Source organism: Vipera berus (assembly GCF_964194415.1).
Source record: "Vipera berus genome assembly, chromosome: 2".
NCBI lineage: Eukaryota > Metazoa > Chordata > Lepidosauria > Squamata > Viperidae > Vipera > Vipera berus.
In genome coordinates this window covers 140,559,321-140,703,499 of record NC_138203.1, presented here as the reverse complement: position 1 = coordinate 140,703,499, position 144,179 = coordinate 140,559,321, and the positions used below count along the sequence as shown (strand labels likewise).

The window sequence follows — 144,179 nt, the reverse complement described above, 5'->3', positions numbered from 1 at the left end:
CTTCTCAGCTGTGTGAGCCCGAGAGTGCGGAGGATGATGACCCACAGCTGGCCCTGTTCAAGGACGCCCGACGCAGGAGGCAGACGAGCAGGGACAAACAAAGAAAGACTATGGGACTCCTCGGGAGGAGGCACAGGGAGACCACGCCCTGAGCTCTCTATAAAAGAAGTGTTTGGGGAGGGGCTGGTTGCTGAAAGCAACTTTTCCGCTTGAGAAGACAAGCTCTTGTGTTTTTGTTAACTGCGTAATTAAATCTTGGCAGAAGCCTTTTAGCCTTGGACGCTTTCCAGACTCTTCTTTTAATTAGGGGTTGTGAGAAGAGGGCTGGTTCAGAACAGTTTGCTTTCAGCCACCCACCCCTTAATACTACGATGGAGCAGCTTCTTGCCGAGAATGCCCAGCTCAACCAGCAACTCACCTTGCTGGCCACTCAGGTGGCACAACTGCAGGCTCAGGTACATGCTGCCCCCCCACCCAGGAGGAAATGTCAGATAGCTATGCCGGATAAATTTGCTGGTAAACCAGAACTGTTTCCTGCCTTCCTGGGACAATGCCAGCTTTATATCAGCGTGAGAGCAGCTGATTTCCCCACTGACCGAGATAAGGTGGGATTCGTGTTGAGCCTTCTGTCGGGAGATGCAGCTCGTTGGGGCACGCCTCTGTTGGCACAGCCTAGCCCTTTGTTGGATAACTTTGGGGGGTTTTGTGACCATATGCGCCTCATGTACGAGGACCCGATTAAGGCGCAGACCGCCACCCGACGTCTGAAAGCTTTGAGGCAGGGTCTGCGCCCCCTACAGGCCTATATCAGCGATTTCCGGCTGCTTAGCCAGGATTCCGCCTGGAATGAGGCTGCGCTCGTGGATGCCTTTCAGGATGGCTTGTCAGAGGAGATGTTGGATGAGCTGGCCCGCGTGGACATTCCCTCAGACCTGAATGGGCTGATCCATCTTTGTCTGCGGATCGATGCCCGGCTGCAGCAGCGTAAGAGTCGCCGTGCCACCCCACAGACCCCTGCCGCCCCTGTTGTGCGTGAGCCCCCAGTCCAGAGGGAGGAGCCAATGGAGCTGGGTGCCGCCAGGTCCCGTCTATCGGTGACGGAAATGGACAGACGACGATCGGAGGGGTTGTGTTTTTACTGTGGGGACCCTGGACATTTGGCTGCTTCTTGCCCGAAGAAGCGTCAGCGGGCGTCAGTGACCAAGCCTGCCCCGAGAAAGTCCCCTGCTTTGCTATCGGGAAACGGCCCGAGCCCGATCTAGACGGTGTGAAAGATCGGGCGACCCACAACGATCACGCCGAGCGACGCCGTTCCGACGGTGCCTGTGAACCTCCACGGCATTTGATTTTGGAGGCACGACTGATCCTTCCTGGCAAGCCAGAGGGGATTCCGGTCCATGCCTTAATTGACTCTGGGGCTACCACTAACTTTATGGATTCGGCCTTTGTGGCCAAATGGGCTGTTCCCCAGTGTCCGGTGGATCCGCCCATGCTTGTGGAGACCATCGATGGTCGAGTGCTCCTGTCCGGGCCTATCACGGCCGCCACGCAACCCGTGTGTATGGCCATCAGTACCCATGTGGAGGCCATTCAGTTTTACGTCACTTCGGATCTGCACTTCCCCGTGGTCTTGGGACTGGCGTGGCTCCGGGCGCATGATCCACAGATCTATTGGTCTCAGAACTTGGTCACCTTCCCAAGTTTGCAGTGCGTGGACCACACCCGCCATATCTGTGCCGGCCAGGTGGAGGGTTCCTCAGGGGTTTCCTTGCCTCCCGTACTGTCCGACTTTGCTGACGTGTTCAGCGAGTCAGAGGCGGACCAATTACCCCCGCACAGGCCCTACGACTGCTCCATTGACCTAGTCCCTGATGCGCCTCTCCCAGTGGGGCGTTTGTACTCCATGTCGGAGCCCGAGTTGGCTGCATTGCGGGACTTCCTGACAAAGAACTTGGCTCGTGGTTTCATCCGGCCCTCGTCCTCGCCAGTGTCTGCGCCCGTGCTCTTCGTCAAAAAGAAGTCAGGCGAGTTACGGCTTTGCTGTGACTACCGGAAACTCAATGCCATCACGGTGCGTAACCGCTACCCGCTGCCCCTCATCCCCGAGCTCTTGGACCGACTCCGGGAGGCTAAGATCTTCACGAAACTGGACCTGCGTGGAGCTTACAACCTCGTCAGGGTTCGGCCGGGTGATGAGTGGAAGACGGCGTTTGGTACTCGCTATGGACATTTCGAGTACACGGTGATGCCGTTTGGCCTGACCAACGCCCCCGCTGTGTTTCAGCATTTTATGAACGACATCTTTCGGGATCTGTTGGACCAGTTTGTTGTGATTTACCTGGACGACATCCTGATTTACTCCCCGTCGCGTGAAGCGCATCATCAGCATCTCCGTCAGGTCCTGCAGCGCCTCCGGAAACATCGGCTGTTTGCCAAGTTGGAGAAGTGCCAGTTCTACCAGGTGACCATTGATTTCTTGGGCCACCGCATTTCTCCTGAGGGCATCGCCATGGATCCAAGTAAAGTTGAGTCGTTGCAGAGTTGGCAACCCCCGCGTCGCGTGAAGGATGTTCAGCGACTTCTTGGATTTGCCAACTACTATCGGACATTCATCCCTGGCTTTGCTGCCTTGACAGCCCCCCTCACCCGGCTCCTGCAGAAGAAGACTCGGTTCCAGTGGAACGCCCCCGAACAACAGGCGTTCCAAGCTTTGAAGGACGCCTTCATGAAGGAGCCCATCTTGAAGCATCCTGACCCGCAACGGCCGTTTGTCGTGGAGGCGGACGCCTCCGACATTGCCATTGGGGCCGTGTTACTCCAGGCAGCGACGCCCAACGGTACCCATTTCCCTTGCGCGTATCACTCTCGGAAATTGAATCCCTCGGAGTGCAACTATACCATCTGGGAGAAGGAGTTGCTGGCCATCAAGGCGGCGTTCGAGGCTTGGAGGCATCATCTGGAGGGGGCGCGGCATCAAATCGAGGTCCGGACGGACCACAAGAATCTGGAAAGCCTGCAGACCGCTCGGAATTTGAACCAACGCCAGATCCGGTGGTCCCTCTTCTTTGCGAGGTTTGACTTCCGGGTGCGGTACATACCAAGCGGGCACAACCAGAGAGCGGATGCTCTGTCCAGGAAGCCCGAGTACACCCGAGTGGAAGACAAGCTTCCGCCCAGGACCGTGATCCCCGTCGAGTCTTTTGCTGCGGTGCGGGAGCCGGTGGACATACGGGCTCGGATCCGGGAGGCGCAGCAGCAGGAGGCGTGGGTGGCTCAGCGGAAGGAAGAGGTGGGGCCAGATTCGCCTTGGTCGGTCACGGATGGACTCCTGTATTATCGTGACCGGCTCTATGTTCCAGGAGGGCCACTCAGGGGACTCGTCCTCAGCCAATGTCATGATAACCCGGCTGCGGGGCATTTTGGCCTGTTCAAGACTCTGAACCTGGTCTCCCGTACTTTCTGGTGGCCCCGAGTCTGACACGATGTCCAGTCTTATGTCACCTCCTGCGTCCCATGCAGGCAGGCCAAGTCAGCGACAGGGGCCCCGCCTGGTTTACTGCAGCCTTTGCCAACGCCCAAGAGACCCTGGGGGGCTGTGTCCATGGACTTTCTGACGGATCTACCCCCATCCTCCGGCTTCACGACAGTGTTTGTGGTGGTGGACATGTTGACCAAGATGGCGCACTTCATCCCCTGTCGCGGCTTACCGTCAGCTCGCGCCACTAGTCGCATGTTCATCCAACAGGTGTTCCGGCTGCACGGCCTTCCCGATAGGGTCGTCTCCGATAGGGGGGCCCAGTTTACAGCCCGCTTCTGGCAGGAGTTGATGCGGGCGTTGGACATTAAGGTTTGCCTCTCGTCCGCGCATCATCCTCAGACCGACGGGGGTACCGAGAAGGTCATCGGCATTTTAGAGCAGTATCTGCGCTGCTACGTTAACCTGCAGCAGGACAATTGGGTGGACTACTTGGCCATAGCCGAGTTTGCCTTTAACAACTCGCAGCACACCTCCACGCAGATGACACCGTTCTTGGCCAACGTGGGTTATCACCCCCGGTTTTTCCCCCTTTCTCCCGTGGACTCACCGGAGCCGGCAGCGAACGAATTCATGGCGGAGTTACAGGCGATCCATCGGTTGGTGCGACGGCAGCTGGAGAAGGCCAAGGCCGACTACAAGAGGTTCGCCGATCGGTCGAGAAGGGATACGCCTCCACTATCGGTGGGGGATCGGGTCTGGCTGTCCACCAGGAACCTGCCATCCACTCGGCCGGCGAGGAAGCTGGACCACCGTTACCTTGGACCGTTCCCAGTCGAGGCCGTCATCAACCCGGTCGCCTATCGTTTAACTCTGCCACGTTCCCTGCGCGTGCACCCGGTCTTCCATCGGTCCTTGCTGGTCCCCGAACGACCGGCCTGTCCACTTCGCCAGGCGGAACCTCCACCATCAGGAACTCGTGATGGAGGCAGCACCCCCGAGTACGAGGTCGCCAGCATCAGGGATTCCCGCTGGCTGAAAGGTCGCTTCCAGTACCTGATCGAGTGGAAAGGGTACGGGCCGGAGGACTTCACATGGGAAGACGCGACCGCCGTTCATGCCCCTGCGTTGGTGACTGCTTTTCACGAACAGTTCCCATCCCGACCGCATCCGGATCGGCAGACCCGGGGGAAGGGCCCTGCGGTGCGGGATAGTGTTGTGACTCAGGGCCAGCCTGTGGGTCCGACAGCCGGCTCCGATGTATCGGAGGACTCAGATGTGGGGGAGGAGGGAAACGAACCGGCTGATGATGATTTGGAGGCTTTGCAGAGTCCTCAGCCGGGGACCTCTTCTCAGCTGTGTGAGCCCGAGAGTGCGGAGGATGATGACCCACAGCTGGCCCTGTTCAAGGACGCCCGACGCAGGAGGCAGACGAGCAGGGACAAACAAAGAAAGACTATGGGACTCCTCGGGAGGAGGCACAGGGAGACCACGCCCTGAGCTCTCTATAAAAGAAGTGTTTGGGGAGGGGCTGGTTGCTGAAAGCAACTTTTCCGCTTGAGAAGACAAGCTCTTGTGTTTTTGTTAACTGCGTAATTAAATCTTGGCAGAAGCCTTTTAGCCTTGGACGCTTTCCAGACTCTTCTTTTAATTAGGGGTTGTGAGAAGAGGGCTGGTTCAGAACACTCATTTTGCTGACCTCGGAAGGATGGAAGGTCAACCTTGAGCCGGTGAGAATTGAAATTCTAGCAGTTGGCAGGATTATCCTACAAACCTGCATTCTAACCACTGCGCCACCACGGCCCGTCTTATTAAGATACTTACGTACAAAAAGGAGCTGCAAAACCCACTATAGTTAAAGTGTGATACAGGATGCAGAATTCAGCTTTCTGAAAAAATCTGTCTCCATTGGTATACAAAAGCCACAAACAAGGAAAGCATCTATTCTATGTGTTCACAAGGCTATGTATAAGGAAAAAATGCAATCAATAAAATCCTGCACTATATGTCAGATTTTTTTTTTTAAAAAATGAGCTGCTTCGTATCCTAACAAGAAAAACAAACAAATAAATAAATAAATCTCCCATGTTTTGCACCTCTTCATGCAAAATGAAGTTTGGCAAATAGGAGAAACTGCGATTTGGCGAGGGATATGGGGAAGTGTACTTGTTCCAAGCAAGAGGTTTCCTTTGCTTTGCATCCATATAACTTTTCTAAGCATTTTGATATACTTAAAATATACTTACAACATCTAGCATGACCCAATCACTGACAGGAAAATGGAAAATGTAATCCAATAGTTCCTCAGCAGTCACAGGTTGAGAAAGTCTGTGATTAGCATGTGGAGGCCAATGGTTGGATGACTAGCTTATGCTACAACTAAAATGTTGCCATTGGTAGAAAATCAGTTTGGGGACTATGGGGACAACTTGCAGCCATCGTAATCATCACTAAGGGCCTCCAAGTCACACTCACCAACTTGGTCCCTGGCATGGAGAAGAGGGGGCATCGATTCTCGCAGAAATGAGTGGCTTTTCATCAGGAGCCGGAGCTATGACAGAGGGGGAAATGAGCAATGAAACAGTGTGAAGTTACATCATGTGTATATTCTTGCAGAGGACTTTAGTATTCTGCTATGCCATCTACCTGTCCTTCGGTACCATCCTTGTGGATATTCAAAGAATGGAATTGCACCCATCAGCTCAGCTGGATGGGGTGATCCAAGAGGTCTCTGATGTTCCCATGGTGCTCCAGACTCTGTCTGTTTAGACTTTTCAGACAGAAATGGCACTTGGCCATCTGTCAGCTATACTGCCTGCTGATTTTTCAGCTCATTGTCTTGCTGGCATGAAATCTGCTAGTCTTCCAATTTCCAACAAGAACATACAAGGGCAATTCGTAAATAAACCTCTATTTGGTTATCAGTGATAGACACGTGCAGATACAGAACTTTTATTATACACTTTAGAAAACTACAACATTACATTACTTTTTTACATAATCGTCATTCAAATTGAAGCCCTTACCACAACATCTTACAAGGTTTGTAATTCCTTCTGCAAAAAAAATCTCCCACCTGGGAATGAAGCCACCCTGTAGCAGCATCATTTGGTGTGTTTTCTGTTCCTCATAAGAGTTTTGCTATCCAACGAGCACAGAATTTGTGGTATCCCAAATTTTCTGTCACTACCTCATACAAAACACTCTGAGAAATTTGAGGAAAGTGTAAAGAAAGTTCAGATATCATGAACCAATGGACTTCATGGACCTTTCTGTCAATTTTCTGCACAAGTTCATTGCTGACTACAGATGGGTGGCCACTTCTTGCCTCATCGTGCACGTCAGTGTCACTGCGTTTTTTCTGTCAGCTCAGCACATCTCACTCTGTTTTTCTGCCAGCTGTATTGTACTCTTATCATTGTAACCAAGGTGATTGTCACATGTCCAGCTATGTTTTTGGTTTCATGTCTGGATCTACTATGATGTGCGCATGTCCAGACAAAAGTTTACTTTTTTATTTCTTTTTCTCTTTGTGCTGTCTGTGAGAGAGAGCATGTAGTCAGCTCTGAGTCTTTCTTTCGTTTTCCTGATTAAAGTTTTGTACAATAGAATATATGCTTCGGGGTTTCTTTATTTTTACCTGATGTTCATCATGCATCAAATGAACCACGGTTCATCGCCCTCTGATAGGGAGGTTTTGATTTATCTCCCTGACAGTCAGTTTGTCCATCCTTAAACAAGGGATACCACTGATGTACGACAACTTCACTCATCACATTTGGTCCATAAACATTACACAATTCGTGATGAATCGCAGCTGCTGAAAGTTTTTTCACACACAGGAATTGTATTACTGCACGCACTTCCCCTTTGGGGGGATTTTCTGTGGCAGGGTTCATTTTCAATTGATCTAGTGGACAAGTCAACTACAACGGTATCTTCTCCTTCCATTCCTCACTGCCAACTGAACTACTGTGCACGGCTCCATGGGACGGGTGTTGCTATCCCCACCTATTTCTCACATGTGCTCAAGCGCAGGTTTATTTCTGAATTGCCCTCATATGTTTGAGGCCGTGGCAATTGCTACTGCAGGCATTTATACATAATGTATGCATGACCGTGGCTGCTAAGGAGCATACCTTCTGCCACAAGATCAAAAAAATGTACTGTATGTCTTGTTCAGGGCAACGTATAGTAAAGAATATGTGTATAACCTGGCCATCCTTAAAGCCCCTATTTGGGGTTTATGGGACCTGTCCAGACCACCCAGAGCCCACCAGATAGGAGAAAACTAGCTTAAACCTGGAGTCAGGTTGCCATGTCTTCTCTGTGCAATGGCACATATATGGACTGTGTTAGGTGGTATAAATTTATGCTGCCGGGGGCTTTGTAGTACCTGCTGCTATCTGTATCTTCCACACTGAGTTGTTCTATGGCAATCAGAGTTCCCTCACAAATCCAACCTCATCTTAACTACCCTCATTGTTTCCCCTCTACCAACTTTCTTTGTGCGGGCCCAGAGCCATACCTGCTCAAAGATGACAATATAACGGGAGGCAATTCCCAAATCACAGGAGAGAAGGATATAGAGGGGGAAAAAGCCCAGCATTGCAGTGTGGCAGAGCAGCACCAGCACCACCATGGTGACTGTCAAGAGGTTGGGGAACCTGGTCATCTTCAAGCAGCCTGACCATATTTTCAGGGCCTGGTAGGGCACAAATAAGGTGTAGAGGAACATGCAGAGCCAGGCAAAGAGTGCTGTGGGCAGTTGTCGAAAGCCAATGATAAAGAGATCGAAATCCAAAACAAGACTGTGGAAGACAAAGAAGAAAAGGAGCTCTAAGGATGTTGCCCAAAAGATGAGGATGTTTTAAATTAAAAAAGCACCCCAGGTGACCCAATCCCTTCTGCCACTACTGCAACCCATTGAGCTTTCTCTGGGGCATCCCCCATATTCAGTGGTACGATTGCTGAAAAGTGAAGGGGATGGTCATGCTATTTTGAGGAGGTGAACCCATGAAAGTTTCAATGAACTCTTCAAAATAGACAGATCAGAGTTAGAATGAAGGAGGTAAAAGAATTACGATCAGTCTCTCTCATTTTGTTTCATAAACTTCTTTGGTTTCATAATCTCTCATTTTGTTTCATAAACTTCTTTGGTTTCATAATCTTGGTTTCATAATCTTCACCCTAAAATATTGGATGCACAAAAAAGGTTCCCAGCACAATTTCAATGGGTCAGGAATAGAGGATGGCGAGGTATTTGAGATGCCTGTCATACTAGGAACACGCTTGTCAGAATAATGTCTAATTCTTTTTTGGTACTGGCCCCCTGAACTTTCTACTCAGCCGGCCTTCAGTTCATGTGGAGCTTAGGTTATTGTATAAGACATTTATTTATTCCATGTAAATCTCCCTTTTTGAAAATTCAAGGTGAAGCACTTGGACTTTCCTCTTAATTTTATCCCCAGTGAAAGCTGAGAGATGGATCAACTGACTGAAAGAGGCCCCATTAGCTCCCTGAATGTGAATCTGAACTTGGCTCTCTGTCTTCTATTGGACTCCTTCCTTGATCTGCTTCATGCTGCAGCTTCAGCAGAACTGCAGAAGACTTCAAGGCATTGCCTGTCATGGACATCGCCTTCTCCTTCTCTTCCTTTGATGATTTATTTCATTTGTAAGGCTTTCCAATTAAAAAATGGCTCTTGGCAGCATACAACATTAAAAACAGATAAACGCTACAATGAGCAGAAGATGATAGCAGAATAGGTAAATATGTTAAGATAATTACCGTGTCCCTTAGCACAAAACAAATAGCACCCTATCCCCATTTTCACCCTAGCCTTAGCATACGTCAGAGGATAGCCCTTCCACCACCGCCCACCCTCTCTTCTGGATCATACCGTCCTTCGTCGATGGAATCCCCAATGATTTGTTTGAGGACAAAGATGCAGAGCATGGCCACAAAGATGTGATGGATTGTGCGGAAATGTTCCACTTCCAGTAATGTGCTGTAAAAGAGAGACAAGTTGCCAGCAAGTAAGCAATAGATGGTGGGAGAAATGGGCAGCTGAAGATCATTGGACTGGTCCTGAGATGCCAAAAGATTTTCATCTGGCCTTCTGTGCAAAAACTTGCAGTTTCACTTGTACAAAAGCAATAACAATCATGTGGCTGGGGGAAAATGTTCTCTCTCTTGTGATATACAGGTAGTCCTCAACTTATGACCATAATTGAGTCCTAGGACCAAGCAGGAAATTCACTCCTGCTGAGACTACAAATAGCCTTATTTTAATATGCTAGTAATAACTCTTTGTACTATCATGCTAGCCCACTAATCCACCCAATCCTTTAAAACTGGCTTTAAAACTTTATTCCGTTTCCAATCTGCAGTATCTATTCTTTGTATACTCTCCCTGCACCCACCAGTCTCAGCATTGTGTGGCTATGGAGCATGCTCAGTCCTTAATGGGCTGTTTCCAGCTCTTGTCCTTCATCAACAGTGGAATATCAGTTATTTGCCCAAGGCACCTTTGGAACCTGGGGCCTTAAAGATCTGGCTACTTTGCCCATTGTCCCTCTGACTCAGTCTCATTCATACCATGGCCAGGTATACTTACTCATACAATGACTGTCGAGGGACAAAGACTTTCTTCTTCAGTAGCTGACCTTTCTCTCTGCAAAATAAGATTTAAAAGCAGGTAATATTTAATATATTTCTCAAAACCCTTCTTATCTTTGAGCAAGGGGGTAAAAGTGTCCCTGCAATTATTACTCATCTCCATTTCAAGGCCATTGACCCAGTGCTGTCCAAAGGCATTTGTGTAGTCATGTGGCCAGAATGACAGCACGCAGGGCTGTTGCCTTCCCACTGAAGTGGTATCTATTTATTTACTCACATTTACATGCTTTCGAACTGCTAGGTTGGCAGGAGCTGGGGCAAGTAACAGGAGCTCACCCGGTCATGTGTTGGGTCTTGAACTTGAGCTGCTGGTTTTTCAGCCAACAAACCCAGCATATTAACTACATTGCCAAGCATGGAGGTGGGAATTGTAATGTATTGGCCTCAACTGCTGAAATCAGTTGCACAATACGTACTTAAGTGAAGGATTGCTTAACGGTGTCTGTTAAGCAACCCAGACTGTCTGTATCCAAGCTGTTAATTATGTTTGGGGTGGGAAACTGTTACTTTAAACCTATTGGTTGCCACCTAGAGGCGAACTGTATATATAGCTGTTCAGCAGCCACTAGGGCTGCTTCTGTTCTGAGTTAATAAACATGCTTGATGTTTCAATGCTCTGCCTCATCAATGCCTGACCGAACTAAGAACATCACAGTGGCAACGAAAGGTGGGATGTGCTGCTTAAAGAGCCTGCAGTCACTAGGGGGTGAGGCCTGCAGCAAAACCTGATAGGAACTACGTTCCCTGCCTTGGTCTGCCAGCAAGCCATGCTAGAGACCACCACACCCTAAGGATCCATCCTAGAGCCTGCACAGAAGCCAGCAGCACGAGACAATGTGAGCAAGAAGCAATTCACTATGGCAAAAGTCAGAAAACTGGAGGAATTCGACATAGCGCACCCCAAGAGATGGAGTTCCTACATCTCCTGTGTCGAGAATCACTTTCGTGCTAACCAGGTCAGCGAAGAAGGCTTAAAGGCTGCGACACTCCTGCGCATTTGCAGCCCAGCCACCTTTGACATAGCCGAGAACCTGGTTGCCCCTGCTCCACTTGAGTCGATCACCTATGCGGATCTGAAGAAAAAGTTCTGGGACCACTTCAAGCCCAGGTTATCCATCATAGCATGGAGGCACACATTCAAGCGGCAGGAGCAACAGCCCGGCAAGTCTGCAACCAAGTTCATAGCTGCCCTCCGACAGGCGTCTCGGCTTTGCAACTTTGTAGACTTGGAGGAAAGGCTGAGGGACCATTTAGTCTGCAGACTAAGAAATCGAGAGCTCCAGCAGAAGCTGTTCACAAAGGAGACCCTCTCACTACAAGATGCCTTGAAGGAGATGATGGCTGACAAAGCTGCCGGAGGGGCCATTAAAGCATTGCGGCCCTCCAAGAGCATGCCAAGCACTGAAGCCATCCACCATGAGGGTGCTGAATGTACGAAAGACTCCAACTTGGACTTCGAAGTTGATCAGCTGTGGAAGCAACCGGAGAAGGGACAGAGGCCAGCTGAGAAGGCAGTTCCTTTCCCTAGATGCATGGGCTGTGGAGGCTGCCATTGTTGCTCAGTATGTTGGTTCCAAGCAGCAACTTGCCAGGCTTGTGGCAAACCAGGCCACATTGCTGCCATCTGCCGAGGTCGCCAGAGAGACGGTCCACCAGAAGATGCATTCAGAAGAGGTACTGGGCCCCCGGTGCAAGGTTAAGGTTAAGGTTTATTAAATTTATATGCCGCCCTTCTCCCTGAGGACTCAGGGCGGCTCACAACAATAAAAAGTTAAAACTACAACAATTAAAAGAGGATTAAACAATATAAGAAATAAGAACAATTTAAACCAATAAAAAACCAACACCGAGTAGAGTTCTGCTCCAGCCGGAGGAGCGTGTTCCACACTGGTGCCCATCGCCCCCTTAAGCAGAAGCCTAGACTCAAGGTAAAACTTCAGGCAGTTCCATGCAACATGGAACTGGACACAGGCTCATCCCTGTCTATCATTTCCCAAGGGACATTCAGGCACATTTGCAATATCAGCAACAGACTGGCCAAACTTGGGATGTCTAATCTACTGCTCACAGACTTCCAAAACTCCCATGTAACGGTCAAAGGTGAAGCCACACTTCTGGTGCAATTCAAGGGTGTTTTTTATTAAAGAGTTTTACAAAAACAAAGTTTTACAATATATCCCCAAATCCCCCCCACCCCAAACCCGCCCACTCCCCCCCACTTCCCAGAGCTAAATACAGGATTATAGTTACAATAATCATATTCTAAATAAAAATTATGCATAATATACAATTAACCAAATTCATAATGTGCTTTAACTCCCCTTTAACATAACTACAAACAAAGTACCAATAACAATATCCCACTAAAATCTACTCATAAGCTAAATGGAACTTTTTAGTCCCATATTTGTTCTGAATATAATTTATCCATCTCCTCCAAACTGAAATATATCTTTCCTGTGAATGATCTTTCAAATAAGCAGAAATCTTAGACATTTCTGCAAGATTCGAAACTTTAAACACCCATTCTTCTATAGTAGGCAAACTATCCTTCTTCCAATATTGTCCCACCAGTAACCGTGCTGCTGTTATCATATTCAACATCAAATTAGTTTCTTTAACATCACAATCTACAAAATACCCAATAAAAACAATTGCGGAGAAAACTTTATCTTTCTCTTAAAAATCTTTTGAATGTTCCACCAAATTTTGATCCAAAAAGCTTTTATATTTCTACAAGTCCACCACATGTGAAAATAGGTAGCTTCTAAACTACCACATCTCCAACATTTAGACTGTAAATTAGGATACATGTTGGACAACTTCTTGGGATCCAGATGCCATCTATAAAACATTTTATAAAAATTTTCTCTTAAGTTTTGAGCCTGAGTAAATTTAACATTTCTGACCCAAATTATCTCCCAGGTGTCCAACGAAATTGGTTCCTGAATATTTTGTGCCCACTTTATCATACAGTCTTTAACCAGTTCCGTTTCTGAATCCAATTCAATTAAAGCATTATATATCCTCTTTATATGTGCACAATTTAAATCTCTAATTTGTTTTACTAAATTTTGATCTGTAATTGTGATGCCAACCTTTTGATCTGACTTCCACCTAGCTTTCAATTGGGTATATTGAAACCAAGAGTAACTTATGTTTTCTTGTCTTAACTCCTCTAATGATTTAAGTTGCCAATCATGCCCTTGCAATCTAAGTAATTCCTTATAAGAAACCATATCCATACTCACTCCCATAGATACACCCTCTATCGCATGTCCAGGAATTCCCCAAATCGGTATTTTATAATTTAACTTATAATAATACTTTTTCCAGACACGCAATAAAGCACTTCTAAGAATATGGGATTTAAAAGCCCTGTCCACCTTCTTATCGTAAAGCAAATATGCATGCCATCCATATACCAAATCCCATCCCTCAAGATGAAGTATTCTCTTATTAGTTAAATTAAGCCAATCACTAACCCACGTCAAGGCAACCGCATCATAATACAATTTCAAATTTGGCGCCTTGAGTCCCCCTCTTTCCCTAGCATCTTGTAAAATCTTAAATTTAACTCTTGGTTTTTTCCCTGCCCAAATAAATTTATTAATACCCTTCTGCCATTGATCAAGGTTGGCATCCTTTTTCAATATAGGTATCATTTGAAACAAAAAGAGAAACTTTGGTAGAACATTCATTTTAACAACTGCAATTCTTCCCAGTAATGATAATTGTAATTTTTTCCAATTATTTAAGTCCCTTTGTACCTTCAACCATAGTGTTTCATAATTATTCTTATACAATTTTACATTTGAGGCTGCAATATATACTCCTAAATATTTAACCTTTTTCACTATTTCAAAACCTGTTAATTTAGATAACATCCCTTTCACTCATAGATAAGTTCTTAGATAATATCTTAGTCTTATTACTATTCACCTTGAACCCAGAAACCTTACCATACTGAGTTATAATTTCCATCAAATCTATAACCGACTGTAACAGTTGGGATACTGTCACAACCAAGTCATCAGCAAAAGCTCTCAATCTATAATCATTCTGTTTTATTTTAATTCCCTTTATCATAGAGGACTCTCGAATTTTAATTAATAAAATCTCTAATGTTAAAACAAACAATAATGATGATAGGGGGCATCCCTGTCTTGTACCTTTTTCAATTTTAAAGGTCTCTGTTAATCCCCCATTAACTATAATTTGTGCAGTTTGTTGTTGATATATAACTTTAATAGCATGTAGAAAACCTTCTCCAAAATTCATCTCCTCAACAACTCTCAATAAAAATTGCCAATTCAATTGGTCAAAGGCTTTCTCTGCATCCAAAAATATCAATGCTGCAGAGACTTGGTTGTTCTTATCCAAGTATTCAAGCAAGTTTACAATTTGCCTTACGTTATATTTCATATACCTCCCAGATATAAATCCCGATTGATCACTATGAATCATTTGTTTCAAAACTTGCATTAATCTATTAGCCAATACTTTAGCAAAAATCTTGTAATCTGTATTTAAAAGCGATATAGGTCTATAATTTTTAGGTTGAGTAAGGTCTTGATCCTCCTTTGGAATCAACGATACAAAAGCTGTCCTCCATGATGGAGGAACTACACCTCCAGTCTGAATTTCATTAAACAAAATCTTTAAGGGTTCAATCATTTCAGGCAACAACTTTTTATAGTAAATTGCTGTTAATCCATCTGTTCCCGGAGCCTTGCCCAATTTCAACTGTTTAATAGCTAAAGAAATTTCTTCTGATGTAATTGGGGAATTCATCTCATTCAAGGGTTTTGAGGGTCCACTAGACGTCATAGTAGTGGAAGGCCAATGCACGAGCCTCATCGGCCTCGACTGGTTTGATGCCTTGGGTATCCAAGTAACCGGCATTCACAGGACACAAGTGGCAGACCTCTCTTCAGTCTGCCAAGAGTTCGCTGATGTCTTCAGCTCAAAACCCGGGGAGTACAAGGGTCCTCCTATCACCCTCAACCTTGATCCTATGGTAAACCCAATACGGATCAAGCCTCGTAGAGTGTGTTTTGCCCTCAAATCCAAAATTGATGCAGAGCTGGACAAGCTGGTGAGACAAGGGGTATTGCAGCCCATAGACAGTGGGGTGTGGGAGACCCCCATAGTTACACCACTTAAGGCCAACGGGGAAGTCCGCATATCCACAGATTATAAGTGCACTATCAACAGGGCACTTCAACAGCATGGATATCCAGTGCCAGTAGTCAGCCATAGTTTAGCATCACTGCATGTTTGCCAAATTAGATTTGGCACAAGCCTACCATCAACTATCCATGGATGAGGCCACAGCAGTAGCCCAGGCTATTGTCACCCATAGGGGGGCCTTCAAGGTTAAGCGACTACAATTCAGGGTGAGTATAGCCCCAGGGAATTTCCAGGGAGTGATGGAGCGCACGCTCAAGGGCATTACAGGGATGTGCCCCTATTTCAATGATGTCCTCATAGCTGGGGAGTCAGTGGAGATTGTGGCTAAATGGCTCAAAGCCATCCTTCACCGGTTCCACGATATGGGACTAAAACTAAAAAAGGAGAAGTGTAAGATTGGGGTAGATTCAACCGAGTTCCTTTGTTTCCACATTGATGCAGCGGACTCCATGCTAAAAGCAAGTCCGAAGTCCAAGGGAGAGCTTCAGGCATTTCTGGGCCTTTTGAATTTTTACCATGCCTTCCTCCCACACAAGGCTGTAGTGGCAGAGCTGTTACACTGGCTCTTGGATAAAAAGGCACAGTGGCATGGACCAGTGTCCATGAGAGACGTTTCACGGCAGTCAAATCACTGCTGTCTTCGAACTCAGTCCTCACTCATTTTAATGAGAAGCTGCCTGTCTGCATCATGTGTGATGCATCCCTGTATGAGGTTGGGGCTGTGTTGAGCCATTTAATGGCTGATGGGAGGCAGACTCCCATCACTTACTACTCTAGGATCCTGTCGTCTGCAGAGTGCAACTATGTGCAAATTGACAAGGAGGCTCTGGCCTTTGGGCTGGAATAAAAAAGTTCCATAACTACTTGTATGGCCATCAGTTCATGGTCTTCACGCACCACAAGCGACTTCTAGGGTTGTTCACCATGAACAAACAGACAACTCAGATTCTGTCTCCTCGAATGCTGAGGTGGTCTATTTTCCTTTCAGCCTACAGCTACAGGCTGATTCACAAACTGGGTAAGGAAATGGGCCATGGAAATGGCCTTAGCAGGTTGCCCCTGCCACACGTAGAGCCAGATCCCACTCCAGCTGCATGCATCCTGGCTATCCAGGATTTGCCAGAATCTCCCCTTTACGCTGGGGATGTGGCTGCTGAGACAGCCACTGACAAAACGCTTAGTCCTTTCTCAGGTCTAATTTAATAGGGCATGCCACTTCGGCTCCTTTTCATCTGGTCTCGATTGGCCAAGTGGAATGCATGGTCCAAACAACCAAGGAATCTCTGAAGCAAATCATCACAGGGGACTGGCAGCACAGACTGGCAGACTTTTTACTATGCCAATACACAACTCTCTGCACCACCATGGGCAGAAACCCAGCTGAACTCAGATGAGGCCAATGCTTGATCACCAAGCTGGATCGGCTACACCCTGACCGAGTTGCCTCAGACACTGCACAGCCTAAGCCACCATGAAATTTGCAAGTTGGTGACTGGGTTTGGGCCCAGAATTTTGGGCAAGGGACTTTGTGGGTGGTAGCCATGGTTGCTAAGGAGTCAGGGCCACTCTCATACAAGGTGGTCCTGGAAGATGGGTGAGTCATTCGCTGGGACATTGACCAACTTATCAGGGAGACTTTATGTCCGCGGGAGACCACCATTGTCCAGACTGGCGGGAGTGAGACCCTCCTCCTGAGATGTGGCCCTCGGGTTCAGATGGGCTTGTTGCTCACATACCTGGTACCCAGCTGTGTGGCAACAGCCCTGCCCGAGCTGCTCGACACCCTCTCAGGGTTGGCGGTGGAGTTCCCCAGGCTTATGGTACTGGGTGACTTCAACCTGCCTTCACTGGGAGGGTCGTCTGAGCTGGCTCGGGAGTTCATGGCTTCCATGACAGCCATGGGCCTGATCCAAGTAATTCAGGGCCCGACTCATGCGGGGGGTCACACTCTCGACTTGGTGTTCCTGTCTGGACAGTGGTTGGATGATCTAGGAGGGGGTTCACCGGTCATTGTTCCCCTGTCATGGTCCGACCACTATCTCCTGCGGCTGGTCTTCCGTTATGCTACCCCCCACAGCTGGGCGGCGGAACCGACCAGGTGGTTCCGCCCCAGGCGCCAAATGGACCCGGAACGGTTCCAGATGGCGCTTGGGTCTATACCCATCGCCCTCACCCACAGCCCAGTTGATGCCTTGGTTGATGCCTGGGATAAGGCAGCCGCTGAGGCACTCGACTGTGTTGTACCCTCGTGACCCCTGACCCGGCGCAGATCCCGTTGGGCGCCATGGTTTTCTGTGGAGCTCCAGGAAATGAAGTGTCAGAGATGGGGTCTAGAGAGCTGTTGGAGATCCACCCGATCTGAATCTGACCGATTGCAGTTAAGAACCTTTATAAGGTCTTATCTTGCGGCGATGAGGACGGCGAAGGCTAACTACTTCGCTGCCCTTATCGCGTCCGCAGATAATCGCCCGACCGCCCTGTTTATGGTGACTCGCTCCCATCTTAACCAGGAGGTGAGGGAGGATCCCTTGCAGGGGCGGGCCGAGGAGTTTAGTCATCATCTGACGGACAAAATTGCTCAGATCCAGGCCGGTTTGGACTCTGACTGGGCGGAGTCTGACGTGGAGGAATTGGACGGTCTTGAGCATGTTATCTGGACTGAGTTTGGTCCTGTTTCCCCTGATGATGTGGACAGGATGAGGAGGAGGCTGAGCTCCTCCACCTGTTTCTTGGACCCGTGCCCCTCCTGGCTGGTTTATGCAGCTCGGGAGGAGACACGAGGCTGGTTCCAGGCAGTAATAACTGCTTCCTTGAAGGAGGGTGTCTTCCCTGCCTCCCTGAAAGAGGCAGTGGTGAGACCCCTCCTCAAGAAGCCTGCCCTGGACCCAGTTGTTTTAAATAACTATCGTCCGGTCTCCAACCTCCGCTTTCTGGTGAAGGTTGTTGAGAGTGTGGTGGCCCATCAGCTTCCTCTGTTCCTGGATGAAACTGATTATCTGGACCCGTACCAATCGGGTTTCAGGCCTGGGCACAGCACGGAGACGGCATTGGTCACGCTGGTGAATGATCTCTGGCGGGCCCGGGACAGGGGTTGTTCCTCTGTCCTAGTCCTATTAGATCTCTCAGCGGCTTTCGATACCATCGACCATGGTATCCTACTGCGGCGTCTCAGGGGGTTGGGAGTGGGAGGCACTGTTTTGTGGTGGTTCTCCTCCTATCTCCTGGGCCGCTCACAGTCGGTGTTGACGGGAGGGCAGAGGTCCGCCCCGAGGCCTCTTGTTTGTGGAGTTCCTCAGGGGTCGGTTCTCTCGCCCCTCCTGTTCAACATCTATATGAAGCCGCTGGGCGAGATCATTTGTGGTTTTGGGGTGGGGTATCATCAGTACACTGATGATACCCAACTTTTTTTCTTCACCCCAAACCAACCCAGTGATGCCCTCGCCGTGATGTCCCGTTGCCTGGAAGCGGTCCGGGTCTGGATGGGGAGAAACAGGCTTCGTCTCAATCCTGCCAAGACTGAGTGGCTGTGCATACCGGCATCTCGGGTCAACCAGACTATTCCATCTCTAACGATGGGGGGGTGAGGTGTTACCCCCCTGTTGATAGGGCTCGCAACTTGGGCGTCCTCCTGGATTCGCAGCTCACTTTTGAAGACCATATAGGAGCCGTGACCAGGGGGGCTTTTGCCCAGGTTCGCCTGGTGCGCCAGTTGCGACCCTACTTGGACCGAGATGCCCTACGCACAGTCACTCATGCGCTCGTGACCTCCCATTTAGACTACTGCAACACTCTCTACATGGGGCTGCCCTTGAGGACCACCCGGAGGCTTCAGCTGGTGCAGAATGCAGCCGCGTGAGTCGTGATGGGGGTCTCCCGATACTCCCATGTAACACCTCTACTCCGTGAGCTGCATTGGCTTCCGGTTGCCCTTTGGGTGAGATTCAAGGTGCTGGTGATGACCTATAAAGCCCTAAATGGCGAGGGTCCAGGATATTTGAGGGAACACCTGCTGCCAGCATCAAGCTCCCTTCGTCCAGTGCGCTCCCACAGGGAGGGTCTTCTCAGGGTGCCGCCGGTTAAAGATTGCCGGCAGGTAACACCCAGGAGTAGGGCCTTCTCAGTGGGTGCGCCTGCCCTGTGGAACCAGCTGCCTGTGGAGCTTAGGACTGCCTCCAACCTCCGTTCATTCCGCCGGGACCTGAAGACCTGGCTCTTCGAGTTCTCTGGCCCAGGCTGAGAATTTTTTTTTAATTTTAATTTTAATTGGGTTTTTACTGTTTTCAGGGTTTTATTTAATCTTTTTAAATTTGTTTTAACATTTGTATTGACTCTTTTTTAAATGCCCTGTAAACCGCCCTGAGTCCTTCAGGAAAGGGCGGTATATAAATCTAAATAAATAAAATAAAAAAAAATAAAAAAAATTGCGTCAGAGGCTAGCGAACCAGTCACTGACTCAGGACTCTCAAGAGGGCCACCCACAGGGACAACGCGACAGTGGCCCAACAGAGGAGCTTGCATGCTCTGACAGGACTCTCAGCTGAAGAGAAGGGGAAATGGCTGTAGGTGAGTTCTCCCTGGACACACAGACGGTATCCGCTGAGCAGAACCAGTAAACAGCTCTGAGTGCCAGCCAAACAAACTTTGCTTCACAATTGGACTTTGGTTTGGGCCTACCAGGACAGGCCAGCCAAAGCTACTTGAGACAACCCGAATCCACCGGGCCTGAGTCCTGGTCTACCCAACCTGACAGATAAGCGGCTAGACCGGGAGACTTCAGCAACCCCTAGACATTCGGAATGGTCGCGAAGGCCACCTAAGTATTTGCAGAACTATGTCAAGAATTTGAGAGTTTGAGCTATCTAGGGGGAAGGGGTGTAATGTATTGGCCTCAACTGCTGAAATCAGTTGCACAATATGTGACAATTGCTGTATTAAAGTGAAGGATTGCTTAACGGTTTCTGTTAAGCAACCTAGACTGTCTGTCTCCAAGCTGTTAATTATGTTTGGGGTGGGAAACTGTTACTTTAAACCTATTGGTTGCCGCCTAGAGGTGAACTGTATATATAGCTGTTCAGCAGCCACTAGGGCTGCTTCTGTTGTGAGTTAATAAATATGCTTGTTGTTTCAACGCTCTGCCTTGTCAATGCTTGACTGAACTAAGAACATAACAGGAATAGCAAAATAAGAGCAACAACATCACAGAATTCGTGCATTGTATTGCCTTCTTCAGAACCAGCCATCACTTGTGTATTTGAAGCCTTGCCATTTCTTTTCCTGTACTATAACCACTACATAATTTTAGGAACTGGTACCTGAATTTTCTTTCCCCTTCCCACTTTATTTGTTTTTAAATTGTTTATGGAACTTAGATTTATTAGCAGTCAAAAGCAGGGCCAGAAGTACTAAATGGATGATTGAAATCCTAGTGGTAACTTTTTATGTATTTGTATAATGTAGCCTTCAATTTGTATAATTGAAGCCTTTGAATTTATTTATTTATTTAATTGATTTTATATACAGCCCTATTCCCGAAGGACTCAGGGCGGTTTACAGGGCGAGTTAAAACAATACAAATAAGTACACTTTAAAATAGAATTAAATAAGACTAGCCCACAATTAAACAAATTAAAATTAAAATAATTAAAATAATTAAAATAATTAAAATTAAAATTAAAATTAAAATTAAAATTAAAATTAAAATTAAAATTAAAATTAAAATTAAAATTAAAATTAAAATTAAAATTAAAATTAAAATTAAAATTAAAATTAAAATTAAATCCCCCTCAGTCCAGGCCAGCAAGATCAAACAACCAAGTTTTAAGGTCCCGGCGAAACGAGCGAAGGTCTGGGGCAGTCCGAAGTTCTACCAGCAGTTCATTCCATAGGGCAGGTGCACCCACAGAGAATGCCCTCCCCCTTGGAACCATCCATTGGCATTCCCTAACCGGCGGAACCCTAAGGAGGCCCTCCCTGTGGGAGCGCACAGGACGCTGGGAGGCTGATGCTGGCAGCAGGTGCTCCCTGAGATAATCCGGACCCATGCTATTTAGGGCTTTATAGGTCATCACCAGCACCTTGAATCTCACCCAGAGGAGAATTGGAAGCCAATGCAGCTCGCGGAGAAGAGGTGTTACATGAGAGTATCAGGAAACTCCCATTACTACTCGCGCAGCTGCATTTTGCACCAGCTGAAGCCTCCGAGTGGTCCTCAAGGGCAGCCCCATGTAGAGAGTGTTGTAGTAGTCTAACCGGGAGGTAACGAGCGCATGAGTGACTGTGCGTAGGGAATCTCGGTCCAAATAGGGTCGCAACTGGTGCACCAGGCGAATCTGGGCAAAAGCCCCCTTGATCACAGCTCCTATATGATCTTCCAAACTGAGCTGTGAATCCAGGAGAACGCCCAAGTTACGAGCCCTATCAACAGGGGGGTAACACCTCATCCTCCATCGTTAATGATGGACAAAAATGATTCACCTGAGATGCCGGTATGTACAGCCACTCAGTTTTGGCAGGATTGAGACGAAGCCTGTTTCTCCCCATCCAGACCCGGACCGCTTCCAGGCAACGGGACATCACGGCGAGGGCATCGCTGGGTTGGTTTGGGGTGGAGAAAAAAAGTTGGGTAGCATCAGCGTACTGATGATACCCCACCCCAAAACCACAAATGATCTCACCCAGTGGCTTCATATAGATGTTGAACAGGAGGGGAGAGAGAACCGACCCCTGAGGAACTCCACAAACGAGAGGCCTTGGGGCGGATCTCTGCCCTCCCGTCAACACTGACTGCGAACGGCCCAGGAGGTAGGAGGAGAACCACTGTAAAACAGTGCCCCCCACTCCCAGTCCCCTGAGTCGTCGCAGCAAGATACCATGGTCGATGGTACCAAAAGCCGCTGAGAGGTCTAATAGGACTAGGACAGAGGAACATTCCCTGTCCCGGGCCCACCAGAGATCATTTACCAGCGCAACCAATGTCATCTGCGTGCTGTACCCAGGCCTGAAGCCCGATTGGCACGGGTCAAGATAATTGGTTTCGTCCAGGAACAGAGGGAGCTGATGTGCTACCACACTCTCAACAACCTTCGCCAAAAAGCGAAGGTTGGAGACCAGACGATAGTTGTTCAAAATCGCTGGATCCAGGGCAGGCTTCTTGAGAAGGGGTCTCACCACTGCCTCCTTCAGGGAGGCAGGGAAAATACCCTCCCTCAAAGAAGCAGATATTACTGCCTGGAACCAGCCTCGTGTCTTCTCCCGAGCTGAATAAACCAGCCAGGAGGGGCACAGGTCCAATAAACAGGTGGTAGAGCTCAGCCTCCTCATAATCCTGTCCACCTCATCAGGGGTCACAGGATTGAACTCAGTCCAGATAACACTCTCAAGACCGTTCATTTCCTCCACGTCAGACTCTGCCCAGCCAGAGTCCAAACCGGCCCGAATCTGAGCGATTTTGTCCACCAGATGATGACTAAACTCCTCGGCCCGCCCCTGTAAGGGCTCCTCCCTCACCTCCTGGTTAAGGAGGGAGCGAGTCACCTTAAAAAGGGTGGCCGGGCAATTTTCTGCAGACGCAATGAGGGCAGCGAAGTAATTAGACTTCGCCGTCCTCATCACCGCGAGATAAGATCTTATGAAGGATCTTAGTCACAATCAGTCAGATTCAGACTGGCCGGATCTCCTATAGCTCTCTAGACCCCATCTCTGACACTTCATCTCCCGGAGCTCCACAGTAAACCATGGGGCCCAATGGAATCTGTGCCGGGACAGGGGTCGCAAGGTTACAACACAGTCGAGTGCCTCAGTAGCAGCCCTTTCCCAGGCATCCACCAAGGCGTCGGCCGGGCTGTGAGTGAGGGAGATAGGTATAGACCCAAGCGCCGTCTGGACCCGTTCCGGGTCCATTTGATGCCTGGGGCAGAACCACCTGGTCAGTTCCGCAGCCCAGCAGCAGGGGGTAGCATACTGGAAGACGAGCCGTAGGAGATAATGATCGGACCGTGACAGGGGAACAATAGTTGGCAAACCCCCTCCCTGAACATCAAACCACTGCGTAGATAGGAAAACCAGGTCAAGAGTGTGACCCCCTCCATGAGTTGGGCCCTGAATTATCTGGGTCAGGTCCATGGCTGTCATGGAGGCCATGAACTCCCGAGCCAACTCTGATGACCTGCCCAGGGAAGGAAGGTTGAAATCACCCAGAACAATAAGTCTGGGGAACTCAACTACCAACCCTGAAAGGGTGTCGAGAAGCTTGGGCAGGGCCGTTGCAACACAGCTGGGCACCAGGTATGTCAGCAACAAGCCCAACTGAACCCCAGGGCCACACCTCAGGAGGAGAGACTCACACCCGCTAATCTGTACAACAGTGGTCTCTCGGGGACTTCCGGTGGTGATGCGACGCTGAAGACAGCCATCTCTGGGCTGTCCGCTCCGCAGCTTTGTTGAATCACTGAAAAACAGCGCCGATCAGCTGTTTTGGTGATTCGGAAGCCCCCTCCCCGGGAGAAGAGGAGGGGGTGAGGCCCCAGGTAGGGGTTGAGCTCTCCGGGGCCGCCTGAGCTTTATGTTTGGGCGGCTGAAGGATTGAGCCCCCCCGAAGCCTGGGTTTGCTCCGGGCTGTGCAGCGTCTCTGCTCTGTGATTTTTGGAGCAGAGCCAAACGTTAGCAACCACCCCTGCCAGAAGGAAAGACTCTTGAGTATCAAGACTCAGGCAGAGCGGTACAGGAGGTCAAGGTGAAGTGGACTTTTATCTTTACTCTCTAGCTCAACGGATTTTATGGATTAAAAGTGAAAGTGCGCAACAAGTGAAAGTGGGGGAAGATGGCGACGAAAGCCTCTAAAGTTCTTCGGAGTGCGGGGGCTTCCCCGGTGCAACAGACTTCGTTGCAAGCTTTGCTCCCTCCCACACCTGCTCCGGCACTGACTCTTAAAGATTTACAGGATGCCTTTGAAAAGCAAACACAATTAATGTCAGATATGATGGAAAAGCTGGAGGAGAAAATGGAAGAGAAGCTGGAAGAGAAGTTTAGAGCAATGAGGGCAGACATCTTGTCTACAATTGAAAATGTGGTTGTATGTGTGCAAAGCTTGGATGAAAAAGTGGAGGATCTTAGTGAAAAGAACTCTATATTAGAAGTAAAAGTATTAGAGAATGAAAATATAAGGGATAAAATGGATAGAGACTTGAGTCTGGTCCAGTACCATCAGATGGAGTTTGCTATCAGAATCAGGGGCTTAAAAGAGAATCCTAAAGAAGATTTAAAGCAGCTGATCTCCGAGGCTTTGGAAGTGATACTGGGCCAATCAGCAGCTGAAATTGAGGGAAGTATAGATAAAATCTTTCGTGTGAACTCCTGGATTGCAAGGCAGAGGAAGTTACCTAGAGATGTGGTTGTTTACTTTACAAAGAGAGCAATTAGGGATGAAGTTATTCAAGTTGCTTATGATACTAAGTTTGTGGTTGCTGAGCAAGAAGTTTTTGTTTTAAAAGAGATTCCTCCAAAGATTTTAAGGAGAAGGAAAGATTTTGCCTTCCTAGCACAGGAACTTAAGAAATGTGACATCAAGTTTAGATGGGAGATTCCAGTGGGCATGGTGGTGATGCATGAAGGTAAAAGATACTGTCTGGTTACACTGACTCAGGCACGTGATTTTTACAGCAAAGTTTTAAAAGCAACCCCTCTATCACTTCTGGAAGCTGTAAAGGGATATGGCGAGGGAAAGCCTCAAGATGCTGATGGAACACAGACAGAGGAGAATGGTGCTGGAGGGGATCAAATTACAGTTTCATCGGCAGCTGCTGGAGAGCAGAGGATGACGCGTGCCGCTTTAAGACGAGTGAGACAAGAGCAAGAACAAGATCAGCAGAAAGTTATGGAACCTCCAAAGCGTACTTACAGTGAAGCTGTGGGAGGGGCGCGGCCTAAGGAAGTTACAGGGGTCCTGGCAGACGTGCTCCAGAAGCTTTGGGATGCCAAGAATGGTGACTAAGTTCCTAACCTGGAATGTTAATGGATTAAATTCACCACAGAAGAGAAAGAAAGTTTTTCAATATTTAAAACAATTTAAGACTGATGTTATTTGCTTGCAAGAAACGCATATTAGGGTTATGGACCAAAAGTACTTGTTGAATTCAAGGTTGGGTATGCAATTTATTGCTTCTGCAATGAATAAGAAAAATGGAGTGGTTATTTATGTTAAGAATACTCTGACAGCGGAACTAATTGAAGTAGATAAGCAAGGAAGATATGTTATGATAGATTTGCTGTTAGAAGGCAAAAAAACGCTTTTAGTTGGACTGTATGCTCCAAATCAACAACAAGCTGACTTTTATAGTTCACTACATACAAAGATTACCCAGTTGGATTATAAATCTTTTATTTTTATGGGAGATTGGAATGGTGTCTTGGATGTACAGCTGGACAAATCGGGTTTTTTTAAACATGCCCCGAGTCATGCTAGACTGCCTAAATCTTTTTTTGAAATGAAGGATGATCTGGAATTACGAGACATTTGGCGTGAAACGCATTTACATGAAAAGGATTATACTTTTTTTTCTGATAGACACCAATCTTTTTCTAGGATTGATTTTATATTACTGACTAATGATTTTTTTTCTAGGATTAAGAAGATAAAGATCTGTGCAAGAACTATATCTGACCATAGTCCAGTCTGGTTAGAGATCAATAAGGACAATAGAGATAGGCGCTCCTGGCGCGTAAATGAGAATTTGTTTAGAAATCAGAGAAATGTGGAAGAATGTAAAAAGCAGATGAAAGACTTTTTTGAAATTAATATGAACAAGGATACTTCTATGGACATGGTTTGGGATGCTAGCAAAGCTTATATGAGAGGGGTGTTAATATATATGAATAATAAATACAGACGTAATATGGAAATTAGGAGGAAAGAACTGGAGAATGAAATTAGGGAAAAAGAAAAGGCCCTAATTTTGAATCCATCGGATGTGAAGATTAAAGAGGTTATTAACTTGTTAAGAGGACAATTTGATAAGTTGATGGCTGATCAGGTGGCAATTAACTTACGGTTTGCTAGGCATAACACTTTTTGCAATGCCAATAAACCAGGTAGGTGGCTAGCCTACAGGTTAAGGAAAAAACAAAGGGCCTCTAACATAGATAAAATTGAATACAAAGGAAAGGTTGTGTTTCAACAGGATCTTATTAAGGAAGCCTTTGTGGATTTTTATTCTAAACTATATGTTAAGGAGAAGATTAATGAAACAGATATTGATGTATATTTGAAGAATGCTAGCATCCCGGTTCTTACACAGGAACAAAAGGAGGAGATTAATCAATTGATAACAGAAGAAGAAATTTTTATAGCAATTAAGGAATTGAAGTTGGATAAAGCGCCAGGTACGGATGGTCTGACGGCGGTCTACTACAAACATCTACAATTGGAGCTGATAAAGCCATTAAGGGAATTGTTTCAGACAATTCAGAAGGGGGGAAAGGTGCCTCCGTCTTGGAGAACTGCTTTTATTTCTTTGATTCCGAAGGAAGATCAAGATGCTACTCAAGTAAACAACTACAGACCAATATAACTTTTAAATACAGACTACAAGATATTTGCTAAGGTATTAGCTAATAGATTGATGAGGGTTTTGCAACAGATGATTCATGGGGATCAAACCGGGTTTATTAGTGGTAGACAAATGAAAAATAATGTGAGGCATATAGTTGATGTGGTGGAGTTTTTGGAAAGGAACAACCAGATCCCTGCGGCGCTAATTTTCTTAGATGCTGAAAAAGCTTTTGATCAATTGAATTGGCAATTTTTGATGAAAGTTTTAGATAAAATGAATTTTGGGGATAAATTTTTACAACCAATTAGGGCATTATATCAAAAACAAACTGCCCGAATAATAGTTAACAATAGTCTGACTGAAGTATGCAATATTGAGAAGGGCACAAGACAAGGGTGTCCGTTATCACCTTTATTATTTGTTTTAACATTGGAGATATTATTGATAAAAATACGGAATTCAGAAAAAATTAAGGGTATTCAAATTAGAGATCAGGATTATAGATTGAGGGCGTTTGCAGACGATCTGGTTGTTACGGTGACTCAGCCAGAAAGCTCTGTTGTGGACCTGATGGAGATAATAATGCAATATGGGAAGGTTTCTGGATTTAAGGTTAATGTACAAAAAACCAAAATTTTGGCCAAAAATATGACAATACCGCAAAAGGCCCTTTTAGAAGGATTAACTGGATTTGAGATTGTTAAAAGGGTTAAATATTTGGGGGTGTATCTGTCACCCTCAAATGCAAAGTTATATAAAAATAATTATGAAAAGTTATGGGGAAAAATTCAAAAAGAATTGGAGAGTTGGGAAAAATTGCAATTGTCTTTACTGGGAAGAATTGCAGCAGTGAAAATGAATGTCCTGCCTAAATTTTTATTTTTATTCCAAATGATACCGATTCTTAAAAAAGATTCTAATTTGGAAGAATGGCAATGGGGTATCAATAAATTTGTGTGGGCAGGGAAAAGGCCACGAATTAAACTTAAGATTATGCAGGATACTCGTGAAAGAGGTGGTCTTAAAATGCCTAATCTTAAATTATATTATGAAGCTGCTGCGTTGTCAGGAATAAGTGATTGGATTAATTTGACACAAGGGAGATTATTAAATCTTGAGGGCCACGACTTGTTATTTGGCTGGCATGCATATTTGTTGTATGATAAGAAGGTAGATAATGTATTTAAAGTGCATATTTTAAGACAGGCATTGTTGAGAGTTTGGAAGAAGTATAGACATAAGTTAGACTGCAAGATGCCGTTGTGGGCAATCCCGAAACATGCAATAGAAAACATAAATGTAGGCTTCAAACATGATGTGACTACGTATAAGGAGATCTTAAGTTTGGAAAGGAACGTCTGGTGTTTGAAGCCGTACAATCTCTTGCGAGATGAGAAGATTGTTCAAACTTGGTTCCAATATACTCAATTACGTGCCAGGTGGAAAGAAGACCAGAAAATTGGTTTCTCAATGACTGATGAAAATTTGATAAAGCAAATTAGAAATCAGGGTCCAGCACATATTAAACGGATTTATCTCGCATTGATAGATATTGACTCAGAAACAGAACTTGTTAAAGACTGTATGATAAAATGGGCCCAGAATATCCAAGAAGTTATTACAATGGATATTTGGGAAAAGATCTGGGTGAGGAACGTAAAATTCACGCAAGCCCAAAACCTAAGAGAGAACTTTTATAAAATGTTTTATAGATGGCATTTAGATCCTAAAAAGCTTGCAAGTATGTATCCGAATTATCAACCTAAATGTTGGAGATGTGGTGGTGAAGATGCAACGTATTTTCATATATGGTGGACCTGCAAAAAGGTTAAGGCTTTTTGGATAAAAATTTGGTGGAATATGCAGAAGATCTTTAAGCAAAGGATAAAGTTTTGTCTGCAATTGTTTTTGCTGGGCATAATTACAGATGCTACTGTTGTGGACATTAAGTTGATGTTGAATTTAATTACAGCAGCAAGACTATTAATAGGTCAATATTGGAAAAAGGAGGAACTGCCGACTATAGAAGAATGGACTCTAAAGGTTTCTGACCTGGCAGAAATGGCAAAGATTTCGGCTTACTTGAAAGATCATTCGCAAGAACGTTATATTATGGAGTGGAAAAAGTGGATTGATTATATTCAGAACAAATATGGGACTAAAAAGTTTCACTTAGCATTTGAATAAGTTTCCTTTTCTTTTTTCTTTTTTCTTTTCTTTTTATATGTAACATTAGTATTGCTTGTAGCCATTTTATATGAGCTAGAGGGCGATAGAGTAAATAGTTTATTGTTTTTAGCATATGGATGTTTATGATTGTTCTTTGTTTTTATACCTTGTACTTAGCTCTGGGAAGTCGGGGGGGGGAATGGGGGGGAGGGATAGGGAGGGTTAGGTAGGGGTGGGGGGAGGGGGGATTGTTAAAGATAAAATGTACTGTAAAACTTTTCAATTAAAAAAAAAAACAGTGGTCTCTCGGGGACATAAGGTCTCCCGTATAACCACCACCATGCCCCCACCCCTACCCTGAGCCCGCGGACGATGCAGCACACAGAAACCTGGGGGGCAGAGCTCGGTCAGAGGAACACCTCTCTCTGGGCCCAACCAGGTTTCCGTAATGCATGCAAGATCCGCGCGTTCCTCCTCGATCAAATCTTGGACGAGGGGAGCTTTATTCACAATGGATCTGGCATTAAAATACACCATCCTGAGCTCAGGGGCCTGATCTCCCTCATCCCCAGATAGACGGGTGTCAACTGGAGGGTCAGAGCATGTCACCGCTTGAAAACAGCGGGGGCGTGATCCCAGATGTTGATATGGCCCTCCGTGTAACCACCTGCTGCCGTTCCCAATTGTCACGGGGATTTGAAACCCCACCCCACTGCCGGGAGAACCAGAAGACCCCAACCCCATCCCTGTCTCACCAGAAACCATCTCCGGCCTGGACTGATCGCCGGTTGATAAAAACCCCTTATCCCTCCCAACCCTGCCCTTCTCCCCCCTCCCCAACCCCCTAAAACAACCGGCTAAAAAACATATTAGGGGCTTCTTAATCCATTTCAACCAATGGCCCCTATCCATGCCCAACCACCTCTCAGGGTCCCAACAGTTGGGCCCGTCCTCAAGGGAGATAGAACAAAGGGCGACAGGTCGTATCCAGGAGGCAGGAGCCCTCCTGAGAGTGTATAAGTCCGCATTAGAGTAATATAAATGAACCATATGCTAAAATGTCCGCATGGGCTATCATAAGCAGCTTGATGGTCAAAGATTGAAATGATGTTAATTAATCTCATTGATGTTATTAGGTCAAAAGAGTGATTCAAGTCCATTAAGCTAAGCCGAGCCGGCTCTACTCTCACCCGAGCCGGCAACAGACACAAGGACCATGACTGTCCTCTCACAACAGACAAAAGCCAATCTGGGCTAAGCTGGTCATAAACAGCCGGGATAAATCCACCCTAACTGATCTCTCACATCAGTGGGGTGGATTGAGGGTCAGTTCAACTGCCCACTCAGTGCAGACAAATCCTGGGACCACTCTTGACTGTTAAGAAGAGTCACTGGGACAGGGGCATAAAAACTGTGTCCAAGATATTCAAAGGACATAAATCTGGGGAAGGGGAAGCCACCAGGTCTCAAATGCGGTGTCTGGTCTAAGGAGCAAAATTGTGGATGCCTATCTCCAAGCCACCATACTCTTCCGGCCACAGTTAGCATTCCAAGAACAAGGAAGGGAAAAATGGCATCCATTAGATATTCCAGACGCCAAGTTGATCCTTGACCATCACTGTTCTCCAGGTCGCAGCCGGCACACAGTGGGAAGGGAGGAGGGGGTCTCTCAAACACTAATATCGCTCCAATGGGGGGAGAAAGCACCGCGCTGAAAAAATGGTGCCGATCAGCTTTTCCGAGGAGGCAGAATTGTTTTCCAACTGCCATATCCCCCCGCTGTCTTTGCAGCTCCAAGGGAGGGGGGGAGGTCTCTGAACCGAATAAACGGCGCCCACCAGATGCTCCAAAGGCAGTGAGTAGATATATAGCCGCCAACATCCTCAAACCCCTCAAACTCTCCTTCTCTCTCTAAAGGGAGGGGGGAAGCCTCCTCGCTGTGAGAGGCGGCGTCTGCGGTATCTGCTAGCTGGGCCGCGGCAGCAAAAACAACAAATGGGCCCTCAGCCGCCCGAAGCTCCCTCCGACATCACAAACCACTCCGAGGAGGTAAAGACCTCCACACTGCAGAATGATGTCTGGTAGTTATGCTCCAACCCAGGACGTTGTAAGCCCCATACCAGGCTTCCTAAGCTGCTTAAACAGAAAGCCCATCGCGGAGCTTGTAAGCTTAGCTCCTGACTGCCGCCATCTTAGGCAAAAAAAAATGGTGCTGGAGAAGACTCCTGCGAGTCCCTTGGACTGCAAGGCGATCAAACCGGTCAGTCCTAGAGGAGATCAACCCTGACTTCTCTTTAGAAGGCCAAATTCTGAAGTTGAAACTCAAATACTTTGGCCATCTAATAGGAAGGAAGGACTCACTGGAGAAGAGCCTAATGGTGGGAAAGATTGAGGGCAAGAGAAGAAGGGGACGACAGAGAATGAGGTGGCTGGATGGAATCACTGAAGCAGTAGCCCTGAGCCTAAAGGGACTTCAGAAGATGGTAGAGGACAGGAAGGCCTGGAGGAACACTGTCCATGGGGTTGCGATGGGTCGGATATGACTTCACAACTAACAACAACAACAACAACAGCTTGCTTGTTCTTAGGAGCAGAATATATTTCCTTTTGTCAACATTTTTTTTAGGAAGGCTGCTACTTCCCCCCCCCCAAAGTGTTTGACAGTTTTTGTCCACTTTTTCTTTGACAATCTTCTGGAAAAAAAATTTAAGACTTGTTTTTTTAGCCAAAACCTTGGAGTGAGGATTGGCTTCTCAATGGTAGTTTTGTTTTTATTGGCGATTATTGTTATGTCTTTAGCTGAAAACTATCTGCTGCCTGCAAAGATAAAGAAACATTTAGAGAGGTTTCTAGTCCAGCTAAATAAAAGCATTGCCATGTATTCTGCGTGGCATTTTCTCTAATTAAATCAAGATTTGTTCATTTATTCCTCTAGATCAGTGGTAGGTAACCTTGGCTCAGGAATTCTGGGAGTTGAAGTCCACGAGTCATAAAAGAGCCAAGGTTGCCTACCCCTGCTCTAGATGCTCTGGAACTACAACTCCCAGCATCCCTCTTAGTGGCCATACCAGCTGGAACCTATAGGCCAGGTGTCAAACTTGCAACGTCATGACTTTTTTCCCATTGCTGGCAATGTGGTGGGTGCAGTTTCAGCAGAACACATCTGGCCCACGGGCCAGCAGGTTGACTCCCCTGTTATAGGCCAATAAAATTTCTGGATGATTCTGTTTTTCCCATCCATGTTCTAAAATCAATTGCAAGGAGCCTCTTTCACCTGCTTTGCTTCTTTGCTGGGGCCACTGTCAAATGCCAGGGCATGGAATGAGCTGCTTCTTCCAAGGTCTTATCCAAGAGATCACTCAGCTGATCATGTACCTTTTCCAGGACATTCCCCTTCATTACCTATGAACAAAACAGGGGATTTAATGATGCCTGGGTCTGTCATGATAGATTCCTAGAATGTATTTAGATGATAGGCACGTTGGTTGGCTTGGTATATCTGTATATCTCCCGGGGTGTATGTGTGTTCTTGTCCTTGTGGCTAAATTGGTATTATCTGGAATGTGTTGTATGACATTGGTTTATATGGTCTCCTATTCCAGAGTGTCCAGCCTTTCCATGATGCATTTAGACAACATTTTTTCTCTCTTTATCATATTCCAGCCCATGAGTGAAACAGCACTGCTGCATTGGTGTTAGATAATGTCCAGACTAAGGAGAAGGGAGGGTTTGGGAGTGGCATAGTAGAATTAGAACTTTCCCCAAAGCTGGGCTAAAGTGGTCTCCTCTCACCCGAATAGCCATCAAGGCAATGGATGAGCAAGCCAAAGCGATTTTATACATCTTGAGGCATTAGCTTTAGGGAAAGCCCCATTTCTACTGTGCCATTGCTAAACCCTCCCTATACACCCTGACCTATTCTTGGAGAAGGCTGCGAACCTTGAAAAACTAAGACCCAAGAGAACAACCAGCATCTGTCTCTCAACTGAGTTACTGCCCAGACGATCCGGTTCTAAACTTAACCAGTTGTTCCCCTTCTTTGATCCATTACAGAAGCTTCCTTGCCGAGAAGGTCAAGTAACTCTCCAGGACCTGTTCCTCTATGACAAGGATAGAAATCATGTGGCCCTGGAGACACAGAGTCAACCGTTTTAATCATCCTTGACTATTCATCATTTAGGATGGAATATTTGTTTCTCCAGTGCTAGTATTGGCTTTTGTTATTGCCTATTATAATATCTATTATTACCTCCAGGTGTCTCTTCCATTGCCTGTGGGCAAGAACATTCTCCAGGTGTTCATCTGCTCCTAGAGAATTAGAAACAGCTTCACTTTAAAAACATGATTTGACGTTGGGTGAATGGAGGATGTTAGTTCATTGTTTGGATTAGAAATCTTCTCATTGTAAAGAGGGGTGTTTTTTTGTTTATAAATTACTATCTCCGAATTTCAAGCACTTGTTTCCCCACTCTTCGCATCCTCTTTCCTTTGGGGTGGATAAAGCAGGTCCAAAACTATCCGTACCAGGCTTCTGAAACATTTTACATGTCATGTTTTATTCAGTTTTGTAGCCTTTTCTTAAAGCAGATTTCCAGACTATAGTAACATCTTGTAACCAGCAGATCTGGAAGGCTGTTTATCCTAGAATTCTATTTTGCTTAATTACCAAGTAAAACAGCCTATAACATTATCATAACATTCTAGTAGATATGAAGGAAGGAATATTGCCAGTACCTCTGATAAATTTATTAGAGTTTAGTACGGGTAGTCTTCAGTTTACAACCATTCATTTGGTGACCGTTTGAAGTTACTGGAGGACTGAAAAAAATGTGACCTGTGACTGTTTTTCACACTTACGACCATTGTAGCATCGTCATGGTCACAGTTTAGCAACTGACATGTATTTATGATGGTGTACCGGGGTTATGAGATCCTCTTTTGCGACCCTCTTACAAGCAAAGTCAACGGGGAAGCCAGATTCGCTAAACAACAGTGTTACTAACAGCTGCAGTGATTCACTTAGCACTGGCAAAAAAAGTGATAAAATGGGGCAAAACTCACTTAACAAGTGTTTTGCTTAGCAATGGAAATTTTGGGATCAATTGTGGTCGTACTTTGAGGACTACCTGTATGCAAACTAACATAAAAAAGCACTTGGAGCAAAAAGCTAACTTAAATCAAAGATGAATGATTTGCTGACTGGGAAATATCTTACCTGATTTCTCTCAAATGCAATGTTAAGCAAATAAATAAATAAATAAATAAATAAATAAATAAATAAATAAATAAATAAATAAATAAATAAATAATTCGTGAATGAGAGGGTGAAGATCTTGTGGGACTTCTGAATACAGACAGATCGCCATTTGGAACACAACACGCCAGATATCGCACTCATAGAGAACTGAAGCATACAGTTGATTGATATCGCTGTACCAGGAGATGCCAGAGTTGAAGAAAAAGAACTGAAAAAAATTATGAAATACCATGGCCTGGCCATCGAAACTGTGCAATTATGGATGAAACGTGTAACAGTGATACCCATCGTCATCGGGGTCCTGGGAACTATGTCCAAAAACTTTGCAAAATACATCAAGAAATTGCAGCTTCCTGCAATAACTCCAGCAAAGCTACAAAAAACTGCGCTACTCGGAACATGTTACATTTTAAGGAGACACCTGGCTGATACCTGGGATGCTGGCAGCAACCCGTGTCAACCATTAGTGCCAGTCAATTTGAGTGTTCAGTTGACTGAGTTTCATGTATTATAATAATAATAATGATGATGATGATGATGATGTTGGAAGGGACCTTGGAGGTCATCTAGTCCAACCCCCTACTCAGGCAGGAAACCCTATACCAATTCTGACAAATGGCTGTCCAGTCTCTTCTTAAAAACTTCCAGTATTGGAGCATTCACTGCTTCTGGAGGCAGATTGTTCCACTGGTTAATTGTTCTAACTATCAGGAAGTTTCTCCTTAGTTCTAGGTTGCTTCTCTCCTTCATTGGTTTCCATCTGTTGCTTCTTGTCTTGCCTTCAGGTGCTTTGGAGAATAGCTTAACTCCTTCTTTGTAGCAGCCCCTGAGATAAATAAACAGGTTCTAAAAGCAATTAAAAAGGAGCTGATGAAATTTTTCGAATGTTTTCTTTGTAACTGCTTAACTTATTAAGATGTTTCTTGTTTCTCTTCAACTAAATGCTTGAATTGTTTTGTCTTTGAATGCTGAACGTCAGCATTTACGGACAAAAATTAAATTAAAGGTTCTTGGTGCATAACTCTTGATCTTTTTGTCATAATTTTCCGTGTTGTTTCTTATTGATGTGTGTGAATCAACCATTATCTGATATTTGCCTCCTCGCTATCAGGCCCCAAACGAAGAATGACATGCAGTGATTCTTCCCTGCTGAGTTCTTTATTGTTTCAGACCTATAGACAGGGAATGTTGCCAGACTGAAGACTATACTGCCTGCATCTACAATACACTGTTAGGGAGGGGCTGTCTTCAGCCTCTTTCTCTCGCACATAATGTCTGGACAGAACTGACTCCTTACTCCTTTGTGAATGCACCCCCTCTTCTGCGAATCCGGCTCCTTACTACATTCCATCCCATCTGCAAATGATTAAAGATTGCATGTGCCATCCTTTCTGTAGAGCACATTCATACAACTTCCCCCTATTTTCCTCTTTCTTTAATGTACATTTGATCATCTCCTATTCCCAAATCCCTTCCATCCCTACAATTACTTTGTGAATATTTGTATTAAGGAGAATACATACAACATACACAATTCCTTTTACCACAAGTTCTGCGGTCTTTTGGCAGCTGTTCAGAATGGTAGGAGCTTCTTGGAATTGAACGCCAAAGCATTTGGGGGACACCACTTATCTCTCTAGTAAAGTAATATAAGGCCTTTTGCTGCAGCTCCCAAAATGCTAATCTCTGCCTAGTACTGCCTAATTCCAAGACCAATTGAAAATCCCTGGATAATTTATCTGTAGCAAAGATTTCCCTTCCACTTGTGCAACAAAATGTAGCATCCGTTCCCCTGAAATGCCTCCTTACCATTGAGTAATTGTGTTTCCTCTTCTCTCCTGGTCTGCTCCTGAGAGCTTCTTTGCCTCATGCCTCCGGTGCTCATTTCCTTTGGGTCCATGATGGTTCTGAATGTAGAGTTTCTTAGGTCAGTCTCACACTCCAGCCCAGCAGTCGGACAACTAATTCACCAGGGAAGGAAATAAAGACTCTGGAGTTAGAACTTTGCAGTTCCTTAATCCACCAATAAAGCCACACTTATCAAGTAGAAACAGCAATGATAGAGGGCAGCCCTCCCTACCCTGATTGGCAAATTATACATTCTCAGCTGAACTTTGCTCAGAGAAGAGTTGGAATGGAGCCAGGTTTCCAAAATCTTCATACCATTTTATTTTCTGAATCAAATGTGCAAATGTTTATTTCTTAGAGCCAAAACAATTCCATCTGAGAGTCTGTGCAAAGGAGCTATTTATTTCCCAGGTCCTATGATTTGAGAATATATCAAGGATGGATTTTCTTGGCTGAACTCAAACACAAATTCAGCTGCATTTTTTCCACCTGTTTATTCCCATAACAAGGCTAGACAGTTCTCTAGTAATAATATCGGGGACGGATGTAGATCTCAAAGAGTTGAATTATCAGGCAAAGTCAGGTAGCGGCCTCAGTCAGCAGATTTATTTATTTATTTATTTATTTGATTTATATACCGCCCTTCTCCCGAAGGACTCAGGGCGGTGTACAGGGCAATAAAATAAGAATACAGGATACAAGATTTAAAGTTAAATGATTGTGCCCAATGTAGTAAGTTAGTTAAAAATAATGTTAAAACCCCAAACCCATCAGACCAGGCCGGCTTGTTCGAATAGATAAGTTTTTAGATCACGCCGGAAGGAGCGAAGGTGGGGGGCCATTCGTAGTTCAGCTGGTAAGCGGTTCCAAAGAATTGGTGCGCCCACCGAGAATGCTCTCCCCCTGGGGGTCACCAGCCGACATTCTCTGACCGGTGGTATCCTGAGGAGGCCCTCTCTGTGGGAGCGTACAGGATGGAGGGAAGTTGACGCCGGCAGTAGGTGCTCCCGTAGGTAATCCGAACCCATTCCATGTAGGGCTTTGTATGTCATCACCAGCACCTTGAATTTCACCCGGAAGGCAACTGGAAGCCAATGCAGCTCACGGAGTAGAGGTGTAACATGGGAGTATCGGGAGACCCTCAAAAGAACTCACGCGGCTGCATTCTGTACCAGCTGAAGCTTCTGAGTGGTCCTCAAGGGCAGCCCCATGTAGAGAGCATTGCAGTAGTCTAAATGAGAGGTCACAAGTGCATGGGTGACTGTACGCAAGGCATCCAGGTCCAGATAGGGTCGCAACTGGCGCACCAGATGAACCTGGGCGAAGGCCCCTCTAGTTACAGCTCCTATATGATCTTCTAAGGAGAGCTGTGAATCTAAGAGGACACCCAAATTGCGAGCCTTATCTACGGGGGGTAGTAACTCACCCCCAATAGTAAGAGATGGAATAATCTGAATTTCCTGAGATGCCGGTATGTACAGCCATTCAGTCTTGTCCGGGTTGAGTTGAAGCCTGTTCCTCCCCATCCAGACCCGGACCGCTTCCAGGCAATGGGACATCACGTCGAGGGCATCACTGGGGTGGTTTGGGGTCGAGATGAAAAGCTGGGTATCATCAGCATATTGATGATATCCCACTCCAAAACCACGGATGATCTCACCTAGTGGCTTCATATAGATGTTAAACAGGAGAGGTGAGAGGACCGACCCCTGAGGAACTCCATAAACGAGAGGTCTCGGGGTCGATCTCTGCCCACCCGCCAATACCGACTGTGAACATTCCAGAAGGTAGGAGGAGAACCACTGAAAAACAGTGCCTCCCACTCCCAACCTCCTGAGACGCCGCAGTAAGATACCATGGTCGATGGTATCAAAAGCCGCTGAGAGGTCTAATAGGACTAGGACAGAGGAACAACCCCTGTCCTGAGCTCGCCAGAGATCATTCATCAGAGCGACCAATGCCGTCTCTGTGCTGTGTCCGGGCCTGAAACCCGATTGGTATGGGTCTAGATAATCAGCATCTTCCAGGAACAGAGGAAGTTGATGCGCCACTACGCTCTCAACAACCTTCGCAAGAAAGCGAAGGTTGGAGACCGGGCGAAAGTTGTTTAAAACAGCTGGGTCCAGGACAGGCTTTTTGAGGAGGGGTCTCACCACCGCTTCTTTCAAGGCGGCGGGAAAACTGCCCTCTTTCAATGAAGCAGTTATTACTGCATGGATCCAGCCTCGTGTCCCATCCCGAGCTGCATAAACCAGCCAGGAGGGGCACGGGTCCAATAAGGACGTAGTGGAGCTCAGTTTCCTCATGATCTTGTCTACCTCGTCCAGAGTCACAGGATCGAACTCTTCCCAGATAACATCAACAAGACTGTCCATGTTCTCATCGTCAGATTCTGCCCAGTCGGAATCCAAACCAGTCTGGATCTGAGCGATTTTGTCCAGCAGATGTTGGCTAAATTCCTCGGCACGACCCTGTAAGGGATCCTCCCTCACCTCTTGATTAAGGAGGGAGCGGGTCACCCTAAACAGGGCGGTCGGGCGATTATCTGCGGATGCGATAAGGGTAGCAAAGTAATTAGACCTTGCCTTCCTCAACGCCGCGAGATAAGACCTTGTAAAGGACCTTAGTCGCGATCGGTCGGATTCGGATCGGCTGGATCTCCAACAGCTCTCTAGGCCCCGTCTCCGACGTTTCATCTCCCGGAGCTCTGTAGAAAACCATGGAGCCCACTGGGATCTGCACCGAGTCAGGGGCCGCATGGGTACAACTCGGTCGAGTGCTTCTGTGGCTGCCTTTTCCCAGGCTTCCACCATGGCATCGGCCGAGCTATGAGCAAAGGAGGCAGGTGGGGACCCAAGCGCTGTTTGGAACCGCTCAGGGTCCATTAGGCATCTGGGGCGGTACCATTTTGTTGGTTCAGTAACCCCACGACGGGGAGTGGCAAAACGGAAGGTCAGCCACAGGAGATGATGATCAGTCCATGACAGGGGCGTAATAATTGGGGAACCCCCACCCAGATCATCTAACCACTGTCCAGATAGGAAAATCAAATCAAGTGTGTGACCCCCCACACGAGTCGTGCCCTGGATTACCTGCGTCAGGTCCATGGCCATCATGGAAGCCATGAACTCCCGAGCAAACTCAGATGATCCCCCCAGGGATGGTAGGTTGAAGTCACCCAAGATCATAAATTTGGGGTACTCAACCACCAGTCCCGAGAGGATGACAAGAAGCTCAGGCAGGGCTGCCGCTACGCGACTAGGTGAAAGGTACACCAGCAGCAAGCCCAACTGAGCCTTAGGGCCACATCTTAGGAGGAGAGACTCACACCCAGCTATTTGGACAACAGTGGCCTCCCGCGGATATAGGTTCTCCCTCACCGCTACCGCCACTCCCCCGCCTCTTCCCTGAGCCCGAGGCCTGTGTAGCACCTGGAAACCTGGTGGGCAAAGATCCACCAAAGGGACACCACCCTCTGGTCCTAACCAGGTCTCCGTAATGCAAGCCAGATCCGCATATTCTCCCTCAACCAAATCCCGGATGAGAGGAGCTTTATTAACTACAGATCTGGCGTTAAGATATACAAGCCTGAGCTCAGGTGGTTGCTTATCTTCACTCCCGGAACCACGGGCCGAAACCAGAGGGTCGGAGCACATCACCGCTTGAAGATAGCGGGGACGCACTCCCGGATGTTGATGCGGCCCTCTGTTCGTACACCTACTGCCATTCCCTAACATCGTGGGAATAGGTAATCCCACACTCCGCTTCGGGGGCCCGGGGGTAGCTAGTCCAAGCTCCATCTCAGTGTGATCAATCTCAAGCCTGGCCTGAATAGCGGTTGGTGGACACCCCCCAGTATCCAGCCGAACCTGTAATCCCTCCCCTCTCCCTAACCCCACAAAAATTTAGCTAAAAAATAAACCAGGGATCTCTTATTGGATTTATATCGGAGGTCCCTGTCCCTGCCCAACCATCTCTCAGGGTCCCAGTAATTGGGTCTGTCATCAAGAGGAGAAGTAGAGAAAGAGGCGGGTCGCACCCAGGAAGAGGGGGTACCCCTGAGAGCAAATAAGTCTGTGCTAGCGTAACAAAGGCGAGCCATAATTGTTCATAAGGTCCAGCAATAGGCGATTCCATGATTGATCAGGAGGATTTAAAGTCAGAAAGTGGGCAGATATCCAGACCGTCAAACCAGCTCCACTGCCACTCAAGCTGGTTAAGTCTCCGGAGGTCAGCCACTGTCCTCTCACGGTCCTCTCATGGCTGTGCTAAAATGCAATAGAAGATGCTGGCTATTCACTGGCACTGAGGAAAGAGGGTTTCTTTAAAATAAACAAATACTTGCTATATGGGGCTCTACAAAAAGAAAACCAACAACTTAGTTGACAAAGAGGGGGAAATTATCTTATCTTAAAATTATCTTTAAAAGATGGAAGGTGTTATGTTTCGGGTTAGGACGAGCAGGAAAGATGCCAGGCAGATGAGTACAGAAGAATAGTTGCTTTATTCATAACTTGAACTGTACTGAGGGTTAGGAGTATCCATGCAGTCTTTATATAGTTTCCCATAGTCTGAACAACCAATCAGATTGAACCCATCATTCCCGCCAAGTTGACTGCAGCCTGGACTGGAAAGTCCCATCTGTGTTGCTAGAGAACCATTAGCTTTCCAGCGTACACGTGATAAGGTCTTCCCAAAAGCTCAATACATAACACCCCTTCCCCTTTTAAGGAACAGACATTATAATCCTTGACATTTAAGGATTATGATTCACTCCCAACCTCCAATGCTTGATTGAATGTTTGACCCCATTCAAGGTAGAATAATCATAACGCGACCTTCTTGAAAAGTTTTACAGTACATTTTTGAATACAAAACACCTCCCCTCCCCCTCCCCCCTCCCCTCTCCCCAAACCTCCCCAACTCTCCCTTCCCCTCCCCCTTCCCCGACTTCCCAGAGCTAAATACAGGGTATAAAAATACAAACAAACATAATCTAAAATATGCAAACAACAATAAGATATTAAATTCTATTGCACTTTAATTCTTAATAAAATAACTGAGCTTGTCGATCAGATGGTCGGCAGTTTGGCGGGTCGAATCCCGAGTGCCGCGTAACAGAGTGAGCGCCTGTTACTCGTCCCAGCTTCTGCCAACCTAGCAGTTCGAAAGCACGTAAAAAATGCAAGTAGAAAAATAGGGACCACTACGGTGGGAAGGTAACAGCGTTCCGTGCGCCTTTGGCGTCTAGTCATGCCGGCCACATGACCACGGAGACGTCCTCGGACAAGCGCTGGCTCTTCGGCTTTGAAACGGAGATGAGCACCGGCCCCTAGAGTCGGAAACGACTAGCACGCATGTGCGGGGGAACCTTTACCTTTTTAATTATACATCATATAAATCCGCTACTTATTCAAATGCTAAGTGAAACTTTTTAGTCCCATATTTATTCTGAATATAATCTATCCATCTCTTCCACTCCATGGTATATCTCTGTTGCGATTGATCTTTCAAATACGCTGAAATCTTTGCCATCTCCGCCAAGTTGGAAACTTTTAAAGTCCATTCTTCTATAGTTGGCAGTTCTTCCTTCTTCCAATATTGCGCTACTAAAAGTCTCGCTGCCGTAATTAAATTCAACATCAATTTAATATCTACAACGGTGGTATCTGTAATAATACCCAATAAAAACAATTGCGGAGAAAACTTTATCCTTTTCTTGAATATCTTTTGCGTATTCCACCAAATTTTAATCCAAAAAGCTTTAACCTTTTTACAAGTCCACCATATATGAAAATACGTTGCATCCTCACAACCACACCTCCAACATTTGGGCTGGCAGTTCGGATACATACTTGCTAATCTTTTAGGATCTAAATGCCACCTATAAAACATTTTGTAAAAGTTCTCTCTTAAATTTTGGGCCTGTGTAAATTTTACATTTCTCACCCAAATCTTTTCCCAAGTATCCATTGTAATAACTTCTTGAAAATTCTGAGCCCACTTTATCATACAATCTTTAACAAGTTCCGTCTCTGAATCAATTTCTATCAATGCATTATATATCCTTTTTATATGTGCTTGACCTTGATCTCTGATTTGCTTTACCAAATTTTCATCAGTCATCAAAAAACCACTTTTCTGGTCCTCTTTCCACCTAGCCTGTAATTGCCCATACTGAAACCAAGTTTGTACTATCTTTTCTTCTTTTAAAATGTTATATGACTTTAATTGCCATACATTCCTTTCCAAACTTAAAATTTCCTTATATGTAGTCACATCATGTTTAAATCCCACATTTATATTTTCTATTGCGTGTTTAGGTATTGCCCAAATAGGTATCTTATAATTTAACTTATGTCTGTACTTTTTCCAAACTCGCAACAGAGCAAACCTTAAAATATGTATTTTTAAACACATTATCCACCTTCTTATCATACAATAAATATGCATGCCATCCAAATAACAAATCATAACCCTCAAGATTTAAAAATCTCGCTTGTGTTAAATTAAACCAGTCACTTATCGCTGACAAAGCAGCAGCTTCATAATATAATTTGAAATTAGACATTTTAAGACTACCTCTTTCACGTGTATTATCTTAAATTTAACTCGTGGCTTTTTTCCTGCCCAAACAAATTTATTAACTCCTTTTTGCCATTCCCCCAAATTTAAATCCTTTTTAATTATAGGTATCATTTGAAATAAAAATAAAATTTTTGGCAAAACATTCATTTTCACCGCTGCAATTCTTCCCAACAAAGATAATTGTAATTTTTTCCAACTATCTAATTATTTTTGTACTTTTCCCCATAACTTTTCATAATTATTTTTATATAACTTCACATTTGAGGGTGACAAATATATCCCCAAATATTTAACCCTTTTAACTATTTCAAATCCCGTTAGCTCTTCTAAAACAGCCTTTTGTGATACTGTCATGTTTTTAGACAACATTTTAGTTTTTTGTATATTGATCTTAAATCCAGAAACTTTCCCATATTGCGTTATTATCTCCATCAATTCTACAACTGAATAATCAGGCTGAGTCACTGTAACAACCAGATCATCTGCAAACGCCCTCAATCTATGATCCTGATCTCTAATTTGAATTCCCTTAATTTTATCCGAATCACGTATTTTAATCAGTAATATTTCCAATGTTAAAACAAATAATAGAGGTGACAACGGGCACCCCTGCCTTGTACCTTTTTCAATATTACATAATTCAGTCAAACTATTATTAACTATTATGCGGGCTGTTTGCTTTTGATATATTGCCCTGATTGGTTGTAAAAATTTATCCCCAAATTCCATTTTCTCTAATACTTTCATCAAAAATTGCCAATCCAGTTGATCAAAGGCTTTTTCAGCATCCAAAAAGATCAGCGCTGCAGGGATCTGATTGTTTCTTTCCAAAAATTCCAACAAATCTACAATATGTCTCACATTGTTCTTCATTTGTCTACCACTTATAAACCCAGTTTGATCACCATGAATTACTTGTTGTATTACCCTCATTAATCTGTTAGCTAAAACTTTGGCAAATATCTTGTAGTCCGTATTCAAAAGTGATATTGGCCTATAATTTTTTGCTTGGGTGACATCCTGATCTTCCTTCGGGATCAAAGAAATAAAAGCAGTCTTCCAAGACGGAGGTACCCCTCCTCCCATTTGAATTGTCTGGAACAATTCCCTTAAAGGCTTCACCATCTCTAACTGTAAATTTTTATAATACACAGCAGTCAATCCATCCGTACCCGGAGCTTTACCCACTTTCAGTTGTTTAATTGCTAAAAAAATTTCTTCATCAGTTATCAATTGATTCATCCCTTCCTTTTGTTCTTGTGTAAGAACAGGAATATTAGCTCTTGTCAAATAATTATCTATATCTACATCTCTAATCTTATCTCTAGCATACAGCTTAGAATAAAAATCAACAAAAGTCTTTTTGATAAGACTCTGCTGGTACACTACTTTACCCTTATGTTCTATTCTATCTATATTAGAAGCCCTTTGCTTCTTCCTTAACAAATAAGCTAACCATCTACCTGGTTTATTAGCATTACAAAAAGTATTATGCCTAGCATACCGCAAATTAGTTGCCACTTGATCTGCCATTAACTTATCAAACTGACCCCTTAATAAAGTAATTACCTCTTTAATCTTCCCATCAGATGGATTCAAAATTAAAGCCTTTTCTTTTTCCTTAATTTCATCCTCTAATTCTTTCCTCCTAAATTCCAATTTACGTCTATATTTATTGTTCAAATATATTAATACACCTATCATATAAGCTTTACTATCATCCAAAACCATCTCAATAGAAGTACCTTTATACATATTAATTTTAAAAAATTCCTTCATCTGTTTTTTACACTCTTCCACATTTTCCTGATATCTAAACAAATTTTCATTTAAGCGCCAGGACCGTCTATCCCTATTATCTTTTTCTATCTCTAACCATACTGGACTATGATCAGATATAGTTCTTGGACAAATCTTGATCTTCTTAATCCTAGAAAAAAATCATTAGTAATTAATACAAAGTCAATCCTGGAGAAAGATTGATGCCTGCCGGAGAAAAAAGTATACCGTATATACTTGAGTATAAGCCGAATTTTTAAGCCCACTTTTTGGGCTGAAAAATTCCACTTCGGCTTATACTCCAGTCAACAAAAAAACTTACCGAGGACTTGTGCGCGGCCGAGGCTTTGGTGCTTCCGGGATCGCGCGCACCTCTCCCAAGCCACCGCCGTCCGGAGACCTGCCGAAGTTTGGGGAGGTTTGGGGAGGTGCGCGCGCACCTCCCCAAACCTCCCCAAACTTCGGCAGGTCTCCGGACGGCGGCGGCTTGGGAGAGGTGCGCGCGATCCTGGAAGCACCGAAGCCTCGGCCACGCGCAAGTCCTCGGTAAGCTCCGGGCGGTCACTTGCTTTGCGTCTCCTGAGGGAAGGGGGGGCGACTGGAGCGGGCGTGTTTCCTCACCTGCTGGGCGCCGCGATTTGCCCGGGGAACGCGCAGGTCCCGAATGGCAGCGTGGAGCGAGGAAGCGGACAGCCAGGGCTTCCCCGAGAGCTGCGGCCACACAGGGTATTCCTGTGTATTCAGGCTTGCAAAATGGCGGATCGAGCCTCTGCTGGCAGCAGAGGCTTGCAGAGCGTGGATCCAGCCTCCGCCGGCGGCGGAGGCTTGCAGAACGGCGGATCGGCTTATACTCGAGTCAATAACTTTTTCCAGTTTTGGGGGGTGAAATTGGGGGTCTCGGCTTATACTCGAGTCGGCTTATACTCAAGTATATACGGTAGTCCTTTTCTTGCAAATTCCTTTCTCTCCAAATGTCTCGCAATTCCAAGTCATCCTTCATCTCAAAAAAAGATTTAGGCAGTTTAGCATGACTTGGCGTGCTTTTAAAAAGACCTCCCTTGTCCATTTGTACATCCAAAACGCCGTTCCAGTCTCCCATCAAAATACAAGATTTATAATCCCACTGAATAATCTTGCTGTGTAATAAACTGTAAAAATCTCCTTGTTGTTGATTAGGAGCATATAGTCCAACCAAAAGCGTTTTCTTGCCTTCTATTAACAGTTCAATTATAACATATCTTCCTTGTTTGTCTGCTTCAATTAAAGCCGCCGTCAAAGTGTTCTTAACGTAAATAACCACTCCATTTTTCTTATGAGTTGCAGAAGCAATAAACTGTTTACCCAACCTTGAGTTTAACAAATACTTTTGATCCATGGCTCTAATATGTGTTTCTTGTAAACAAATAACATCATTCTTAAATTGCTTTAAGTATTGAAATACTTTCTTTCTCTTCTGTGGTGAATTTAAACCATTAACATTCCAGGTTAGAAACTTTGTCGCCATCTTTCGCGACCTGAAGCTTTTGGAGCACTTCTTCCAAAATCACCTGCACTCTCTTAGGTCACGCTCCTCCCACTGCTTCACTGTAAGTAAGTTTTGGAGGTGCCATCATAACTTTCTGCTGCTCTTGTTCTTGCTCTTGTCTCATTCGTCTAGCAACAACACGTGTCATTCTCTGGTCTCTAAACTCCTCCGATGATACTGAAATTTGATCCACTCCTGTAGCTTTCTGAAATTCTCCATCTTTCATCTCCGTAGCTCCTTCAGCACCTTGTGCATTCTTACTTTACGTGACCTTCTTGGATGTGCAGTGTATAGGTTGCATGCAATGAGACTAAAGACAGCTTTGCTGTTCTGCCAGTAGTATTACACCACCTAAAGTACAAGTGGACTACAACGAAATTAAAGAATGATTTTCTGAGAGATGTTCTCTCTGTTAATCCCTTTTCAGTATGCAGTGCAACCTATTACATATTGATTAACAAAATCCAAAAAACAATGGGCATGCTCATAAGCTGGTAAACCATTTACAATACTTTGTCTTATTTGACAGCATAGTCAGCAAGGTATGCAGGTGGCCTGTGAGGCCATGAGGAACGTCTTTGAGTTCCACCCATTTTGTGGTCTACCAACTTATCTGGCACGCCAGGTGTGTTCATGCTCTCCTGTGCTGGAGAATCTGAGGATGGAGGATTGCTCTGGCTGGCCTCACCCAGTAGGCCCCCCCACCAGAGTCAAAGCTTGAAGCAGAGTGGGCGCAGTGGTCACTGTAGTTTGGCTGATCCGACTGATCAGGGTTCCCTGTTGCACCTCTGTGCTGTCTTGGTCCTCTTTGGACTCAAAACCTGCTGTGTGCTGAAAATGCTCATAGGGAGGATAAGAGCTAGCCTGTGTGCCAGCTTGATAACTACGAGAGGGACTAGTACCCCCATACTCACTTAGTGACTGTTCTGGAAATCTCTTCCTTAGTTGGTCCACATGCCGTCTTACCAGAAGCCCTCCCTCCACCCCTACTGTGTAAGATAGGGGCCCTGTTTTGTCAACCACCTTCCCCGGAACCCACAAGTGCCCCAGCCCATAATTTCTGACCCAGACCAATTCACCAGGTTGTAGCCCCCTAGGGGGTTTGGGTTGAGCAGCATCTGATGCCACTCTGTCTGGATGGAGTCTGTCCAGCTTAGTGATGAGGTGTCTGCCCCAGCGAAGCTCTGCAGGACTTTTTCCTGTGGCTGTACAAGGTGTGGAGTGTTGACAAAGTAGAAAGTCTGGTAGTCTGTGTTGCCAGTCACCTGTGATGATGCGCTTGAGTGCGTCTTTGGTTGTTCTCACCATTCGTTCTGCTTGTCCATTCGACGACGGGTGAAATGGTGCAGATGTGGCATGTCTGATCATGTTTGCTCTGAGGAAAGCCTGAAACTCAGCAGCGGTAAATTGAGCCCCATTATCTGAAACCACAACATCAGGTAGCCCATGTGTAGCAAAAAGTTTCCTCAGCACCTGGATGGTCCTAGCAGTAGTCATATTGGGGACTGGAACTACTTCCAGCCATTTTGAGTGGCTATCCACTACAACTAAAAATAGCTGTCCTTGAAAAGGCCCAGTGTAATCAATATGAATCCTGGACCAGGGCGTGTGAGTTGCCTCCCATCTATGGACAGGTGCCTGAGGCAATTCAGGTCTTGACCTTTGGCAGATATAGCAACCGTGTACCTGTTCCTCAACAGCCTTATCTAAACCAGGCCACCACAGGTAGCTTCTAGCTAATGCTTTCATGCGCACTATACCAGGGTGTCCCTCATGCAAGGACTATAGTACTCTATCCCTTAAGACTGAGGGAATAATGACTCTATTACCCCATAACAAACATCCTTTGTGTGCAGATAACTCATGCCTTCTGATAAAATAACTCTGGAATTCAGGGCCTAGACTTCTGTCTTGCCATCCCGTGAATACCCACGACAATACTCTGCTTAGAATTCTATCTGTAGCAGTTTCAGCAGCTATGTCCCCAGCATGGAGGGGGAATTCAGGTAACTCCTGTATGGACAGTATTTGTGCAGCAGGGGCTGGATCAGGATCCACAAGAGTTAAGGGTAGCCTACTGAGGCCATCTGCATGGCCCATTTCTTTTCCAGGTTTGTGAATCATCTTGAAATGGACATTACCGTAAATTATTTTCAGGAATTGCTCTCAAATCATCATATTATTTTACTGTGTCTTATTTCTGGGGGATGGTTGTTATCTTTTTGCTCATACAAACTTTCTTGGATCAGCCCTAAGGCTATGTAGTTCTCCTTAATAACAATACAATCCAACTTATTTCATCAAGGATCAATATACTGTAGCTCATTCCCAGCAAAGTGCATTGATGATGATGTCAGCTATTTGGTAATGAAACATCTGCAAAAAACAACCAAGCTCAGAGAGCATCAACGACTACACAGTCCAAAGCTTAGCTACAAACATTTTCTTCTATTGTTGGATTATATGATTACACGTTGTATAATTATGAAATCTCAAATCAAACGAGGGCTGTCTGAAAAATAATACAGAGAGGTGTCTTTGCTCAACTCTAGTTGTGGAGCTCCTCTTCATAATGCAAAGAACAGTAGTCTTTGGGAGATTTCATTGATCGTAAGTTTAATCACTCTTGATTTTGCTATTCTGGCAGATGAAACGAGCATGGAAAAACAAGCATATTGGACTGGATCTAATGAGAGTGCAGTCAAACTGACACTCAGTGACAGAGAGTCTCAGTCAATCTCAGTCACTCAGAATCAGAGTCTTAAGTCTACCTGGCAAGATTATTGTGAGGATAAAAGAAAAGAGGGAAATGCTTATGTGTTGCTTTAAATCTGTTGGAGAAAACAAGGAGCATAAAGACACAAAAAAGAGCTTCTGTCTCTGTAGATAAGTAGAGATTTCAAATATATGTCAGAATGTTCATGCATCACCTATAATACAATGACCTTTATTTCAGGAAGCTGCCCTTTAGATTTATTTTTCAAAAGTGACTTTTGTCCTTTATTTTGGTCATTTAACTTTTACCATATAAATAGTACCACAATCATGGGCGGTCACCAAATTTAATAGATAGATACTGTAGATAGATAGATAGATAGATAGATAGATAGATAGATAGATAGATAGATAGATAGATAGATAGACTGACTTCCAGTTTGCTGCTGCAGCCACCACGGATGCTGGAAGGCAAGCTCCATCTTCCATGCTCAATTTCACACCACTGGGGGACCCTGGAAAGGGTCGAAAGACACCCTGTAGGGGCGACAAGCAAGGAGGGGACCCCTGCTTGATCATGGAAGGGCAGTAGCCCTTCCACCCGATTTGGGGCAGCACTCCAAACCAGCGGATGAAAGACTGGCCATAGAAATATGGCCCGTCAGTAGGCTGCAGACAGCCAAAGTCAAACTTACCACCAGGCAACTATAAAGCAGCGCGGATGAGACTGGGTGAGATCTGAACCTCTCTTCAATCCTAACTATTTTTTCTATCTGTATAAGCTGCCCAAAGTATTCCCCCTCCCCATGGAGAGAGGGAAGGGAAATTCTATCCCACCCTCTAAAAAAGCGGCGACTGACTATCCAGGGGAGTTTAAAATGCTGAAAGAATGACTTGATTTTAACTGGATTTTTATCTTTCTAAAATTTGAGGACTAAAAGATTTCTTATTCTTATTGAAGATTTGGGTTTTTACTTACAAAACAGAAGTAAAGTTGGAAAAAGGATTATAAAAAATTTGGACTTAAAAAAAGTCTTAAACGGTATGGGCAAAATCTTGTGGCTAAACCTGATATTACAACTTGTTATTGTCTAAAACAGGGTTTTTCAACCTTTTCACCAATTGTACCACTTTTAGGATATGGTAATATTCGAGTACCACCTAGCAAGGTGTCAAAAACTTGATGACCAAAAAAAAAAACTCGTTCAAAGTTGCAATTGCACTGAAATGACTTATGACCATTTTTCACACTTATGACCATTGCAGCATGCCCAGGATCATCTGATTTATATTTGGATGCTTGGCAACTGATTCATATTTATGATGATCACAGTGTCCCAGGGTCATGTGATCCCCTTTTGCAACATTTTGACAAGCAAAGTCAATGGCAGGGCTGCTGGTGGCCAAGTGCTAAGGCAGGACTTCACTCCCTCCCTCCCTCCCTCCCTCTTTCTCATGCCCTCCTCCTTCCTCCTTCTGAAGGAAGAATTTGAAAAAAAATCCCCATATTTTCTGTCTTCCGTATATTCATCAAAGAAGGAAAAGCCTCCAGAGACAGAAAAGACAAACTGCTGAGTGAACTAGCTTTAAAAGGTGCATTCCCCTTTAAGAATTAGCTATTGGCTAGAAAGGAAAGTTAAGGAGTGCAGCTGGCACTTAAGGAAGAAAAAAAAATGTAGTAAGTATTGGCTGCCAGCTAAGGCAGCCTCCCCAAATGGCTCCATTCATAAGTAAAGGAATGCTACAGGCAAAATCCATTCAGGAGGGGAAAAAAATCAAAATCCCTTGCAGCAAAACTTACAGCTAACAATACCAGAGCAATAGAAGCTAACATGAGACATAAGCCATAAGCCAAATAGAAATTGCCAAACACTCCTTACAAACACAAAGCCCACATTGCACAAATCCCAGTCACAAAAGCACATAAGAATCCTTCCACTCTCCATCTCCCTCCCTCCCTCCTCCATGCCTCACCTCCAGCCATTGCTGCCTTTTTTCATTCCTCTTGGAGGGTGACCCCCTCCCCCACTGCATTTCTTACCTGTTTGTTGATGCCAGCACAGGTGGCTGCCACAGCAGTTGTAGATCAGCTCATCCCACCCTCCTCATCCTCCTCTTCTTTTTCTTCTTCTCTTCCTTCTCCTTCTCCTTCTCCTTCAGTGCAGCTAGAGCTGACTCTGCCTCCTCCCAAGGCTGCTGCTTTTTTCTCTCTCCTGCCCAAGCTGCTTCCTTTTACAGCCTCTCCTGTCTCTGCTCTCCTTCTCCTTTCTCATGGGGAAAGGGTGAGCCAGAAGTGACCCTAGGGCCTTTGCCTCGCCCCAGCCACTCTGCAGCTCCAGAGGACTCTCACAGTAAGTCCTTGCCTGCACTGGCTCTTTCCCTCCCCCACTACACTTGGCTAGGCAGGGCTGCGTACCACCTGCCACTCGTTAATGTACCAAAGTGGTAGGCGTACCACCGGTTGAAAAGCCCTGGTCTAAAAGAGACTTGGCTTGAAGCCCAGACTATAGATAAGACTTTTGCCACCTTGGCAGATATCAGCTGTGAGAAGCCTAGCTATGTTCTATACTCAGTGACAACACTATTTTCATTCTCTGATTGTAAAGCTTTTAATTTAACACACCACTAAGAGAACATGAATGAAGATCAGGAACAGATTCTCTTTATGTTGAAAGCAATTTATGAAATTATTCTTACAGCTTCTGATGAAATAAGAAACTACAGAAAAGAACAAGATGTCAGCCTAGATATACAAACCCAAACTTTGATTCCAACTAAAGAATCAACTACACAGAATATAATAGAAGAGGAACAATGAAATACTATGATAGAAGATTCAACTGATCAACACAGTTAACAGAAAACCCAGAAAAGGGACTGACAACACTGAAAATGGAAAATACTTTCTATATAAACCAGAAGAAACCTGAGGATCAAGAAGAAGAACAGACCAAAGGGAAGATAAGCACTTCAGGACAACTATGTTGTGATGGAAAAATAGAAAAACGATTTGTTAGCCCTTCCAAAAAAAATGGCAACTGGATGGTCTCTTTTATCTCAAACAATATATATAATAACGGGGAGATGTATTTGATGACTTAAAAGCATGGATATGGAAGGCAAGTTGGCAAAGAAAGAAAGCTAGAATAAGGCTGAAGAAAATTGGGGTTTTGACTTATTAGTGATGATTAAAATAGAATATACTCAGATAAGATGTGTACTTTGAATACTAGATTGTGTTATGAACTGAGATAAAGAAAACTGGTCATTTAAAACTTGGAAGTATAAATATTAAAAGTTAAATTTGAATATTGATTTGTTTATCAAGGTTGAATGTAAAAGTAATTAAGATATATATAAGCTAACAATCTATTGACAAATGTAATAAACATGTTTTTACTTAGCTGATATAATAACTGTACTAGCTTAAATATGAGATAGTAGAAGTATTTGATGTTGAAACAAGAGAAATTTTGGTTACATTTGGAAATTAATAGAAAATAAGAATGTTATACTGTATTATTAATTAGATGATTTAAGATGGTGAGAAATAGAATATATCCAAATACATAAGACATATGTATCCTGAATATTAGACTTTGTGATGAATTGTGATAAAGGGAACTTTGGTTACTTAAAACTTGGAAATTATAAATATTAAATGTTAAATTTAAATATTAATGGGAAACTAAAAATTGGGAAAAATTAATTAGGACATTGATTGTCTCTAAAGACTGAATGTTAACCATAAGCTAAAAATTATTGATAAATGTAAGAATGTTATTTTTATTTAATTGATATAATAAGAATTGTATTAGTTCAAACATGAGACAGTAAATACTAAGGGGAAAAGAGAGGAAATACTTAATGTGGTAGTTTGAGACTTTTACTAAAGATACTTGTATGTCATTGAATTATCGATTAACTCAGCCGCCACATTGCTTTTTAAATACATAAATGTAAAATTAGAAAATCAATAAAACATTAGATAGATAGATAGATAGATAGATAGATAGATAGATAGACAGACAGACAGACAGACAGACAGACAGACAGACAGATAGATAGATAGATGATAGATACCAAATAATAATAACAATAACAATAATGTTGGAAGGGACCTTGGAGGTCATCTAGTCCAGGGCTTTTCAACCGGTGGTATGCGTACCACTGGTGGTACGTGAGCACCTGGCTGGTGGTACGCGGTGTCACCTTCCTCCTCCCCCTCCCCCCTGCTCCGCTCTTTCCCAGCTCACTTGCTGCCAGAAAACAGCCTGCAGGAACCCTACCGAGGGCTTGTGAAGAGCGCAGGCACAGAGCGAGGCCCTGCCCTCCCCAGGGACTCATTGTGCAGCAACCAGATTGAACTCTTTTCATGCGGGATCTGTGTCATCCTTCCCCCCCCCTCTTCTTACTTCAGAAGCAAGCGTGAACCTGAAGGGGACAGAGCCATCCACTCCCTTGGCAGGTAGGTGTTTGAGACCACTTGCGTCGGGTCCCTGAGTGCCAACCTCACAACCACCACCTCCTTCTTTTCCCCCTTCTCTCTCTCTCTCTGTTGCGGTCTTCCATCTTCTTTTCCTCCCCCCCCCATGAGCTTGCGATATCACTCACGTTGCCTCCTGGCGCTCAAGACTTTCCCCCCTCTCCTCTTCCCGAGGTGCCTGGCTTTACGGAGGGGAAAGCAAAGCAGCCAGATGGTGCGCGCCCTCCCCAGGACTCATCCCACAGCAGCAGGTAGGAATCGAGGCCCGCATTTGTTTTGCTGATGAGTGCCAGGTGAAACCATCAGAACGCAGGTGTGGAGGGAAAAACATGCCCGCCTGACTTCCTCTCCCCCACTGTTGGAGACTCCGTATGGCCAGCCCTGACCTCTGCAAGTGGAAAGCGAGCGAGATTGCCATGACTGCAAATTGGCGTGTGCTCAGAAATGCTAATGTCACGCTCCTGCGCATCCCACTTGCTTGCAGAAAGCAAGCTGAAAGCAAGCAAGGGAGATTGCCAGGAGCGCAAGATAGGCATTTCTGACCACAAGCCGATTCGCGCTCCTGGCAATCTCACTCGCTTTCCACTTGCGGAGGTTGGAGCCAGCAGTATGGAGTTGCCAGTTGATCGGCGGTCCCGGATGTGGCCTCCTGGGCGCATGGCATCGCACCGACCCACTGGGAGCTCTGGCAACTCCATACGGCTGGCCCCGACCTCTGCTGATGGGCTCCAGTCCACAGAGAGCTCCCGGCGGGAGGAAGAAAGGGACAAAGAGGGAAGGAAGGAAAGAAAGGGAGAGAGGAAGTAAGGAAGGGACAAAGATGGAGGGGGGAGGAAGAAAAGAAGAAATGAGAAAACCCCTGATGCCGGACAAGCCAGGGAAAGAATGTGTGTGTGTGTGGGGGGGAATCCCCAGCTGCAAGATTTCCTGTGCAAGATTTCCTGCTTGCAAAAGGAAGGTACAAAGAGGGAGGGAGGGAGGGAAGGAAGGAAGGAAGGAAGGAAGGAAGGAAGGAAGGAAGGAAGGAAGGGACAATGGGAGAGAGGGAGGGAAGAAGGGCACCCACCCCAGTCCCACCCCCCTCCACCAGAGACCCATGGATTCCCCCCCACACACACAGGCACCCTGCAACCTGAGGGAGGGAGGGACAATGGAAGGGAGGGAGGGAAGGAGGAAGGGACAAAGAAGGAGGGAAGAAAGGAAGGAAAGAAGGAAGGAAGGGACAATGGGAGACAGGGAGTGAAGGAGGGCACTCACCCCAGTCCCACCCCCTCCACCAGAGACCCATAGATTTCCCCCACACAGGCACCCTGCAACCTGAGTGATGAGCTCCCCCCCCTGCCGCCGTTGACTTCGCTTGTCAAAAAGTTGCAAAAGGTGATCACATGACCCTGGGACACTTTGACCATCAAAAGTATGAATCAATTGCCAAGCATCCGAATGTAAATGACATGACCCTGGGGATGCTGCAACAGTCATAGGTGTGAAAAATGGTCATAAGTCACTTTTTTTAGTGCCGTTGGAACTTTGAACAGTCACTAAGCGACTTGTTGTATGTCAAGGACTACCTGTACTTTATCATTTTTTTCCTTTTTTTTTTTGGTCATGTTTTTGACACCTTGCTGGTACTCGGATATTGCCTTATCCTAAAAGTACTACAATGGGTGAAAAAGTTGAAAAGCCCTGATCTAGTTCAACCCCCTGCTCAGGCAGGAAACCCTATACCATTTCAGGCAAATGGCTCCAGTCCCCTAATCATTTTTGTTGCTCTTCTCTGTACTCTTTCTAGAGTCTCAACATCTTTTTTACATCATGGTGACCAAAATTGGATGCAGTATTCCAAGTGTGGCCTTACTAAGGCTTTATAAAGTGGTATTAACACTTCATGTGATCTTGATATACAGTCTTAATATTCATGTGAAAAATATGGAAATCGGGTTGACTTTTTAAGCTAAATAAACATACAGTAAGTATACTGTTGGATTTTAGATAATTTTATTAGTACATGCATTTTTGTAGCTTTTCTCAGTTGTGCTCTTGAATTTTCCTTTGTAAAGCAAAGTTATAAACAATCTGCATTTTAATCCTTATGAACTGCTTTCAGGATTGTCTCTTTTTCAGGTTTGTCCTTTACCTTTTCCCAAGAAAATACGGCCTCCATATCTATAATGGATATGAAACATTCCAGATACGCCAAATATGTTTTTTAATTTTAACCTCATCATTTACCCACTAGAAGGCAACAAAGATACAAAATATACAGACTGGGCACCCCAGATTTAAAAGCAAAGGATGTTATAATATTGACCAGTTTTTTCTTTAACTGTATTGGCAGAGGATGATTGAACTTGCAGTAGGCTGAGGACAATAATCTGGACTTAATCTTCTTTCTGTTCAATTAGGTTAAGAATAATTTCCCTACCAGTTGGCAAGAAGTTGATAATCACTAGGTTTATGGACACAAAACCCAGACTACCAAAGAGAGTAAAATGAGAAAAGTTTTAAAAGTAAAATGGGGCTCAGTGATTTATTACTTAAGTGAGAGGCAGTAAACTAGCATGGGGCAAAGCAATTGCCCTATGTTGCAAAAGAATTGCACAAGTGAGTAAATTTGAGAACTGATACTCAGATTAACTAAGTGAACCTGGGGCAAAAGGGAGAATTCTGAGTTCGGACAATTTATTCACACCAGCAGAACTGAACGGGGCTCATAGTTCTTCCCATATAAAAATCTACTAATAAACACTGTGTTTCCTGCATTTGTTTCCTGCACTGGCAAAATTGACTGAAATGGGCCCTGACGGAAGGAGAGTCACCATAAAATAGTGTCTTCCACTCATAACTCCTGGAATGAATCCAAAAGGATACCATGATCAATGGTGTTGAAAGTCACCAAGAGATCCAAGAGGACCATCTGCCAGAGGATCCTCCTCAATCAAGTCTCAGTACTATAACCTGGCCTGAAATCTGACTGAAAAGATCTAGGTAAGCTGTTTTCTCCCTGGACTTTTGAAGCTATAGGCCTACATCAACTCAACGTTCTCCCCTCCAAACTAAAGGCTTAAGATCAGAGAGGAATTGTCCAGCTCTATGGAATCAAGCCATGGTTCCTTAAGGACAGTGGATCACTTCTTCTTTCAAAGCAGGCAGAATCATCTCCTCTCCCAAAGAAGCATTCACACCTCAGGATCCAACCACATGTCATTTCCTAGGACCCCACGTGCATGTCATTTCCTTGGCAATAACATAGAAGTAGATTGTCATGGATTTGTTCCTGAATGTTTTTTCAGCTTCCCAGTTTACTCTACAGATTTGCAATTCTCTGGATGTCTTCACATACGGTACTAAGCTGGTCTGGTTCAGCTTAGCTTCCCAATTCTGACAAGGCTGTCCAGGGCAGTCACCATCACCTCTCTCTTACTCCAAATCAGGAATGAGAGCAACTTTGATCAGGGTTTTGGGTTGTTGTTTTTGAAATAGAGGCTTGTGTTCATTATGTTAAAAATTAACTTAATTTTGGGGCTTCTGGTTCACGCGCGTGGCACTTCCAGATGTTCAGGGACAGTCTGTCTCCTGCCATCCATTTCTTTCTTGTTTGGAGGACCCTAAAAAGGGTAAAAAATCACTGTGGAGGGGCATTATCGAGAGGAGGACTTCCCTGCGATCGCGGAAGGGCAGCATCCCTCTGCTGGAATCCTGGATCATCTCCTTTGGCCTAAAGAAGAAGAGACCGGCCATAAAGAGTGGCCGATCACTAAGCCGCTCCCTGCTGAAAGCCAAAAGTACTACCTAGCACTAAGAAGCAATTTGGAGGACCTGGGTGAGCTTTTACCTTTCCTGTTCCCTTAATCATCTTCCTGTGGGACTTTTCTGAAAATCTCCTTCCCCATTTTTTGAGAAAACTGAATATCTACTTTTGGAACAAATCTTAAAGCCTCAAAGTCACAAAAGAAATCCAATTAATGCAGCAAAGAATTTAAGCAATTTCAGTTGTATTTACTAAAAAGCTTCTATTTGTTGCTGGGGACTCACTATCCTATTTTCTCTTTAAACTGTGAATTAAAGAAAAAAATTGGACTAATCCTACAAAAGTTCTATATTAATTTGGAAAAAGAAAAAGAAAAAAAACCGTCTTACATTGCATGTTATATGTTATTGATGACATCTTGTGGCAAAACCTGGTACAGCAAGTAAATTTCCTTTTTCTGTTGTGAGAGCTGACTGAACAATAGAGCTGTTCTTGAAGATAAGTGTGGGAACACTGAATACAACTCTTCAGGAGGTGGAAAATTTTTGACTATTATTAAAACAGCCTCCATGGAAGATTTAACTGTAAATAACAACGAAATGGATGAATACATCCCGCCACTTGATTATAAACTAATACTGGATACGATCTTGGCAATGACAGAGCAAATTAAAGCCAAGCTGCAAGAAAAATCTGACAATTTAAAGCCACCAAATCAAACTCTGACTGTAAATGAGGAAAAGATAACCCAAAACCAAATAGAAGAAGTGGAAACTAACACTAAAATAGGAGATTTCAAAGAACAACCTACAGAAAACCTTAAAGTCCAAACTTTAATAGCAACTACAAAACCTACAAGCCAAAAAGCACCTGAAGAAAGCAACACCAAGAGTGAAGACACTAAAGGCCTTCCAATACACTATATTGAGAATTCAACTAATCAAATGTCAAACATAATACCAGCTACTACTTTCTACCTAACCCAGACAGAATTGGAAGAACAAAAAGATTTGACTGATTTAATGACAATTATATTATATCAACCACCAAAAACCGAACTACCAAAGTAAAAATACAATGGTTACAAAGGGGACATTTTTCTTGCAAAACTGACATTTGGATACGTTCTCTGGAATCAAATAAGGGGTCTAGGAAGAAAGGAAGATACATTTGAGAATTTAAAGATACCAAGAGCGAAGTATGATTGGCACAAAAGGAAGGCAAGAGTTAGATTTAAAAGACTGAACTACATTTAATTTTTAGATTTGTAAAGGGAATATAACTCCAAACTATATTATAGAATTTAGAATGACATATCAAAAGATGGTATTTTAATAATTGATGTATGGTTAAGATGCCTTATAGAATATTCAGTGGCTAGTTTTGAACTATAGTATAGAACAGGGGTCTTCAAACTCGGCCCTTTTATGACTCATGGACTTCAACTCCCAGAATTCCTCAGCCAGGCATGCTGGCTGAGGAATTCTGGGAGTTGAAGTCCATGAGTCATAAAAGGGCCGGGTTTGAAGACCCCTGGTATAGAATCTAGAACTTTATATATAAAATATAGCATTTTAATAATTGTTGAACGGCTAAGGCAAAATATATTTCTAATAACTGGTGATTTGCTAAGGTGAAAATTAGACTTTAATTGTAAAACATAAAAATGTTTTGTAATGAACAATATAAGTTTTGTAGACAAAAGAATTATTCTTTATTGAAATAGGGAATTGTGGGTTACCCAAAATTAAGCTTTTTTCTATATACTATAGGCTATTCCAAAATATCCTATTGCAATTAGATAAAATTTAAAAACAGGATATTGATATGTATTAGTGAAAATATGTTTTGAATTTTGTTGATTGACTAGGTTATAACTAGAAATATACTAACTTGCTTATTTTGACTATGTAATCACTAAGGGAATTAGAGAGGGCATCTCTGTTGATGTAACCTGGCCTATTTACAAATGGCTATTTCTTATTTTAATTACCCAACCACCATATTGTTTCACAAATACATATACATGTAAATATTAAAAATCAATAAAACTTGTTTTAAAAAAAAACTTAATTTTGTTTGTGTTGGTGGTCCGCGCTACAGATATAGGAAGTTTCAATAACTTGGAAAGAGGGGACTTCGTCCCTGGAACCACACGCAGGAAAGGAGGAATCTCAGGATATAGGCATGTTGTTCCAGTTATTCTCATTTCTAGTTATTCTATTGTCATTTCCAGTTAGCATGAGCAAAGATCAGTGATGATGGCAGCAATGGGGTGATTCATGATTGGAAGCTACCATGTTTCCTCTTTAGGTTTTTCAATTTTGGCTTTTCAATCTGTGTTAGTAGAAGGGAGATTTCCTTTAGTGGAATTGTTTAGTGATATAGGTAATGCACATTTGGCAGCCACAGTTGGGACTAGCCACTGGATTATTAAATGAAGCGGTCACTAAACGAAACTGCAACTGTGCCTATGATCTTGCTTCATCTTTCATTTGCTTTACAGACCTGCAAAAGTTATACATATGAGGACTGATCACAAAGTTACTTTTACATCACTATTGTCACTGAGAACGGTCGCTGCATGACAGTCGCTAAAGAGGACTGCCTATATCTCTTTCTCTACCTAGTAATAACATCACATCCAAGTGATCTTGTTTCAGATATTACAGTAAGATCTATTTTCCACATTTCTCTCTTTCTCTCTGAAAATAGGTGTAAGGAGAAGCAACTACCTGAAGTTCAAGCACAGAAAATGACCCAAGTGGTATATATACACTTCTCCTTTTAGTGTATCAGTATTGCTTTATAATACAAATAATATCCAATGTATGACCACAATTGGGACCAAAATTTCTGTTGCTAAGCAAAGATGGTTGTTAAGTGAATCATGCCCAATAGTATGACCTTTTTTGCTGTGTTTTTAAAGCAAATCACTCCCTATGCCATTGTTAGGTGGATCAGGCAGTCATTAAGCAAATGCGGCTTTCCCCATTGATGTTTTGCATGGTGGAAGCCAGGTGGGAAAGTTGCAAATGGTAATCAGATGACCTCAGGAGTTGTAAATACATACGGGTTGCCAAGCACCCACTTTTTGATCACGTAACTGTGGGGATGGTACAACAGTTGTAAGTATGAGGTTCGTAAATCACTTTTTTCTCTGCTGTTGTAACTTGAAATGGTTGCTAAACAAACAGTTGTAAATTGAGGCCTGCCTACCTGTTTGCTTTATATAGGATTTATATTCATGTTTTGGAGATAGTGGGCAGTTGGTTTTCATAACTCCTGTTGTTGGCCAAATTCCTGGCGCCATATCTTAGACAACATAAACCTTAAGTAGGACTCTTGATATGTAGAGCTTACATCATTTTGAACCTTCTATCAGACCTAAGGGGAATGAGTTACATTAAGAAGCTCCCATCTCTTCACTTCAAATGCGATTTCCCCCATTTCTCTCATTTGAACAGAAGCGATCCCTCGAATGCATTCTTGGACTTACTTCAATATTTTCTCTATTTTTATATAACCGAAAGTGTGTGTGTTTTGGGTTTGTTTTTTTTTGCATCATCTGGGCGGTAGCTGTTTATGGAATGTAGACTAACTGTTACAGTAGCAGGAAGAGGTGGATAGAGAATGACATTCCTGAAAGATCATTTTGAAAATAGGCTAATTGTGGCCTTTGACCTTCAGAATTATCAGGAGACGGAATACAGATAGATGAACTGCCTGTTTTATTTTCAGCTAAAATGGTGAACAATCAAAAGATGACACACTCTCGGCTTCATAACACTTTGTCTGGGCTAGCAGGGGATAGACAAAAACTAATCTGAACCATTAGGGAATGTTTGCAGAGACTATTTTATGCAGAATTGACTTGGGAGGCCGGTGTGTGGTGTAGTTGGTTCACATGGTGTAGTAAGATGGAGGGTTTGTTGTCACTGTGTGTTGGGGGGTGGGAGCACAAAGGGAGGCTCAGCTAATCTCAATGTATACATAATTGTACTTTGACAATAAAAAAGATTCAAGATTCAATTTTCTATCAAGGTCATTTTCCTTCAGAAATAAGTTGCCATATCTTGTGTAGCTACTCTGGGAGGGGCTAAAGCCAGCTGTGGGCAGGTTCACTTCCTCCCTCCTTAATTCTGCCATCTCTCTCCCTCTCTCTCTCTCCTGCTTTCCCTTCCTCTTCCCTCCACACCCACCACTTCTGCCTTGAAATGAGAGCTGAAATTGCCCAGATCTGCTCTGGAGCAATTATCCCTAACTCAGTGCCCCTCCAAAAGTCCTGGAAGACATTGGGTAGACGATGGCAGCTATAGTTTAACCAACTCAGAGAAGCCAGAATGATTAATGCAATAGCAATATCAACAGCACTTAGACTTATATACCACTTCACACTGCTTTACTGCCCTCTCTATGCGGTTTACAGAGCCAGCATATTACCCCCAACAATATTTTACCCACCATGGAAGGATGGAAGGCTGAGTCAACCTTGAATTGGTCAGGATCAAACTCTTGGTAGTGGACAGAGTTAGCCTGCAATACTGCATTCTAACCACTGTGCTACCACGGCTCCTAATATAGGTAGTCCACGTCATTAGTGATCGTTCAAAGTTACAATGGCACTGAAAACAAGTGACTTATGACTGTTTTCACACTTTAGGAGTGTTGCAACATCCTCTTGGTCAGGTGATCAAAATTCAGCAACTGGTTCATATTGATGATGGTTGCAGGGCCTCTGGGTCATGTGATCACCTTTTGCGACCTTCTGACAAGCAAAGTCAATGGAGAAGCCAGATTCGTGTAACAACCATGTTATTGGCTGCAGTGATTCACTTAACGACTATGGCAAGAAAGGTCATAAAGTGGGGGCAAAACTCACTTAACAACAGTCTCACTTAGCAACAGAAAGTTTTGGTTCAATTGGTCGTGAAGGACTACCTACACTACAGATCAAGGATTCCACAAGAGGAATTTAATTACTCAGACTGAGAGGGGCTGGGGAAAAGATTCTCTTGCAATGCTATCTCTTAAGTATTCCTTTTCAGATTCTTCCATAAAAGCAAATGACTTTACTAATTTGAGGAAGCCATTATGGTAGTCCTAAAACTGCTCTCTGCCCTGGATTCTAGATAATCTATCACTGGCAAGGATCTTGGGCACGTGACATACCTATATTATCTTGTGTCTGTATGTGTAGAGAACACATAGAATGTATGCTTATATACCAACAATCTGGGTCCTCATTTTACCTACCTCAGAAGGATGAAAGTGTCTCCGCAAAGCCTCTTTAAGATCTTTGTACTATATAAACTTTAGGTACATACATCAACCTGTCATATTGATGACCACTTTATGAGGAAGTAATGATTAATCCTATTGACTTTGCAGCTCTTTGCTCCTACAGGAGGAGAAGGGCAAGGAGGGTTGGCAAGGCAGAGAGGAAGTAGGTGTGGCAGAGAGAGCCCTGCTGGAGAAAGGACTGTTCAGAGATCACAAACTATGGACAGCTCCTGCTGAACTGGGGTTGTGGGTCATTTCTCTTGCCTTCTATCCGCGCCAGGGCCGTGAAGAATCTCTCAGATACAGGAATCGCCTTCCTCATCAGGGTGAGTCTGCACCTGCCTTGGGATTCCTTTTACAGAGCAGTGCTCCCGTGTTCCTGAGGGATATTTTCTTCCAAGCTAGTCCCTTTGCAGATAGATTAGCTTTTCTTTTCACCCCTCTTCTCACCCACCCCCTGTCACACAGGAAATCTACATTCCTGAAATGTTGTTGTTGCTTTTTCTGGTCAGACATCCTCTCTGTGTTATGACAAAAAGCCAACCCTCTCCCTAAAGGAGATGGCTTTTGTCTGAAGGAAATCCGTGTGTAAAGTGTGACTAGTTTCTGATTTTGTGAGGAAGAGTTAAAAGCTTATTTTTTCTCTTCCTCCCTCTTCCCCCCACCCAGCAGCAAGGCCCTTAATACTTCCTGGGGTGATGCCAAAAAGCATAAATGGAGAGGCAGATGTGTGTGTGTGTGTGTATTATTTTTGTATAGTCAAGGATATGCTAATTAAACAAAGCACAAAGAGAAAGCAATCTACCTCTGGAGCTTGATAGTGCCTAATTTCTTTCCAGGGAGGTGTGGAGAATCAGGGGTACAGTGGTGGCCACTACAATTTTGCTTTCAATGCTAAATGCATAGGCAGAGGTTCTGATTAGTTGGCCAAGCAGAAAAAGAAAAACTTTTCTCTTTCTTACTGATGTAACTTTAGGACAATGATTTCTTAGCTGAACAAGTTAGGGTTAGATGAATAGATTGAATAATACGTATGCAGAGGCCCATCGAGAGTTATTTAGAAGGATGTAGCCTCTGGATGAAAGAAAAGAAAAGATGATTTGGAGATCAAGGCGTGTATACGTGCGATTTTAAAGAATCCAGTGTGCTTAGCCATAGGTTGGAGGCAAAAGAAACATGTGGATGTGGGCGATGCAGGCAGAGGGAAAGGTTGAAGTCTGCCAGCAGCAGCATCAACAACCTCCCTCTCAAGTGCTCACAACTCATCAAAAGACATCATTTTCCTGAGAGAAGATGAAATGCTGAATAAAAATATGCCCGTGTTCTTTCAATGGATGGTTGGAAGCAATTTTCTGAGATGTATCATTGAAATCTTGGGGTGGATTAGCCAAGTTGCAAAACTCTGGTTATGAAAATGCTGAACCAGAAGCTTGGAGGTAGTTCCTGCTAGGAAATAACGTACAAATTGTGAGAGTGAATAATGCTAGTAGAGGTATGCTTGTCTACCCAGATAGCATTTTTATTCACATTCAACAAATGATTTATTTGGGGTTAAGGGGTTTTAACTAGTTAGAATCGTTGTTCCACGATGACTGTTTTCATTCATAAATATTCAAAGCATACTATTTTGGAAATATTATTTCCCAGAACGTGCTTTCAATAGTTGCGGTGAATACTAGATTCTGGAAATAAAGCAGTGCCTTCTCTATGATCTTCTGTAGGCAAGAAATTCCAACCTGGGAAATTATTTCCTTCCCCCTTTCCTCTCCTCTCCTCTCCTCTCCTCTCCTCTCCTCTCCTCTCCTCTCCTCTCCTCTCCTCTCCTCTCCAATATTCTGAGGCTGCAGTATATTCATATTTATGTGTATACTATTACTTCAGTCGCTTTAATTTTTTTTCTTAAAGGAATTGAAAGTAAGAAATTCAAGGGTTAGTGCTAGTTTAGATTTGCGATAAGCATGTTATGCCAATATGCATGGTGAGCATAAGCAAAGGGAAACCAGCATACGAGCACAAGTATTACTTCCTTACATTGGAGAGAAAAAGAGACTGTTGTTTCTGCCTCTTTCAGATAAATGACCAGGAAAATGATCTTGCCATTTCTCTCCACTCCAGACCATTCATCTTTCTCCTGACCAGAAGTAGAACAATAAAGTGTCTTCCTAAAGTCTGGCAGTTGTTTACAGCTTGTAGGCATTTGTACTACCTAATTCAGCAAAGCCGACAATAATTAACTATCTTAATGGCTTCAGTCTGTAATGTTTAGCCTAAAGAGCCTTTTAATCATAAGGATATAAGATCATGATTGAGCTTTGCTTGTATTGGAGAACTTTGGCTTGTTCATTCCCATTATCATCAATCAGATTTAAGAACACTAATTATTTGCGCGCTGCATATATCCTTTCTCCAAAAGTAAGCGTGAAGCCCTTCTTTGTTTCTGTGGGAATGGCATCCCGCTTTGGATGGGACGCTGTGGCTCTCAAGAAATGGAGCCAAGGTTATGCATGTTGTCCTCGACTTACGACCACAATTGAGCCCAAAATTCCTGTTGCTAAATGAAACATTTCTTAAGTCAGTTTTACCCCATTTTACAACCTTTCTTGCCACGGTTGATAAGTGAATCACTGCAGTTGATAAGTTAGTAACCTAGTTGTTAAGTGAATCTGGCTTCTCCATTGACTTTGTTTGTCAGAAGGTCACAAAAGGGGATCATGTGACCTGAAGGCACTGCAACGGTCATCAATATGAATCACTTGCTAAGCATCTGAATTTTGATCATGTGACCCCGGGGATGCTGTGTGAAAAAGTGTGAAAAATGGTCATGTCACATTTTCTCGGTGCCATTGTAACTTGGAACGGTCACTGAACGAACTGTTGTAAGTCGAGGTCTACCTAGACTCCTTTTCCATTTCCCTTTCCTGTCCAGTGAGCTGTTGTCCATCCTTCCTCTAATTCTGGCTTAAAAATAGAGCTACTTGTTCTGGACTGCAAAAAACTGGACAAGAAGCTATTAATGTTTTCTGTATAACTAGCCGCCCAGAGTTACTCTGCGGTAAGATGGGCAGCCAATAACTTTTAATAGATTAGGTAAATAAATCTTTGATGCCAACCAATGGCCACTTGGACTTTTGCAGCCAAGATTTGGAAGATCTACCTATTAGAAATTGTTTTCTGTGGAATCTAATGGATGCAAGACATCTACCCTCCCACCAGGAGCGGGAAGCATGCTGTGCATGTTGGAGGCTGGAGGGTCCATGGCTTGCGTCCACAACAAGAGAAAAATAGACCTGAAATAGTTTCTGCTCTGTAAGCTGCTGCGTGCTATAGAGGTAGTCCTCAACTTATGACCACAACTGAGCTCAAAATTTCTGTTGTTAAGCAAGACAGTTGTTCAGTGAGCCATTTTATGATTTTTTTTGTCATGGTTGATAAGTGAAGCACTACAGTTTGTTCAACTGGTAACATGGCCTCTAAGTGAATCTGACTCTCTGATTGACTTTGCTTGTCAGAAGGCCACAAAAGGTGACCTCAGGACACTGCAACCGTCATAAATACGAGCCAGTTGCCAAGTGTCCAAATTTTGATCACATTACCATGGGAATATTGTTTTTTTCGGTGCCATTGTAACTTTGAACAGTCACTAAATGAATGCTTTTTAATTTGGAATGGAATAGAATAGAGCTGGAAGGGACCTTGGAGGTCTTCTAGTCCAGCCCCCTGCTCAAGCAGGAGACCCTATACCACAGGTCTGCAACCCGCGGCTCCGGAGCCACATGCGGCTCTTTCAGCCGTCTCCTGCGGCTCCCAGTCCTCTGCCATGTGCAGTCCCCCCCCCAAAAAAAAGTGGGACTAAAAAAGTTCAACCAATCAATTCAAATATGCAGGGCACATGCATATCTCGCCTTGGCTCCACTCTTTAGTCAAACCCTGTTCTGCGCATGCGCACATGTATGCGCATGTGCACACATTTTTTTGCGGCTCCCAGTTTTTCCTTTTGTGAGGGAACCGGTTCCGAGTGGCTCTTTCACTGTTTCAGGTTGCTGACCCCTGCCCTATACCATTTCAGACAAGTGACTGTCCAACCTCTTCTTAAAAACCTCCAGTGATGGAACACCCATGATTTCTGCAGGCAAGCTGTTCCTCTGGTTAATTGTCCTCACTGTTAGGGAGTTTCTCCTTAATTCCAGGTTGCTTCTCTCTTTGGTCAGTTTCCAACCATTGTTTCTTGTCCTGCCCTCTGGTAGTTGAGGACTACCTATAATGGAAGCTGCATAGTTACAAGTGACTTTCTTGCAAACTAGACATTGACTTCCCCCTCCCCCATTCCTGGCTGTTTCTATAGCTAAACCAGGGGAGTAAAGTATTACTTATTGCTGTTGGAAACTTTATTTAAGCAAACCTGATAAGGTTATTGAAATATTATGGCTATGTGCAAAGTCCAGGGTAACCTGACAAATCAAAGGTGAAGGCTGCCACTTTTATGATGTGCTATAAACTAGGTGGTGCTTCAGAAAAATAGCTGATGGTATGTTGATCTTGGGACCTTAACAATGCAAGATATTGATTACAAAACCTATTATTATACACAGATGCAGGATTAAGTTCAGTACAGATCCAAGAGAGAGAGAGAGAGACTGAGTAACCAAGAAAGTGCTGCTTTTGGACAAGAAACTTGCTTTTTAGAGCTCTAATATACTACAAAACTCAAGTGAAATTAACTATCTGGAAATAGTTTCCACAATTTTACACATAGTTTTCTGCCAGATCAGACATTGGTGTTTCTTTCAACTTAAGTTTTTAAAACATTAGATTTTGTCTGATTAGCTATAAAGTTAAGGAGGGAGTGCGTCCAAATATTTAGAAATTCTTGTTAGCTCTTATTATTTTGCCAGTTTTTGTCAACTTCTGTTCTGATTCTAATGTTAATTGTTAAAACTTTGGCCACCTAATGAGAAGGAAGGACTCACTGGAGAAGAGCCTAATGCTGGGAAAGATCGAGGGCAATAGAAGAAGGGGACGACAGAGAATGAGGTGGCTGGATGGAGTCACTGAAGCAGTAGGCGTGAGCTTAAATGGACTCCAGAAGATGGTAGAAGACAGAAAGGCCTGGAGGAACGTTGTCCATAGGGTCGCGATGGGTCGGACACGACTTCGCAGCTAACAACAACAACAACAACATTATCACTCGCCAGAATAAATGCATTTCTTTTCTTTCTTCTTTTAATATTTTGTTTATTCTTAAATGTTTTTTTTAAATTTTGTAAATTTTTTGGGTTTTTTATTTTGCAGATTTTTAATGTATTTGTTTCCCCACCACCACCACCACCATTTTCCTAATTTTTTCAGCTTTTTCTATTTAGGTTACATGTTTTTGAAATGTAAAAAGGAAGTAAGTAGGGCAACCATTATGTACAGATGATCAGGCATTTATCGCAAATGGGCACTGGTGGGAGTACTTCCCGCTTTCCAGCAAATGGAGATCTGTAGGCTCTTATGCAATTTTATTACGCTGAGGCTTTTTCAGCTCAAAGACTAGCAGGCCGTCAGGCTGGAGGAGACCCCTGCCTCACCTCCTTGGAGTAAAGTGGAAGGTCCTATGTTGGTGGGGTTCGTATGTTGGTGGTGTGTAGTAGTTCAGCAGAAGACACAGGTTCTGCACCCATGTGAAACGAGGGGCCAGTCAGGGTACGTCAGTCTTCCCCAACCTACCCTCTCCTGGTGTGTTAGGATTATAGCTCTCAGAATATCCCTCCAGTGGAACACCTGGCTGGGGATGCTGGAACTTGTAGCCCCAAAAAACCATATTTAAGGGAAGAAGGCAGTATACAGAACTACCTGTGCCGGTCGTCTGACTTGGATTTTTGCTTTGTTATAATCACTCCTTTTGTCTGACAATCTAGGAATGGGGGCCAATTGGAGGTATCCAGGCATCAGCACATTCAGAACCCAAAGTTTGCAGAAATAAAACAAACATTCTTAAAACAAAGCCTCTGGGGAACAGCATTCCCCACCGCTCACAGATTAGCTTTCCAGCCGAAAGGCCACTGAAATAGAGGCAGAAAGGACAGAGTATTGTTGAAGTAGCCCTTCAAAGTAGGATAGGTCATGGAACAAGCCATGCAAGGACTATTGGAACTCCATTGTTATCAGGTCTAGTCTTATAGACCACATGAAGTGTTAATACCACTTTATAATGCCTGGTAAGACCACGCTTGGAATACTGCATCCAGTTTTGGTCACCACGATGTAAAAAAAGATGTTGAGACTCTAGAAAGAGTGCAGAGAAGAGCGATTAAGATGATCAAGGGGCTGGAAGCTAAAACATATAAAGAAGAGTTGCTGGAATTGGGTATGTCTAGTTTACTGAAAATAAGAAGTAGCAGTATACATGATAGCAGTATTCCAATATGGAAGGGGCTGCAGCAAAGGAGAGGGGGTCAGCCTATTCTCCAAAGCATCTGAAGGTAGGACAGGAAGCAATGGATGGAAACTAACTGGAGTTTTCAATTAGAAATTAGAAACTAATTGGAGAACCAAGCTAAGGAGAAATTTCCTGACAGTCAGAACAATTAACCAATGGAATGACTTGCCTCCAGAAGTTGTGGGTGCTCCAACGCTGGAAGTTTTAACGAAGAGATTGGACAATCATTTGTCTGAAGTGCTATACGGTTTCCTTCCTGAGGTTTAGACTAAAAGACCTCCAAGGTCCCTTCCAACTCTGTTATTCTGTTAGTAACAGAGCCTTAAAAGCCTGCCAGAATTTCTCTCTACCTCCCTTATATAAAACAGAATCAAGACAGAGTTATTTTGAGTTTCTTTCTCATATAAGTTCTCCTTTCCCAGGACTGAGCTGTTGTTTATTTAATGCTTCTGGCATTCTATTCCTCAAGGTTATCTCTGAATTCCTCTGAATAAAACCAGGTTGAGTCAGGCTGACAGTTACTATGATTGATTGATTGATTACCTGCCATCAAGTTTTTTGACTCCTAGTGACCTCATAGATCGAGTTTCTATATGAGGCTGGTCACCTTGGTGACAATGGCAAAGGCTTCATACTGCACTGGAGAAGACAATAGTAAAACCCTCCCATCTTTTTTTACCAACAAAACCACAAGGATAGGAAGTTACGCTAAGGCTTCAGTATAATGCAAAGCATAAATAGGAGGCAGTTAAAGGTTAGTTTCCCGATTTTCTTTGCTCCCATGTAATGGTCAGGTTAAGTTTTGTAGCCCAACTATGATAGCTTTCAAGTGAAGTGCAATACAGTTAGTCCTCGACTTACAACCACTCACTTAGTAACTGAAGTTGCAATGGCACTGAAAAAAGTGACTTAGGACTGTTTTTTACACCACTGTTGCAGCATCCCAGTGGTCACGTGGGAGCTTGGCAATTGGTTGCAGTGTCCCCAGGGGTCATGTGATCACCTTTTGTGACCTTTTGACAAGCAAAGTCAGCGGGGGAGCCAGTTCCATTTAAGAATGGGGGCAAGAAAACTTGTAGAATGGGGCAAAACTCACTTAACAACTGTCTGGCTTAACAACAGAAATTTTGAGCTCGCTTGTGGTTGTAAGTCAAGGACTATCTGTATTTTGTTGTAGGGCCAAAACATATTGTTGAATATGCACCTGACGTATATAGCCATCACATTTTGCACACATACCCTACTGATATCCTGTTGAATGCCCTAGCATTTGCTTGTCACAGAGGCACCAGATTGTGTAAGTGTATTTCTGAGCTTTTTACTGGAAAGGTGATTCAAAACTACCGTTAGCTACCTCAAAACAGAGTCCTTCTTTTAAAACAGCATTTTCCCCTTCCCTTGTTACAGGCTTATCCCCTTCTTTGACAGTTAGGCTTTGCTGAAGCTAAATTTGCCACATCTACTTTGTGTTATAACCATTTGGCAAAGGCGCCAAAAAACCCCCTGGTAATTTCAGAGAAGAGCAAGCAAGATAAATAGTTTGGCATTCGAAAGGCAGGGGAAATTTGCAGGCAAAGAGGAAGCAGTTAACTTTCCTCAAGAAGAGAAATCTCCAGAGCCTTGTTGTTGTTGTTTTGTCAACATTGGAGCAGAGCAGGTTTAGCTTGAATTCAAGGAAGAGGAAAGATCAGGATTCATACTGGCCAAATTTCCTACCTATAGGAATATGTGGTAAACGGGATAAGCTGTCAGAGGAAATTGAGATATATATTATCAATGGGGTGAACAAAACAAGTTGAAAACAGAATAATAATAACAAATAACAGAGCTGGAAGGGACCTTGGAGGTCCAATCTCTTCTTAAAAACTTCCAGTGTTGGAGCATTCACAAAAGGATGCCTAGTAGCCAATCCTCATATAAAGAACTCTCTCTCTCTCTCTCTCTCTCTCTCTCTCTCTCTCTCTCTCTCTCTCTCTCTCTCTCTCTCTCTCTCTCTCTCTCTCTCTCTCTCTCTCTCTCTCTCTCTCTCTCTCTCTCTCTCTCTCTCTCTCTCTCTCTCTCTCTCTCTCTCTCTCTCTCTCTCTCTCCCTCCCTCCCTCCCTCCCTCCCTCCCTCCCTCTCCCTCCCTCTCTCCCTCCATGTCCCACTTTCATTTTCTGATAGCCTCTCTCGACTTGTTCTCCTTTGAATTAGTTACAATTTACATATAATCCAAGAGTCAAACACAAGTGAATGGACAACCTCATCATTACATATAATGGCAATGGGGTTTGGGGGTTAGTGGAATGGGATAAGAGGGCTCCCTTGTTTATAAAAAGGAATTTCTGCAGGGTGAAACATTAATATCTAGACAGGTTTTTGGTGGATCTTGCTCTATACAATATTTGTTAATACATATAGATAGTCCTTGACTTACAACCGTAACTGAGCCCGCAATTTTGGTTGTAAGTGTGCAGGTTAAGTGGGTCACCACATGACCATGACTGATTTTATGATTATTGTTTTTTTTTGTGGTGGTCATTACATGGATGCAGCAGACGTTAAGTGAACCCATTGTACAATTGGAAGTAAACACTGGTTTCTGGCAGCAAATGTTGCAAATCATGATCACATAACTGCAGGATGTTGCAAATGGCCATAAATGCCACATGACACAGGGGTGGGACAGCTTTCAGAACTTCAAAACCGGATTGTAAGTATCTCAGGGGAGGCCCATTATATCTTTGAATGGTTGCTAAGTGATTGGTTGTTAGGTTGAGCACTACCTGTACATACATTCTGTATGTTCCATATGGGGGTCTTGTAAGTCAAGTATAGGAACCCCGTGCAAAATGAACAAGCCCATAAAACAAACAAACCACATTGTAGCTTGGCGCAATGTATGAATTCTCTTAATATAAGGATATGCAGTATATATTCTCCATTCATGTGCATTAAGTTCAGTAGGGGACACTCTTACATTATTGGCTCCTTCACTCATCTAATTATGTTCAGTAGGTGGCTCTAACCATTTCAGTTTTCAGTAAGTTTTATTTATTTTTTATTTTAATCCCATTTATATCCCGCCCTTCTCCGAAGACTCAGGGCGGCTTACAATTTAAGCACAAACCAATGTGCTTAGCAGTAGCCTTCATTCTATGTATATGCCTGCTTACTAGGGCTTTTGGGCCCCCCCAAGCGGCATTATTACAAAGTCAGCTTATTGCCCCCAACAATCTGGGTCCTCATTTTACCTACCTCGGAAGGATGGAAGGCTGAGTCAACCTTGAGTTGATCTTTTATATCAAGCTGAAGTGGAGTTTGATCAGATTCTAACATTCTAACATTCAACAATTCAACAATTCTGCCTTCTTGCCTCTGACATTTCATGTTTAATTTGAAATTTGCTTCCCAGTCAGCGTTTAAAAAGACTCTCAAGCTTTGCTGATGAATCTTGAGGTAATAATGTTAAAATGGATTGGTCAACTCAATTTAACTATACACATATCTCATAATTCATTTTTTTACAGTCAGCATTTGAAAACAAGATTGTTGAATCATATCCTTGTACTTCTTTACCTGCTCAAACCCTCCTTCCAGTTTGTTTTGGTTCTATTTCACTTTTAAGCAGCACAACAATCCCTAACTAGGCAACCTGGGTAGCTGGCTGCATATTTCTGGAATTTACACTGTCAATACGCATAGAGGACGTTCCGTTGGTAGTCTTTATATGAAATATTCATTGTGTATGTTTGTGTGTTCATAGGCCCACCCACTTACCCTGTCTAACGTAATGTGGATGAGAGGGCTGCAGTGAAAAAAGTATCTCAGCGGTGTATTTTTCCTTCCAGCTGGCAGGTGTGTCCAACTCTAGACCTACAATTTTTAGAAGAAAAAATTCTGGGTATCCTTCTGTTTGGATCTGTGGTTGCAGCAGTTGCAGTGTGTGTGTGTGTGTGTGTGTGTGTGTGTGTGTGTGTGTGTTTGTGTGTGTATATATATATACATATATATGTGTAAAAATTTTTTTGTATTTATATAAAAAAAATTTTACACAAATATGAGCTGTCACTGTTGTGACTACTGCCTGTCGATGGCCTTCGGTTAGGCTGAAACAGGAAATAAAGATTTGTCCCATGTTTGGGGCCTAGCAAGGTAATCTAAATAGTTAACAAGCATTTAACACATATCTCCCTTGCTTCTCAGCTAACAAAGTGAGATAGAGCTTGTGGCCTAGGGGTAAAAACAACTGCCTAATGTGCAATCAGCCCAGGTTTGAATCTCAGAAGGGTATGGCTGACTGATGAAAACAAATAAGTTTGAAATGCATATCAGTCTCCCTTTAATTCTTTGTTAGCAATCTAAAAAATTTTTTTACACAAATATGAGCTGTCACTGTTGTGACTACTGCCTGTCGATGGCCTTCGGTTAGGCTGAAACAGGAAATAAAGATTTGTCCCATGTTTGGGGCCTAGCAAGGTAATCTAAATAGTTAACAAGCATTTAATATATATACGGTATATATATATACCGATATATATATACCGATATATATATATATATATATATATATATATATATATATATATATATATATATATATATATATATATATATATATATATATATTCCTTAGGATGCTGACTAAGGGTGAAATGGGAGAGCAGGGAGTCAAAGCAGACATTTTCCTGGCATGGCCTGACCATCTTTATGCAATCTTGCTTAGCCAAGCATTTAGCCCTTGCCTAAGATGAGTCAATGGTTATTTACCCAAGAGAAGATTCAGCAAGAAAGTACGATAAAACTCTGTCAGCAGCACTAATTGACTGGTCCCTCTTAACATGATCATTAGGGTGGCCATAAAAGATCTTTATCACCAGAAAATAGTCCAATAGATTAGACACTGCCATTTTCCAATGGTAGTTTGTGCAGTTTCCAGGTGAAAAAAAGCCAGCCCCTTCATCTGCTGAAGAACCTGTTTGATAGACCTTAGAAAATGAGAATATGGGTTGGTGATACTGTGTGTTACAGAGAGCAGAATTGGCGCAGGTGCAATTGCTTTTGAATTATTGCAGTCCTTCTTGTCAGTGGCTTCCATCTACTAAAGCAGGGCAGAAATGTGAGCCTATCTCTCACCCAAGACTTTCTGAAAAGTGATCCATTGTAGCTGTGGCGTTTTGTTTTTTTTCAGAACAACCAAAAGTGGAGAAAAGTAGAAGTACAGATAAGGTGAAATCTGACTCAAAAGCAGTAACTGTGAGAGGGATCCTAGTGGACAGTCACTTAAATATGAGCCAGCAGCGTGCTGCAGCTGCCAAAAAAGCTAATGGAATCCTTGGTTGCATAAACAGAAGGATAGAATCAAAATCACATGAAGTATTTTAGTGCTGCTTTATAAAACCTTAGTGAGACCACACCTGGAATACTGCATCTGGTTTTGGCCGCCACATTATAAAAAAGATGTTGCGACTTTGAAAGGAGTCCTGAGAAGAGCAACAAAGATGATTAGGGTCTTGGAGACTAAAACGTATGAAGAACAGTTGCAGGAATTGGCTATGGCTAGTCTAGAGAAAAAAAGGACTAGGGGTAATGTGATAGCAGTGTTCCAATATCTCAGGGGCTGCCACAAAGAAGAGGGGGTCAACCTATTCTCCAAAGCACTAGAAGACAAGTCAAGAAACAATTGATGGAAACTAATCAAGGATAGAAGCAACCTAGAACTAAGGAGAAATTTCCTGACAGTAAGAACAATTAGCCAGTGGAACAGCTTTGCCTTCAGAAGTTGTGGGTGCTTCATCACTGAAGGCTTTCCAAAAGAGAGAAGACAGCCACTTGTCTGAAATGGTATAGTTCCTGCTTGAAAAGGGGTTAGACTAGAAGACCTCCAAGATCCCTTCCAACTCTGTTTTTCTGTAGAAGCAGCAATACATTTTGCCAAGCACAGCCCACCTTCTTTTACCGCTTGTAAAGATAAAAACCAGGAGGTGAACCAGGTTTCTTGGAGAAAAGGCAGAATAAAAATAATTATATGATCAAATAATTGTCCTAGTGGAGAGGGGGAGCACTCTGCATGTTTGATAACTACATCGTGGGCAAAAATGCAATGCTGAAACTATTTCTGGCATGGAGATTCAGCAATGAGAAAAGCTTCAGCTGTGCAGTATAGTAGATGTTAATGGCTGTCATTTGATTTATCTACATTACTGCAGCCTTAACAACAAAACAGCTTTGATTGCTAATTCATTTCTGGCTCCAGTACAGGTGAGTGGTGTTTTCCTTTGAAGATTCCACATAGCTTGAGGGCAAAAGATGTACTTGTAAGGGCCAAGCAAAGGGCTTTTTCAGTGGTGGCTCCCAGCTTCTCAAATACTCTTGCTAAGAAGATGTGCCAAATATGACTATACTAACTTTTAGACACCGTATGAAAACCTTTTTAGTTAAGTATTTTAAAATTCCTGTTTCTCAATGTTAGGCTTGATTCTTAAACTTTTTGATAGACATGGCTTATCACATACATGTTGTGATTTTGGGGAAATCTTACTCGACAAATGACAGAATAAAAACAATGTATATAATAATTCAGCAATATACAGAAAGAAACCTCTCTTCCTGGGTTCCTGTGAGCAACCTCCAAGTGTATTAAGGCTCCCACATAGACTTAGTTTAAAATAATTGGATATTGTGGCTCAAGATCTGCGGATCAATTTGAGATCTCTTTTCTGCCTTGGCAATAAGGCCCTAGCAACATCGCTGGAAGAGCAGGGGAGAGGGAGTCAGACTGTCAAAAGCAGCAACTCAGTGTCACAATGCAAATCCCACCGCTTTCCAAATGCATTGTGGTGTCCTACACGTGCCCCCAAAGGGTGGAGCATGCAGCTGATGCCACAGTCCTGCTTTCAGCTTTTTACTGAAAACAACAGGATCCTGCAGACACAGCTGGTAGTCCCTAGATTCTGGACTGCAAAGGCTAGCCCAGGGGTAGGCAACCTTGGCTCTTTTATGACTCGTGGACATCAACTCCCAGAATTCCTGAGCCAGCCATGCTGAGGGGAAAGGGAGAGGTTTCCATACTGAGACATGCTGGCTCAGGAATTCTGGGAGTTGAAGTCCACGAGTCATAAAAGAGCCAAGGTTGCCTACCCCTGGGCTAGGCGACCAGTTCATTTGATTTGCTTACAAAATGGCAATTCCTTATGAAGAAGACACCAGTAGGAAACTATTCCGGTGGGGGTGTGTGTGCTATTTTTACAAGGAGCAATGGTTTGGAACCAGAAGGGAAGAAATTACCCCTGGGAAGCATGAAGTAATGGGCTAGCAAAGATTCCAGTGAGCTAGAGCAGGAAGTTGCATCACCCACAGCTGTCAGCTGGTGTAGGAATCAATGGGATTGCAGGATGTATATGTGATAGGGGTGGAAGGAAAGAAGGAGGTATACACAAAACATTTCCGAAATGGTAGTCTTTAGGCCTTCCTATACATGTTTCCCTTGAAAAGCCAACCTAGCTATGTTGATCAGTGAGAGAGTGGGGGGGGGAATCCACAATTCAGAGTTGGGCATTACACTCTCCCTCTCCATCTACCAGTGTGTTCTAAGATTAGGAGGTTGCATTTGTTAGGATACTTGCTAACTTGTTCTTGCCTCTTCTATAAGGAGAATACCACATGCTCAAAGCCACAGCATTGTTTCTTTTTGAATTAAAGGGTTATAGAGCAGCACTCCTTCAATCATTTACGGAACAAACCCACATGCTGAATCATGAACTAGCTCCACTTTCTGAATTTCTGCAGTATATCAAAACATAAATTAGCTGAACATGGTTTTGCTTGGTTGCTTGTTAAGCCTATCTGGCCATCCTCTCACTAAACAATGCTGGAACAGTAACAAGGTTTATAATCATCCAAAGAAGAAAACAGATATTAATAATAATAATAATAATAATAATAATAATAATAATAATAATAATAATAATAATAATAATAATAATAATAATAATAATATGAGATAAAACATATTGCTGGCATCTTGAATAAACCCAGCCAAAATCTTGTGACTTCTTAAAAGTTCATGGCCCAATATTACATGAGACTGCTTCAAGAAAAATATTGGCATGTTTCATTTGGTTAGAAAGGATGAGGTTTGTCTTACTGAAAGCAACAATTTTGCAACTCTAGTCTAAGAATCTTATAATGGGCTGCAACCGGTTTTTGCACAATGTTGACATAAATCCCCTTTGCAAATTTTAATGTAGAAATAAATACCATTGGCCAGTTATTTTGGTGTGAGGAGAGGGGGTTGCAAAGAGCAGTGGGGAGAAGTCCGTCTGTGTGTCTACCAGTCACATTTAGTGACCCTCACAATCCTGAAGAACTCTTGACACTTCATAAGATAAAACAAGATAAACAGTACAAAGAAAGCTATCTTCGTGGGGAAAATGCTGTTAGATTTGTAAAAAAAAAATAGGAAGAACCTGGTCATACCCTTTCCAAGTAATAAATCTACTTTGCAGATTTATTAGAAGGCTTAAAGTTTTGGAGGCTTCAGGTAACTTTTTTTGGAATGCGTAAAATCTGTGAATTGGACAAGATGTAACCGGATTCCTTCCAATTCCAATGTACCTCTCCTCCTTCGATGTCTACAGTGATTAGAAGGAATATAATCCTTCCATTCCCCCGCCAGCCCCGTCACCAGTCAGTCAGAACTAAAGAAGCTTTTTGTTTTTGTTTTTTTATTCAAGTTTTATTGGTTTTTCAATATTTACATATACATGTTTTTGTGAAGCAATATGGTGGTTGGGTAGTAAAAAGTAACACGTTGTTTGTAAATAGTTCAGGTTGCATCAATAAAGATTCCCTCTCTGATTCCCTTAGTTTTCACATAGTCAAAGTGATCAAGTTAGTACATTTCTAGATATGACCTAATCAATTAACAAAGTTTTCAGTGTAATCAGACTAATACATATCAAAATCCTGTTTTTAAGTTTTACCTAATTGCAATAAAATACTCTAAAGTGGCCTATAATATACAGAAGAAAGCTTACTTTTTGGGTAACCTACAATTCCCTATTTCAGTAAAGAATAGTTCTCTTGTCTACAAAACTTACATTGTTGCCCTTCCGGTGGCGGCGCGGCGCCGAAGACAGCCTTCCCCGGCTGCCCGCGGCTCAGCTGTTTGTTTTTTCGCCCGAAACAGTGCCGATCAGCTGTTCGGGCGAAATTGAAGCCCCCTCCTCGGGAGAAGAGGAGGGGGTGAGGCCCCTGGTAGGGGTAGAGTTCTCCGGGGCCGCCTGAGCTTGGAGCTTGGGCGGCTGAAGGATTGAACTCCCCCGAAGCCTGGGTTGCTCCCAGCTGGCCGGCGTCTCTGCTCTGAACTTCTTGGAGCAGAGCCAGGCGTCTGCGAACCATCCCTGCCTGAAGAAAGGACTATGATTTAAAGGAGCAGGCAGAGCGGTACAAGTGGCAAAGGTGAAGAGGATTATTTTACTATACTCTCTAGCTTGTTGGACTTTTTAAACTTTAAGTGAAAGTGCGTCATAATTGAGGACTAAAAGATGGCGGCGAAACCTCCCCCTAAAACTCTTCGGAGCGGTGGATCCTCGCCGGTGCAACAGTCATCACTACAGGCGTTGCACCCTTCTGAAGCGCTGACATCGAAGGACTTACGAGATGCTCTGGATAAACTTTTGGAATCAATTAATCAATCAATGAGTGATAAATTTGCACAGATGGAGGAGAAATTGGAGAAATTGGAGGAGAGAATGGAAGAGAGGATGGAACAGAAGCTCAGCGTGATGAAGGTAGACATTTTGTCTTCAGTGCATAAAGTGGCGGAATGTGTGGAAGAATTAGATGATGAAATAAAGGAAAAAGAAAAGGCTTTGATTTTGAACCCAGAGGATGTGAAGATCAAGGAGGCTATTAGACTGCTAAGAGGACAATTTGATAAATTAATGGCAGATCAAGTGGCAACCAATCTGCGGTTTGCTAGGCACAATATTTTTTGCAACGCTAATAAACCAGGCAGATGGTTAGCTTATAGACTGAGGAAAAAACAAAGGGCCTCTAATATAGATAAGATTGAGTATAAAGGAAGGGTTGTGTTTCAACAGAATCTTATTAAGGATGCTTTTGTGGATTTTTATTCGAAATTATATACTAAAGAGGAAATTAATGTAAAAGATATTGATATATACTTGGAGAATGCTAGCATCCCGGTTCTTACGCAAGTACAAAAAGAGGGGATTAATCAACTGATTACAGAAGAAGAAATTCTTACAGCAATTAAGGAGTTGAAGGTGGATAAAGCGCCAGGCACGGATGGCTTGACTGCGGCCTATTATAAAAATTTACAATTTGAGATGATAAAGCCGTTAAAGGAACTGTTTCAGACAATTCAGAGGGGGGGAAAGGTGCCACCGTCTTGGAGAACAGCTTTTATCTCTTTGATTCCGAAGGAAGACCAGGATGCTACTCAAGTTAAAAACTACAGACCGATATCGCTTTTAAATACAGATTATAAGATATTTGCTAAGGTTTTGGCTAATAGACTGATGAGGGTTCTGCAACAGGTGATTCATGGGGATCAAACGGGGTTTATTAGTGGCAGGCAAATGAAAAATAATGTGAGACATATAGTTGATGTGTTAGAGTTTTTGGAAAGGCACAACCAGATCTCTGCAGCGCTAATTTTTTTAGATGCTGAAAAGGCCTTTGATCAATTGAATTGGCAATTTTTGTTGAAAGTTTTAGATAAAATGGATTTTGGGGAAAAATTTTACAGCCGATTAGGGCATTATATCAAAAACAAACTGCCCGAATCATAGTTAACAATAGCCTGACAGTAGCATGTAATATTGAGAAGGGCACAAGGCAAGGGTGTCCGTTATCGCCCTTGTTATTTGTGTTAACATTAGAGATACTATTGGTTAAGATTCGGAACTCGGAAAAAATTAAAGGGATACAAGTTGGAGATCAGGACTATAGATTGAGAGCATTTGCAGATGATCTGGTTGTTACAGTGACCCAGCCAGAGAACTCTGTTGTGGACCTGATGGAGATAATAACACAATATGGGAAGGTTTCTGGATTTAAAGTAAATACACAGAAAACTAAAATTTTGGCTAGAAATATGACAGTTTCACAGAAGGCTCTCTTAGAAGGATTAACTGGATTTGAGATTGTTAAAAGGGTTAAATATCTGGGGGTGATTTTGTCGCCCTCTAATACAAAGCTATATAAAAATAATTATGAAAAACTATGGGGGAAAATTCAAAAGGAATTGGAGAGTTGGCAAAAATTGCAATTGTCTTTGCTGGGACGGATTGCAGCAGTGAAAATGAATGTCCTGCCCAAATTTTTATTTTTGTTTCAAATGATACCGATTCTTAAGAAAGATTCTAATCTGGAGGAATGGCAGCGAGGTATCAATAAATTTGTGTGGGCAGGGAAAAAGCCACGAGTTAAACTTAAGATTATGCAGGATACTCGTGAGAGAGGTGGCCTTAAATTGCCTAATCTTAAATTATATTATGAAGCTGCTGCATTAGTAGGAATAAGCGATTGGATTAATTTGACGCAATTGAGGTTATTAAATCTTGAGGGCCATGATTTGTTGTTTGGCTGGCATGCATATTTGTTGTATGATAAGAAGGTAGATACTGTGTTTAGGATGCATATTTTAAGACAGGCATTGCTGAGAGTTTGGAAGAAGTATAGACATAAGCTAAGCAGCAAGATACCATTGTGGGCAATTCCAAAACACGCAATAGAAAATATACATGCTGGCTTTAAACATGATGTGACTACGTACAAGGAAATTTTAAGCCTGGAAAGGAATGTTTGGTGTTTGAAATCATATAGCCTCTTGCGAGAAGAGAAGGTTGTTCAATCTTGGTTTCAATATATCCAATTACAGGCCAGGTGGAAAGAAGACCAGAAAAATGGATTTACAATGACTGATGGAAATTTGATAAAGCAGATTAGAAATCAGGGGTCAGCACATATTAAACGGATATATCTTGCATTGATAGAGATTGACTCGGAAACAGAGCTTGTTAAGGATTGTATGATAAAATGGGCCCAAAATATCCAGGAAGTTATTACAATGGACATGTGGGAAAAGATTTGGGTGAGGAACGTAAAATTTACTCAAGCTCAAAATTTAAGAGAGAACTTTTACAAAATGTTTTATAGATGGCATCTAGATCCTAAAAAGCTTGCAAGTATGTATCCGAATTATCAGCCTAAGTGTTGGAGGTGTGGTGATGAAGATGCAACGTATTTTCACATATGGTGGACATGTAAGAAGGTTAAGGCTTTTTGGATAAAAGTCTGGTGGAATATGCAGAAGATTTTTAAACAGAGGATAAAGTTTTGTCCGCAACTTTTTTTGTTGGGAATAATTGCAGACGCTACAGTTGTGGACACCAAGCTGATGTTGAACTTAATTACGGCGGCAAGACTTTTGATAGGCCAATATTGGAAGAAAGAGGAACTGCCGACCATAGAAGAGTGGACTTTAAAGGTTTCCGACCTGGCAGAGATGGCGAAGATTTCGGCTTATTTGAAAGATCATTCGCAAGAACGCTATATTATGGAATGGAGAAAATGGATTGAGTTTATCCAGAACAAGTATAGGGTTAAGAAGTTTTATGTAGCATTCGAATAAGTCTTCTTTCGTTTTCTTTTCTTTTTTTTTTATTCTAGTTTTTTATATATATTTAATATTGTTAAGGTGTGTCTTATCCTATATAAGCTAGAGAGTGATGGATTTTAGAATTTATAGTTGTTAGTATATGGTTGTTTATGGTTGCCTTTTTATATATATATACCTTGTATTTAGCTCTGGGAAGTCGGGGGGGGGGTGGAGGGAGGGGGGGAGGGAGGGAGGTTGGGGGGAGGTAGGGGGGGAGCAGGGAGGGGGAAGGGGGGTTTCTTAAGGGAAAACTGTATTTTAAAACTTTTCAATAAAAAAAAAAACTTACATTGTTCATTACAAATCATTCTTATGATTTAGCAGTATAGTTTTCATCTTAACAAATCACCAATTGTTAGAAAAGATTTTTTTTTTTATTGAAAAGTTTTATCATACATTTTATCTTTGACAGTCCCCCCTACCCCTCCCCTATCCCTCCCTCCTTACCCCTCCCCCCCTCCCCACCCCCCCCCCCGACTTCCCAGAGCTGAGTACAAGGTATAAAAAACAAAAAAAAGAATCATAAACAACCATATGCTAACAACCATAGACTCTAAAATCTATCACTCTCTAGCTCAGGATAACTACGAACACTATTAATATAGAATATATAAAAAAAACAGAAAAAAAAAAGAAAGGAAGACTTATTCAAATACTACATGAAACTTCTTAGTCCCATATTTGTTCTGGATATACTCAATCCATTCCTCTTAACAGTTTAATAGCCTCCTTAGACTTCACAATCTCTAAATTCAAAATCAAAGCCTTTTCTTTTTCCTTTATTTCATTCTCCAATTCTTCCCTCCTAGCTTCCACAGCACATCTACGTTTATTGTTCATATATATCAACACCCCTCTCAAATAGGCCTTGCTAGCATCCCAAACCATATCCATAGAGGTGCCCTTATTCATATAAATTTCAAAAAAAAAACCCTTCATCCGCTGTTTACATTCTTCCACATTTCTCTGGTTTCTAAACAAATTCTCATTTACGCGCCACGAGCGCCTATCTCTATTCTCCTTATAAATCTCTAGCCAAACTAGGCTATGATCAGAAATAGTTCTTGCACATATCTTCACCTTCTTAATCCTTAAAAAAAAAGTCATTAGTCAACAAAATAAAATCGATCCTGAAAAAAGATTGATGTCTGTCAGAAAAAAAAAGTATAATCCTTTTCATGCGAATGTCTTTCACGCCAAATATCTCGCAGTTCCAAGTCATCCTTCATTTCAAAATAGGATTTAGACAGTCTAGCATGACTTGGGCCGCGCTTAAAAGCTCCAGCCTTGTCCATCTGTACATCCAAAACACCATTCCAATCCCCCATAAAAATAAAAATTTTATAATCCAACTAGGTAGACTTAGTTTTGCCAAGCTGGTGTCCCCTTTATAATCATTGAAATATTGCTTTAATAGCTCAGTTTTTGATGTTTGATGTAATTCTTTTTCCATTTCCATCTGGGTTAGGTAGAAAGTAGTAGCTAATGTTGTTATCGTTTGATCCTCAACATACTGTATTTGAAGGGCTTTGATATCTTCGATCTTAATGTTGCTTTCTTCAGGTGTTGTTGTTTTTTGAACTGTAAGTTTTGTAGTTAAAGTTGGAGTTTGGACTTCAAAGTTCTCTGTAGGCTGCATTTGTTGCTCCTTGAAGTCTCCTATTTTAGTGTTAATTTCCAGTTCTTCTATTTGTTTTTGGGTTGTCAGTTCATCATTTAAGGTCAAAGTTTGGTCTGGTGGCTTTGAGTTGTCAGGTTTATCATGCAATTTGGCTTTAATTTGCTCAGTTATAGCTAAGATTGTGTCCAATATCAATTTGTAGTTAAGTGGTGGGATATAGTCATCCATTTCGTTAGTGTTTACAGCTAAGTCTTCCATGGAGGCTATTTTAATAAGAGTCAGTAATTTTCCACCTCCAATGCTCCTAAAAGTTGTTTTCAGTGCCAGGTGTTCTCACACTTGTCTTTGAAAATAATATCAAGGACAGCTCTGTTATTCAGTCAGCTGTCAGAATAAGCAAAAGGTTTACTTGCAATTCCAAGTTTAGCCACAGGATGTCTTCAGTAGCATATAGAATAAGTTGTAAAATTCGTTTTTTTCAAATTAATATAAAGCTTTTGTATAATTAGTCCATTCTTTTTTCCTTAGTTCACATCTTAAACAGAAAATAGGGTAGTAGATCCCCACAAAATATGAGCTTTTTAATAGGTAGGAATGAGATTGCTTAGTTTCTTTGCTTAATCAGATGGTGTTTCCCCCCCCCCCTTTTCTTCGCTTTAAGGCTTAAAATATTATTTCCTCAAGTATACAAAAGCTGTTTTTTCAAAAAAAGGGGGGGGAGAAGAGGATTTTCAGAAAAGTCAGGCAGTTAGCGGATAAGAAAGGAGAGGTCTCACCCAAGTCCTCCAGATTGCTTCGCCATGCTAGATCAGGGGTGTCAAACTCAATTTCATTGAGGGCCGCATCAGCATTGCGGTTGCCCTCAGGGGTCCGGGTGGGTATGGCCAGGGTGGGTGTGGCCTACTGGGTGGGCATGGCTAGAGTGCGTATGGCCTACTGGGTGGGCGTGGCCAGCTCTACATCATTTGCATCAAGGGTGCCTATGAGGGCCTGGGCAGGAGTGGGACAGATCTGAGGGTCTCTGGCAGAAGGAGGGTCTCTGGGCCAGGGCCAAGGCAGTGGGGGGCCATTCCCTCACTGTTTCCAGGATGGCTTCGAGGGCCACATGAAACCACTTCGTGGGCCGGATCCGGCCCCCGGGCCTTGTGTTTGACATGTCTGTGCTAGATGGTGCTTTTGGCTTTTGGCAAGGAACGGCTTAATGATCGGCCATGTTGATGGCCGGTCTCTTCTTCGGGCCAAAAGGAGCTGCTCCAAATTCAAGCGGAGGGCTGCTGCCATTCCACGATCACAGGAGGGTCTCCTTGTGGTGGTCGCCCCTCCAGGGCAACTTTCGTCCCTTTTCAGGGTCCTCCAATGAAGAAAGATCAGATGGCAGGGAGGGAGCTCTCCCTGCACGTCCGAAAGCACCGCAAGTGCAAACCGGAAGCCCTGACAAAGCCCAGTTGCCTTTTGGAAAAGCATCTTTGGGACAACCATGATTTGGGTGACTGAAAATCTCCATAGACATTTACTAATCTTGAAGCAGCTTGAACGAGTGGAAAGAGTATTGAGCCCTGTGGCACTCCTCAGAGGAGCAGCTGTCGGCTGGACCTCTCACTCCATATCAACACTGATTGGGGCCAGCCTTGGAGAAAGGAGACAAAACTGCACTGCCCAGCCCCAAACCCCACAGCCATCCAAAAAGGATACCAAGATGGATGGTATTCAAGGCTGCTGAGAGATCAAGGAAAGTGTGGATGGTGGCACTGTCCCAATCCCACTCTTGCCAGAGATCATCAACAAGTGCAACCAATTCCATTTCTATCCCATAACCCTGACTGAAGGGGATCCATTTAGTGACCTCATTGCTTAACGATGGAGTTGCAGGTCCCAACTGTGATAACTAAATGAGTATTACCTGTACTGTGGAATATTGTATAATATCTGCAGTCTTTTCTGCATTATGTTTATGATATGGTGGTCATCCTCTTCTCCTCCTCTTTCCTTCCACCTTTCCCCAGCAATTATAGCCTTTTCCAGAGAGCAAGATCTTCACATAGTATCCCAAATAAGATCATTTGAACCTGATCATTTATGCCTCAAGAGAATTCTGGATTGATTTGTTGTTTGATGGTCCATCAGTTTGTTTTCTTGGTTGTCCATGCTATTCTCAGGAACCTTCTCCAAAACATCCATTTTCTAAATTGCACAGTCAGTCAAGCAGTGATCTAGATCATGTTAATTATTTGATTATTTCTACTGTTGTGAAACTCACCCTGGGCATTATGCTTTATTTTTTGTTGCACTATGGATTGTCACTGGTGCCAAGAATGAACCAAGAGTCTGCAACTGTTTTTCACTAGCCATTGTGTGAAAAGCTCTTGATCAGGGGTCTTCAAACGTGGCCCTTTTATGATCTGTGGACTTCAACTCCCAGAATTCCTCAGCCATCGTGCCTGGCTGAGGAATTCTGGGAGTTGAAGTCCACAAGTCATAAAAGGGCCAGGTTTGAAGACCCCCTACTCTTGACTGTGTGCCGAAAGCATCTGGATTTAACCCGTGACTCATTCACTTGCAGGTTAGTTTGGAATCCCTGCTGTTCCTGCAACCATGGAGAGCATGGCAGTTCTTGACTCTGTTGGTGTGGGAGACCTGGTGCTGTTGGAGCCTCTAACTGAAGACACATTGATGCAGAACTTGAAGAAACGCTTTGAACATCAAGAAATCTATGTAAGTGGGGATGGGGAGGGATACAGAGAATAACAGATCTGGGAACCTTTTCATTTTAGGGTCAAAAAGATTGGAACCTGCAAAGATCTGCTATGATACATGCAATCAAAGCAGCTACTTACGCCATCACAACCACCACTACTATCCTAGAAAGGGAAAAGAAAGAAAGAAAGAATGCAACCAGCACAAAGGGCCAAAAGATTTTCATAAATATCTTCATATGTTGATTATTATGCATTGCTGCAAAATGAAAAAAAAAATGCTATAAAAGGAAAGCAGGACATCTCAACAGGAAGATGACCCATGTATCTTCTGTTCCTTATTGTGGATGGACATCGTCCATCTGGCGTCCTCCTGGATTCACGGCTCAATTTCGAAGACCATATAGGAGCCGTGACCAGGGGGGCTTTTGCCCAGGTTCGCCTGGTGCGCCAGTTGCGTCCCTATCTGGACCGAGACGCCCTACGCACAGTTACTCATGCGCTTGTGACCTCCCGTTTGGACTACTGTAACGCTCTCTACATGGGGCTGCCCTTGAAGACCACTCGGAGGCTTCAACTGGTGCAGAATGCGGCCGCGCGAGTTGTAATGGGGGTTTCCCGATACTCCCATGTAACACCTCTACTCCGTGAGCTGCATTGGCTTCCGGTTGCCCTCCGGGTGAAATTCAAGGTGCTGGTTATCACCTATAAAGCCCTACATGGCCTGGGTCCGGGATATCTGAGGGAACACCTGCTGCCGGCATCAAATGCCCTTCGCCCAGTGCGCTCCCACAGGGAGGGTCTGCTCAGGGTCCCGCCGGTAAGAGACTGCCGGCGGGTGACACCCAGGGATAGGGCCTTCTCGGTGGGAGCGCCTGCCCTCTGGAACCAGCTGCCGGTGGAGCTGAGAACTGCCCCCGACCTTCGATCATTCCGCCGGGGCCTGAAGACCTGGCTCTTCGAGCTCTCGGGCCCAGACTGAGGAGGAATTTTTAATTTGGGGTTCTTTTTAACTGACTACAGGGTTAATTTAATATTTTTTAATTTGGTTCTTAATTTTTGTATTTTGGATTTTTAATTCCCTGTAAACCGCCCTGAGTCCTCAGGGAATAGGGCGGTATATAAATATAACTAAATAAATAAATAAAAATAAATAAAATCTTCCTCTGATTAAACCAGGCCATTCTTCAGATGGAGGAAATCTTCCATTTTGAGAGCAGCCACCTCTCAAAATTGAAATGATAATGATGATAATGATGATGATGATGATGATATTTTGGTCGCATATTCAGCCAGGTATTTAGACTGGTTTGAGCAAGAAGGGGACGACAGAGAATGAGGTGGATGGATGGAGTCACTGAAGCAGTAGGCGTGAGCTTAAATGGACTCCAGAAGATGGTAGTGGACAGGAAGGCCTGGAGGAACATTGTCCATAGGGTCACGATGGGTCGGACACAACTTCGCAACTAACAACAACAACATCTATCTACTGAATCCTTCCCAAGACTTGGGATAGGCAGATATTTTGTTAGATGCTGTTAAAGATAAAGTTGCCTTCTGCAATTGATGGGTGTTGATTTTGTCAATGCTGATGGTGTTGAAATGGTGCTTCAAAAGTCTTGGGATTGCATCCAAGGTGATCCTTACAATATTCTTAGATTTCTATCCTGCCTTTTCTAGATATAACTCAAGATAGTGAATATATCCAATGTTCCTGTCTCCTATTTTCCCCACAGCCACAACCTTTGATGTGGGCTGGGCTGAGAGAGAACCCCAAATCACCCAACCAATTTTCATGCCTAAGGGAAGCTTACAAGTCACCATCTCCTGGTTCCCAAACCAGCACTTTCACCACTGCACAAAATTAGCTTTTGTGCACAGTCTATTCAGAAGTACCTCGGCATTGTGTGTTCAACCTAGGAAACATTAATGGGGTTATGACCTAATAATATTTGTATTTTTCATGGTCTCTTGTTTATTAATAAATTCTGCTTTGAAAGCCAAGAGAATACAATGCATAGTCAGCAGAGAAGAACTAATAGTAATGCAAAAATTAATGGAAACTTTCAAGTTAACTTGCTTGTACCTCCTAAGTATTAATAATTTGTTCCTTGTAGCCTTGCCATTTGTTCGTATACAGAGTACACAAATATTTAATAAGGGATTTGAAATAAAGAGGGCCCAACCCACAGGAGTTTATTCCTTTCATCCATTACATTACATCCAGATTTAACTGTGCTTAGCACAGGAGATCATTGGGGGAGGGGGGGACTGAATCTAATTGCCGCATTTCATTCATGGCAGGTAGCAGCACCCAGCCAAGCTTTGTTGATCTCAAAAAACAAACAAACCCCAAAGCAAACAACAACAACAACAACAACCCCACAATAGTAACCAGAGTGTGACTTGACTCATACTTGGATGGGAGACCACCCGATTAGACTGGGAAATTGGGGGATTAAATCTCAGAAAGGGACCTGGGCAAAACAGTTGCATACTCTTGCAGAAAAAAATATTTTGTCTATAGGACTAGAAGACCTCCAAGGTCCCTTCCAGCTTTATTCTATTCTATTCTATTCTATTCTATTCTATTCTATTCTATTCTATTCTATTCTATTCTATTCTATTCTATTCTATTCTATTCTATTCTATTCTATTCTATCCTATCCTATCCTATCCTATCCTATCCTATCCTATCCTATCCTATCCTATCCTATCCTATTCTATTCTATTCTATTCTATTCTATTCCATTCCATTCCATTCCATTCCATTCCATTCCATTCCATTCCATTCCATTCTCTATCCTATCCTATCCTATCCTATCCTATATTATCCTATCCTATCCTATCCTATCCTATCCTATCCTATCCTATCCTATCCTATCCTATTCTATTCTATTCTATTCTATTCTATTCTATTCTATTCTATTCTATTCTATTCTATTCTATTCTATTCTATTCTATTCTATTCTATTCTATTCTATTCTATTCTATCAAGGGTTGAGCTTGATTCAAGTAGTTTGCTTTAGATTGGAATCTTTGCTTTTTACCAGATGAAATAATCCTCTCTTTAAAGTCTTCCTGTGTTTATTTTTTTCCTTAGCATAACAAAAGTTGGAATAGCTGCACAGTGTCCATTGATCGAGTAGCATGAGAATTTATTCTTCTAGAATCACGACTTACTGTATCAGACAAGATGGAGTGGAGGGAAGATGGGGGAAGTGAAGGAGCTGGGGGAAAAGGCAATAAGGGAAAGGCTTGTTAAATAGGGCAAATTCTGAAGCCAAGAAAGACATGCTGAATTTCATATTGTTCCTCACTTATAGACAGAAATCTTGACAGACTAAAGCAAACTGCTTGTATCATTAAAAACATATTCTGAGAACTTAGAGGAGGAGCTGACTTGATCCTTTTTTCTCCCAACCAAACTATCTAAACGTTTGCTGTCTCTTGCTTCTCTGAAATGCAGTCTCTCCCTCCTCGGGCTCCAGATTATAAGCAAGTGTCCCACTTAATCAGATTCCTCCACTATAGTACAGGTAGTCCTTGACTTACAACCACAACTGAACCCAAAATTTCCATTGCTAAGTTGTTAAGTGAGTTTTGCCCCATTTTTACGACCTTTCTTGCCAAGGTTGTTAAGTGAATCACTGCATTTGTTAGAGTAGCATGGGTTGTTAAGTAGATCTGGCTTCCCCATTGATTTTGCTGGTCAGAGAGTCGTAGAAGGTGATCACGTAACCCTGAGGCACTGCAACAGCGAGCAAAACTGGTGAGCAAAGAGACCATGCCTCCTAATTCTCCGGTCCTCCTGAACCAGAGTAGGAAATAGAAATAGAAGCAGATGGCAGTGGTGAACTGAAGGGGCAGGTCCAACCTTTGACTCTTTCTCCTACAGCCTGAGCACTGCCATCTTGCTAATGTGAACAACCTATTTCTGCCTTACAGACCTACATTGGGAACGTGGTGATCTCACTAAACCCATACCAGCCACTGCCCATTTACTCAGCAAAAATAGTGGAGGAGTATAGGAACTGCAACTTCTTCGCTGTCAAACCTCACATGTAAGTGAGATGCTAATGGGGTGGGAATTATCAAACCCAGTAACTCTCAGGAATGGATTCCAGGGGGGGGGGAGAGAGAGAGAGAGAGAGAGAGAGAGAGAGAGAGAGAGAGAGAGAAGGAGGGAGGGAGGGAGGGAGGGGGAGAGAGAGAGAGGGAGGGAGGGAGGGAGGGAGAGAGAGGGAGGGAGGGAGGGAGGGAGGGAGGGAGAGAGAGAGAGAGAGAGAGAGAGAGAGAGAGAGAGAGAGAGAGAGAGAGAGAGAGAGAGAGAGAGAGAGAGAGAGAGAGAGAGAGAGAGAGAGAGAGAGAAGGCAGTCCTGGGGGAATCCAAAGCAACAACTCTCCTCACTCTTCTCCCTGTGTTTGCCCAGTTATGCCATTGCTGATGATGCTTACCACTCATTGAAGGATCAAGACAAAGATCAATGCATCCTTATCACTGGTGAGAGTGGGGCCGGCAAAACAGGTGAGTGAGGATTCCTGGGTTTCTTAAGAAGGGCATAGAGAAAAGAAAGCATTGACAAAAGGCAACTCTTAGCCAAGCTTGGTGGAGCTTGGAAGGGACAGGAGAAAACCAGGGGTGGGGTCTCCCATGCTTTGAGTTGATCACTGCAAGGATAGCTAAGGAATGCAACTGGAGACACCAAAAAAGCTTTGGAAAGTCTTCAAAGCAAGAGGATTCATTGTGCAGCCATCTTATCCCATTCTTATCCTGTTGTCTGTGGCGGGGGGAGGATGTTCTGATAACTTTGCCTAACATTTGCAATTCTGCTTCTTCTGTCCTTTTTCTTGCTAGTGTTAGGAGCTGTGTATATGAGGCACTCAGAGATGAGCAGGGATCAATACATTTTTCAAACGTAATCTAAATAGCATGGGAACGGACCACTCTTGCAGTGGTCTCTTTAAATAAATAAATACATCTTAATATGAGCTTTCTCAAATCAATGAAGCAGAATATAGAAGCAGGAGGGGGAATGCAGGGGCAAAGTGGTTCATTAGAATTAGTTTAGTAGCACCGCCAGATGTCTATAAATTTAAGCAATTTAAGCAAACTTCCACAGCCTGAGTTGTATTGAGCTAGAATACTCCTCATACCAGTCAGCAAAATCCTATTGGCTCCCTTCCTTAGGATGATACAAGTAGCAGTACGACCAATTTGAGACTATCAGGCTGGAGAGAGTTCGTCTAGTCTAGTGATAGATACTGCTTCGGTGGCAAATTACATGCAAATCATTCCTCCATGAGGAATATATTCCTGATTGCATGGCGTGATATAATACATTTGCCCTCTCTCCTTCCTAAATATCATAAACCAGATGCCTACAAATAATTCAGAAGGAAGTTCTAAATGCATTCTATAATCACAAGGAGGAATTTCTTCACGTCTATGGAGATTCTCAGTCATCCAGGCCATAGCAGCCCTCGCCAGTGCCAAAGCACCCCCTTCCAACCTTATAATCCAAGAAAGGAGAGCAGTGACATCCCTAGGAAGAGACCCAAATATCACTATCTTGGCCAGCTGATAAAGGAAGATGCATAGTCATCCTGAACCCAGATGATTATTGGGGAATAGTCATCTAATGTACATTGGGGAAACTAAACAACCATTTTATAAATGCATGGCATAACACAGGAGAACAAACCCATCAGGACAAGATTCAGCAGTCCATCTGCATTTAAAAGACAAAGGCCACTCTTTCAAAGACAGCAAAGTTCACATTTTGGACAGAGAGGGCTGCTGGTTTGAAAGAGGGGTCAAAGAGGCCATCTATGTCAAAGCTGAACAGCCCTCTCTCAACAGAGGGGGGGAGAGATACGACATCACCTATCTACAATCTACAACACAGTCCTTTCAGCAGTTCCAAGTAGGCTCTGCACCCATTTGCACTACTCAGGTGATCCTGAGGACACAGATAAACCTCCTGGTGGCATCAATGACTCTCTAAAGGAATGCAAACGACCAGCTGTCTGCAAGGAGTATGCATTCTTCCATTCCCCACTCTCCAGTCAGAGCTGAAGAAGGTTCTTGGATGAGAAGAGAAACATCTTCAAAGGAAAAAAAACAAATCAAGAAAGTCCAGTTTCCTTGTGGAAAAGGATCTTTGGAGAATTTCCTCATGATTTAAGAGGGCTTAAGCAGTGGGACAGCCTGTCCCAAACTGTAGTCTCTTTTCAGAGGTGTTAAATGTTCTCTGGGACTTGATAGCCACCTACATTAGGGATTGTTTAGTAGTGGATTCCTACTGAGGATTGGCCAGGATTATGGGAGTTGGCCAGGATTATGTATGCCCCTTCCCCCTTTTTTTGTCCCTTTCAGACAGTCATGGTGACTACCTGGATGAGTCCCTGAACTATTTTTTGGCAGTGACATGCACTTGCCTGATTTTTGGGGCTAAGAGTGACCCAGCTGGCCATATGCCTAGGGAAGGACTAGATCTCATTGCCTTCTGGTTTCTAGACTTATCCACCACACCAAAACTGGGTCTTTTTAAAATATCCCTACCAAATCCTGTACTCTCTTCCTGATTCTATGCTGATCACACTTTTTCTTCATTAGAGGCCAGCAAGTTAGTCATGTCCTATGTGGCAGCTGTATGTGGAAAAGGGGAGGAGGTGAATCGTGTTAAGGAACAGCTGCTACAGTCAAATCCTGTCCTGGAAGGTATGTACTTGCAGCCTTTGTAAGGGATGGGAAAGGGAGGGGTCGATTCTATAAGAGCTGATCAGTACTTATAGGCATTCACTGGACAATTATGTATATTATAACATTTCCCCATAATGCAAAAACAGTATTTTGCTGCTGAGAAAGTGCAGATCTCCCAGTTGAGCATCTACAGTGCATTTGCAGTGTTTATAAGGAGTGGTTGTTTGAGTTTTTATTCACAGCTTAGTCAAAGAACTCAGCTCCTGAACTGGCAAAAAATATATACCAGTACTGTATAAAATTTGCTGCTCGTACCGTCAATCCCTAACTTACCACTGGCATGATTTATAAGACAAAGCTCCTTAAATGGGGAATGGCCCAGAGCTTGCAATGCCACGGTGGTGTACTGGAACAAACTATAATGTCCCGTCAGGAAATTTAAGGGCACCTGGGATGACCTCACTGCAGCTGCACCAAAAACACTTAGATGGTTAGTTTCCTTAGATATCAAGCTGTGACATCTATCCCATTACAATTATATGGCTCCGTATTATGATTATTTTATTATGGTTTTATCTTAATTCAATATATATTATCTCCTATATTGTACAGTATTGTCCAATATCATATAGATAGATAGATAGATAGATAGATAGATAGATAGATAGATAGATAGATAGATAGATATAGATATAGATATAGATATAGATATATAGATATATAGATATATAGATATATATAAGGTAAAGGTAAAGGTTCCCCCGCACAGGCGTGCTAGTCGTTTCCGACTCTAGGGGCCGGTGCTCATCTCCGTTTCAAAGCCGAAGAGCCAGCGCTTGTCCGAGGACATCTCCGTGGTCATGTGGCCGGCATGACTAGACGCCAAAGGCGCACGGAACGCTGTTACCTTCCCACCGTAGTGGTCCCTATTTTTCTACTTGCATTTTTACGTGCTTTCAAACTGCTAGGTTGGCAGAAGCTGGGACGAGTAACAGGCGCTCACTCTGTTACGCGGCACTCGGGATTCGACCCGCCAAACTGCCGACCTTCTGATCGACAAACTCAGCGTCCTAACCCACTGAGCCACCGCGTCCCTTATAGATATATATATATATATATATATATATAGATATAGAGATATATAGAGATATAGAGATATATAGAGATATAGAGATATAGAGATATATATAGATATATATATTTCTAAAGCTGCTCACTCATAGAAGGCTCTGGGCTAAGAAGGATTAAAAACAAGTTTAAAAGAAATTCCCTTCACTTTTTTTGTGTTTTGTTTTTACAATCCTGGGAGCACTGGGATATTTATATAGTTCCTTTACAATAAGAAAGACTGAAAGACTCCCCCCCCCAGCTCCTTCCAGAATGAGACAATTTGCCACAGCCAACTCACTGTGGCCAACTTGCCGTGGCCATCTTGCCAACAAACATGTTGCAGCCAATGAACAAGTTGAGGATACTTCTAGAAAAGTTGGGAAAAGTCAGTTCACCTCAGCCAACTTGCTGTGGCCATCTCATCACAGGACAGCTCACCGTGACCAACTCACCATGGGACAACTCATCATGGAAAATTCCATTTTTATCAATGGAAATAATGTCAAAGAAACAGTGGCAAATAACACTTATCGCATTGAGTTATCCTGCGTGGAATTGTCTGTGGTGAGTTTTCCCACAGCAAATTGGCTGTAGTGAGTTGTCCTGTGGTGAGATGGCCCTGGCAAGTTGGCTGTGGCGAACTGACCTTTTCCAACTTTTCCTGAAGTATCGTGAACCTGTTGGTTGGTGTTCTCCCCTGTGCTCATTGGCTATAATGGTGGCCTAATACATATGGAGGCACCAAGTGGCGAAAAACTGATGCACTGATAGTTGTTTTTCCTATTGTTGGCCTATATTTTACCAGGGTTCTCCAAAATGTTCAATATTGACTCCAACTGTCAAAGGGCCTCTTCATTGTTGTTATTGTTCTTATTCATACTACTATTAATTAAAGCAATATTTATTAAATTATTTTCGTATAATGAATGTTTGGGAGTCAATGAACAATCTGAAACTTAATAAAAGAGTCAATGAGATGAGCATTTGGTCTATATTTACCAGTATATTGCCTCCCTTATCTTACCCCAAGGCTTTATAACGCCATGATAAAACAGATAGGCTAGCCTACAAGATTATTCCTAGGGAAAAGTGCAGTTTATTTTCTCTTCTTTCAGCCTTTGGGAATGCCAAAACCATCCGCAATGACAACTCCTCCCGATTTGTAAGTACTTGATGGAGAATTACTACTGAGTGGATCTAGCACAGCTTCTACTATTTCTTAGAAGATATGCATAATTGTAGATCTAGATTTGGGAGCAAGTCTAGATTTATAGTCTTTTTCCAAATCCTGGTTCCTGCATCACAATTCTGCAACTTGAGTAGTGCATAAAGAAAAATTGAATGATCCAACCTGCATAAATGATAAGGGTCAATTAAATGTTCTGCATAATTTTTTCTTCTGCCCATCACAGAAGGAAGTAGATTTATAACGCCTTATCTTTTTACTTTTAGGAACAGTGTAACTGCTTTTTTATTCTCTTTTTTCCCCTGTGTCACACATGAGCTTACTTGGACTTTTCCAGATACACAATTCTATTTTTGCTGTTTTGAAGGCCAAAATATTTTTTAAGAAGATTAGAATTATCTAGAATTAGAATTGTGACCCAATTTATACAACTCAATCACACTTAACATTTACTTTCAGATGAGCCGAGTGGATGATGTAAGCACTTTCTGGAATCTACCAAAATAATTCTTGTGTAGAGCAACATTTCATTGTTGTGTTCTACAGTCAGCCCCCCATATAAAACATAATGAAATTGTCCTGTGAAATGGTTCTTACGGAAATAAAAAAAACCAGATTGTTTAAATGCATTTCTAACTGGATATGTTATAGCTCATGAAAATATGTAACAATAGATTTGGGGTTTTACTGATTATATTGACTTGTTGTTATAGAAATGGCTAGTTTATGCTATTATAGAAAAGTAAAAAGTTGAAGTTCGATGCTAATGCCTTATTTTACTGCAACAGAGGGAGTTGGATGTCAGTGCCTTTTTTTTTCTCCTCCCCCTCCCACATTTTTCTTTTTCCCTTCTCCTTACCTTTGTTTTCTACTACTTGCTTTTGTATTTTTGTGTTTTATACTATAGGTTAATAAAAATAAATATACAAGACAATACATCTCAACATTTGCAAAATTGCATTGCAGTAATAAGGCTTTAGAGCAGGCATGTCAAACTGCCGGCCCACAGGCCAGATGCACCATACTAAAACCACACCCACTCCATTGCCAGCAATGGGGAAAAAGTCGCAATACGTCGCACGACGTCACATGTCATTGGGAGTTTGACATGCCTGCTTTAGAGCAAAGAAGGAAGGGAGAATTATTTTAAGTCCCACTCATGCCAATTCTCTAATGTAGATCCCACACGTAACTTTTACTTGCTGCATATCACATGTAATTTGACCTTAGTTACTGACTTCAGACAATTTCCAGAAGAGTAAATACGTCAATCCATTGCAACAAAAACCAACAGTCTTGTGACATCTTAAAAACTAATCTGTTCAGAGCTTTAAAGTAGGAAAGTCTTTCAATCAAGATCAATTCCTGCTGAGTTCATCGACACAACCAGGCAACAGTACAGAAATGGGCTGCTATTGTCTTTTGCAGAACGCTGGACTGACTACAGTCTAGTCCTGGTTATCTCCCATGCAAGCAGACTTGGCTTGGCTTCCAACCTCAAACAAGATAATTCAGGTGCTGCCACCTGCTGAGGCATTTCTTGTTCACATGTAATAAGTAGATTAGTTTTTCAAATACTACAAGACTCGTCTGTTTTCAGAGAGTTAAGTTTTAAATGCACCAAGCTACATGTCTTGAATTAGCTCAGAGCAAACAAAGGGCAGGGAAACCATCATATCTATTAGGGATTCGAGGCTTCTCATTTGGGTCCAAATGTGCCCCTCTGTTTCTTTTTCTCTCCAGGGCAAATACATGGATATTGAGTTTGACTTCAAAGGTGATCCTCTAGGTGGTGTCATTAGCAATTGTGAGTATGATCTTCCAGATCTTTTCAACAGAAGGGGTTGTTATTGTTGTTAGCTGCGAAGTCGTGTCCGACCCATCGCGACCCCATGGACAAAGTTCCTCCAGGCCTTCCTGTCCTCTACCATCTTCTGGAGTCCCTTTAAGCTCACACCTACTGCTTCAGTGACTCCATCCAGCCACCTCATTCTCTGTCATCCCCTTCTTCTCTTGCCCTCAATCTTTCCCAGCATGAGGCTCTTCTCCAGTGAGTCCTTCCTTCTCATTAGGTGGCCAAAGGATTTGAGTTTCAGCTTCAGGATCTGGCCTTCTAAAGAGCAGTCAGGGTTGATCTCCTCTAGGACTGACCGGTTTGAATGCCTTGCAGTCCAAGGAACTCGCAGGAGTCTTCTCCAGCACCACAGCTAAAACTCGAGTCCATAAAGAAGAATCAGACTTGTGCTATTTACCATACAGGTAGCCTTTGACTTATGACCATTCATTTAACAACCATTCAAAGCTACAAGGGTACTGGGAAAAGTCACTTATAACCCGTCCTTGCATTTATAACTATTGCAGCATACCTGTAGTCACATGATCAAAAGTTGGGCGCTTGACAACCACCAAATGTTGAAGCATCCCTGGATTCCTTTATGAACTTCCCAGCTTCTGGCCAAAATCAAGGGGGAAGCCAGATTTGCTTAACAACCATGTGACTTGCATAAAAACTGAGGGGAGAAAGTTTGTAAAATCGGTCCTGACCCAGCTAACAACCCCATCACTTGGCAACAGACTTTTTTTTTAGCCCGAGTTGAGGTCATAAGTCAAGGGATACCACTAGCAGAGGAAGTCTTTGCTAATAGGAGATAAGGATATAAACTATCAATGATATCTGTATGTATTTTTTAAATGGAGAGCAGCCACCTCCACACAAAGGTTTTGTGCCAAACTAGCTTCAGACCTAGTTATTGTTTCTGGGCTCATTCTGCTATGGTTTATTGAACCCTGGAGCAAAGTTGCTTTTTTTTTCTTTGAAATTCTGAAGGTGCTATTACCTAATGGGGCATATATTCGATTGCCAGCCAATAACAGGAATTCTGTGTCATTACAGCAGAGGCTGACCTCCAGATTTGCCAAATGGCAATTGGCAACATTCCTTATCCCTGGTCTAGAAGCTGGAAATGTAGAAATAAAGTTTAGCAACATCTGGAGGTCCACAGCTTTTCTAATCCTGTGCTTATTTACTTATTTAAATAATTTCTATGTCTGCCCATCTCACAGAAGCAGAATAACAGGGACCTTGGAGGTCTTCTAATCCAACCCCTTGCTCGAGCAGGGGAGCCTATCCCATTTCAGACAAATGGCTGCCCAGTCTTTCCTTAAAAGCCTCCAGTGTTGGAGCACCCGCAACTTCTGAAGGCAAGCCGTTCCACTGGTTTATTGTTCTCATTGTCAGGAAATTTCTTTTTAATTCTAGGTTGCTGCTCTCCTCGGTTAGTTTCTAACCATTGCTTTTTTTTTGCCTTCTGGTGCTTTAGAAAACAGGTTGACCCCCTTGTCTTTACGGCAACCCCTCAAACATTGGAACATTGCTATCATGTCACAACTCTGAACAGCATACAGAGGTTAAAAAAAAAACACAACACAAAATCTGTAGCATCCAAGGTTAAAACAGTAAATCTTAAACACACACAAAAAAACAAACCACCACATCAACAACAGCAGAGCCTACTTAATCTCCTGGCCCAGACGCCTGTATTGCAGTGATCACAGAGTAATAACAGCATGAACGAATCAAGCAGGAAAGGGGGGCAGAGTAGATAATGAACTTGAGACTGCCATGATCTTCCTTGGCTGATAGAGGACATGTTCTAGCCATATTCTAGAGGGAACAACTTGGCCTCAAATTCTCCCAACTCTTGCCCACGTGTTTTCATTTTCTCATTCTTGTCCTGCATTTACTTGCAGACCTGCTGGAGAAATCCCGAGTCGTGCATCATGTGAAAGGCGAGAGAAACTTCCACATCTTCTACCAACTCCTATCTGGAGGCTCAGACCACTTGCTCAGTATGTCTTTCACACTTGAGATCTCTGTGACTTGGATGAGAGAGAGAGGGAGGGAGGGACACAAGGTGGTGGGGATTGAAATAAGGGGAATGCAGGAACAATCTATTGCTGGAATTTGGAAAACTCATTTCAGGAAATGTTGAATCTTCTCAACTCATTGAGGCATGGCTAGCCAAAGATGCTAAACCAATGGTTCTCGAGCTTTCCTTCACCACGGACCTCTTTAAATACCTTTTTTTTTGGCCATGGATTATGGCCATGGACCCCCAAGACTTAACTCATGATTTAAATCATAACATTTCTTCAAGTCTTCATGGACCCCCTGTGATGACATTGCAGTCCCCCAGGGGTCTGTGGACCACAGGTTGAGAGCCACTGTGCTAAACCATTTCTTCCCAGCAGATGGGAAGACATAGAACAGCAGTAACCAGAGCAGCATTCCCATCCAGGTACATTGTACCAAAATCTCCATCATATTTCCCCACCAGCATGCTAATTGGCCATGGTAGTTATAGTCTAATACAGCTAGAAGATATCAGATTATGGTAAATGGAGTTATGCAAGTCTGTTCTTTTGACCCAAGATACCAGGTCACATTAAAGGCAAGATATGGAACGTCTACTTTAGGTTGAAGCTGATTGGCACATGAGAGCTGAAATGACATTAGAGGTAGCTCTCAACTGACAACCACAACTGAGCCCAAATTTTCTGTTGCTAAGTGAGAGATTTGTTAAGTTAGTTTTGCCCCATTTTACAACCTTTCTTGCCAGAGTGTCTTAAGTGACTCACTGCAGTTGTTAAGTTAGTCATGTGGTTGTTCAGTGAATCAGGCTTCCCCATTGATTTTGCTTGTCAGAAGGTCAAAACAGGTGATCACATGACCTCCCCCCCAGGACACTACAACCATCGTAAATATGAGTTAGTTGCCCAGCGTCTGAATTTTGATCACCTGACCCTGGGGATGCTGCAACAGTTGTAAGTATGCGAAATGGTCATAAGTCACTTTTTAGTGCCTTTTTTTACTAACTTTGAACGGTCACTAAATGAACTGTTATAAGTTGAGGACTACGTGCATAGCATCTGAAGAAAAAAAAATCTTGACTGGAGGGAGCACTACTCAGGACTCCGTTCCCACAATTCCTTCTCTTCAACAGAACAGCTGAAACTGGAAAGAAAATTCAGCCTTTATAACTACCTCAACAAGGAGGCTGCAAGCCTGCAGGGCATTGATGATGCAGCCAACTTCAAAGTTGTTCAGGTATGTGTTATGTTATACTCTTTGTGCAATGCATAATATAAGCCTGGAGCAAAAGAAGTCCTATGCATATACTGTTTCCCCAAAAGTAAGCCCTACCCCAAATATAAGCTCTAGCTTGATTTTTTGGGGTGGGCCTAATATAAGCCCTACCCCAAAAATGAGTCCTAGTTTGGGGGCGAGGCACGCACCTAAAAATCAAGCTAGGGAAGGGGTGGGGTGTGTGGATCTGCCCCATGTGCCCCGCACCCACTTACATTGCAGCCGGGCCTCTCCTCGCTGTCCCACTTCTTCTGCGGTGTCTTCTGCAGCCAGGCCTGCATTTCACAGTCAGAGACCTTTCCAAGAAGGCCACTGCAGCCGAAAATTGAGCTATGGATTCAATCCATAGCTCAGTTCTGCAAGAGATCTGCAGCTGAGGACTGAGCTATGGATTGAATCCATAGCTCAGTACTCATCTGCAGAGGCCTTCTGGAAAGGCTTGACTGCAAAATGCAGCCTGGAATGCAGCATGAAGCTGCTCCTTTGGCCCAAGAAGAAATGGGCCGGCTAGGTGGGGCTGTTGGTGCCGGAGGGGAGTAAGACAACCCCTTCCCCCAAAAAAATAAGACGTGCCTCTTTGGGAGGCAAATAAAATAAAATAAAATAAGACCCGGTCTTATTTTGGGGAAAACACGGATATTAACAGCTAGTAATTATCCAAAGTTGGACTCCTGCATTGCCAAAACTGCACTAACCCCCACAAAAGAGGGAGTCACCAGCCAGCTGGTGAAATAATGATCTTTGGAACTGCAAAACAACATGAAAGAAAATTAAGGGAGGAATAACCCTCCACAAAACAAAGCAACTAGTCTCACGACCTTTTGAATGCTATGCAGCTGAGCAATCTAAATGTGTTGTTTTCATGGGGCCCTCGGGCATTCCCTGAAAATGCCACTTGACTTCCTATCTCAGTGCTATTATGCACATACAGCTTTACTTGGATGCAGAGGGAGGTGAGTTGTGCTCTTTCTGAGGTTCATGCTCTTCCCTGGAACTTCTGTAATGTTAGGATGCCATGCGAGCCATTGGATTCACACCCTCAGAGATGACAGAGGTGCTGGAGGTGACAGCAGTCATCCTCAAGCTGGGCAATGTGCAATTTGGAGAGCAATTTCAAGCTGGCGGGACACAAGCATGTGTTATCCAGAGTGACAAAGGTAAGTAGGAGAGAAGGATCATCTGCAGGGCTACGTAAGAACTTGATGGCATCTGTTGAAAACAGTTCCTTCATGATCATTGGCCTTTGTTGTTCTGTTGCCTTAACAATCTCATCCCTGGGCATACTACACAGAGAAGCCAGGTCATCGTCATGGCTTTACCTTGAAAATAGCTTTGCATCAGAAGCTGCACAAACATCAGCTGCCTTGTGGAAAAAAGCCAATAATGTAAGTCTGTTAGGAAGGCCATTTGTATTCTTCAGATCAATTGTCCCTGTTCTTCTACTTAAAGCCAAAGAACTACATCTCCTTTCCCTTCTTTATAATTGGACTAAGTAATAGATGCCGTCCATTTTTTTTATTGAAAAGTTTTACAATACATTTTTGAATACAAAAAACCCCTCCTCCCCCTCCCCTCTCCCCAACCCCCCTCCCCTCCCCTCCCCCCTCCCCAGAGCTGAATACAGGGTATAATAATACAAACAAACATAATCTAAAATATGCTAACAACAATAATAAAACATTAAATTCTATCACACTTTAACTCTCCATAGTCAAAATATTAATAAAATAACTAGGTAAGGTAAAGGTAAAGGTTCCCCCGCACATGCGTGCTAGTCGTTTCCAACTCTAGGGGCCGGTGCTCATCTCCGTTTCATAGCCCAACTACTAACTAATTATACGTCATAAAAACCCGCTACTTATTCAAATGCTAAATGATACTTTTTAGTCCCATATTTATTCTGAATATATTCAATCCATCTACTCCATTCCACAATGTATCTCTGTTGCGATTGATCTTTCAAATATGCTGAAATCTTTGCCATTTCCGCCAAGTTAGAAACTTTCAAAGTCCACTCTTCTATAGTCGGCAATTCTTCCTTCTTCCAATATTGTGCTACTAAAAGTCTCGCTGCCGTAATTAAATTCAACATCAACTTTGTATCTATAACAGTAGTATCTGTAATAATACCCAATAAAAACAATTGCGGAGAAAACTTTATCCTTTTCTTAAATATCTTTTGCATATTCCACCAAATTTTAATCCAAAAAGCTTTAACCTTTTTACAAGTCCACCATATATGAAAATACGTTGCATCCTCACAACCACACCTCCAACATTTGGGTTGGCAGTTCGGATACATACTTGCTAATTTTTTAGGGTCTAAGTGCCACCTATAAAACATTTTATAAAAATTCTCTCTTAAATTTTGGGCCTGTGTAAATTTTACATTTCTAACCCAAATCTTTTCCCAAGTGTCCATTGTTATAACTTCTTGAAAATTCTGGGCCCACTTTATCATACAATCTTTAACAAGTTCCATTTCTGAATCAATTTCTATCAATGCATTATATATCCTTTTTATATGTGCTTGACCTTGATCTCTAATTTGTTTTACCAAATTTACATCAATCATCGAGAAACCAACTTTCTGGTCCTCTTTCCATCTTGCCTGTAATTGCCCATACTGGAACCAAGTTTGTACAATCTTTTCTTCTTTTAAAATATTATATGGCTTTAATTGCCATACATTCCTTTCTAAACTTAAAATTTCCTTATATGTAGTCTCATCATGTTTAAATCCCACATTTATATTTTCTATTGCATGTTTAGGTGCCGTCCATTTTTGAGTTTCTCCAGCCTTGCCTCCAGCAGTCAGTAAAGTAGAGATGAAGCCAGAGAAACCTGCAACAGTTTGCTGTTGGTATATCAGATAATGCCTGTAGGAGATGACCAGGCTGAGCCCAAGGGAGGGGTCAAACACATAAGTCACAAGTCCCTGCGTGCCCGCAAGAGATCTAAGTCCAGCCTGCCTTGAATGCCTTTCTTAACTGCCGCTCATTTCCCTTGACTGTTGGTAGCTCAGATTTTTGTAGAGAGCTTAATCTTGCAATAAATCTTTATACCCATTTGAACTCCCTGAATCTCCTGATTTCCCGGGCACTTGACAATGTCTGAGTTTCTGTGGTGCACTTAAACTGCGTCAGTTACAGACCCACTAGCTGCACTAAGATGACATATGTTTTAACTGTTCTGAGAAATTAGTTATATGGCTTAGGGCAGGGGTCCCCAACCCCCGGTCTGTGGACAAGCGCCGGTCCACAGCATGCCAGAAACTGGTCCATGCAAACAAGTGAAGCCCCATCCGCAGGATGCAGGCAGCACGCAAAACCATGCCCCTTCCCATCCACAAAAAAACCTCTCTCCACGCAACCTGTCCCTGGTGCCCGAAAGGTTAGGGACCTCTGGCTTAGGGTACTGTGATATACCCACCTCATTTAGGTGGGAAGTGATCCTTGCTGGTCATACCAATCACAAACTCAAGCCATGCTCATGACGATTTCAAACCTTCCTTGCCAGTGACTCACAATTGCATGTACTGTTTCCTCCGTATTCTACTTCTACAGTGGTACGAGAGATCTGTCAGCTGATTCAACTGGATGAAACAGTACTAGAGCAAGCTTTGTCTTCTCGGACAGTGGAAGCCCATCAGGATAAGGTGGTGACATCCCTGAATGTCTCACAAGTGAGTGTTGGGCAGGTTTTTGTACATGAGATCTCTGAAATATTGCTGGTGCCCAAGCAGAAGTGTTAGCTGGAATAATTCTGTTAGTTGTGATCATTCTGCTCCATGCTGAAAAGTGTGCAGGGTACTCGGCATAGCTCAAAACTTCAAACACAGGTTCATTGATTCCAATATAAAAACAACAGGGTGCCAGGCATTTGAAGTTACTCAGGTGTTCCAAAGAGAATTGTTTTGCAGATAAGATTATTATTTGGATTTATTTTTCTTCTCCAGTAGAACCATCAGATTAATATAAGTTGACTGACTACTTATTCCAGGAATCTTTGAAGAGAGAGAGCCCGGGCAGCTTTCATTGCTATGTTGCTCTTGAAATATGTTTTATTTTGTTTTAATATGGGTCACTGTATGGTGAGTGTTTCATTAGGTGACCTTAGGAAAAATGCAGCCTGACTGATGTGAATTTGATTTAGCGGGACAGGAACTGTTGAATTAATTAGATGCTGGACAAGCTAATTTGAAGAGCGTGAAGGAAGAAAATGGAGCAGAGACAGAACTATGCTGCTTTGCCATGGTCGTCTTCCAGGTTTTTTTGTTTCTTGTTCTTAATTTCCAGTCTAGCCTAAAGCCAGCCTTTCACTTTGGAACAGCTGGCCCACTCTGATCACCATGGCCCTTATCTTGCTTACATCCTGGAAGGCAGTGAAAACTGTGATCTTCCATAGGGCCTTTGGTGAGAAGAACCCCAATAAGATGGACAGTGGTATTAGGGGCTTTTGAGACATTGTTTATATTGGAATGTTTGTTACAGCTTTATAACTGTAAACAGGCTTAAATTCAGAGAGAGCGAGCAGCATAGAAACAGCTGTACAGCGTAAGCAAGCAAAGAAAAAGAAGAGGGAACCAATCAATTTATCTGCCTCTACTCACCAAATGCCAGTTGTTTGCATCCATTCTATGTATAAAAGTATATATGTTCTCTGCTGCACCATCTCGCTTTGAACAACTATGAGAATGATAGTTCTTTATGCTAAGAATGGATATCAAGATTCTGCAAGTATTGTGGGTATGCAGCAAATAACAGATGGAACTAAAATGGCTCTAAATGTTGTTTAAATACGAACAGCCCAGTGACTATTTAAATCTGGAATGAATCTAACCCACGGGTGTCATACTCGTGTGTCATGTGAACGTGTCACAACCCGTGGCTTTTTTCACATTGCCGGAGCTGGGGTGGGCGCGGCCTCCGTATGACGCAACTGGCCTGAGGGCCAGCAGCTTGACGTCCCTGACTCTAACCCAAGCTCCAGGGCAGGGATTAATTCACAGTTTTTTAAGTTTTAGCTTCTGAATGACTAATCATCACTGTCTTCACTCCTAGGGCTACTATGTGCGGGATGCCCTAGCAAAGAACATTTATAATCGTCTCTTTAATTGGCTTATTAACAGGATCAACGAGAGCATCAAAGTGAGTACATCTCACCCCTGTTTCCTAACATATGTTTAGATTCCATTCATAATAATTGAATGGGAACTTTTGAGAGAGCTTTCAGCAACCAACCTGGCATAGGGCTAACATTCAGAATTTCTAGCTAATAGGGTACGGCTATTGCCTTTTAAGTCAAATTGTAATCTAGAACACTTGGAGGCATTGTGCTGGACAAGGATGGCTAGAGCATTGTATCAGTTTTCAGTCGTTGTTGAAAAGGCGAGAGGTGCATAGAAATTAAAGCTTTAACCACGGAAAAAGAACACGAGGATGCCCCAGTTATACAAAGACAGCTTTTAAAAAGGCATGCAACAGCTGTTACGAAAACAGCAGTTTAGTCTGGAAACATGGGAGGGGTGAGGAAGAAATGAAAAAAGTTGCCCTTCTTTGGTTCTTTTTGGTATAAGAGGGAGAGAGAGCGAAACTTTCAAGATTCGGTCTCCATTCCATGTAATAATGGAATAGATTTCTTGATGATGTGGTAGGAGAGCCATATCAGATTATGGTGCAAAACAACAACAACAACAACACACCAGGAGAAAGCTGACAGAATCTTTTCCAGTGAATACATTTTAATAAAAGCCAGAAGCTTTTGTGAATTGCATGAGATGCATGATCAGATGCGTAGGGTAGCTTTTGAGGAAGTGAACTGCAACTCACAAAACCTGATGACTTTTTAATTCAATTTGTCAATTGGAAAAAGGGTGATTTGATTCCTTTTGAGTGGTTCTTGTGAGGTCTGCTGACCTGGGCTATCTTGAAGACAGTAAGACTGCCTCTTGCAGCTTTGGATCACCAGATGGAGAAGCTGTATTAAGGATTCCCATTAAGGATTTCGAAGTTCCTAACAAGTAGAAACAGACATTTCGCTCACTACTGGCTGTTTATGCCACTGAGAGTCTTTGGGAAAGATGCTTTCTTCTTAAGCTTGTAGAGGGGATAAAAATTGGGAAATAACACTTTAATTGTTCCTGATTTCCAGAGGGGTTCTAATTTCAGGTCCTGGTCTTACTTTTTCCTTTTTTTAATTGTGTGAATTGCAAGAATTAAACCATCCTTCAATATTCTAATCCAGGGATAGGCAACCTTGACTCTTTTATGACTCGTGGACTTCAACTCCCAGAATTCCTGAGCCAGCCATGCTGAGGGGAAAGGGAGAGGTTTCGAAGCTGAGCCATGCTGGCTCATGAATTCTGGGAGTTGAAGTCCACGAGTCATAAAAGAGCCAAGGTTGCCTACCCTTGTTCTAATCCCTTTCGCAATTGGCTAGAAATTGCATTTCAGTGCCAAATGGATATATCTAGTTTCTGAAGCCCTGAAATGAATGTGCCATGCAGTACCTGGCCTGCCATGCTCTGTCATTTCACATATTACCACTTTACACTGCCACTTTCTTTATCCGATTTATACAGCCACATTTATCTAATACTTGGCCCACAAAGTTGAAAGCAAAAAATAAAAACCAACAGTAACAAAAACCAGGGGGAGGGGAATTTAAAGCAATTAAAAACAATGAACCATTAACCATAAAATGTAAAACATGAAATGCAAAATGCGGGAGAGTACCAACCAACACCTTGTAGACATAGTCATCTCATCAGCTCCATACAGCCATGGAATCCCCAGGTCAAGGGACATAACCCTGTCTTTGGGGTTCCCCAAAAGAGGGGTCCCCCACCCCTGGTCTGTGGACCAGTACCGGTCTGTGTCATGCCAAGCCACTGGGCCACACAAACAAGCAAAGCCCCATCCGCAAGATGCAGGCAGCACACAAAACCACGCACCCTCTGGTCCGTGAAAAAAGCCTCCCTCCACGGAACCGGTCCCTGGTGCCCAAAAGGTTGGGGATCTCTGCCCCAAAAGACCAATAGGGTTGTGGCCAAACTAACCTCAGTGGGGATGATATTCCAGAGGGTAGATGCCGTGGCTTCAACCATCCTATGATCCTTGCGCATTGTTCTTGCTGTCAGTGTACGATGGGAGCAATAGCGCATTCAAACGGGAAGGACCCAAGCCAGGCAAGACTGCCATATACATTGCTTTGCAGCTACTTGGAATAAGATGGAACATAGCAATGAGGTGTAGGGTGTTTTCCCTTTCGTGCAGGAACTGGTATTCATAATCTGGGTTCAGGATACAAGCAATGCCCGAGTTAAAAGAGAAAATTGGGGATACCTTCAGAACATTGGGATTCTTTGAAATTAATCCTCAACACCCTCCTTTCCCCCTCCTCCCATTCTTTTTAGGTGAAAACAACTGAGCGGAAGAAAGTGATGGGTGTTCTGGATATATATGGTTTTGAGATTTTTCAGGTAAGTGTTGGATATTCCTGGAATTCTCTTCCTGAAGACCTAGATTTAATAGAGAACTTTGAATTGGGTTCAGAATTAAGTGAGTTTTACTGGTGCTTTCAAGTGTGTGTGTGTCTGCATCTGTGTATCCATGTGTGTGTGTGTGTGTGTGTGTGTGTGTAACTCAAAAACATCACAGGGGATTCAGATGTTCTGACCTAATTTAGGTCATGCTCTGATGTATAGTTGCTATGAAAACCTGTCAATTTTAGCAATAGTGCAACCTGCAATCACACATCCTACATGCTAGCTTCTTTTGAAGATGAATCAATTTCCCCCTACATTTATACAATGTGAGTGGTGGGTGGTTGTGTACGTGAGAGGTTAGCTAGCTACATTTGAACTGTACAAAGCATTTGTAAAAGACACTTTTACAAAAGTGCACTGGTGCGAGAAAAAACACCCCATTTCAAAACACCAAAGCAAAGTTGTCCTCCAGAAAGATGGATAGCTTCTCTGAAGGGTTTTCCCACCTGTCTGCCTATCTGTACATGGACAGGCACTTCCTGGATACAAACAGAGAACTGAGTCAATATTTAAAGCCATAAAAATCCCTGAAAAAAATGTGGCTGCTTTAACAAAGATGCATGTTTTCTTAATCTGGGCACCCAATTGCAGCTCGTCTAGTGTGACCTTAAAAAGAAAAAGAAACAAACCAGAAATTTGACAAAATGAAACTGACAATCTGCAAAAATAATAAGAAATGAATTTGACAGATTCACAAGGAAGGGAAACCAACCCAGACAGATTTATTCAGCTCTAATCAAGAGAGGAAGCTGTTTTCTATCCATTTTGGAACTACCAGAGAGATAGAAGATTTCCAGCTGATTGTCCCTAATTCTGTAGACTATGGCCAATGCTCTCACTAAAAAAAGTCATTAATTCCAAACTTGGTTATGTGGTAAGACATAGCTCTTTGAGCCTGTAAAATGCTAAGAACTTCATTTAACACCTGATGTTCATTATATCTTGTTGGGAAAGACAAAAGAAGAATACTTGAGAAATATGTGGTACATATAACACCTCTGCTACATAAGCTACATTGTGTGCTTCAAGGTCCCATTTCAAGGTGTTGATGATTACCTTTAAAGCCCTTCATGGAATGGGACCAGGATACTTGAGGAACCATCTTATCCCGATTACATCAACCCATCCCATCCAATCAAGTAGGGAAGACATGCTGATGTCCTGCCAGTTAAGAGATTTTGACTGGTGGGCTCTAGGAGGAAGACCTTCTCAGACCTATGGAGTACCTTACTCACAGAAGCAAGGTTTTCCAGAAGAGTGTTAAGACCTACCTGGCTTTGCCAATTAGCATGGAGGTCTAAAACTACGATGCAACCCTAGAGATAGCTGGTGGCCTAATGGCACTTGCGCTCCCTTATTAACCTCATAGCCTTTTGAATTTTGTACCTTGATTTTTATCTTCCAATTACTTTCTAGCAGGACTACCTGACTCTGTAATAGCTTTGTTCCCTATGCCATCTGTCTGGTAAACTCACAAGATTAGTTTTTCTCACCATGCACATGTAAACATAATCCGAACTAGACTGTGTTGTTACTCTGTGTCATGTAATATATGTGAGTATATGCATAATTCTGTATTTATCTATTTATTTATTTTTGTCATATGCCAGTTAGCTTTGACCATTAGTTCAGATTCTTGCAATAAACCTTTATATTCATTTGAACTGCCTGGACTTCCTGTTTTTCCCACACTTGACAGTGCCTTTTCTAATAAAATTCTTTAGCATCACAGGTAATCAGGGTTGTTGAACCAAGCAAAACATTAAATGTGTTATAAGACCTAGTTACACACATCCTTTAGCCTTTGGTTTTTGAAATTTGTCTTGTCTCCTCTTTGTAGGATAACAGTTTTGAACAGTTCATTATCAATTACTGTAATGAGAAGCTGCAGCAGATCTTTATCCTGCTCACCTTAAAGGAGGAACAAGAGGAATACATTCGTGAGGTAACCAGTTATTTTGAATCTGGAGATGACAGGAATAATCATATTCTGTGCAAAAAAATAAATAAATTGACCAAGTAATCCAAATGTGCTGAGGTCCATCTTAAATTCAGGGTTAAAAGCAGTGGTGGGATTCAAATATGTGAACAACCGGTTCTCTATGTGGATGCTGCTTCCAGAAGTCCATTCTGGACCTGGGCAACAAAAAAATAGCTACCAGTTCTGCCGAAGTGGTGCGAACTGGCTGAATCCCACCACGGGTTAAAAGGAATATTTTTAAAAAAATAAAACTGTGGTTCTAATAGATTTTATACAAAGGAAGAAATGGCACATTTGGCAGAATCAGTGATACAAAATGAGGTGATGTCTCCAGGACCAATACATTTCAGTTTACTGTAGTCCATCATGAAGAGCCAGTTTGTTCTACAGGTAATCCTCGTTTAGCAACTGCCTCATTTAGTGACTATTCCCAATTACAGCAGTGATGCAAAAGTAACTTTATGAACAACCCTCTCATTTATTTTTAAAAACAATTTTATTAAAAGTTTTTAAAAAGAACATAGAAACCCATATAAACTAGTAAATGTAAATTAAATTAAATCTAAAGGTGCAGGAAAGGAAAAGTTTTTTTAAAAAAAGTAAAGGACAAAACAAGATACAAAGAAATAGCTTCCAATCTTCTTTACAGAAGTTATAAGTAGAATTATAAATTTATCTCTTACTCTATGATTACAACATAACTTTCTTCTTTCTATAATCTATCCTGCCTAATCATCAAAACCATATATCGTTTTTTTTTCTGTTTTCCACAAAAAGTCTATAAGGAGTCAGCAATAAATATAGATATTCTCTTTTCTCTAATCAAAGAAGTTAATTTGGCCATCTCAGCAAGTTCCATCATCTTCACCAACCATTCCTCCAGTATAAGTATTGCCAAGTCTCTGTATCTTAGTTTGCATAATAATCTTGTTGCAGTTATCATTTATAAAAACAAAGTTCCATGTTTTTTTCCCCATTTGTCCATCATGTTCCTGTCCCAGTGGCAATCATTCCCAAAAGAAAGACATCTGGTCTCCATTGTATATTGATCTTTAAAATTCTCTCTATCAAAGTATGTATTTAAATCCAATTTTTTAAAAAAAATATATATTCACCAAGCATTATAATATTTTCAACATATATTTTGAACCACCTTTTAATTGTTGCAGTCATCTTTTTGCCAAGCTCTTCAAACATTTTCTGTAATAAATTTAGTGAAATGCTCTTATCTGTAAATTCTTCTAGAGAACTCTTGTATTTTCTCCCAATTTGGCATCTTTGCTTGTGGTTGTCGTGGAGAGAAAGTATGTCAATTACTACGGAGAAAGTAAAATAATATTTCTCTTCCCCTCCCCCTCCCATTTTGCTTCTTTCTATCTTAAACACTGTAATCCAGAGGTCACCAACCTTTGTCAGTTGGCGGACCTTAGGAAAAGGGAGAGGGAAGCATTTTACATGCACCGCCAACAGGGTGGGGCTAGCACCCACGTGATACTCACTAGCCTCCCTCGTTCTTGTGTGGCACAGCACCTTGTTCCTGCGCCCTGCGGTGTGGTGGTGCCTATTTTTGCACCCCGTGGTGCGGTGTCAGCATCCCATTTTCATGCCCCAAGGTATGGCGGCATTCAATTTTCATGCCCTGAGGCACAGCAGCAACCCATTTTTGCGCCCTGTGGTGCGGTGTCCTGTTTTTGCACCCCACAGTCATAGCACTAGTGCAAGTGAGGGAGTGCACGCACACATGCATACACTAGCCAGCCTGTCCTGCAGCCCAGTGGCCAGCAGGCCACAGTCCACTACCGGACCACGGCCCATAGGTTGGAGACCCCTGCTTTAGTCCCAATTAGGTCTCTGTAGTTGCAGTCTCATAATTTAGCTCATGTTATCTTATCTTCTTTTTTTAATAATCCACCAATTAGTACTGTACTTAAAAACAAACCAGCAACATTCTTATAAAGTTCCAATCTAATTAATTTTACTATTTCCAAGGGTACTTTCAACCAGAAAAATAATTTCTTCTTTTTTAAAAAAAAATACCCATGTCCCCTTTGTCCATTTAAAACTTTCTTAGATCATGATCTTCTTTTAAATTGTAATCCTTTAAAATAGTAGGGTTTTTTCCCCCTCTTCCTAATTTCAACAAGAATGCACTCACTGAGTCTTTGATCTTCACTGTTGCTCATAATACATATACTTTAGGATATAAGGTAATTAATTAATAAAGTGTTTAAGAAAGTGAGCTTTTGCCAGTCAAAGGTCTCTGAAGACTGCACAACAATTAAGGGCACCTTGTAAATTTCATTTAATTAATTTAAATGAAATTTAATTTCTTGGCTCTCAAGCACATCAACCTACAATCCATCACAAGAAACTAAATTCCTGGGCAATTCTGCAGCACCAGTGGGTGGTCTCCTGATTTCTCCTTCCTCCTGAGAAATTTCCATCAGACTTAGAGGCAGCAAATCAACCAGAAGTTGGTCTCAAAGTTTTTCCCAGATACATTTGCTGATGTAACTTTTTTTCTCCCTCCCAGGGCATTACTTGGACCCATGTGGATTATTTTGATAACAGCATCATTTGTAACTTAATAGAAGATGTAAGTTGTTTTCAAAACAAGGGAAGGTAAAACAGGGGCAATGCCATACTAGCCAAATCTATTCTTTTCTTTAATGCATGTAGAGCAGGGGTGTCAAACTGCTGGCCTGAATCATGTGGAGGCCACGCCCACCTCAGCTCCGGCTGTTATGTTTCCGGATCGGTGAGGTATTGACGAGGCAGTTCAGTGAAACAGCAACACATTTATTAGGTTAACACAAAAGCAGGAGTAAACTGCCATTAAGCTTCTATTTATACGGATCACCGCTAGGCGGCGGCCAATAAAATTAAAGCAATCTTCCTGCTTAAAAACACAAGTAACAACTCTGGAGACAAGCAGTCTGGAGTTTAAACACACAAAGTAGTTAACTAACACTAACAGTTTTCCAAGTATTTACACCAATACATAACACCAGCAATGCGAAAAAAGTCACGATATGTCATGACATGTCTCGTGACGTGGTGAGTTTGGCACCCGTAATGTAGAGTGTCCAGAATCTTTGGAATGTATTACAGTGTTGATTCTTCAACTAAAGAAACCTGGATATGCATCTGTATCAATTATTGGGAATTTGATACCATATTTTCCGGCGTATAAGACGACTGAGCGTATAAGACGACCCCCGACTTTTGAGAAGATTTTCAAGATTTTTCGTCTTATACACCGGAAAATACTTACATGCCAGTTGCCAAGTGTCCGACACAAGCCCGATTCAGCCCCGTCTGATGCAGATGGTGCAAAGCCTCCCTTTTGAAGCCCAAAGGGGCTTTTCCTTCCACCCACCCTTTGGAATAAACGTAAGAGCTGTGTTCACACGACACGCTCTTCCAGGCCAGACTCTGCAAACGGCATGGCAGAAGCTGCAACCACCGCAGGAACTCCGAGTCCCCGCCTTTCGGCAGCCTGCACGGCCAAGCGCAATCCGGCTTTGAGAGTACATTTGCAGACGGAGCAGCTGCCGCGTCTGGAGCCAAGCCCCGCCCAGGAGGCGGTTGGCCAGGCAGGCCCAGAAGACGCGCTGGAGAGCCGGGCTTGGGGCGGCCATGCCGAGGCTGGCTGGCGAGGGCCGCTGTGTGATCTGTGGGCGAGAGGGGTGCCAGGCCGCCAAATACCGCTGTCCAGACTGCCAGGAGAGATAGCGGGTAGCAGGGCACACTCTGCTTATGCTCAGATGCCGCTTGGGCGAGGGGGAGGGGCTTCCTGCTGCTCCCGGGGTCTGGCGTTTGCAAGGGGGAGGGGAAGGGGCTTAGAGGCTCTTGGGGGTGGGAAGGGAGAGTCACGTTGGAGGGGGGACTGGACTAAGGAGGCTTGAAGTTGCTTTGCAAGAACGGGGGTGCTCAATTGATTTATGTACTATTTTCCGGCGTATAAGACGACTGGGCGTATAAGACAACCCCCCAACTTTTGAGAATTTTATTTTATTTTTATTTTAATCCCATTTATATCCCGCCCTTCTCCAAAGACTCAGGGCGGCTTACAATTTAAGCACAAACCAATGTGCTTAGCAATAGAAGATTTTCATGGGTTAAAAAGTCGTCTTATACGCCGGAAAATACGGTAGTTTAGACCAAGGGTGTCAAATTGCCAGCCTGCGGGCCAGATGCATCACAACAAAACTGTACCCACCCAATTGCCAGCAATGGGGGGAAAGTTCTGATATGTCACGCAACGTCACATGACATCATCAGTTTGACATGTCTGGCTTAGACCATTATTCCCCAATCTTGCCACTCTCCAGATATGGGCATTTCAACTTTCAGAAATAGTCGTGCTGGTTGGGGAAATTTGGATATCTAGAATATGTCCAGGTTAGGGGACACTGACTTAGAATCTATGATAAAGTAACTTTGAAAATTGAGGGGGAAGATTTTCTAACTGTCTGTGAGCCCACATCCCATTACAGATCCGTAGCTTCAAGGTGCCCCTATCAGCAATATGCGGTGTGCTCTGAAGAGCTGCAGGGTGTAGATTTTTTTTAAGATCACCACTGCCTTCCAGACAATTGTTAAAACTGTGCAAGGTCAGGAATGAAAAAATACAGAGAGAGCAACATTGTAATTTGTACTTCTTTTAACAGAACAAAAGTGGAATTCTAGCTATGTTGGACGAAGAGTGTCTTCGCCCAGGGGAAGTGAATGAAGAAACATTCCTGAACAAACTTAACCAGGTCTTTGCAAAACATCAGCGCTATGAGAGTAGAGTTACCCAGAATGCCAAGCACATCATGGATGCCAGCTTGCCCGTCAACTGCTTTCGAATCCAACACTATGCTGGAAAGGCAAGTAGTGTTGGTCTTTCTCAGTTCTTGGAAGCAAAGAAGGAAGAGAAAAGGAGATGAACCTGGTTTTCTAAACTTGGTGATCTTGGGTCTCTTTGGAGATGTTCTCAGTATTAGTGATATGATCTATACCACTATAAAACTGAATAAAATAGTTCAGACAGGGAAGGCAGCTGAGTATTTTGTGTCAGGACTGAAATATAAGCCAGGCAGGAATCTTTCAAGGGTAGATAATAAAATGTATGATGTAACCCAGGAGAATAGAATAGAATAGAATAGAATAGAATAGAATAGAATAGAATAGAATAGAATAGAATAGAATAGAATAGAATAGAATAGAATAGAATAGAATAGAATAGAATAGAATAGAATAGAATAGAATAGAATAACAGAGTTGGAAGGGACCTTAGAGGTCTTCTCATTCAACCCGCTGCAATTCATGCTATTAGATCTATGTCCTTTGTAAACATTGATCTTTTTAACATTTATACTGTGTTTTAAGAATAGAATAGAATAGAATAGAATAGAATAGGATAGGATAGGATAGGATAGGATAGGATAGGATAGGATAGGATAGGATAGGATAGGATAGGATAGGATAGGATAGGATAGGATAGGATAGGATAGGATAGGATAGAATAGAATAGAATAGGAAGGGACCTTGGAGGTCTTCTAGTCCAGCCCCTTGCTCAAGCATTTAGAATGAGTAAGAACTCATACATATGTAGATACGTACATATTCATTAAAATATTTCTCTTTGAGGGTAAATAATATTATGCAACATGCAGAATAAGAGTAAAGTGTAGTGAAAAGTAAAATAAAGGCAAGAGATAATAAAGGGATCTGAATCGAATGGAACCCGGAGCATATGGTTATAAGAGTATAGAAAGGGAAAATGTTACACAAACTTTATTATCTCTAGTTTCATTAAAAATGAGAAAGAAGACACAGGAATTATGTACCATGTACATAGTCATGGAAACTAGATAAGGGCTAGCTTATCATAGGAACAGACACTGTTTGGGGAGCAGGAACAAATTTAGAAATCTGAGAGCTGCTATGGGTACCTTGCAAACTGGCAAAATTACTGACATGGTAGGTCAGACACAAAGCTCCCATTTACCAGAAAGCAAATTAGGTGCCCAGGATGTTCTCCACTCCCTGGCTTCTTAGTGGAGTTCCAAGGCATAATAACAAATAACTAATAAATGCTGATAAACATGATGCTAAAAGCAGATACATTGCTTTGCAGCATAAATATGTTGTGAGATTCCTTTAGAAAAGATGATGAACAGTGTTGTGGGCCTAGGCCAGAACATTTAGTAACCATCTTATGGTCAACATGATGCTTCCTTTCCATGTGTCTCCTAAACACAATGTTAGATGAAGCACTGTGCCTGCTAAAGGATGTGTCTAAAGCCAGTCTCTCCCAAAGGTAACTTACAATGTGACCGGATTCATTGAGAAGAACAATGACCTGCTCTTTCGAGATCTGTCACAAGCCATGTGGAAGGCCAAGCATGTGCTATTACGCAGCCTCTTCCCTGAAGGTGACCCACAAAGAGCTTCACTCAAGCGCCCACCTACAGCCGGTTCTCAGTTCAAAGCCTCTGTCTTCACCCTCATGAAAAACCTCTATTCCAAGAAGCCCAATTATATCAGGTAATGAATGCCTACCTCCACGTGAGGAAGTCAAACTAGGGTTGAATTGCATTGGGCTTTAACTAAACGTATTGACTAGTTTATTCTGTCTCAACAAGGCTCTGCTCATGTTCTCTCTGCTGTCAGGTGTATCAAGCCTAACGATAACAAGATGCCGGCTATATTCACTGATGGGCTAGTCCGGGCCCAGGTCCGCTACCTTGGGCTGTTGGAGAATGTGCAGGTCCGGCGGGCTGGCTATGCCTTTAGGCAGACTTATGAGCCATGTCTGGAGCGTTATAAGATACTCTGCAAGGAGACCTGGCCACATTGGAAAGGAAGTGCAAGGTAGGCCAAGGTCATGTGCTAGAGTTGTTGTCAGTAGGGCCTTCTGATAACTTTTAGAATTCAGCAGAAGGTCCAGCTGGTAAAAGAGCTAATGGTTCGATATAATGTGCCTGAAAGGAATATTGAAAAGTACTGAACAGATATAATTGCAGAAAACATAACAGAGATATCCCAGAACTACTCTAGGCACTAGTCTCTATAAAACTGAGACACCATCTGGGGAATTTGGTTGGTGGTGGCATAACCAATACTGCTTGATGTTTGGCGTAGGAACTGTGGCCATCCCACTGTTTTATAACCAGTGACCACAGCACTTATTTGCCTACTCAAGCAATATTTGATCTCTTCTCTTTCCTGGTACAGGGATGGTGTTCAAAGAGTCTTGAACAGCTTGTGCATTGATCCCAAAGAACTGGCATACGGACACACCAAGATTTTCATCCGAACCCCATCCACGGTGAGCTAATGGTACTTCAGATCAATGGAAGCCGAAGGGAGCAAGATGGCTATGCTAATTAAGAGTGAAAGGGAAAGAAGATTTTGTTTGTAGGACTATGCGGGATATTCCTCACTTTGAATTTTCTAGTTGAAAGCGGGGATTTTAATGCCTCATAAAAATGTGCCTGTGCAAGCTAATCCATTTTTTTCCTTTACATTCTCCCACTTCAGTGATACCATACTCTTTTTGATTGCCGCTGTTGCTTCCTCTTTCTTTTGACTCCACTGGTGTATTGATTATACAGTGAAAGATTTGCTCATGATAATATGACGTGCTCAGCCAGATTTCGCAGTTTAATTACATACGGAGAACAAGAAAGAGCAATTTAAACAAGTGACTTTGGAAAGAAGTGCTGAAATAGCGTACAAAATATTGCCAACCCTGCCAAGCACTGCAACAATAATTACCGCTTAGAGCCACTGCTCGTATTTATGTAGTGCGATACGAATAAATCTGAAGTATATCATTTCTTCCTGCTGAGCGTTATCGATCCCTTACTAAAATAAAAATAAAAAGGCAAAGCCTTCCCACTGCTCTTCCAGTTCCTTATAGTTTTCCAAAGTTTACATTAACTAAACCAGAACTAAGGAACAGAACTACTTAAAAGAGTGGCAACACCTCATCAACCTTGACTTATCTAGAGCAATAAGCAGGATCAGACAGGATAGTTTGGAACCATCAAGAAACCCTAGGCAAGAAATTAAAAAAAGCATTTCATAAGAAAGCAGTGGCAAATCCCTTCTGGGCCATGCCAAGAAAACTGCATGAAGGTGTTGAAAGCGATATTACAACAATTTAATTAGTGACCATTACAACATCACTGAAAAAAGTGGCTGATGACTGATTTTCACACTTAGGACCATTGCAGCATCCCCATGATCACGTGATCAAATGTTGGACATGTGGCAGCTGACTCATATTTATGACACTTGCAATGTCCCCGGGGGTCATGTGATTACCTTTTGTGGCCTTCTGTCAAGCCAAGTCAATGGGGAAGCCAGATTCACTTTACAACAATGTTACTAACTTAACAACTGCAATGATTCGCTTAACAACTGTGACGAGAAAAAGGGGGCAAAACTCAGCTAACAAATGTTTCACTTAGCAGCATGAAGTTTGGGCTCAATTGTGGTCGTACGTAGAGGACCACCTGCAGTTTTTTTTTATTGTGGTTTGATTTCAGTTCTGTGAATTCAACTTCAGTTCCTCGTCTTGCTGCTATGATGTGAGTCAAACTGTTAATATGACCAGTGATCATATTAACAGTTTAGATCATCTCCAAAGTGCCCCAAGGCAGGACAAGAAGCAATGGATGGAAATTAATCAAGGAGAGAAGCAACCTAGAACTAAGGAGAAACTTCCTGGCAGTTAGAACAAGGGGGTTGGACTAGATGACCTCCAAGGTCCCTTTCAAATTATTATTATTATAATAAAACTTTTATTCATTAAACATGAACCTCAGTCAACTGAACACTCAAATTGACTGACACTATTGGTTGACATGGGTTGCTGCCAGCATCCTAGGTATCAACCAGGTATCTCCTTAAAATGTAAGATGATGATATTATTATTATTATTATTATTATTATTATTATTATTATTATTATTATTATTATTATTATTATTATTATTATTATTATTATTATTATTATTCCATGTCAAATATAATCCTAAAATTGGGCACAACTCACTTAGTGACCACATTGCTTAGCAACAGACGTTCTGGTCCCAGTTGTGGTTGTGAGTCAAGGACTACCTGTAGAATGCTACCTGTACTCAAACCTTAGTCCATCTTGGTGACTTTCCAACCTTCTTTACAGCTTTTTGATTTGGAGAGGAGACGCCAGCAGCGAGTACAGGAATTGGCTGCCTTAATCCAAGCAACTTTTCGAGCATGGCGGTGTCGTAAGCATTACCAAGAGATGCGCAGGAGCCAGATGCTCATTTCTGCTTGGTTCCGGGGCCAAAGAGTAAGAAACAAACAGACTCAGAGTTGTATATGTTTAGCTACTTTTGACAAGCAAACTCTACTGATTTTGTGCAGAGAGTGCAGAGAAGAGCAACAAAGATGATTAGGGGACTGGAGACTAAAACATATAAAGAACAGTTGGTGGAACTGTGTATGTCTAATTTAATGTAAAGAAGGACTAGTGGGTGACATGATAGCACTAGTCAAGCTGTTCTCCAAAGTGCCTGAAGGCAGGACAAGAAGCAACGGATGGAAACTAACCACGGAGAGAAGGAAACTAGAACTAAGAAGAAATTTCCTGACAATTGGAACAATGAATCAACAATTTGCCTCCAGAAGCTGTGAATGCTCCACCACTGGAAGTTTTTAAGAAGAGATTAGACAACCATTTGTCTGAAATGGTATAGGGTTTCCTGCCTGAGCAGGGGGTTGGACTAGAAGACCTCCAAGGTCCCTTCCAACTCTGTTATTCTGTTATTCTAGTTTTGCAAAGGTCTCTATGGCAGCTCAGCTTTAAGTCTTTGTCTAGCCTGTTCCCATAAGGACCATCGCCAGATCCATCCAACTGCATAGTACTTTCTTGGATGTGTATCTCTATTAGAATTTTCCTTCTGCTGAAAGCAGCCCAGGTTTCTTTGGTGGCAAGATATGGAGAATATGCATCCAACTCCTAGTGTAGCATGGGGACAGAACAGGAAAGGGCAACATTTTAGGGGCTGTTAATGTGATTAATTTCAGGAACTGGACTACAATGGTATGATATCATATGTACTGAAGATATAGGTAAAGGTAAACATTCCCCCGCACATGCGTGCTAGTCGTTTCCGACTCTAGGGGCCGGTGCTCATCTCCGTTTCAAAGCCGAAGAGCCAGCACTTGTCCGAGGATGTCTCCGTGGTCATGTGGCCGGCATGACTAGACACCAAAGGTGCACGGAACGCTGTTACCTTCCCACCATAGTGGTCCCTATTTTTCTACTTGCATTTTTATGTGGTTTCGAACTGCTAGATTGGCAGAAGCTGGGACGAGTAACAGGTGCTCACTCAGGATTCGACCCGCCAAACTGCCGACCTTCTGATCGACAAGCTCAGCGTCCTAACCCACTGAGCCACCGCGTCCCTTACTGATATAGATATAAATATAGTGCGTGCTTTTCCTCTTCCTTTTCATGTTGAAAAAACCATATGAAATTGCACTTCTTGTACAACCCTGATGGGTCCTCAAGGCTAGGGGGGAAAGGATTCAGTAGCCACATAATATTCATAGACTGACAATCACACCGACGTGGGATAGAACTTCTGGCAGAATAAAACTCAGTAAACCTTGATGTACACAATAGCTGTGGCTGCTATGCGTGCAGATCAAACAAAAAGTGGTTTGCCTACTATCTGTTACTGTATCTCTCTAGTAAAGTAGACATTTTATTTTGCAGGAAAGGAAGAAATATTTAAAAATGAAAACATCAGCTATTCTTCTCCAGGCCTGCGTCCGAAGTTGGAAGGTGAGGAATTGTGTGCAATGGATATCTAGCCAGGCATTTAAAGATTCTGGATTCAGTGCAAAGTTAAACCTTGTAACTTCTTGTAATTAAGAAATCGGAGGTGTGTTCCTAAATTTACCTTTATTCATCTTCTTTCATGTTCAACCATTACAGAACAAAATCTTTGAAGATGTGCATTCATAGTATTCTGTTCTTTTCAGCATAGTCAATATACAACAGTCTTCCGATATCCCACTGCTTTTTTGTGGGGGAAAAAGCCCTGTCTATAATGCTTAGTTGCTCCTGTATACATCTTTAGGTGAATTCAGATGAAGTGGCAATACAGTTTATATCACATAATGCTATACTTGCAAATGTCCCATCTCAAGGATGTAGTTTGCTCCATAATGGAGAAGGCTCTTATCATATGTTACCCTGTGTGCCAGCTAATTCACTATTTATTTTCAATCAATAAATATCTATTATATATATATATATACATATATATATATATATATATATATATATATATATATATATATATATATATATATATATATATATATATATATATAATGTTTTATTAGACATGTTTTAATAATATACAATATATATATATATGTATATATTTAATCCCATTTATATCCCATCCTTCTCCGAAGACTCAGGGCGGCTTACAACTTAAAGCACAAATCAATGTGCTTAGCAATAGCCTTCATTCTATGTATATGCCTGCTTATTAGGGTTTTCGCGCCCCCCCCCAAGCGGCATTATTACAGAGTCAGCCTATTGCCCCCAACAATCTGGGTCCTCATTTTACTTACCTCGGAAGGATGGAAGGCTGCGTCAACCTTGAGCCTGGTGGGATGCGAACCTGCATAATTGCAGGCAGCTGGTGTTACTTAAGGAGGCATTAGCCCACTGCTCCACCAAGGCTCTTATTATTTAATATTAAAAATTATTTAATTTTTACAGATTAAATTAACTTAATTAAACATATTAGGTTTCATTATGTCAATTTAATTAATGTGAAGAATGGTTGCAGGAATTGGGTATGGCTTGTCTAGAGAAAAGAAGGACTAGGGGTGACATGATAGCAGTGATAATTCCAGTATTTGAGGGGCTGCCACAAAGAAGAGGGGGTCAACCTATTCTCCAAAGGACCTGAAGGCAAGACAAAAAATGACAGATGGAAACTAATCAAGGAGAAAAACAATCTGTAATTAAGGAGAAACTTCCCAACAGTGAGAACAATTAACCAGTGAAACAGCTTTGCCTTCAAAAGTTGTGGGTGATCCATCACTGGAGGTTCTTAAGAAGAGACAGCCACCTGTCTCAAATAGTATAGGGTCTCCTGCTTGAGCAGGAGGTCGGACTAGTAGACCTCTAAGATCCCTTCCAGCTCCCTTCCGATTGAAGGCTGTGCATTATGAAAAGTCTCCTTCTGAAATACTGAAGGATGTGCAAGTTGACATTGTTAATGAACAAAATCTATCAGTTAGGTTAGGAAGAAAAGCTGTTTGCAACCCCCTTTCTTTTTCTTTTCGGGGCCTTTGGAATAAAAGTAGAGCTCTGGCTTTTAAAGTTAATTTTAATTTAAATCTCTGGTTGACAGTTCTACTGTGCCACCCTTTGCACAACAAGGAGTCCGGTGGCACCTTAGAGACTGATTACTATAACAACAGCCTCAAGGCAAATTATGAAAATGGAGTCTGCTCACTCTCTCCCTTTTTCTATGGGCTCCTCTGGGTTTCTTATCTATCCTTTCCCTTCCTCTACAGTCTCGTAAACTCCTGCGAGAGTTAAGGGAAAAGAAATGCCGTGTTCAGGCTGCCACCACCATTTCTGCTTACTGGAAAGGTTATCAGGTATGTTTGGAGAACATGCCTAGATCTAAGCGCAGTGGCCATGATGAGCCTTCCCATAATAATACCACTGCTTTGATGCTCTGTTCCCAGGATGTTCAGCGTAAAACCGAAGCTACTCTTCTTTACTGAATACAGAAGAATCTGAATGAGTTAGAGTTAACTCCTGCCTTTGTAATACCGCTATCCTGAACATCACCTTTCGTGTAAAATGAGTACCAATTGACTTTCCCAAAAATTTCTCCCCTTATGGGAATCTATGTGGTACATTAAAAGATACCACTTTGCAAGAAAAGTCGCTTCCACATTCACAAAACCTTTTTCCCAGAGGCAAAAGTGACATCCACATATATTTATATTGGTTCGGTGCGGATTAATAGTTATCCCTGTTTTCTTCTTGTGGAGTGTACTCTTTTCTTTAGAGATCCTATCTTTTTTCCCATCACCTCACATATTCATGTAGTCCTCAAGTTATAACCATTCGTTTAACAACCATTCATTACAATGGTGCTGAAAAAAGTGACTAACAACCAGTCTTTGTACTTATGACCGTTACAACATCCTTGCAGTCGTGTGATCAAAATTTGGACACTTGGTGACAGACAGGCATGTACTTAAAAAGTTTGCAGCATTCTATAGTTGTGTAATTGTCAGGGACAACTCACATGACTGCATCACTTAGCAACAGACATTCTGGTCCCAATTGTGGTTGTAAATTGAGGACTACCTATATAGTAGAAATCCCACAATGACCCAGAGAATGGAAACAAGGCGATTAGGTAACGACTTTCACAACTTTGCAGCTGTGCAGGAACATAGCTTTAAAAATAAAAATGAGAACAACACTTGTAAATATTATAACAAGAGCCATAAGGAAGAACCAATTGTTCAGTACTGAACTTTTATGCTTTGTGTACCAAGTCACAGATTTACTATCTCGTGCATTACCCAAAAATAAATCTTAGCAGATAAAAATCTGAGAGCAGATAACATCATGAATAAAAAGTTTGTCCATAGTATTCCTATAACATGTTGCCAAAATGTATTTTTCCTCCTCACAGATAAGGAAGGAGTATAAGAAATATTTCCGTACTGGGGCTTCTGAACGCATTGCCAATTTTGTTTACCGAAGACTGGTAAGTGGAATGACTTCAAAGTGGAAAATAACTAGCAAAAAAAGTCTATCGAACTTTAACTAAGGAATTGAATACCTAGAACCTTTTGGGTTCAGTGTATCAAAAATTAGGAAAATGCCTACTTTGCCTCTCCTGTTGTCACCCCCACTCCCAAACAAAAGATCTAGGCCAGTCTGAACAGCGGTCCTTGGCAGCAGCATTGAGGCCGGTCGAAACTCGGTCCACAACATCAGTCCTAACACCACTGCTGCCACTCAAAAAGAACATCTCACACCATTCCCCAAGGTGTTTGGGTCTTGGGGAACAGCATGATTGTCTCTATGGCCCAGCACCCTCTGGGATGTACCACATGTTTCTTACCTTCAACCCGTGTTTCGCTTTTGGGTGACAGGTCCTATTCAAGGCTGCTCTGGATCGCACAAAGCAGCTTTGCAGAATGCTCTTAAGTAGCCTCCGCAGTGTTTAAAAAAAACAAAACACCAGGAAACCATACCCCATTCTCAACTGGCTTCCAGAGGGTTTTGCGGCTGTACAAGAATTTATCCCATCCCCATGCAACCTCCAGGGCTTCCAAAAATTGAGTAAGAATAGGGTGTGCTTCTGGTAATGATTTATGTTAGTTGTTGATGTATGCTGGCATGACACCAGAGAATGGTGTGGCAACCTTAATACTCATAGGTTCGCCATCATTGATCTGGAATAGTAACTTTTGCCTTTATAAGAGGATGTAGGTCTTGACATAGCTGCATGTATATAGTTTCCCATATATGAACAAGTTGTAACTCCAGCACTTAGTCAGGGAACAGTCTATACAACTCAGGATAAAAACTTAGGAGATTCGGTCTTTGGAATGTACAGGCATGGTAAAAAGGCACTGACCTAACCTTTATGAACTGCTACCATTTTGAGTTACCAAATTCAAATGGTTAAATAATATCATTGAAAGTACCTGCATGTGCACAGTTATTCTTTCTCACAAGCCATCTTAGTTACATTTATCTTGTTTTGCAAACTCAGGGATTGTTTGCTGAAAGCAGGTCCAGGTACCTAAAAGAACCCATGAAGACTCATTCACTTTTACTAGTAGTACTTAATGTACTGCAACTTGAAAAGCTCCCAACAAGACACAGATGGCTGATTGCAGGTTGCCTAGTTTAAAGGGAAGGAGCAATTTTGGCATATATGCTTAAACCTAAGAAGCAGATCTTGTCATGGTTTGCACACAGCCCCAGAACTGTATCCTCACAGCCCCAGAACAGTCAAGTTCGGGAACAAAGCAGCATAAACAAGCAGTAGCTGCTTCTTGGCTAAGGGCTGGAGATACATTGCATGCTGTAATGCAAGATGCTAGAAGGAAGCTATGTAGGCAGCTTCTTTCAGTTCAGGTTCAATAGCAGGGTTGAATTGTTTATAAACTTTATGTCATCAGAATATACATGTACAGATAGTCCTTGATGTGCGACCACAATTGAGCCCAACATTTCTGTTGTTAAACGAGACATTTGTTCACTGAGGTTTGCCCAGTGGTGGGATTCAAATCTGTGAACAAACCAGTTTTCTGTGTGAACGCCGCTTCTGGAAGTCCGTTCTGGGCCTGGGCAACAAAAAATTAGCTACCAGTTCTGCTGAAGTGGTGCGAACCGACTGAATGCCACCACTGTTTTTACCCCATGTTACGACCTATCTTGCCGCAGTTGTTAAGCGAATCACTGCAGTTAATAAGTTAGTGACTCAGCTGTTAAGTGAACATGGCCTCCCCATTGACTTTGCTTGTTGGAAGGTTGCAACCGACTGAATCCCCACCACTGTTTTTACCCCATGTTACGACCTATCTTGCCGCAGTTGTTAAGCGAATCACTGCAGTTAATAAGTTAGTGATTCAGTTGTTAAGTGAACATGGCCTCCCCATTGACTTTGCTTGTTGGAAGGTTGCAAAAGGTGATCATATCACCTTGGGACAAAGCAACGGTCATAAATGTGAACCAAGCATTGCAGTTTTAACCACATGATTGTGGGGTTGCTGCAAGGGTTCTTGTAACTGTGAAAAATGGTCATAAGTCACATTTTTTTCAGTGCCGGTTGTAACTTTGAATGGTCACTAAATGAACTGCTGTAAGTCAAGGACTACCTTCTAACACAGGTCTCACAGTTTCTGCTTCTGTTCTGCTTATAGGTACAAAAATTCTTCTTGGGCCTGAAGGACAATCTTCCTTCCATGTCGGTGACCAACAACACTTGGCCCCCATCACCATACAAATTTCTCACAAATACCAACCAAGAACTGAAGAAAATATTCCACCACTGGAGGGTGAGGCACCAATTTTGACTCTTTCTATTCATTGCTCTTTCAATCTAAATGCCTTGTTGGCATGTATCAGCCTGGTAGAGTAGACCATGTATATCGTTTAGGTGTTTAAATCTACTTTTATCAGAACACTAGTAAGAGCCTTTTGCAAATCTGAAAGTGCTTCTCCCTCACTTTATCTTTCTGTGAAGATAAAGAATAGCCACACAGAGGCATTTTCTCACATTGCTTGGAATGAGCTTAAGCTGTGTTTATCTAATTAATCCCTTGATCAAGGATCTTCTCATGTCAGCTGTCAAACAGAATTCTGTGTCGTTAGCCAGAATGCCTGGCTGATTTGTTCAATCCAGTGTGCAATTGTCTGGGAAGATGTTTAAAAAGCCTTCTATTTCTGCACAGATTTATTTCATCCATATTACTGAAGATTCAATTGTGCAAGGAGCAATTTCTACTATTGTAGTAAAAAAAGAAGGATTTCTTACTCACCAATGTCCTGCGATGCGGGGCATAAGTGGAATTGATTTTCCCCTTCCTGTTCCCTTCTTTGAGGCAAAGCAAATGGCACCATTAACTCCCTTCCATCCCCCACAGCATCAAGGCACACTGAACACAAAAAGTTCAGGCCACACCTCAACTGGGTCTTACTACCCACGTGCTGGCACTGTTGTGAAGGGCAATCAGATGGCCTGGTGGCTGGCTCCACCAGAAAAACTGTTAGCCAGAATGCCTGGCTGATTTGTTCATCTCAGCCTGCGACAGCCAAAAGACACATTGAGTCAAGAAAGGCAATTTAAATGCTCTTTATTTCTGCACAGGAGCCAAGAGGGTACCTCATAGTTTCAAGAGGCGTATTGAGTATTGTTTCCACCTAACTTTTATGCCTTCTCAAAACAAGGAAAATTGTACCAGAGAAATCATTCATTGGTTAACACAAACTCCTAAATCTAGCACTTGCGTACAAGCTTTGTCTCATCTGTAATATTCTTGGCGTGTAATGTGTTTCCTGCATTGTAATACATTGAGGGGTGGGTTGTTTTTTTCATTTCATTTCATTTCATTTATTTGATTTCTATACCGCCCTTCTCCCTAGGGACTCAGGGCGGTTCACAGGGCATATATAAATAGCTATACAAAAATTAAAAAAGAATTAAACCATGCCCAATTAAAATACAGCAATGATTGAATAATAAAAAACCAATTAAAAAACCCATATTCCCCATCAGGCCAGACCAGCTAACTCAAACAAATGGGTTTTCAACCCGCGACGGAAGGATCGGAGGTCCGATGCCATCCGGAGCTCAACCGGCAGTTGGTTCCATAATGCCGGAGCACCCACAGAGAAGGCCCTCCCCCTGGGGGCCACCAGTCGACATTCCCTGACCGGAGGCACCCTGAGGAGGCCCTCTCTGTGGGCACGCACAGGGCGGAGGGGAGTAGACGCCGGCAGCAGGTGGTCCTCAAGGTATCCCGGACCCATGCCATGTAAGGACTTAAAGATCATAACCAAGACCTTGAACCTCACCCGGAAGACAACTGGTAACCAATGCAGCTCGCGGAGCAAAGGTGTAACATGGGAGTACCGGGAAACTCCCAAGACAACTCTCGCGGCCGCATTCTGTACCAGTTGGAGCCTCCGAGTGGTCTTCAAGGGAAGCCCCATGTAGAGAGCATTACAATAGTCTAGGCGAGAGGTCACGAGCGCATGAGTGACCGTACACAGGGCATCCCGGTCCAGGTAGGGCCGCAACTGGCGCACCAGGCGAACCTGGGCGAAAGCCCCCCTAGTCACGGCCACTATATGGTCTTCCAGGGTAAGTCGTGAATCTAGGAGGACTCCCAAGTTGCGAGCCCTATCCACGGGGGGTAAGAGCTCACCCACCATAGAAAGCGATGGAACATTTTGAATGTCCCGGGATGCCGGAATGTACAGCCACTCAGTCTTGTCAGGGTTGAGTTGAAGTCTGTTCCTCCCCATCCAGACCCGAACCGCCTCCAGGCAACGGGACATCACAGCGAGGGCATCACTGGGATGGTTTGGGGTCGAAATGAAAAGTTGGGTATCATCGGCGTATTGATGATACCCAACTCCAAAACCACGAATGATCTCACCCAGCGGTTTCATGTAGATGTTGAACAGGAGAGGCGAGAGAACCGACCCCTGAGGAACTCCACAAACGAGAGACCTAGGGGCCGATCTCTGCCCCCCTGCCAACACCGACTGCGAGCGTCCCAGGAGATAGGAGGAGAACCACTGAAGAACTGTGCCTCCCACTCCCAATCCCCTGAGACGCCGCAGCAAGATACCATGGTCGATGGTATCGAAAGCCGCCGAGAGGTCTAATAGGACTAGGACAGAGGAATATCCCCTATCCCGAGCCCTCCAGAGATCATTCACCAGAGCGACCAATGCCGTCTCCGTGCTGTACCCGGGCCTGAAACCCGATTGGTAAGGGTCCAAATAATCCAAATAATTTTTAATATTACAATGAAGCAGAGTTCTCTTTATTACTGGACTGGAGCAGTCTATTCTGGTCAGCTGCATTCCTTTCCTTACTGCTCCCATTGTGGAGGCAGATGTTGAAAACTCTCCCCCTCCCATTTCCTCAAGACCCTGAATACTGCTGTAGTTGTCAGGTGCCAAAATTTTGAAACCTTGTGTCTGACTGTGCACACGCATGTGTAAAGGTAACTGAGCTGAATATATATCTTTGTTCCCAAACCACTTTAAGGGGTTTTCTTTTGGGGGCGGCGGGGGGGTGTCTCTGTATTTTATAAGAAGGAATGTTGCATTTTGTCCCTCACCCTTGTTGCTCCATGCCTTTCTGGTACAGTGTAAGAAGTATCGAGATCAGCTGCCCCCAAAGAATAAAGAAGCCTTGCAGGACAAGCTGTGTGCCAGTGAGCTTTTTAAGGGGAAGAAAAGTTTGTATCCTAAGAGGTGAGTTCAAAACGTGAAACTACACCACCCCAGGTCAAGAGGCCTTGACCTCCCCCCAAAATAGCACAAATTACAATCCAGATTTTATGTTTTTCAGCCTCCCCCAGCCTTTCCGGGGGGAATACCTTGGGTTGAAGGAGAACCCCAAATATCGTAAGCTCCAAACCACGGCCAATGACAAGCTAGTGATGGCCGACTATGTGAAGAAAGTCAACCGAGGTGATGGAAAGGTGGGACCTCTAATTAACCTGCTTTGGCTTGCAAGGAACTGCAGCAAGAACATGCCCAGTTTCTCACACATTGCTCCTGTAAAGGGAAGAGTTCTGCTTATTGTGATCCTGGAACGAGCAAATATTTTGAAGCACGTATGCAATAACATTTTGGAGATTTCACACTCGATGATCAAAATAATAATTCTCAGAATGGGCTTCCTTGTGGCTAAAACTATTTTTCCTCCACCTCCTCTTTTTCTTAACTTGTGGCTGCTATCACTGGGGGCTAAAATAAAATACAGCCGCTAGAGTCCCATCTATGAGAAAGTTCTTATCAGGGAGTCCTTTCAGGACATTTGCAAACATTATTTTGGCACTCTGTTAGGTGCTTTGGGAAGATTCTATATTTATCTACCGTAGGTCATGTGTATCTAGCAGAAGCCTTTGGAGAAGAGGAGGGGATGTTTTTGAGTTGCATAGCATGTCACGCAAGGTTTATGGGGCAATATATAATGCATGTGGAAATAATGGTTAATTTAAGAATTAGGTTCATCCCATTGCATGAGTCTGGTTTGGAAGCATCACTGCTTCAGACAGGAAGGCGGTGCAGAGAGTGGTGAGGATGGCCGAAAAGATCATTGGCAGTTCCCTCCCCTCCATCCAGGACATAGCACAGAAGTGTTGCTTGAGCAGGGTCCGTAAGATTATCTGGGACATGACACATCCTCTTCACGACCTGTTTTCCTTGTTACCTTCTGGGAGGAGGCTTCGTGGTATCCGCAGCAGAACATCCAGATTCAACCATAGTTTCATTCCATACAGCATTAACCTTGTGAACTCTCAGGCTTCCTCCTTCCATTATATATTCAAGATGGACAGTATTTAATATTTTATTGTTATCTGAGCTTGTCGATCGGAAGGTCGGCAGTTTGGCGGGTCGAATCCCGAGTGCCACGTAACAGAGTGAGCGCCTGTTACTCGTCCCAGCTTCTGCCAACCTAGCAGTTCGAAAGCACGTCAAAATGCAAGTAGGAAAATAGGGACCACTACGATGGGAAGGTAACAGCGTTCCGTGCGCCTTTGGCGTCTAGTCATGCCGGCCACATGACCACGGAGACGTCCTCGGACAAGCGCTGGCTCTTCGGCTTTGAAACGGAGATGAGCACCGGCCCCTAGAGTCGGAAACGACTAGCACGCATGTGCGGGGGAATCTTTACCTTTACCTTATGTGTAGGGGTGTGGGTCTATACATATGTTGTATGTAGTATGTTTTAGGTGCATGTCGTGTATGTGTTTCACTTTTGAGAGTGGGCAACTAAATTTCATTTTTGATGTGTGCCATTGTGCCCACAGTAAAATGACAATAAAGATTATCTTATCTTATCTTAAAACACACAGTAATAGCTCCCTTCAAAGTCTGAGCCACTATTTTATCAGCCAGATGTTTAACAATCATGTCGGAAATCATGGCAGAGAATTGTTCCTTTCTTGCTGGGAAATAACCCAAGATCCTTACAAATACAGAGTAACTAAACTTGCAGCTCAGACAAGCAGATATAGTACACGAAATAAGAGCTTTTCCTCTCTTCCTTTCAGACTTCTTCTCGGATACTCCTTCTCACAAAGAGTCACATCATCCTGGCTGATCTCAAGGCTGCTCAGCCCAAAACAGTGATCACCTTGAATGACGTTGAGAGTGTTTCTGTCAGTTGCTATTCAGATGGGCTTCTTGTTCTACACGTTAGAGAGGTAAGGAGGGATTGGGGTTTGGCGGGGAGAGGAGGTATAAGAGATGACAGATAGTCATTTTGGGCTGTTCAGACAGCATTAAAAAAGTGACTAATGACTGTGACACTCACCAAGAGCCATGGTGGCACAGTAGTTAGAATGCAGTATTGCAGGCTAACTCTGCCGACTGTCAGCAGTTTGATCCTGACCGCTGTTTGGCAGTTCGAGTTCTAGGTATATGGCATGAAAGATGATAAATTATGGATAGACAACAAGATAATATTTGGTATTACCAGTAGTTTGTCCACATATATATCTCTTGGCCTCTGTCAGGACTCACTGAGCCCTGGTGGCGCAGTGGTTAGAATGCGGTACTGCAGGCTGCTTCTGCTGACTGCCAGCTGACTGCAGTTTGGCAGTTCGAGTCTCACCGGCTCAAAGTTGACTCAGCCTTCCACCCTTCTGAGGTTGGTAAAATGAGGACCCAGATTGTTGGGGGCAATAGGCTGACTCTCTAAACTGCTCAGAGAGGGCTGCAAAGCTCTATGAAACGTATATAAGTTTAAGTGCTATTGCTATTTTCACACTTAACGACCATTGCAGCATCTCTATGGTCATGTGATCAAAATTCAGATGCTTGGCAACTGACTCCTATTTATGATGGTTGCAGTGTTCTGTAGCTATGTGACCACCTTTTGCAAACTTCGGACAATCAAACTCAGTGGGGAGGCCAGAGTCACTTAACAATCGTGTTACCAACTTATCAACTGCAGTGATTCATTTAACAGCTGTGGGAAGAAAGGTTGCAAAATGAGGCAAAACTCACTTAACAACTGTCTCACTTAGCCACACAATTTTGGGGCTCAATCACGATTGTATCTTGAGGATTACCTATACCGTAGAAAGCTCCCTATTGGCAATTTCATTTTGCTTTGGAATAGCAGAACTGCCCCCATTCAAGATGTGAAGTTGCATCAAGTTTAGGGTTTGGGGAAGAGCATATTTTACAGTGCCAGAGTTGAAATAAAAGCCCACCTGAGTTTAAAAAGCTAAATGTGATGTTCAGCTTAGTTTCTTAAAAAAATGGCTTGGAGGAACATACCTTTTTTGAAAGCAAAGGGAGTAAAAAGCTGGGAGTACATCAACAAAGCTATCAACTGACTGAAGGGAAGTTAAGCAGTAGTCCTACTATATACAGGTAGTCCTCAACTCATGACTAGTCGCTCACTTAGTGAGCATTCAAAATTAATACACACCCCGAAAAAGGGACTTATGATCCAGATTCAAAGTTCCAGTGCTTGCCCCCAACACCACAGTCACATGACTGCATTTTGCTCATTCAACAACCGACTTGCATTTTTGGCTGTTTGCAGCATCCTAGGCGGGTCATATGCCTGCAATTTGTGATACTTTTAGCAGAAGCTGATGTTTACATCCAGTTTCAAGCAAAAAAACCAAAACACCACGTAGCAGACAAGGGGTTCACCTAACGATTGTGGTGTTCATTTTATGACAGTCGCTTTCACTTAATAGCAATAGCACTTAGACTTATATATCGCTTCACATTGCTTTACAGCCCTCTCTAAGCGGTTTACAGAATCAGCATATTGCCCCCACAACAATCTGAGTCCTCATTTTATCGACCTGTGAGAAGGCTTCCCAGAAGAAACAAAAAGGAGCCCAAGGGAATGGGGGAGTCAGGGAAATTTTGGTGGGGATGAAAAATCGTGGTGAGCATTGGGTCAAAGATGAAGAGATGATCTGAGATGACTGAAAGAAACAAGGCCAATGAGAGGACCAGGGATACGACTGGTGTGATTCCACCAGGACAGTGAATGGGGCTGGCCATGCAAGGGGATGGAAGAGGAGGAGATGGGCTTGGCAGCCATGCACATGGCCCTGTTCTCCGGAAGGGAAGGGGATGCAATCAAACTTGAACCAGTCAAGATCAAACTTCTGGCAGTTGGCAGAATTAGCCTTCAATATCTCAATATTGCATTCTAACCACAGCACCACCATGGCTCTGTGGCTAATGGCCTCCACAAAAAAGGTAAAATTGGTGGTGTCATGTGCTGACCTGCTTTACAGCTGTCATGATTTACAACTGAAATTGCAGGCTCAATTATAGTCATGTCAAGGAAGTATGTATTTAAGGTATGCTTTTAAAGAGTGGGGAATCTATATTGAGGGCATGCTTTTAATTAACTAAATCACAATTTTTTCTAGGAAATTTATCGCCGAATTGCCTAGTATCTCACTGTCTCCTCCATAAACAGGATTTATTTCCAAAGCTGAGTTGTGTATTAGTACAAAAGAGAGGAAGGGAAATAATCAAGGTTGTAAATATTTGGCATTTTACCTCAATCATCATTTTCCTTCTTGAAAAAAATTGGCTTTGCCTCACCTGGCTTTGGAACTATTTGACATTAAAAATTGTGGATCTCCTCCCTCTAACTATTGCTTGTTTTATGCTGGTCTCATCTCATTTGTGAACCTTACGGTCTGTATCATTCTCGGAGTCTTTATCCATATGCCCCTTGCCCCTTTTTACCAACTTTGTCTAGACTACAGGTAGTCCTTGATTTACAGCCAGTCATTTAGTGACTATTCGAAGTTACAATGGCACTGAAAAGAGTGACTTATGACTGCTTTTCACACTTACGACCATTGCAGTATCCCCACGGTCACATGATCAAGTGGTTCATATTTATGATTGTTGCAGTGGCCTGGTGTCATGTGATCACCCTTTGAGACTCTCTGCCAAGCAAAGTCAGTGGGGAAGCCAGATTCGCTTCACAACCATGTTATTAACTTAGCAACAGCAGTGTTTCACTTAACACATGGGTGTCAAACTCAATCATGTCACGTGACGTATCGTGACTTTTTTTGCCCTTGCAGAGCTGGGGTGGGTGTGGCCTGCGCACAACGCATCCAGCCTGCAGGCTGTCACTTTGACACCCCTGACTTAACAGCTGTGGCAAGAAAGGTTGTAAAATGGGGCAAAACTCACTTAACAACTGTCTTGCTTAGTAACAGAAATTTTGAGCTCAATTGTGGCTATACGTTGAGGACTACCTGTGTAGTTCCTTTGTGGCCTTGTGGTTTTCGAATGAGGTGTAGTCCTAAAAAATGCCAACCTCCTAAATCAGACATGTCAAACACAAGGCCCGGGGGCCGGACCTGGCCCACCAAGTGGTTTCATGTGGCCCACGAAGCCATCCTGGAAACAGTGAGGGAACGGCCCCCACTGCCTTGGCCCTGGTCCAGAGACCCTCCTTCTGCCAGAGACCCTGAGATCTGTCCCACTCCTGCCCAGGCCCCCATAGGCACCCTTGATGCGAACGATGTAGAGCTGGCCACGCCCACCCAGTAGGCCATATGCACTCTAGCCACGCCCACCCAGTAGGCCACGCCCACCCAGGCCACACCCACCCGGCCCCTTGAGGGCAACCGCAATGCTGATGCGGCCCTCAATGAAATTGAGTTTGACACCCCTGTCCTAAATGAACAAAGGAAGTGAAGTAAGCCAGAAGAGAGTTTTGTTTCAGATTATTCACGAACAAACCACTACAACAAAGTGAGCTGAACTGACCAAGAAATTAAGTTCTAAAGCTTGCAAGTCAGGGGAAAGATAACAAGTATTTCCAGTGTGTGTGACTACTCTTCTCTTACAGTCTTCCACAGCTGACACGAAAGGGGACTTCCTCCTTATTAGTGACCACGTGATTGAACTGGTTACCCGGCTTCACCAAACCATGCTGGAGGCTACAAAGCAAAGACTGAAACTCCAAGTGGCTGATGAGTAAGGACAGAGTTGGCCATGGTGGGGAAGGGGAAGGGTTTGGATGAGAGCTTTTATTTAGATGTTTGTTCTTTTTTACTTGTATTGGAAAACCTCCAAGAGTGAGTCACTCCATTTGAGACCTCTGACTTCAAATGGGATAAAGGAGACTTTGGATCCAATTTTGCCAAATCTTTCCTCCTCCCCCCTCCCCCCACAATTCAAAAGACTATTTCTGCTCTGGTGTTTCAGAAAATGAAGAAGGGACTGCCTTTAGCCCTACTGGGTTTAAGGAAGCAGGCCTTGATGTTGGAAGCTATCTGAAGGTGCAAATAAAATTTCCCACCAAACTCTAATTTGTTGATGTCAAGTGTATGTAAATTACATATTATGGCCTGTAAATCTGGAGCCTGCACATCCCTAATTACAGTTTGTGTGGTTTGTTGCATTGTATTCAGGCCGTTTAGCTGTAGCAATTTATACATTTCCCATCTCTTTTCCAATTATAGTAAAGTAACTAATAATTAAATGATGAAATGCTTTAGCTTCTACAGCTTGCAAATTTAACTCTAAATCTGATCATCCCCACGGACTATTGAATATTGTATCTCATTTGACACTCCAAACCTACTACTGTACGGTACTTCTTTATTAAGGATAGGACAGTTCCCAAACTGTCCAGCAGTGACCTACATTGGAGTTAAATAAATTTGCAGAGTTAATCCCCCCCACCTCTTCTTTGAAACCCATAGTTTACATCAGGGGTCTTCAAACTTGGCTCTTTTATGACTTGTGGACTTCAAGTCCCAGAATTCCTCAGCCAGCGTGCCTGGCTGAGAAATTCTGGGAGTTGCAGTCCACAAGCCATAAAAGGGCCAAGTTTGAAGACCCCTGGTTTACATGATAAGATTTCAGAAGTAGTTTACCTTTGTCTGCCTCTTAGGGCTGAGAGAATGTGACTGGCTCAAGGCCATCCAGCTGGCTTTGTGCCCAAGGCAGAAACTCACAATTTTCCAGTTTCTAACCTGGTGCCTTAAGCATTAAACCAAACTGGCTCTAGTCCTAAAATTAAGCCTGCCTTATACTGTAGCTGTAATTCATACATTTATATATAAACTTTTAATTAAACATGGCACGGAAGCCTCCACACAACAGACAAATTGTGAAACAAAGCTCAAACAAGGATGGTATTGTTTTGTTCAGCTGACCTTTGATTTGATCTTTTACAGATTTCTGGTAAAGTTTAAGCAAAGCAACATCACTGTCAAACTTGTGAAGACAGAGGAGACACAAGGCACCGCTCTCGTTTTCAGAAAGAAAGGCAGCAATAGGATGGAGGTGCTGGTCCATTAAAGTGAAGTTATTGCTGATTCAAAGGCAGCTACATTGGACTTTTAGGGACTCTGGAGTTGAGAATATGATTTAGACTTGACCCACTATAGGCACTGGTGCCTTCTAGGTTTCTCATCAGAATGTTTACAGCATGGGGCAACATGAAATGCATACATTCCAAGGCCAATCAGTGCATTTGCAGAAGGTGTAATATCAATATCTTCAGAAATGGCTTCTTTCTATAGATGCTTTAAGTGGAAAATTTGGGGAGAATGTCAATTAAAAACAAACAAATCAAATGAAATGTCAACTCTGCCTTGATTTAAGCCACTTAATAGGGATATACTATCTTTGGAGACACCAAAGAATCCAAAGCCTAAATTTGGTTACAGAGTACAACTTTATTTTAAGCTATCAGAATAATCTCTACCCCGTTTTGAATTTTTTATTTTTTATTTTTGCTTTTCTCCAGTGATCTCCAACAGGGCAGTGGCAAAGTCTCATTAATGCACTGGTGGGATTCAAATATGTGAACAGCTGGTTGTCTGTCTGGATGCCGCTTTCAGAAGTCCATTCTGGGCCTGGGCAACAAAAAATTAGCTACCGGTTCTGCCAAACTGGTGTGAACTGGCTGAATCCCACCACTGTATTAATGTATTCTTTGGTCACACTGGGTCTCTGCCCTAATTTTAATTTTGAAATGAATTGGAAACTAGCATACTGCAAATCAAATCACTTTTTTTTTATTTTAATTCCATTTATATCCCGCCCTTCTCCGAAGACTCAGGGCGGCTTACAAGCTTAGCAGTAGCCTTCATTCTATGTATATGCCTGCTTATTAGGGCTTTCACACACACCCCCAAGCGGCATTATTACAAAGTCAGCTTATTGCCCCCAACAATCTGGGTCCTCATTTTACCTACCTCGGAAGGATGGAAGGCTGAGTCAACCTTGAGCCTGGTGGGATGCGAACCTGCACTAATTGCAGGCAGTTGGTGTTACTTAAGGAGGCATTAACCCACTGCTCCACCAAGGCTCCTAATTGCAAACATAAATTGTTTCCAACAGTGCCCTGGGCTACATAGACCATAAACAGTTTTAGAAAGTGAAATGGTGCGTAAGTAAAGGTAAAGGTTTCCCCTGCCTGGTCAAGTCCAACTCTAGAGGTCTGTGTGCTTATTTCCGTTTCTTAGCTAAGGGAGCCAGCATTGTCCAAAGAGACTTACGTGGCAATGTGGTCAGTATTCGCCAAGACACACAGAACACTATTACCTTCCCACCAAATTGGTACCTATTTATCTAAGTGCATGTGCCAGCTTTCAAACTGCTAGGTTAGCAGTAGCTGGGGCAACACTTTGCTTCTCTTTTCTGATCAGCTATTCCCATGACATGTTCTCCAAATTTCACATGTGGCATTAGTCAAAAAGCATTGATGGGTGCCTGGCTTTTTCATGTATAGCCTGCCTTTCCACTACAGCAAGAAGTTCTAGGAAATGCTTGGAGTCATCCCTGATTTGTTCTTAAAATAATCCTGTGAAATCAATTGAGTTGAAAGAAAGGGATTGATTCAAAGTCATTCAGTGAGTTCAATGGTCAAGTAGGGATATTTTAACTATTTCATCACATCGACATGTTGTTTTAAGTGGTTTTGTAGCACTTGCACACCCTTCCTATTCATGGTAACAAATTTACTCAAGGCTAAGCAGATCAACAGCAGAAAACCAAAGGTACATCAGTCAGAGTTTCTGAAGCTTCCCTGAGTAGTTTTCTTCTCACAGGAACCTGTAGAAGAGTAGCCAAGATTCAATCCAAACTTCAGAGAGCCAAGCAAGATTTACTAGCCTGCCCAGGGAATCAGAGTTTTAGGTTTCTTACGTGAATCAAAGGCAATGACATACCAGACACAAGAAATCAGATGGGTGTTTGAAACAAAGAAACCCGGGTCAAAGCGACATCTTAAGTAAGCTTGCAACCAAGTTTGTTAAGACAAGCACACCCTTATTTGTTAAGAAGCCTTATTGAATGTCTTTGTTCTGTGCCAAAGCCAATGACTTGGAGGATGTGATAACTGCCTGTGTTTGAGTCTCACGATTCTTGGTTCTTCCTGGTGCAGATGGAGCAACTTCTTCAGATTCAGATTCAGAATTCTGAGCCAAGACACTATCTTGATCTGAGGAAAGTTATAATTCTTCTCCTTGAGAATAGGATTGTAGGAGTTGAAATAGCCATATTACAAAAGTCTGGTAAGATGCCTGGCCTTTCCAAACAGTCACTTTGAGAGATATGATATAAACGACATATTTGCAAACCCATGTAAATTCTCTACGGTACTATGCTGGGATTTTCCCTTCTTATTCCAGGCAGCCCATTGTATAAAAGGGAGATCAGCTCGCCATACAATAAACACCTCTGTCTTTTCAAATTAAAAAGTGGGCCAAATGCCATTTGCCATTATATGGCGCTATTTCTGCAGGGTTTCTTGCTTAGTACCTATGTGTACTAAATCCCTGTATCAAAGAGAACTGGTCAAACATTATGAAGGCAAATTCATCTGCAGAAGCCAGGGATCTAGGTTTTTTAGGCAACCAAATCAAAGTGCCCTGGAAGACAGTGCCTGGCTGCCACATGGGATAGGGCAAGCCTATGGCAGTCTAAAGGAGCCAATAGGAGTTGGGCACATCTCAGCACCTGGCTGTACATCTCCAAGGTTATCAGCAAAGCCCTGCAGATCACGTGTACAGCAAGAAAGTGTGATAGGAGAAGCAATGAAAATGAAAACGCTATATTGAAAATGGAACAGCAAAATGCAAATTTAAGCTGCCTTTACAGGTAGGCAGGGGGTGAGTTGAAGATGATATCATAAGGCTATGTTCTCCATAAATGGTTACTACGGCTTCTTCATGCCACAGCGAGCAGGACATAATGATCCCTAAATGGATTTGTTCCATCAGAGTGCTGTCTCAAGAAGATTAATAACCTGCTCTGGAAAATGAAGGGAATTTTCAGGGAGGCCCTGGACTGTTTGACCACCTCGGACCAGTTTGCAAAAGAGGGTGCCATTGGAAACAGATGACAGGCAAATTTAGGCTTGAACAAAGGGTGCAAATCTGACCAGCTGATGTCTTGAGGGTAATAACGCTTCAGAACTCAACCATTCTTTAACATAGAAACAGTAAATTGATGGCAGAAGACCCAGTAGTCCATCAAATCTGCCCTTTGAGAGTTTTTTTAAAATCAAAAGTTGGACATGGGTTTATCTCAAGCATATTTAAACTCAGTCAGTTATTGAATGACCCATCGGTAACTTCCAACCAACACTGGAAGTTGGTTTCAAGCTTCCACTATTTCTCTGAAGTAATAATTTCTAAAATTAATAGTTTGTTACAGGTTTTTTAATTTAACCAATCAGACAGATGGGCCTTCTTATCTTTTTTGATGTGTCCATGGGAGCAACTTCCTTTACTTTAATAGTAACAGCAGTCATTAGTGAGAAGGCTCGTAAATAATGGGATTCTCCATTCTATGCATGCTTATTCCTGTTCTTTGCTTAACTGTGCTAATAGGCTATATCCAGTAATGTCAAGGTTATGATTTAAAAGCTAACCAGCTGATATAATGCAAGATGTATGAAGTAATGATGGGAACAGCTCAGCAGGGTCTGTGTCCCTTTAAGAGCTTTGTATAAAGGAAGGCTCCGCAGATGTGTGCTCTCACTTACATTTCCTGCTGTAACTGTGTTTTGTTGGATCCTGCTGTATTAGCATGTGTATGTATATTGTTCCTGGTGTATGATATTGTAGGTTGTGTAAGATAAATCACCATTTAATATAGACCACTGTTTACTCTATTTACCCCTGAGTTATCTCACACAATAAAACTGCATGTTCTGATAGGTTATGGGCCCAGAGTGAGGAGAAACCCAGTGAGAGCTTGACCCAGAGCCAGAGGAGTTATGGCTTGTGGTTTGTGGTGGTTTGTGGTGGTAGCAGACAATAGGGACTCCGTCAGCGTAATGGGAGGAGGTTTCGTAGTATCTCATCTGAATGAGACAAACTACCTCTCCTGGAGTCTGAAAATGGAGATGTACCTGCGAAGGGAGGAGTTGTGGTTGATAGTTGCTAATCCACCTGCAGTCCTGGATGATGGAGACCAGAGAAAAAATGAAAAAGCATTGACCAGCATAATCCTGAGTTTGGACAATAGGCAGCTGATACACGTGAAGGGTCTCCAGTCTGCTAAAGAGTGCTGGGAAGCTTTGCGCAGTGTGTACATGAGAGAGACTGTGAGCAGCAAAGTAATGCTGACAAGAAAGCTATATAAGACCCAACTGAAACCGGGAGAGAGCATGACTACTCATTTGCAGTCCATGAGAAAGACATTCCTTGAGATCGAAGACAGAGGAATGATTTTTACTGAGGCACACAAGGAATACGAGGTGCTCAGTTCCTTGAACACTTCACGGGATGTCCTGGTGACCAGTTTAGAGTCCATGCAGGACAGGGACTTAACCATGAGTTATTTGACTGGCCGGTTGCTGGAGGAGGAACAGAAATGGCTATAAAGACAGCAGAGAGGGGACGACAATGCACAGAGGACGCCTAAAACTGCAACATCCAAAGATGACAGTAGAGCAGCCGAGAACGTTTGCATGGTGAAACGCTGCTTCACATGTGGTTCTACAGAGAATCTCTAGAGACACTGCCCTGAGAAGAGAAATAGAGGAGCAGCGAAACAAGGCCATAAAGTTACACAACTGACATTTTCCCTGGCAGCAACATTAACTGGGGAAAAAAACTTGCTTTTGGACAATGGGGTGAGTCAGCATATTGCAAATGACCCACAAATGTTTTCAAACCTAAGACCAGCTAAATAAACATTTGTTAGCTTGGCTAATGGAAAACAGTCTGCTGTTAAAGGGGAAGATAACAGTCATAAATCACATTCCCCAATTAGCTTGAAGCGCGGGCTTCCTCTCCAACTCTCCAGCCTGCCAATACTTTATCAGCTTTGGGCTCAATAAACTTGATTCTCATGCTAGGTTTACTGTTGTTATGTCTAGTTGGACTCTCATTCACATCCCCCCTCCCAGCATCATCTAACTCTAAAAGCGAAAGGAAGAAAGATGGCTACATTTCTATCTATTGTCAATGCAAAAACATCTGATGTTAGCAGCGTTGACAGCTACAAAGGATGCCAGACCTAGCTGAAGGATACATATTAAGCAATGCAACACATATTTTGATTGTGCTATTTGTAAGGACTCAGTCCAGAGTGTAACCTGTAAGTAAGAAAAGTTCAAGGCAAACAAACAGTTTTTCAATTAGGTTCCAAGGAATATAGGTTCAGAGATGGAACAAAGAAGATTGTGATTTCAAGTTCTGCTAGCTTTACAGAACAAAACAATTTAGACAGGGTGCATGCTAACACTGAGGTTCTTGCCAACACGTAGTGCTAGTTGTCAGCAAGGAGAGACTACACAAAGCCCAATGAAGGAAGAACAATATAGCAGGTCAGAAATAGTAGGACTAAAATTGGATAGACCTGAGGTAAAGAGAGAAGTAACAGAAACACTTTCGGCACGACGCCAGAGGCAAGCAGAGCGGTAGGGAAAATTTTCCTGAACTGCCGAGCTTTGTTTTCTCTCTACCAAGCGGCTAAATGAGCCGTTGCTGATCATGGAGCAATCGGCAAAGAAGGATAGGGGTCCGGGCTTGCTGGGGTAGTGCGAACCTCCGGCGAAGTGAAGGACAGTCCTGATCTCCGGTAAGAGAAGAGGGCCCTGCTGAGAGGATATCAGGCCCATCGCTATGACAGAGCACTTTGGGGGGAATGGAGTGGAAGCGGTGTTGGTACAGTATTAATTGAACTGCGAGAGAGGAACGGATTGCCCCCTTAAAATTGAGTTCGAAGGGATTCGGGAGGTGTAAGACTTGATTGCAGCTGGAAGTGGCAGAATAGTTTTTCTTGTGAGCAGCTCAGAGGTGGTGTGAAGACTGGGGAGATCGGGTTCTGGACTGTTTGCTGAATTAGTAAAACTGATTGGGCGCAGCTTTTTCCCCATTTCCAGTGTATTTGGGAACCTCCTTGGACTTTTTATGATCTACTTTTGCCGCTGTGGTTTTTTATAAATTTGTTTTACAATCAGCTGGCAAGTGGCAGGAAGCTACCTTTTATTGTCCCTCTTCTGGCTTGGATGTGGATTGTATGGTGATTAAGCTACTGCTGTAAATTAGCCACAGGGAACTGCAGGAGAGCGGTGAGGAACGTCTGCAAGAAGGGAGACTTGTAACATTGTTATATATATCTTTGTTCCTTTCTACTGGTTCTTTTTCCATTAGCCCACTAGAATATTAATTAACTCAGTGGCGTAGCGTGGGGGGTGCAGGGGGGGCCGGCCGCACCGGGCGCAACATCTGGGGCGGGCGCATTAGATGCATTTTACTTTAATTACATCAGTATTTTCATAACAAACAATACATGTGCTTAGGGGGTAAGGGTTTCTTTAACTAATCTAGTGGAAGAGACTCGAGTGCTAAAATCCACGGGTTAGGGGGTGCAAATTACTTGCCTTGCCCCGGGTGCTGACAACCCACGCTACGCCACTGAATTAACTATTGGGGGGCTGCAGGGATTAGTTGATACTTCCGGGTTAATTATATGCTAGTTTGGAGGAAGTTCCTCTTCTGCATAACAGAAATGTCTAGCTCCTCAGCTAAAGCTGGGAAGAAGCTTCTGACAGCTACATCGTCGGCTCCAATTACGACCCCTCCTACTCCGCATAGATAATAATAATAATAATAATAATAATAATAATAATAATAATAATAATAATAATAATAATAATAATAATAATAATAATAATAATAATTTTATTTGTATACCGCCCTTCTCACGAAGGACTCAGGGCGGTGAACAGGGCAAACATATAAAAGTACAAGAATACAAGAATTAAACAAGATGCCCAGGTTACAATAGTAGATTAAAATACATTTAAAACGACAATAAAACCCAAACCCATCCCCAATCAGACCAGGCCAGCTTGTTCAAACAAATAAGTCTTCAGATCGCGTCAGACGGAGCGAAGGTCGGGCGCCATCCAGAGCTCAACCGGCAAACGATTCCATAAATCCGAGGCACCCACAGAGAAGGACCTCCCCCTGGGGGCCACCAGACGACATTCTCTGACCGGTGGCGCCCTGAGGAGGCCCTCTCTGTGGGAATGCACAGGGCGTAGGGAAGTTGACGCTGGCAGCAGGTGATCCCTAAGGTACTCCGGCCCCATGCCGTGTAGGGCTTTGAAAACCATTACCAGAACCTTGAATCTCACCCGGAAGACAACTGGGAGCCAATGCAGCTCACGGAGCAGAGGTGTAACATGGGAGTATCGGGAGACTCCCAACACAACTCTCGCGGCTGCATTCTGTACCAGTTGGAGCCTCCAAGTGGTCCTCAAGGGCAGCCCCATGTAGAGAGCATTGCAGTAGTCTAAACGAGAGGTCATGAGCGCATGAGTGACCGTACGCAGGGCATCCCGGTCCAGGTAGGGCCGCAACTGGCGCACCAGGCAAACCTGGGCAAAATCCCCCCTAGTCACAGCTACTATATGATCTTCCAGAGTAAGCCGCGAATCTAGGAGGACTCCCAAGTTGCGAGCCCTATCTATGGGGGGTAAAAGCTCACCCCCCCATGGAAAGAGGTGGAATATTCTGAATATCCCGGGATGCCGGTATGCACAGCCACTCATTCTTGTCGGGGTTGAGTTGAAGTCTGTTCCTCCCCATCCAGACCCGAACCGCCTCCAGGCAACGGGACATCACGTCGAGGGCATCACTGGGGTGGTTTGGGGACGAAATGAAAAGCTGGGTATCATCAGCGTACTGATGATACCCAACTCCAAAACCACGAATGATCTCACCCAGCGGTTTCATGTAGATGTTGAACAGGAGAGGCGAGAGGACCGACCCCTGAGGAACTCCACAAATGAGAGACCTTGGGGTCGACCTCTGCCCCCCTGCCAACACTGACTGCGAACGTCCCTGGAGATAGGAGGAGAACCACCGAAGAACTGTGCCTCCCACTCCCAATCCCCTGAGACGCCGCAGCAGGATACCATGGTCGATGGTATCGAAAAACGCCGAGAGGTCTAATAGGACTAGGACAGAGGAATATCCCCTGTCCCGGGCCCTCCAGAGATCATTCACCAGAGTAACTCTGTAATTGGTGTAATTCACTTCCTCCCCTTGAAAGCAGCTAGCAAGCAAGGGATGTGGGATGGAGAACGGCTGCAAGGCACTCAGCACCAGGAAAGGTGCCATTTTGCAGGAGGAGTGTAGAGGGCACTGCTGTTTCAGTTATGCTTTCTCTTATAGAGCTGTGTGCCTTCCCTGCAAATCAGAGGGGTGACTTGGAATTGCCAGGGCTGGAGAGAATGTTCACATTTTTTTTTTTTTGATAAAGAAAAGGACAGCAGCTGATTTACTTGTCTGACAAATAGCACTAAGGGCTACTTTGGGGGAGCGCTTTGAAGCTCTTTGGGGAGGCAATCATAGCTCCCAGCTGTCGGAGGAAAATACCTGTAACATGGGAGCAGCAGGGATTACATGCAACTACAAATTAGAGAAAGAACATGCTGGGGCAGAATGGTTAGCTTTAGAACGGCACCTAAAATTTATTATTTTTGTTAATATGTACTC

General features: G+C 43.1%; 1 protein-coding gene across 1 annotated transcript; it reads left to right on the top strand.

The window, feature by feature from the left end:
- Nucleotides 1–85,598: 85,598 nt before the first annotated feature.
- Nucleotides 85,599–135,593, top strand: LOC308660956 (unconventional myosin-Ia-like; the record flags this gene model as incomplete). Its single annotated transcript, XM_081315603.1, has 28 exons — nt 85,599–85,718; nt 89,648–89,763; nt 90,133–90,227; nt 92,319–92,423; nt 94,631–94,677; nt 96,445–96,508; nt 98,452–98,550; nt 99,705–99,808; nt 100,857–101,004; nt 103,414–103,532; nt 104,911–104,997; nt 107,265–107,330; nt 109,237–109,341; nt 111,911–111,973; nt 114,051–114,251; nt 115,688–115,914; nt 116,041–116,241; nt 116,605–116,698; nt 118,561–118,710; nt 120,142–120,210; nt 121,971–122,057; nt 123,116–123,190; nt 125,364–125,498; nt 128,327–128,433; nt 128,531–128,663; nt 130,242–130,394; nt 134,048–134,175; nt 135,384–135,593. The coding sequence occupies 28 exons, from the start codon at nt 85,599–85,601 to the stop codon at nt 135,505–135,507; spliced, it is 3,222 nt and encodes a 1,073-aa protein (XP_081171729.1). The 3' UTR covers nt 135,508–135,593.
- Nucleotides 135,594–144,179: the final 8,586 nt, after the last annotated feature.